The 142,500-nt window shown below is 38.1% G+C and overlaps 5 protein-coding genes across 14 annotated transcripts in view; 3 read left to right on the top strand and 2 right to left on the bottom strand.

Moving 5' to 3' along the window:
* Positions 1-3,635, top strand: part of LOC121385011 (perlucin-like) — a 7,124-nt gene extending 3,489 nt beyond the window's left edge. The window contains exons 4-5 of the mRNA XM_041515539.1: positions 907-1,111; positions 3,525-3,635. Of these exons, the coding sequence (XP_041371473.1) occupies positions 907-1,111; positions 3,525-3,543 (224 nt within the window). The 3' untranslated portion in view covers positions 3,544-3,635. The remainder of the gene's footprint in view (positions 1-906; positions 1,112-3,524) is intronic.
* A 4,620-nt stretch (positions 3,636-8,255) lies between these two features.
* Positions 8,256-43,257, top strand: LOC121385325 (proliferation-associated protein 2G4-like). The gene is made up of 13 exons (XM_041515963.1): positions 8,256-8,407; positions 16,130-16,258; positions 17,875-17,980; positions 18,428-18,497; positions 20,176-20,268; positions 20,937-21,000; positions 24,802-24,880; positions 25,643-25,721; positions 26,324-26,402; positions 28,070-28,121; positions 29,712-29,806; positions 41,302-41,429; positions 43,004-43,257. The coding sequence occupies exons 1-13, from the start codon at positions 8,317-8,319 to the stop codon at positions 43,103-43,105; spliced, it is 1,167 nt and encodes a 388-aa protein (XP_041371897.1). The 5' UTR covers positions 8,256-8,316; the 3' UTR covers positions 43,106-43,257.
* Positions 43,258-47,151: 3,894 nt separating this feature from the next.
* Positions 47,152-78,167, top strand: LOC121384993 (5-hydroxytryptamine receptor 4-like). Of its 10 annotated transcripts, none has more exons than XM_041515512.1 (3): positions 47,152-47,284; positions 56,647-56,706; positions 75,286-78,167. In XM_041515512.1, exon 3 carries the CDS (start codon positions 75,816-75,818, stop codon positions 76,959-76,961), a length of 1,146 nt encoding a protein of 381 aa, XP_041371446.1. In that variant the 5' UTR covers positions 47,152-47,284; positions 56,647-56,706; positions 75,286-75,815; the 3' UTR covers positions 76,962-78,167. The 10 variants fall into 10 exon arrangements, with proteins under 10 accessions (XP_041371446.1, XP_041371449.1, XP_041371450.1 ...); XM_041515515.1 differs by lacking the exon at positions 75,286-78,167 and adding an exon at positions 62,062-66,998; XM_041515510.1 differs by lacking the exon at positions 56,647-56,706 and adding an exon at positions 70,044-70,130 and having other exon boundaries at positions 47,157-47,284.
* A 1,587-nt stretch (positions 78,168-79,754) lies between these two features.
* On the bottom strand, positions 79,755-85,575 carry LOC121385446 (DNA ligase 1-like). Its single transcript, XM_041516132.1, has 2 exons — positions 82,903-85,575; positions 79,755-79,976 (listed from the first exon to the last, which is right to left on the bottom strand). Exon 1 carries the CDS (start codon positions 85,097-85,099, stop codon positions 83,189-83,191), a length of 1,911 nt encoding a protein of 636 aa, XP_041372066.1. The 5' UTR covers positions 85,100-85,575; the 3' UTR covers positions 79,755-79,976; positions 82,903-83,188.
* A 6,929-nt stretch (positions 85,576-92,504) lies between these two features.
* Positions 92,505-98,798, bottom strand: LOC121385475 (fat-like cadherin-related tumor suppressor homolog). The gene is made up of 5 exons (XM_041516173.1): positions 98,567-98,798; positions 96,117-96,352; positions 93,696-93,879; positions 92,701-93,041; positions 92,505-92,591 (listed from the first exon to the last, which is right to left on the bottom strand). Exons 1-5 carry the CDS (start codon positions 98,796-98,798, stop codon positions 92,505-92,507), a joined length of 1,080 nt encoding a protein of 359 aa, XP_041372107.1.
* Positions 98,799-142,500: the final 43,702 nt, after the last annotated feature.

Raw genomic sequence — 142,500 nt, forward strand, 5'->3', positions numbered from 1 at the left:
TCATCATTATCATCATCATCACCATAACAACCACAATCATTATCATCTTCTTCTTCATCACCATAAGCATCATCATAACCATTATTATCATCATTATCATCATCATCACCATAACAACCACAATCATTATCATCTTCTTCTTCATCACCATAAGCATCATCATAACCATTATTATCATCATTATCATCATCATCACCATAACAACCACAATCATTATCATCTTCTTCTTCATCACCATAAGCATCATCATAACCATTATTATCATCATTATCATCATCATCACCATAACAACCACAATCATTATCATCTTCTTCTTCATCACCATAAACATCATCATAACCATTATTATCATCATTATCATCATCATCACCATAACAACCACAATCATTATCATCTTCTTCTTCATCACCATAAGCATCATCATAACCATTATTATCATCATTATCATCATCATCACCATAACAACCACAATCATTATCATCTTCTTCTTCATCACCATAAGCATCATCATAACCATTATTATCATCATTATCATCATCATCACCATAACAACCACAATCATTATCATCTTCTTCTTCATCACCATAAGCATCATCATAACCATTATTATCATCATTATCATCATCATCACCATAACAACCACAATCATTATCATCTTCTTCTTCATCACCATAAGCATCATCATAACCATTATTATCATCATTATCATCATCATCACCATAACAACCACAATCATTATCATCTTCTTCTTCATCACCATAAGCATCATCATAACCATTATTATCATCATTATCATTATCATCAACATCATTTCTTCTGCATCGACATCAATCATTATCATCATAATTATTATCATTATCATTGTAATAATAAGATTAGCATAAGCATTATGATGTTTCATTACAGGAGATTTCTGGATCGCCGGTTTCGACTACCTAGAGGAGGGCACGTGGTACTGGGACGGACTCACCCCCATTGGTCAGACGTGGTGGTACTCGGGGCAGCCCGGAGGGGGTGTCTCCAACAACTGCCTGGCCCTGATGGGGCGCTACTCACACGCCTGGTTCGCCACGCCGTGTTACAACTATTACCACTTCGTCTGTGAAAGAACGTAAGTCGTGTTACAACTATTACCACTTCGGCTGTGAAAGAACGCAAGTCGTGTTACAACTATTATCACTTCGGCTGTGAAAGAACGTAAGTCCAGTTACATAACTATTACCACTTCGTCTGTGAAAGGACGTAAGTCATGTTACAGCCACTACCACTTCGGCCGTGAAAGAACGTAAGTCGTGTTACAGCTATTACTACTTCTGTTGTGAAAGAACGTAAGTCGTGTTACAACTATTACCACTTCGGCTGTGAAAGAACGTAAGACGTGTTACAACTATTACCACTTCGGCCGTGAAAGAACGTAAGTCGTGTTACAACTATTATCACTTCGGCTGTGAAAGAACGTAAGTCGTGTTACAACTATTACCACTTCGTCTGTGAAAGAACGTAAGTCGTGTTACAGCTATTACTACTTCGGCTGTGAAAGAACGTAAGTCGTGTTACAGCCAATACCACTTCGGCTGTGAAAGAACGTAAGTCGTGTTACAACTATTATCACTTCGGCTGTGAAAGAACGTAAGTCGTGTTACACAACTATTACCACTTCGTCTGTGAAAGGACGTAAGTCGTGTTATAGCTATTACTACTTCTGTTGTGAAAGAACGTAAGTCGTGTTACAACTATTACCACTTCGTCTGTCAAAGAACGTTAGTCGTGTTACAACTATTGCCACTTCTGTGAAATGACGTAAGTCGTGTTACAACTATTACGACTTCGGCTATGAAAGAACGTAAGTCGTGTTACAACTATTACGACTTCGTCTGTGAAAGAACGTAAGTCGTATTACAACTATTACCACTTCGTCTGTGAAAGAACGTAAGTCGTGTAGATCTTTACCATCCTATAATATGTTTACTCATACAAAACACATTCACATCCATAATATTTGTGAAAAGATATCAGTCTTGTACATCTTTGATCATTAAAGGAGCAAACTCGTTTCCCATCCTATAATATGTTTAATATTAATGCAAAATACGTTCACAACTACAAGTTTAATGTTTGTGAAAGGACGTAAATCTAATAGATATTTGATCATTAAAGGTGAAAAGTCGCATTCCCATGTCATACTATTGTTTATTTAATTGCCAAACACATGTTTGTTTAACGACACCTCAGGAAATTTGTATGGCTATTTGGTGTTTAACATATGGTTATTTCAACACTTGGGCAAGAAGAAAGGAAAGGAATGTTTGTTTAACGACACCTCAGCACATTTTGAACTACAGCTACTTGGTGTCTAACATACGGAAGAGGGTGTAGTGGCCTCACACCTACCCACTGAGTCGCTAACACTCGCGCTGGGTGGGAGCCGGTACCGGGCTGCGAACCCTGTACCTACCGGCTTTATGTCCGATGGCTTAACCACGACGCCACCAAGGTTCAGATTGTACTGAAACAATGCGTAAAAGTCATCTGTCATGAAAACTTGTTTTAAAATGTGACACTAGCAAAGAAATATTTAATAATACATTTGTGATCTCACTGTTTGTTGAGTATGTGATAATACATTCGTGATCTCACTGTTTGTAGAGTGTATAATAATACATTTGTGATCTCACTGTTTGTTGAGTATGTGATAATACATTCGTGATCTCACTGTTTGTTGAGTATGTGATAATACATTCGTGATCTCACTGTTTGTTGAGTATATTTTGATGTCACTGTCAACAGATTTCGGATATTTCCTCCTACAGACCAATGTCCCCCAGTGTTACGTCCCGCAGTCAATCCTACTCTGTATATTTCTCCCCTTAACCCAACCCTCTAGTTTTTTCTGATTTACTTAAAACGTGAGGGTTTATGGTACGTATTTCTATGATATACATATTGATGAACAAGCAGTATATAGCAGATTTAGACACCTATATGTATATTACCGTACTATTTTCGTGCATGGTATTTAATTGGGTGGTATACACAAGTTTTACCAACGATTAAAAGGACCATCTTAATTTAATTTAAATTAATTTTTTATTAGATCAAAATACTCGATAACGTCATCGGAAGCGTTTCATTCCACATTTACCGCCACCAATTTAGCCAGGGTTCGTTGTCTTAAAATGTTGTTTCATCTGTCCAATAAAGTGCTCTAGTTTAATTTGAACTAGCGTCAATGAATCAACTACTATTTTGTTTGAAATATGTGTGGCGTCCTATTGAAAATGGAATGATAATGTTTGTGTGGAACTAGGATAGTCAAAACCCTTCCCGTTATGTCTTAACAGCAGCTTAACCCCATTTTTTCTGATTTACTTTAAGTGTGAGGGGTAGTAGTATTTAGACCATAGTTTCTATGTTGACTGAAACGCTGCGTGTTGCAGTTTTAGCTAAATGTGTTACTATTGTCGTCTATGGGATTTGATTTGGTGGTGCACACCCTATAGTGAATTATTGTTTTATCGTTACAGTGCTGGTCTCGAAGGATGATTGCTCGCTCTAGGTACATTAGCGTGGTCTCTCAATTCCGTGTTTTTTGTCAAAAGCTTATACAAAATAATAAAAGAAAGATTTGAAATGTTTGTTATCATTCAGTTTTTAAATATGATGTGTATATGAGAAATCGGAAGAGGAGATGGTGTGTGTGTGTGTGTGTGTGTGTGTGTGTGTGTGTGTGTGTGTGTGAGTGTGTGCGCGCGCGCGCGCGTGTGTGCAACCATTGTATGAGTACACTGGTTAAGGGGACAGATTCCCGTTTTTTTTAAAAGAAAGACAAAGCAAGACAGGGGGAGAGAGGGTTAGAGGCAGATGGAGAGAGAGATAGAGAGAGGGAAAGAGAGGCTGGAAGGGAGAGAGAGGGTGTAAGGGAGAGAGGGTGGAAGGAAAAGACGGAGAGAGAGGGAGAGAGGAAAAGTGATACTGAGAGAGAGAGAGAGAGAGAGAGAGAGAGAGAGAGAGAGAGAGAGAGAGAGAGAGAGAGAGAGAGAGAGAGAGAGAGAGAGAGAGAGAGAGAGGAGGGAGAGAGAGAGAGGGAGAGAGAGAGGGAGGATAAAGAGAACGAGATGAGATATAAAGAGAACGTATGTTATTGCGGGGGGGGGGGGGGGGGCAGGGAAGACGTCGTACCCTGGCACCCAGCTCAAGTAAAGCTTGTACTATAGACACGTGTACGGTTGGTGTCATGTGGTGTTGTTCCCAATGTATTACTGTGCAATCAATAATCTTCTATGTAAGGACTGGTCCCAACCTCCTTCTTTAAAGGAAAAGTAAACTGAAAACATGAAAAGATGCACACCCGGGCCACCAATACATACTGACACGTGATTATTCCCGCTAACTGAGAGCAGCCATTTTCTTTTGTTTTCGATGCGTCCGATACACTAGATTTGGGCGAAGTGACGTCAGCTTCTACCAACTTCTGTATGCACAGTGTAAACAAACGCAGTAATTTACAAGGCGCTTCTCTTTGATCAACCTGACTTGTAAAACAACATAAATGACGTGATAATATAATAAAATATTCAACTAAATCTATTACAAGTTGAATTAACATAATAAAAACGGGTTATAGTATTTTTCTATGTTAAATAATCCAAAGGCAAAATGTACACTATTAGGCCTATTGGTATGCTACGTTGGAGCAAAAACGACCACCCACGATACCCAAGTGATTATTTTCTTTTATTTGGGACTACGTAATTGGTCAGGTCTGTGATTTTAGATGGGAAAGTCTACTTAATCAATAGTTTTACAGAACTATTTACAGTAATAAACCATGTACATTACCATTTTAGGGGCGACAGGTTATTATACAATACTGGTATGTATGTTCGTGTCTAAACAACGGCAATTCATTGGCTCGTCTGGTTACTGATCAAATATACATCTGCGAATCACAGGTAGAGGCAACTAACAGAACAGACCAATTAACTAAGAAAACACTCCGCGTATCATTTCAATAAGTAGGAAGACCTTCGTTCAAAATTCTATGTCGAAATTACTTTCTTTTTTTAATATTATTAAATACTCCGATCCTCTCTTCTTTCTCTTATTTATTTTTGGACTGTCCATCTAAAATTCTCCAAATTATATAGATATTCGGCTGAGCAGTCAATTATTAATTTGTTATGGCGTATTAACTTTTTATTTTATTTTTTAAATTATATTAACTTTATTTTTTAATAAATTGATTCTGCTCATTTCCAACTCTACCCTCCCCACCCCCCACCCCCCTTTCATTAGTAACAAGGGAACTTTTACATGTACCATCACACAGCCAGGATAGCACATACCACGGCCTTTGATATACCAGTCGTGGTGCACTGGCTAGAATGCAAAATAACCAAATGGGCCCATCGACGGGGATCGATCCTAGACCGACCGCGCATCAAGCGAGAGCTTTACCACTAGGTTACGTCCCGCCCGCCTGGAATAAGAAAGCCTGTTGTTTGATTCTAAGATCATCAAAAGGGTTTCAATGTATAAGGCAAACATATCCTTTTGGATACAGGTTAATTACCTACCCAGTATAATGCAGGTGTATGTGAAGACAAACTCGCTAACACCAGATGTGATAAAAAAACCCATGTTTTATAATACGTGTGTGTGTGGGGGGGGGGGGGGGGGGGGGTAGGTTGCTGGTGGTTTACAGGCCTGTCCCTGAAGTTCAAAGTACCATGTAAATCCTATCTATAGTGCATGTTAGTATATTTTTCAATACTGTAAGTGCCATAGACAGGAGATTACGAATCATAGTCATTTTATACCATTGTGAAAAGTCATTTCGGTAACCAGTCAACTCGAACCATAGTCATTTCGTACCCAATTTTACCATTTCGTACCCAAGTCATTTCGTACCTTGGGCATTTCGTACCTTGGGCATTTCGTACCATTCATTCATTTATTTATTCACATGCTTCCATACCACGAAGGTTTCAAGCATGTCTGTCCCGGGGTCGAGTTCTGGATAGCCAGAGGTCTACTCCGGGATAGAAAATTTAACGGGATAATTTTGAATTTTACTCAAAAATTAAAAATATATATGGGGGACAAATTTAACTATATTTTTAAAAAAAAAGTTGAAGGTGTAGTCCAAAAATTTATTTAAAAACTATTATTATATCCAAAATTTTCCTAGACTAATAAATTTGTCATCATTTTAAATGGGCGTTCTAAATTAAAATAATACAACAAACTCTAAGCCCTATCTGGAACAAAGTTGGAAGTTGTTGATTGAAGGTTGTCACAGGAGGTTGATATTAAAATATAATACTAACAGTAATTTACCTTTATGTGGAGGTACCGGGTCCATTTGTAGCTTCAGCGTGGCCGAGTGGGGGGATCAGGGAGAGCGAGGGACGGGGGAAGGCCCCAGACAATCCTATTTCTCCCTAAATCCAAAACGCCTACGCCTAAGCGTCTAACCCCTAATTTCTGGTGGCATCCCCCTCCCCCCACCCACCCCGAACCACCACCCCCATCCGCCCAACAGTCGCGCTAGCCGGAACCCAGCACCACTCCCCTAACAAATAATATACTAAACCAGCGATGGGGTCTCCAAGTGATGGACGACACTGTAATTAACCCAGCCCTGGCTACAGAAAAATAACTTTAGTAGATTAAATACTTAAGACAAAATTAAAATTTAGCAAATCATGGTAGAGGAAATGCACCCGGTATTTCGTACCATAGTTATTTGGTCATTTCGTACCCAAGTCATTTCGTACCATGGTTATTTCTTACCATGTTTCTTTGGTCATGTCGTACCTTGGTCATTTCGTACCTTGGTCATTTCGTACCTCAATCATTTATTGTGCAGCTTAGTTGAATGATAGATAGTAAAATATAGAATTACTGTTTTAAAAAATAAATATTAGAAGCCCCATCTCTTAATAAAGAACAAAAAAAAAAAAAAAACAAGCAAAAGATTATATATTACTTTCATCTCCTCACGTGTCCGTTCATCATTATATTAATTACCAACGAGCACCTTGTGTTAGTATAACATATCAAGATCTTCTAAGACAAGCCGATCTCAGAAGAAAAAAAAATTACCCATGAAGACCATGTGTTACAAGGTATGTTTACACGGCAACGTTTATTCGTCAACAACAAAAATAAGAAGTGGCATACCATAACAAAAATAAGATACCGAGTACGAAATGGCCAAACATTATGGTACGAGATGGTAAAAAGTAGATACGAAATGGCTATGGTACGAAATGACTGTGGTACGTAATTCCAAAACACTATGGTACGAAACGACTATGGTACGAAATGACTATGATACGAAATGACCATAAACTATGGTACGAAATGACTTTGGTACGAAATGACTAGTAACCGTCATTTCGTACCCAAGTCACTTCGCACCAGTATATAAGCGAATCGACCATATCATAACACAGTTGCAATGCATTTTTGTCACAAAGATGCAATGTTGTTGTTTTGTTGGGGGTTTTTTGCTTTATTTTGACAGTTGGAAATTCAGAACTTATTATTGTGTAACATATCGTTATTGATAACCATAATACCATCAACTGTTATTTCCATTTCACCTGACCTAACCCTCATTTGGAATTCACCACTAAATGCCAACTTCTACGTCGATCATGTAACAACGTAATGGTGATTAATATGTACGAAATGACTTTTCACAATAGTACGAAATGACTGGGGTACGAAATGACTTTTTTGCAATGGTACGAAATGACTTATGTACGAAAGGACTATGATACGAAATGACTTTTTGCAATGGTACGAAATGATCATGCTACAAAATGACCAGTGTACGCAACGACCAAATTAGGTACAAAATGACTATGGTATGAAATAACCATGGTATGACTTGACTAGCAACCGGAGATTACATACCACGGTCTTTGAATGGCTTTGATGTATCAACCGTTTACATGTAGCATGCTTTGTTATTCTATGTTGGCTACGAGAGCAATTGATCAAATGCTGAACGATGTAAGGGAGTTAAATCCTGTTATACTATGATTTCTTAAGCCATACCACATTGTTTCCCTTGCTCGTTAAAAACTTTAAAAAAAAAAAAAAAAAAAAAAAAAAAAAAATTCAAATTCAGATTGGATTTATATATTGATATATGAAGGTTTTATTATACAAATTTCATCATTTTAAATTTAATTAGTAATTTAATTTATTAAGTTCTCATTGCTATTGCATAATGGAAGGTCAATCACAAATAATTTCGCGCTTCGTACAAGTGCATTGTGGGTGCCATGTGCAATAAGCAAGATGGCGGATACAGAGTCAGAAAATGTCGACGAAACTCCGGCAACAGATATTGTTGTCACCAAGTATAAAATGGCGGGTGACATGGTTAATGGTGGGGAATAGATACATCTTAATATTGTTTTTCTTTTTGTATTAATCTTTATTTCATAAATGGCGTGGATAACTGGTGGCTTTGTTTCGTGGCACGTGTTCGCCGAGCCGAGAGACATATGTTGTTAATTTTTGGCAACGAAGAAAAACAATAATAAATGTTTATAGTTTGAGCAAAGTTAAAAGCTTTAAGTGTCTTATTACAAATATTAAAACAAAGTAAACAGAAATATTTTAGTATCATTGAAGAAATTAGTTAACAAATATGACCATTTCTGGGTTGGGCAGTTCGCTGAACAACCGTTAGCCTTAGGGCCTACAAGTTCAACATCTGTGAAAAACCGTTATTTTTGTTTTAATTTAAAACCTTTATAGGTATACTTTTTTATATTGAACATAGCATCATATAGGCCTATGTTGCTAACAGTAACAGCTGGGGTTCTAGTTATGTCATTAAGTTCATACGTTTACCTTTTTTAGAGGGGATGATTTTCCGCGATCACGGTAAAACGGGCGGAATTTAGTAACTGAAACGGAATTTGCGATTTAAAAAAAATAACCTTCAAAAGTTGTATTTCTGGTTCAAGCACCATAATAAATATTTTTAGTAGTTTTAAGATTCAATATTGATAATATACGCATAGTGTTTTGGTATGCAAATTTTTATGGAGTGTACTGTATGCCTAAATATTTTCAGAACCGTTAATTCTCGAAAGTTGCGCTTAATTGCTGTATGCTTGCAACAAAGCATGTGACTGTGTACCGTGTCACTTTACACACTGAAATTTAACTTGAAATATAAAAATAAACATGTACTAATACAATTTTAGAATGTTGATTATATAATAAGATTTCTAGTACGTTCAGTTTTAATATTTTTCAATAATACTTATTACGATTCATAAGCATAGCCAATTTACACAACACTTTCATTGGAAAATGTAATTTCGTAAAACTTTGGGCATATTCATTAATTTGTACGGAAACATTGCACATTTATAGTCCGTCCCACAGGGAATGCCTTTTTTCATGCTACGGAATTTACTACACATTATTTATTTCTGAACCGATTATTTTGTAAGTTGCACACAAAAATATCATTTTACTTTTCATCTCACAGGTTTATTATTGTAACACGTGTAGCACGTGCTACAGACCCTGCGATTCAGGGGGCTCCGTGGTAAGGCATTGTGTACATTTTTCTCTCTTCCCTGAGGGGGTTGCAAAATATATGTCTTGGGAATTGGGGCCCAGCTATTATTTGTGCTACAGACCCCGCTGTTCCTTAAACCAGCTCTGAATATATAATTCTAGGCAAATATATATATTTTTTAAAGTTATAAAATAATGTCGAAACTTTAAATGATCGACAGAACAGTGCTTAGTTTCGGTTCACTACCACTGGCCTATATCCAGATTGACCTGACCTCGTTTGAATATGTAATTTGTGCACACGGCAAGCTAGTTAGGTTGCAGAGAAATGTACATGTGTAAACGAGTGAGTACTAGTAATTCTTACATGTGCCCTTTTTTTCTTCTTTTTTTGGTTCACACTTTGTAATCATACTGGAACTAATAAAATGTCATGTATTTATTTATACATATTTTTTGGCAACTAATGTAAGATTACGAACAATGCATTACCAAAGTTCTTGTTCATATTTTCGTGAAAATAGAGTGGTTTGTCAACAGTGTGTTTTGTTTACAAATGAAACTTACCCATAATCCATCAGATGAAATGAAACTGAAAGCCACATCACCAACAATTATTTATTGTTTGAATTTAAAGGAGAATGGATCTCTTTATTATTAAATACAAATAATAATTAACTGTAATTAAGTTTGTGGCTTTGTTTTAACCGCGGTTTATTTACGGATGAAGGTGGGAACCAAGTGGTGCGGTTTATACACTTCTTCTTGTTTGAAAGTTTGTTTCAATTTTTTTTAGCAAACCAGCTCAGAGCTGGAACAATAAAACAAATGTATATAGTTTATAACAATAAAACACTAATTGAAGACAAAAATGGAATTTGCTAAAATCTGAAACGGAATGTGACAAAATCTGAAACGGAAAATCATCCCCTCTACTTTTCATTCTTTTCTTTTTATAATTATGCTCAAATGTTAAAACTGTTAACACGTTTTGACACAACTGCATTACTACCATTGGTATCAGAGTATGACAAATATTTTGAAAAGTCACTAGCCACAGGGCTAGTGGGTTTGTGAAAACCACTAGCCCACCAAGATAAAGCACTAGCCCAAATTCCGGATCAATTATAACTGGATTTTTATATAATTTTGTAACATTACACATTTACGAGTATAACAGTAAAATAAAACAAACACTTAAATCATGTTGTAACTTTCAGTTTTTTGTCGTGTCGTACGTTTGGTCTTTTGTCAAGTGTGATCCATCGTCATTGTCCGGTTTCCTCTTTTACCCTCCCCCTGGGGAAAAATAATTGAGAAAACTCTTGGTTGGTATCTAAAGATACTATCAAAATAATTAAATTTAAATGAGGGTACGACAGAGTGACAACGGTAATAGATGGTTCAGTGTATTTGGTAGTTGGTTATATATTTAGGGCCTTCTATTTATGTCTCCAGGAACAGTGATGCCAATTGCTCAAATAGAGGGCATTCTCCAGTGTCAGACCGATATCAAAAGAATATAACGGCGACATCTAATCCGTTGTTAATTGATGAACAAAAAAGGTATTATCTTGTATCGGCAGCTGTGACGTATTATCCAAGCCGAGTCATTGCATATGCGGTTACAGTAAATTGTGTTCCTGATTGCCAATAACCACATGTCAGCGAAGTGTTAAATTAGAAAACAATAGGTAAATAAAACAAACACTGAGATTCAAAGCATGGCTGGGGTTTACTTGATTGAGATTAACCTGTCGCCGCGATTGGTGATTTCCAAGTTCTTAGTCTAAAACATATGTGCGAGATTAACTACCACGTGACGTGTCTAACCAATCAAAAGACGCATGTCATTAGACTTATTTCCTGTGCCAGAAACTTGAAAGGGAAAGGTAAACAATGCATGCTGTAACTGTGACGATGTAGAGATAGTATGTTACTGCAGTTTGAAGACCTAGCTCAAGTGGATTATTATATACTGATTGCGTTGTTGATATTATTTGATGACAAACGTCACAATCAAATTTATTAAATGAAATTTCAGCCGAGAGAAAAAGAAAAATGAAAGAAAGAACCCCCCCCCCCCCCCCCAGAAACCCCCACGATCGAGCGATAACGAGAGGAGGGGGAAAACCACTAGCCCTGCAGGCTAGTGGTTTTGCATTTCTCACTAGCCCGAACTTAAAAACCACTAGCCACGGGCGTCGGGCTAGCAGATTTGTCGAACTCTGGGTATGTGCTGTGGGTTATACAGAAAATGGCCCCAAGAGAAAACGGGACAAAATGGAACCTAGCGTTGACTAAAACGACACCAAAATCTATGGACAGAGTGGACCCTAGTGTTGGCTGAAACGGCATCAAATATTTAAAAATGTATGTTATGTATGTATGGCTAATTTGTTATGTTGTGTACGCCTTGAAGGAACACCACATATAATGAGGGTATGGTAGGGGAGGGGATGATAGAGATGTAACAGCAATACAGTGTTGTACCGCGATGCAATAGAATACATGCATGTTGTAATAAGTTTTAAAATGTACCAGTAAAATTGTACGAACATAAGATTAAAGTTTGTTTTATTCAACTAGAGGACATTGATTAATTAGTTAAACATTTGGTAATTCTGACCCGTCATAATTTTTTCTGATGCACCAAGGGATATTTTACATACCAACGATATATATTATTTCACTTATATCGTCATTGATGTTTGACATCCAGTAGCCAATGATGAATAAATCAATGTGCTCTATTGGTGTCGTTAAACAAAACAAACCTTATATCGTCACTGAGGCGAATTGGTAAGGTGCAAGTTGCTTTTGTGGGCAAGTTTCAGATAACAGGAAACAGCTTTTTTCATACTTGAAATTTACTGTTAAAATGGTGGTATTTTGTTATTTCCAGAACTTTAATTTTTACATCGGACAAAACAAGTTATTTACAAAAAAATCATTTGAAGGAGTATTTTAAGTATCTCGGGAACCGAATGGATGTTCGCACCAGGCATAACACCATGCATTAATCTTTGAACTGTTAGGTCCTATATTAAAAATAAAAATAATAAATCATTAAATGGTTCTGTTTTCGCCCAAACATTTATGTGCCATTATAGCCAAATTGGATCCTTTTTCACAAACAAATGATTGTTTTTTTAGTAATGGTGCCGGGTCAGTCTGATCCCTGTGCTGTTTTTTAGTAGTGGTGCCGTTTCAGCCTGATCCCTGTGCTGTTTTTTTGTAGTGGTGCCGTTTCAGCCTGATCACTGTGCTGTTTTTTAGTAGTGGTGCTGTTTCAGCCTGATCCCTGTGCTGTTTTTTTAGTAGTGGTGCTGTGTCAGCCTGATCCCTGTGCTGTTTTTTAGTAGTGGTGCCGTTTCAGCCTGATCCCTGTGCTGTTTTTAACCTGTCAAGTAGTGTTCTGGTGATATATTACAGGAGTAATAAAAAATAACTTGATACATGCTGGCTGTAGCCGAGGCAGTGTTCTCGCTGCTCCATTTAAGCGGGGCGGGCCGCCCCATTATTGCATTTTGCCGCCCTCCTTTCACTTACTCCGCCCCTCTTTATTTTCCAGCACCCTACTGTATTTTATAGCACCTATTTCCAAATCGGCAAATGCATACTTTTTTTCACACACAAAAAACCACAACGATCAGTCTGCACACTGGATGTCAAAGGAAACTTAACAGCGTTGTGTACGAAAAAGCAATTGACGAAACATTCACAACAGTTACCGTAACGTAATTTAACAGTACTTTTAACAATTTTGTTCCATACCTGTATTCATTTGTATGTTTAATACACACAATAAAAGTTATACTTTATTTGAGCAATGAAAACATTTTAATTTTTTACCAATTCGGCACTCATTTGGCGCCAAATTTGTCACGTGATCAGAACGGTCATTCTGTCTTTTGTTTTCACTATCGTCTGATATTTTGTCATCGATTGCCGATATAATTGGTTGCAATTGATGACTTACTTTCTGTCATTCTGTTTATTCAACAGGTTTTTATAAAATAATGTAAACCTTTAATTTTGGGGGGGGATATCACCGCTTATAAAAACAACGGAAGTGGTAGTGTTTATCATTAAAATCATTTATCTCGGGTGCCAAATAATATATATACACCGCCGTTACAAAAACGAAACTACTTTTTATCAGCTGGCAATAATATTTTACCACAGCGATCGATTCATTCGATGAAGATGGAAATAACCCAAACAAATGTAACCGACATTAGGAGATCACTTTATAAACATCTTTATTGTTTTTCGTATATCTTGAAATCTTTGTTAAAATAATAATATTAAAACTTTGATCAGTTAAGCAAAACCGGAATTGCCCGTGAATGTCAGACCGATAACATATTCGGTTCAATTAAAAGACGAGTCTGCTTGTATTTCGTATCATGCCGCATGGCCGCCCTCCTTTAATTAGGCTTTTAAAAAAAAACCTATTCTGCCTGTATATTTACAAATCTAGCAGCCTGGTTTTTGATTGTAAGTGAACAGTCGTCACCATGATCAAAATGAAACTGAGCTGACAATCACTCTCCTTAAATGATCCAGGCAAGCGATCACATGAAGTTTCTAATTCATGAAATTCTTCAAAAGTTTTATTGTAACTGGAAGGAAATGGTTTATTTAATGACGCACTCGACACATTTTATTTATGGTTATATGGCATCAGACATATGGTTAAGGACCACCCAGATATTGAGGAAGGAAACATGCTGTCACCACTTCATGGGCTACTCTTTTTGATTAGCAGTAAGGGATCTTTTAGTTTTATATGCACCATCCCATAGGCAGAATAGCACATACCACAGTCTTCGACATACCAGTAGTGGTGCACTGGCTGGAGTGAGAAATGTATTGTAAAAAGACACCCGAAGATAAAATTTTAATAAAATGTTTAATTCTTAAATCGGGAAATCCGATCGTTGTCTAGAAGTGCTAGTCCTGAACTGGTTCCAGTTAGAATTAGTCAATTGACTGGTATTTGTTTCATTATTACTGCATTATGTTGCAAGCGTAATGCATACAGATAATCAGTCGTATGACTGGTATTGTAATGCTTTTACGGCATTACTTTAAGGTGGTTAATAATGGATGTTGACAAAGTAATGTTTTTTATTACACCGCGGTGACGGAGATACCTGTGAGAGATTTTTCATATCCCACAATGTGAGATATGCTTTTTGAGAGGTCATGACCTCCGATCACATGAACCATGGAACTACTTTTAACTCATTCATAAACAACATGCCATTAAAACTTTACTTTCGTGGCTAGATGCAATTAATAAAATAAAAAAATAAAAAAAATACATTTTACATATAAAACTTTGTTTTTCGTTATGAAACAAGAATAGTTTACATTATTAAATAAATAAACAAAAATATTTGAAAAGAAATGTTTCACGTCTGCTGTCGCTTACGTGTTTGGGCAACTGCTGACGATCGCTGTCCAGTTGACCTCTACAAGCGTTACTCTAACCTGCGTCCATCCGGATTCACCAAACCTGAAACACCGTTCTATTTAGCAACAAACACAAAAGAAGCTTCTGAATTTTTTCCTTGGTTTAAACGCCAGCCTATTGGGGTAAACAAGTTATCTTCAATCATGAGGCGAATGTAAAAAAATGCCGAACTCGCTCCCAACAAGAATTACACAAACCATTCTGCACGAAAATACTTAGTTCAAAAACTTTCTGAGAAAAATATCCCTCCAACACACATAATGCAAATTTCTGGCCAGAAAAATATACAAAGCATCAACTACAGCCACATTTCCCCAACACAGCACTGTGAAATTAGTCATATTCTCAGTAACACGGTATCGTACCACCAGTCATATGCTTTGGAAATGCATTCGACAGACACAACTTCAACGAAAATGATTGATTCTTGTACTACATCTACAAATCTTCTTGGCAAATTGTCTTCAATTTTTTCTGCTCCAATATATGGTGGAACCATAAATATTAACTTTTGTAAACACAATAACGATGAAACTGAATCTCCTGAAAGCAAGCCCAAATGTCGAAAACTCACGTGACACTGAGACCGACGCGCTTTGAAGTTTAAACGTTTTGCAGAAAACTCAATGATGGACTTTGAATAGTGATTGTTATATTATAGTTAAACTAATATTAAACTAATATTCTGTTTACTACTAGTGTGTGTTATTTGTTTTAATTATTTTTATTTTTGGGATGGAGGGACTCTATGACATTGCGAAAGCATAAATACTTTAATAGTATAAAAAGAGTGCATAGGCAAAGAAGGGTTATGCATTCTGAATCACTCCACTGTTTTGTTTATGTTCAGTGTCCTGTTTAGTGAGAGACAACAAATATATTTGGTGACTCAAATTAATAATGTAGGGCGTTGTAATAAATAGAATACTATACTCGTCCCCGTGAGAGACCGTTTATATTACAACTCGTGTGTTGTAATATAAACAGTCTTTCACGGGGACTCGTTTAGTATTCTCTATATCTTTCAGACATCCTGAAGAAGGTGATTAATAATGGATGTTGACAAAGTGATGTTTTATCTTGCAGACATTCTCAGGAAGGTGATTGCGAAGTGTACGCCCGGCACGTCCGTGGTGAGTGTGTGCGAGTTTGGAGATGCTCTCCTGCTGCAGGAGACTGGAAAAGTCTTCAAGAAGGTCAAGGACATGAAGAAAGGTTTGTTCTGACTCGAAGCGGAATTAAGACCTGTTTGCACTCGAGCGTTTTATTTAGTGCTTTGGTCTCAGGCCTCTTAGAATTGAAAATCTGTGTGACCCATTAATCGGTTGTGCAGAAATAAATCTTAAGTAACCCATTTCCTTCTTGCGTAAACTGTTATGTCCAAGTAAATGGTGCTCTAAATTTCGTACTAAAAAAAGGTTGTGTAAAATTAGATTCACACAAATGAAACCATCGTTCTCATAATTTTCAGAGGCCTGGGTCGACTGTTTCTATCTTGAGGGGTAAACGCGTGTTGGCAGCACTCAATGTCAATTCCATCTTGGAGGTAAACTCGTGTGGGCAGCGCTCAATGTCAATTCTATCTTGGACGTAAATGCGTGTGGGCAGCACTCAATGTCAATTCCATCTTGGGGGTAAACGCATGTGGGTAACGCTCAATGTCAATTCCATCTTGGGGGTAAACGCGCGTGGGTAACGCTCGATGTCAATTCCATCTTGGGGGTAAACGCGTGTGGGTAAGCTCAGTGACCTGACGTCAAATACAGGAATTCCATTGGATGAACAGAAAACACATGCTGTGTAAAAAAAACCACTTGGATATGCTCTGTTGCAATTTTGACCGGCCTCGGTGGCGTCATGGCAGGTCATCGGTCTACAGGCTGGTAGGTACTGGGTTCGGATCCCAGTCGAGGCATGGGATTTTTAATCCAGATACCGACTCCAAACCCTGAGTGAGTGCTCCGCAAGGCTCAATGGGTAGGTGTAAACCACTTGCACCGACCAGTGATCCATAACTGGTTCAACAAAGGCCATGGTTTGTGCTATCCTGCCTGTGGGAAGCACAAATAAAAGATCCCTTGCTGCCTGTCAAAAAAGAGTAGCCTATGTGGCGACAGCGGGTTTCCTCTTAAAATCTGTGTGGTCCTTAACCATATGTCTGACGCCATATAACCGTAAATAAAATGTGTTGAGTGCGTCGTTAAATAAAACATTTCTTTCTTTCTGTTGCAATTTTGGGTATTTCACTCCACAGCACTTGGCAGAGCACGTTTCATTAACGCAAAACTATAGTGGAAACCTTTTCACTGTAACTTGTATGGACAATTTGTTAACTGTATATATATGTCAGTGACTTGTGTGAAGATCTAGTAGCCCGACTAACCCTAATCTTTTTGGGGTATCCAGTGACCTATGATAGACTTCAGAAGTCAGAATGTCTCTGGCTGCTACAAGTGTCGAGTCCTGATTGTTGTGCCAGTTTGTTTGTCCTGCCTACATATATACATGTTGACTACTGATTAAATGGTATGGGGAAATCTGTTGGCCAGAATTTCATCGTCGATCAGTTTGTATCAACTTGATTTATATAAATATTATATAAATAATATTTTCATATACTTACCATTTGTAACACCCAACAGCCGATGTGTATTTTTGTGCTGGGGTGTCGTTAAACATTCATTCATTCATTCATTCGTATCAACTGATCAACTTTCTATTTTACAATCAGTTGGAAATTATACTTACGTAAGGAGGACAATCATTGGAACATCACTAGGTTAAATGGTGTGTTAAAAAAGTGTTTTTTAATTATTTATTTTTCTCTCCAGGAATTGCATTCCCAACGTGTGTGGCTGTGAACAACTGTATATGTCACTTCTCTCCGTTAAAATCAGAACCAGATGTCAATCTCGCGGACGGTGATCTTGTCAAAATGTACGTATATAGGTTGCATGTGTACAGTAACATGGTTTATAGAAGCATTTGTTTCATCCCATCCTACAAAAAACATTTTTGTAAATAATTTCAGTTTGGTTTGACGTAAGAAGAAAAGTAAAAGTGTGTAATTTTAATTATCAAAGACGGCTTTTATTAGAGAAACAAAATGTGTCGTCTGTCACTTAGCTGACTTAAATATGAAAATTCACAACTTTTATGAAATTGTCAGAATGTTTTCTTCTCTTATTACTAAATATTTAACTCTCATACTGATGTACGACATGCAGAGTTCACAAAAAATAAGATTTAAGCCAAAAAGTAATGTGCAAGCCAAATGCTAACTATGAGAAAAACAAGCCTACTGTAACGGTTGAAACTATTTCTTACTGGCCAAAAACAATCGAGTGTGCAGCTTTAATGAGGTGTTTGTTGTTTCCTTTCCAGAGATCTCGGTGCACATGTCGATGGGTATATCGCAGTCGTGGCACACACGTTTGTACTGGGAGCATCAAAGGTACTCATCATAATCATCAGCGTGTTCCATTTGGCACAGCATGGTTGACTAAACACTTTTGGGGCATTTTAAACCATTTTCATGATATTTCTCTGTCTCCGTCTCCCTCCCTGTGAAAGGCAATAAAAATTAAGTGTAATTAAAGTGCTTTCTTTAATAAATGAATTGCAAAGTATATTACAGGTATATTTTATTAATTACAGGTATATTTTATTAATTAATACGTTTCGTAAAGACAGGTTTGAAATTAATTATTGAAAAAAGGCTTGTTAAATCTCAGGGCAGCATGAAGCGGATTAAAATTAGTTTTGTTTTATTTAATGACACCATTAGAGCACATATATTTATTAATCATCGACTACTGGATGTCGGACATTTGGTAATTTTTTAGAGAGGAACCCTGCTACATTTTTCCATTAGTAGCAAGAGATCTTTTATATGCACCATTTCACAGACAGGACAGCACATACCACAGCCTTTGATATACCAGTCGTGGTGCACTGGCTGGAACGAGAAATAGCCCAGTGGGCCCACCGATTGGGATTGATCCCAAACTGACGGCGCATTCAGGTGTTGAACACACTCGAATGCATTATAATGTAACAGGGAGAGTTCGGTTCTAGCACCGTTAATGGGATAGTACATTCTCAGACGAAACGGTGCTTTCGGAAATGTACTATTCCTTTGGGATAGTGGTAAAAAAAATTTTTTCATGATTTCGACCCCTTTACCACAGGGCTATGTCCTGCCTATCGACTTATTTCATAGCTGTGGTAATATAATATATAACTCTTGGCCGTGAAACGTTCCTTCCAGCTGTGGTAATATAATATATAACTCTTGGCCGTGAAAGGTTCCTTCCAGCTGTGGTAATATAATATATAACTCTTGGCCGTGAAAGGTTCCTTCCAGGTAACGTTTAATTAAGTGTCACTTCATACATTTCACAGATGGCTACACACATCTAAATCTTTTAATAATAGTTGTTACTCGGTTCACAACTTATCACCGACTGACTAATCAAACATTTTAAAAACATTGTTGCCTACCTTGAACTCCTATTAACCTCTGTTAAGCAGCCATTAAATGAAGTGGGTGGGACATGACAGTGTTGTAGCCCTCGTCTCATCCGCTGTCGCTCTGGGATCAATCCTGCCAGAAGAGCCCATTTGGCTATTTATCGTTCCAGCCAGTGCACTACGACTGGTATGTCAAAGGTCGTGGTATGTTCTATCCTATCTGGGATGGTGCATATTAAAAAAAAAAAAATCACTTGCTACTAATGGAAACTTTTCAGATTTCCCATATAAATGTCAAAATTACTAAATGTTTGCCATCCAATAGCCCACGATTAATAAATCAGTGTGCTCTAGTAGTGTGTTTTTAACTTTTGACCATCAAATGAAGCAACAGTTGATGGTCTGTTAAGGCAGGTGAATGCTTAATACAGTTCAGTTAGTAATCAGATGGTTTGAAAGAAACATTAGTACCCCTCAGTTAATCACAGACAAAACAATTGCACAAAAGGTTTTCGGAACAATCTGTTGTACGTTTCTTTAAATTTAGGTCCATGAAATATTACTGTCTTGTATATCTTTGCTAACTTCGCTAACATTTCCTGATTTACAGTGTTATCTAAATATGCCGTTATGTTGTTTTTATTTTAATTATTTTTCAGGAGAACAAGGTGTCTGGTAAGAAGGCAGACGTCATAGTGGCTGCTCATTACGCCAGCGAAGTAGCTCTTCGGGCTGTCAAACCAGGAGGTGAAGTGAGTTGTCTCCCCTTGCTTGAAGTTTTCGTAAATTTAGTACAACTGCAAATTTACAAGTCTCTTTTTTTCTTTCTTTTTTAAAGATTTTTTCTTTTTCCTGTGTATTGATTTAAATGGTCTTCCAGAATTGATCTTTGGTTTGGCTGATGGAAGATAATTAATTTTTTTTAATGCAAAGTTAGTTAATTTATTTTAGAATGTTGTTTCGTTTTCTCTTTCAGTTGATTTACATAATTCTGTAAACATTTTTATTATGTAAACAAGTGTTTGCCAATTATAGCACATTCCATTAAGTTTTTAAATGTTTATGTAATGAACCTAATGAACACAATTTTAAATATTTTTGGTTTTTATAAAGTACTCAAGCTTATCATAATCTGCTGACTGGTTTATGTTTGTGGTAATTTGATTTACTTTATGCTTGTTATAACTTGATTTACTTTGAGATAACTTGATTTATTTTGTGATAATTTGATTTATGTTGTGATAATTTGACTTACATTGTGATAACTTGATTTACTTTATGCTTGTGATAACTTGATTTACTTTGTGATAACTTGATTTACTTTGTTTGTGATAACTTGATTTACTTTGTTTGTGATAACTTGATTTACTTTGTGATAACTTGATTTACTTTGTTTGTGATAACTTGATTTACTTTTCAGAACTATGCAGTCACAGACGCTCTTCAGAAAGTTACAGAAAATTTCAAATGTAAACCCATTGAAGGTAATTACACAATCAAAATGATTAAAGCTGGTTGTTATTTAAATTCTGATATTTACATCGGCTGAATAAACAGGTAGTTTGTCAGCTGTCAGTCTATATTTATCAACAGTACCTTAGCTTGTTGCTGGGCGGTATACCGTTCAATATTGGTATTATGTTTATACCGATTTACCGCACTGAGCAAATTTCAAACTACTGAAATTTCGGTCTTGAAAAATATTCCCGGAAAGCACTAATAACATATCAGACAAACGCAAAATGAGTTGGTATAAATCAGACGAGAGCCGTGTGTATGGAATTTAATTGTATTTAGATGAAGTTAGCTGATGAGCCTTAACACAGGCATGCATTTAAAGCCGTGTATACCAAAAATAGCGCTCGATCTCGGTATTGTGTTAATACCGAATACTGTACCGATACTGAAGTAAATCACCCCAAAAATACCGATATCGATACTGAGCCTCAAATTTGAATACCACCCAGCTCTACCCCCAATCCAAGTGCCATAATTGTAGTTTTTTGGCAGTTTTATTACTTTTTCTGTATTTAATAGTGAACAAACTATAACATTAACATTTACCTCAATCCAAACACTCATTCCAGCCAGTGCACCATGACTGGTATATCAAAGGCTGTGGTATGTACTACCCTGTCTGTGGGATGGTGCATATAGAAGATCCCTTCTATATCGAAAAGAGTAGCCCATGAAGTGGCGACAGCGGGTTTCCTCTCTCAATATCTGTGTGGTTTTTAACCATATGTCTGATGCCATATAACCATAAATGTGTTGAGTGCATCATTAAATAAATAAGAAAATAACAAACCAAACACCAGTAAGCTGAATACCTATCCAAATAACTTGGCTCAGTTTGGCCCATGAGTGTAATGTTTATAGTTCGTCCCATCCTACAAAAATGTTTTTTTTGTAAATAATTCGAGTTTGGTTTCATGTAAGAAGAATGTAAAAGTGTTTAGGAAATAACAAAAAAATACTATTTTTGCGTGCAATTTAGAAAACCAATTGGCTCAAAAGTAAATATCTTGTAGTAAATCCCATAGTATGAAAAAAGGCATTCTCTGTGGGAAGGGCTATAGATGGGTTACACTGCATCATGAACAGTTCTACGGGTATAATAACACATGATTAATAATTAAAGGACAATTAATTAGGGGTGAGACGAAGCCCAGTGGTAAAGTGCTCGCATGATGTGTGGTCGGTTTGGGATCGATCCCCATCAGTAGGCCTATTGGGCTATTTCTCGCTCCAGCTAGTACACCACGGCTGTGGTATGTGATATCCTGTCTATGTGATGGTGCATATAAAAATTCACTTGCTGCTGATCGAAAAGAGTAGCTCATTAAGTGGCAACGGCAGGTTTCCTCCCTCAATATCTGTGTGCTCTTTAACCATATGTCCGACGCCATATAATCGTAAGAAAGATGTGTTGAGTGCGTCGCTAAATAAAACATTTCCTTCCTAAAGGACAATTATTTCAACATTTGTTTGACAGGTACAGTTTTATTTTTGATTGTCTCAAATTGACTGACAATATGTCATTTTGACGGGCACCACTCAAAAAATTATTACCAGGCCTGCTTTATGTCATTATTGAAATTTTATTTTTAAAATTTAGGCGATACTTAATTAATTTTTAGTTGTATATTTTGTCTGTAACCCCACCCGTCCATGACACGTTGAACCTGTAGTGGTTTAACGTGAATACTAAGGTGGGATATAAAATGTGGATCGTCTTCGGCCGTGGAGTTAAAAATACTTCACATTCCATCCTCTAGGTTCACAACAACAACAAAAAATAACCTTAAAATGTTATCAGCAAATCGTTGCATTTTAATTTTTTTATTTTTCCAATACTTTTTGAAGTTGTTCATTCATTATGCGTAGCATGTAGCTCAATGTTAACTTTCGTGTTCAGCTCGTTTTCTAACAAACTGTCAAAAGAAATGTGTCCTGGCCTGTTGAAAATAACACAGCATGTGGCGAACATAGCGTTTGGAATAGTATGTGAACAATTAGGACCTTAGATGTTTTGGGGTGGGGTTTTTTACATTATGAAATAACAGAATCACACACTATTTTTGGGATAGTTTTAGTATGTGAATTTATGTTTTGCCTGTCGCGTCTAAAAACACATTAAAAACCTTATTTCAAACCATGCATTCTATTCAAAAGTGATTCGTAGGATCTGGCCCAATCGTTGGACATGGTATAACACCTTTTTAAAAAAGTCAATAGTCACAGGGCTAGTGTGTTTGTAAATTCCACTAGCCCACCAAACTAAAGCACTAGCCCAAATTTCTGATCAGTTACAACACACTTTATATAAGGCTGAAAAACTAGGAACCCAACCCCTATAGTACCTTAAAAAAAACAAAAACAAGAACGGCTGACCTGTTTACTTCTCCCCTTTTTTCATGTACATTAGTATAAAATGTTTTTTTAATGTTTTTTTAGTATTATTTAGTGAAATTTTATCTCGACCGGTCGAGGTGAATGAAGTTTCAAAAATAAATTGATAATTAAGGGGTTTTGTTTTTTAAACTGCGTGACTGCTAGACAAAAAAAAGTATTATCTTGTACAAATGTGAAACGTTATCCAAACTGCTACACACATTAAACGGGTCAAGCCGGCTCTTTTAACAGTGTTATTGTATTCCCTGATTGCCGACATCGCTATCGCAAGTAAGCGAGGCATTAAATTAGAAGACAGTAGATAAATATGACAAACGCAGTCATTCTAAACATGACTGGGGTTGTACTTTAGTTATGCTAGCCTGTTAATTAATTGGGACTGGCGATTCACACCTTATTGACGTGCAGGATTTTACTACCACGTGACTTGTACAACCAATCAAAACGTGCTTTTTATTAGGTCATTTCCTCTCCATGATAGTTTGAAGTGAAAACAAAACAAAGTCTCTGTTGTGTGTATTGTTGTAATTGACGATATAGAAACTTCTTGATTCTTGAAACTGGATTTTATAGAAATTTAGTTCAAGTTGAATATTAATATATACTTATTGATTTGTTAACATTATGCGATGACCAATGTCAGAATAACATTTATAAAACATACATCAGTGGAGGGAAAAAGCATTAAGCTAGCAGTGTGGGGTTTTGGGGTTGTCGTTTTTTTAAAGCTACTAGCCCGTCGGGCTACGGTTTTTGCATTTGTCACTAGCCCTGTGTTAAAAAACACTAGCGTCGGGCTAGCAGATTTGTCGAACTCTGCGTTAGTCTGAGGATCAAACCTCCTTGGTGGACACGTTCTTGGATTGGTTTTTGTTTCCTTGTCCTATCCAGAAAGGAAACATTTTATTTACGGTTATATGGCATCTGACATATGGTTATGGACCACACACGTTTAGAGAGGAAAGCCACTGTCGCCACTTTATGGGCTAATCTTTTCAATTAGCAGCAAGGGATCTTTTATATGCACTATCCCACAGACAGAATAACACTACCACGGTCTTTGATATTCAGTCATGGTGCACTGGCTGGAACGAGAAATAGCCCAATGGGCCCACCGTGCCCCTTGACTGGTATATAAAAGTTCATGGTATGTGCTGTCCTATCTGTGGGAAAGTGCATGTATAAAAGATTTGTTGCTGCTAATGAAAACATTTAACAGATCTTCTTTAAGATTATATGTCATAATTACGAATGTTTGGCTGGATGTAACCGATAATTAAAAAAATCAGAGTGTTTTGGTGGTGTCAACAAACAAAACGTTGCTTGATGTGTGATGGTTTTAACATTTTTGTTTTAATTTTATTTTGCAGGAATGTTATCACATCAACTAAAGAAAAACGTTATAGATGGCGAAAAAGCATTTATTCAAAACCCAACTGAAGCACAAAGGTTAGTTTCCACAGACGAATAGACAAGATAAATTATAGTTTGGGGCCATCGCCTATATTGGTAGTATATTTTTCCATAAATCCCACATCTTGGGTTGGGGTCGTCGCCTATATTGGTAGTGTTTTTCCATAAATCCCACATCTTGGGTTGGGGCCATCGCCTATATTGGTAGTGTTTTTCCATAAATCCCACATCTTGGGTTGGGGCCATCGCCTATATTGGTAGTGTTTTTCCATAAATCCCACATCTTGGGTTGGGTCCATCGCCTATATTGGTAGTGTTTTTCCATAAATCTCACATCTTGGGTTGGGGCCATCGCCTATATTGCTGCTAATCGAAAAGAGTAGCCCATGAAATGGCAACAGTGGGTTTCCTTTCCCAATATGGGGCGGGACGTAGCCCAGTGGTAAAGCGTTTGCTTGATGCATGGTTGGTGTGGCATTGATCCCCATAGGTGGGCCCATTGGGCTAATTCTCGCTCCAGTCAGTGCACCACGACTGGTAGATCAAAGGCCATGGTATGTGTTATCCTATCTGTGGGATGGTGCATATAAAAGATCCCTTGCTGCTAATCGGAAAGAGTAGCCCATGAAGTAGCCACAGCGGGTTTCCTCTCTCAATGTCCTTAACCATATGCCCGATGCCATATAACCATAAATACAATGTGTTGAGTGAATCGTTAAACATTTCCTTCCTTCCTTCAATGTAAGAAATTAACCACCGAGTTGAGGTGATCAATACATTCTTTTCTTTTTGTTTTAGAAAAGAACACGAGAAGTGTGAGTTTGAGATGCACGAAGTGTACGCGATTGATGTCTTAGTGAGCACGGGGGAAGGAAAGGTTCGTTCATCGTTATTTTATATCAGTTGACCTTTTTTTGTCTATCAATTAACAAGTTAAATCTTACCAATATATTTGTTGATATCTGTCTGAAATGGGATATATTGCCATGTAGGCTATTTTAAGTAACTAACATCACCATTCCTGGTGACAGTTCACTACCGAATACACTGAACAAGACAATGTATTATCGTGTTACATTGTATTTTGCATTAAATTCTTTTATATTGGGTGGTCAGAGAGAGGAGTTTGTTAAATTGCTTACCCACTCCGGATGAGGGGACAGGTATGGGGGGTGGGGTGCGAAAATGGGACAATGGTTTAGGATCAAACTCGACAAAATAGGGTAAGTCATACAATTAAAAAAAAACCTAAAACTGGTCAACCGGGTTGTTTTTAGGTACTAAGGGGTTGGGTTCCTTGAAACACTGTTTTTCAGCCCTATATAAAGTGTGTTTGATGAAAAGTTTGGGCTAGTGCTTTATTTTGGTGGACTAGTGGAATTTACAAACCCACAGCTCTGTGGCTTACGACTTTTAAAAAAAGTGTGTCATACCCTGAGTGAATTAACTTAATTGTTACATTATCTTTCTTTTCTTTAGGGCAGAGAACGTGAAGCCAGGACGACAGTTTACAAAAAAAAAGACACAAACTACCCACTGAAGATGAAAGCGTCTCGACGTATGTATCTCATACTGGATTAGTTAATAATACACAAACTACCCACTGAAGATGAAAGCGTCATGACGTATGTATCTCATACTGGATTAGTTAATAATACACAAACTACCCACTGAAGATGAAAGTGTCATGACGTATGTATATCATACTGGATTAGTTAATATACACAAACTACCCACTGAAGATGAAAGCGTCATGATGTATGTATCTCATACTGGATTAGTTAATAATACACAAACTACCCACTGAAGATGAAAGCGTCTCGACGTATGTATCTCATACTGGATTAGTTAATAATACACAAACTACCCACTGAAGATGAAAGTGTCATGACGTATGTATATCATACTGGATTAGTTAATACACAGACTACCCACTGAAGATGAAAGCGTCATGACGTATGTATATCATACTGGATTAGTTAATAATACACAAACTACCCACTGAAGATGAAAGCGTCATGATGTATGTATATCATACTGGATTAGTTAATACACAAACTACCCACTGAAGATGAAAGCGTCATGACGTATGTATATCATACTGGATTAGTTAATAATACACAAACTACCCACTGAAGATGAAAGCGCCATGACGTATGTATCTCATACTGGATTAGTTAATAATACACAAACTACCCACTGAAGATGAAAGCGTCATGACGTATGTATATCATACTGGATTAGTTAATAATACACAAACTACTCACTGAAGATGAAAGCGTCTCGACGTATGTATATCATACTGGATTAGTTAATAATACACAAACTACCCACTGAAGATGAAAGCGTTATGACGTATGTATCTCATACTGGATTAGTTAATAATACACAAACTACCCACTGAAGATGAAAGTGTCATGACGTATATATCTCATACTGGATTAGTTAATAATACACAAACTACCCACTGAAGATGAAAGTGTCATGACGTATATATCTCATACTGGATTAGTTAATACACAAACTACCCACTGAAGATGAAAGCGCCATGACGTATGTATATCATACTGGATTAGTTAATAATACACAAACTACCGTATGTATCTCATACTGGATTAGTTAATAATACACAAACTACCCACTGAAGATGAAAGCGTCACGACGTATATATCTCCATATTGGAAGGTTAAATAACAACCCTACAGTTGTTGATATGATTAGTAAATCATACACAAACTACCCACTGAAGATAAAAGCTTCAAGATGTATCAGAGGTTTATCACCTATTTCTAGACTCCGATAATAGTTGGCACCATTCCCCACCATTCTCTAAAGACACTCGTTTTTTATTCTCAAGTTTGGAATATTAATGTAAATAAAAAAAAAAAATCATAATGATTATATAAAGGCGTATTTTGAAAACAATGCATAAGACTTGATATTAATTTGAATAAATACAAGCTCATCAGATACCAAAACTGTTTGCTCGTTTCATAAAGATGGTATGACGGGCAAGCTCGTTTAGTATTCCATATGTATCACGGGTTAACATCTACACATTGCTTAGCAATTATTATCTGTGATCAAAACGTGCTACATAATTATACTAGCGAAGGTTTACAGAAAGTCCATAGGCTCTTAATTGATATTGTTAAGTATAGTTGTACATGGGTATCACCATAGTGACTTGATGATTACTAATATTGTTACTGTACTCTGTTGCAGAATTTTTAACAGAAACCGAAAAGAAGTCTGGTCTAATGCCATTCACACTCAGGTAATTTTGCTGTAGAATTTTTTTTTTTATATACCTTATTTACAAGTGAAACTTCAGAATTTGGTGTTATTCGAAAAGTTGTTCCAGGAAAATTATGGAAAATCCATATTTATATTTTAGTTGTATGTAAATAGTTCTCTATTGTAAGTTCGTAGGTGGCAAAAGTAATTGGTTTAAATATTTATTTGTGTTTGTGATGGAATTAAAGACCCTTTTTCCGTTTGTAGCTGGCCTTCATTTTCAGCTATCTGTCACCTGTTGTAGCTAGGCACGGTCGTCTTCTGTGTGTTAATTCTTTATTGAGAGGGGCAGGACACAGCCCAGTGGTAGAGCGCTCGCTCGACGTACAGTCGGTCTGGGATCGATCTGCATCGGTGGGCCCATTAGGCTATTTCTCGTTCCAGCCAGTGCACCACAACTGGCATATCAAAGGCTGAGGTATGTACTACCCTGTCTGTGGGATGATGCATATAAATATAAAAGATTCCTTGCTGATAATCGAACAGAGTAGCCCATGAAGTGGCGACAGCAGGTTTCCTCCCTCAGTATCTGTGTCATCCTTAACCATATGTCTGACGCCATATAACTGTAAATAAAATGTGTTGAGTGCATTGTTAAATAAAACATTTCTTTCTTTCTTTCTTTCTTTCTTTCTTGAGAAGGTGTCCTGATTTACACGAGGCTGGTAACTTGGTGAAATAAAACGTGTTTATAATGCAATGTAATACTGGGTCCAAGTGAGTGGTGAGAATCCTAGAAAGATTTCTCAGTCTCGTTAAATAACATTTTGCCCAAACATAATATGAACCGTCACATGGGGAAAATTACAAGTTGGCAAAATTAATATATATGTCTATATATTTTTGTGGACGGGACATAGCCCAGTGGTAAAGTATATGCCTGAGGCTGTGGTATGTGTTATCCTGTCTGTGGGATGGTGCATATAAAATATCCTTTGCTACTAATGGAAATATGTAGCGGGTTTCTTTTATGACTGTTAAAAATGACCATATGTTTGACATCAAATAGCTGATGATTAATAAATATGTGTGCTCTAGTGATGTTGTTAAACAAAAGTTTATATATTTTGAGGTGGGGGGGGGGGGGGGGGGGGGGGGGGGGGGGTGGGGGGGGTGGGGGTGGGGGGGGGGTTTTTGCAGATAATTAGAAAAAAAATACAGAATCAAGCAAGCACTTTCTCGACATCATAGTGAACAACTTTGAGCCTCATTACTCTGTTTTTGATTTGCAATTTAGTAGGTTTTCTAGTGTGACAGCTCATATTTAGAATAGCTCAAGTCACCTCCAGCCCTCCCCTTATTGATATTGATATATAGGGAAAGGCTAGAGGAAACTCTGTGTAATGCTTTAGCAATCGTCGACAGTCAAATGGTCGCAGACTACTGTGTCAAATCTAAATCTGATGCCACAGAGCTTTAGTTTGATTATTCTCGAGTCCAGTCACAATATTAAACTTAAATGTTGTTATCCAGTACCAGGAAGGGGAGGGCCGGAGGTGACTTGCGAGCTAATTTAGAATAGCCGTGTTTTTAACTGGACTCTGTTGTATGTTGGTGGTTGTGGTTTCAGGGGTTACGACGACGAGAAAAAGGCGAAGATGGGGGTTGTGGAATGTGTGAAGCACGAACTGATGCAGCCCTTCAACGTCCTGTATGAAAGAGATGGTAAGAACAGTTTATATTTATTATGTACATCCACAGCTAGACACACACAAACAGTTTGTATTTATTATGTACATCCACAGCTAGACACACACATATCCACAGCTAGACACACACATATCCACAGCTAGACACACACACATCCACAGCTAGACACACACAAACAGTTGTCGCACGTTGTTATGTACTCTAGGGTGGGATTTATCTCAGTCAGTGAGTGCTCGCTTGCGGTGGGCTGGCTTGCGTCACAGGATTGAACCACCTCAGTGGATCCATTCAACTGATTTGGTTTTCTTCTCGTTCCATCCAGTGCACCACAACTGGACAAAGGCTGTGATATGTGGTATATTACGAGAACATGTAAATTAGGCCATATTTTAACTACCAATTCAAACCCTGATGCATTTCTTGTTCCGCCTGAGTGATGATTTACACAGACCTGTACTGAAGTACATTTGAAGAAAAACTCGATCTTCTGACAGGAGGAACAAGATAATGTTAACTTTTACTTCATCGCACACCATTTATTATTCACCGTGAATGAAAACAGATGTGCTGGGGTGTTAATATCAAACACTGCTCCTCTTCATTGTTTTCATTAATAGAGATCAGCGGTTCTGTGACATTGACTTAATTAATAGAGATCAGCGGTTCTGTGACATTGACTTAATTAATAGAGATCAGGGGTTCTGTGACATTGACTTAATTAATAGAGATCAGGGGTTCAGTGACATTGACTTGATTAATAGAGATCAGGGGTTCAGTGACATTGACTTAATTAATAGAGATCAGAGGTTCTGTGACATTGACTTAATTAATAGAGATCAGAGGTTCTGTGACATTGACTTAATTAATAGAGATCAGGGGTTCAGTGACATTGACTTAATTAATAGAAATCAGGGGTTCGGTGACATTGACTTGATTAATAGAGATCAGGGGTTCTGTGACATTGACTGACTTAATTAATAGAGATCAGAGGTTCTGTGACATTGACTTAATTAATAGAGATCAGGGGTTCTGTGACATTGACTTAATTAATAGAGATCAGGGGTTCTGTGACATTGACTTAATTAATAGAGATCGGGTTCAGTGACATTGACTTAATTAATAGAGATCAGGGGTTCAGTGACATTGACTTGATTAATAGAGATCAGGGGTTCAGTGACATTGACTTAATTAATAGAGATCAGGGGTTCTGTGACATTGACTTGATTAATAGAGATCAGGGGTTCAGTGACATTGACTTAATTAATAGAGATCAGGGGTTCAGTGACATTGACTTAATTAATAGAGATCAGAGGTTCTGAGATATTGACTTAATTAATAGAGATCAGGGGTTCTGTGACATTGACTTAATTAATAGAGATCAGGGGTTCTGTGACATTGACTTCATTAATAGAGATCAGAGGTTCTTTAATAGAGATCAGGGGTTCAGTGACATTTACTTAATTAGATCTGGGATTTATCCAGGTGGTCTGTGGGTCCGAACATCCTACATGGGACCCTGGCAAATCCCAGTCCCGTCCTACATGGGACCCTGGCAAATCCCAGTCCCGTCCTACATGGGACCCTGGGAAAACCTGGGTAAATCCTGTAGATGTGACCAGTTACTTTAGATTTGTACTTGTCATGGTGTAGGCTTTAGGTAAATAACAATCAGTTATATGCTAAAACAATTAACATATCTGGGGAGTTTTCACAGATAAAATTTTATCACAACCCAAAACACTTCCTATCACCGTTGTTGTGTTTTCTCGAAAGCCTGTATTAACTTCCACTTGCAACGCTCGAACAAAAAACAAAGTCCCATGTTACGCTTAAATGTTGTTGACCTAATGGTTAAGCCAAACTACCCGATGGGTCAAACACTTTCTTGAGCACCAACGGGGTTCGAGCCAACGGGATTGAACTGTACATGTATTACAGTACCTAAACATCTGCGTTTGAGAGAAACGGGTTTTGTCAGGTTGGCCCTACATGTTGGATGTCGTTGTGTTGTATCAAGTAACCAATAATGAATTGGCCTGCTCTAGTAGTCTCATTAAAACAAAACCCTATTTAAACTTGTTTAACCTAGATGATGCTAACACAGACCTGTACTGAAGTACATTTGAAGAAGATGATTTTGACTGATGGGAAGAACAAGCTGATCTTAAAAGATGTTAAAATGTTTATCTTTATTAATATGTCATTGTATGACAGTAACTCTGTATAAAATCATGGAGTGTAAATAAAACATGAAGAGGTAAAAGGAGAATCTACTCCCCCAACCTCAAAAATAAATTCTAATAATGACTGACGCCTCGTAGGGTATAAAATGTACATCAATCAGTTTCTTTCTTTTTGTTGACCTGATCCACACTTTTCGTAGTGATGTCATTTCTGCATTTTGTCAAATGGTAACATTCTGTTCTTTGTGACATCATTTAATGAGAATAGAGTAAGTCATTCAACATCAGATAGTTTGTAATTGTTTGTTGTTAATGTTGGGCTTTTCTTTAAAATTTCTAGTTTACTGTACAGGCAATTGAATATATACCAAATGTGTGGTTCAGTGGCCTGTGTACATGCATATAGTTTTTATATAGTGTAATGGGGCGGGACGTAGCCCACTGGTAAAGCGCTCATCAAATTGATTATCAGTTACACATTTGATTAACACGTTCAGATTTTTAAAACAACCTAACCCACCCGTCCATGACACGTTGAACCTGTAGTGGTTTAACGTGAATACTAAGGTGGGATATAAAATGTGGATCGTCTTCGGCGGTGGAGTTAAAAATACTTCACATTCCATCCTCTAGGTTCACAACAACAACAACAACAACAAAGACATTAAAAAATCTTATCTGATTGTTAGTCCCCTGAATGTCCATCTGTCCCACATATAGTTTTCTGGACGTTTTTTCCCTGTAATGCCTTAAGATATTAGCCAAAATTTTGTATGTAGCTTTAACATGTACTGTTACAGATCAAATGTGACTTCCACTGGGATTTACTGATTCGTGACAACTGAGTAGTTATACTTGGGATATTTGTTTTCCACAATGCCTCAAGATGTTGACCTGAAATTATTCAGTCTTATGGCCCATGAACTTAGGCAACAGGAAAATCTGTTGGACCCAATAGGAGACATGTATTGCTATAGCAGTACTCAGAATGCTGGTTTTGTATTGGTTGTGTTTTTTTGGTGGTTTTTTGTTTTACTTTTACAAAGTAGATTGGCAAGATGCAGGTATAACACGTTTAGATCAGTTTCTCACAAAACTATAAGTCTTGGGTCAATCAAATTTGGTTTGTAGTTGTCAAACATAATTCATTCATATAAGGCTGGGTCATTTTATTCAGTATCGCGTTGAGATTCGCTAGGCAAGTTTCAGAGATCGCTACACAATTTTAAAACATTAAACAGTTATTGCTAATCAATTTTCAGTTAACTAGAAATATCACTATCAAAATTTTAAAAACAAAATGTTCCCTGTTAAAAGTACTGACAGATATGTTTGTTTCTCTCTCAATTTAAACTTGTTTAACCTGGATGATGCTAACACAGACCTGTACTGAAGTTCATTTGAAGAAGATGATTTTGACTGACAGGAAGAACAAGCTAATCTTAAAAGAAGTTAAAAATTTGATCTCTGTCAATGTGTATCGGTGTATAACAGTATCAGATTGTATAAAATTGTGGAACATATAAACAAGACCGAGAGAAAAATGACCGCCTCCCCCAAATTCTAATAGTTACAAGCAAGACTCGTAGCATACATAATGTACATCGATTATTTATTTTGTTCTTGACATGATCCACTTTTATACACCCATATATGATGGGTCGTATTATGGTATGGAGTTGTCGTCCGTCCGTCTGTTAATTTTTTCTTGTCTGGACCATACATTGCATACAGGACCATCAAACCTCACATGTAGGAACAACTTGGGATGGTGGTGTGTCGCATACTATTACTAAGTCACTGTGACCTACTTTTCACAGTCTATTGCACATAACAGTAAATCCTTGTCCGGATCATGCTAATTTCTTGGCGGTTCTGTATTGTTATCATTACATACATAAACTGTTTTTCTGCCAATATAAATGTGTCACCAGAATACCCATGCTAAACATGATTTACCCTATCTAATAAAGAACAATAACTTCATTAATCAGACAGCACCTTCTCCAATGGGTACAGTAAAGTAAAGGTAAAGTTTGTTTTATTTAACGACGCCACTAGAGCACATTGATTTTTTATCTTATAGGCTATTGGTTGTCAAACATATGGTCATTCTGACAGGTTTCTTTAGAGGAAACCCGCTGTTACCACATAGGCTACTCTCTTACAACATGCAGCAAGGGATCTTTTATTTGTGCTTCCCACAGGCAGGATAGCACAAACCATGGCCTTTGTTGAACCAGTTATGGAACACTGGTCAGTGCAAGTGGTTTACACTTACCCATTGAGCCTTGCGGAGCACTCACTCAGGGTTTGGAGTCGGTATCTGGATTAAAAATCTGATGCCTCGACTGGGATCTGAACCCAGTACTTACCAGCCTGTAGACCGATGGCCTAACCAGGACGCCACTGAGGCCGGTTCCAATGGATACAGTATCATCAGTAGTTGGTCCAAAACAAACTGTTCATTCATCCCATTGCAAAAATTTCACATAATTAGAATTGAATCATATTCAATAATATCTGTGGTTTTTCTTCAAACTCCTGATGGGTGTATCATGTACCTCACCAGTACTCTTGTTGTATAGTGTATCATGTACCTCGCCAGTACTCTTGTTGTACAGTGTATCATGTACGTCGCCGGTACTCTTGTTATATAGTGTAATGGGGCGGGACGTAGCCCAGTAGTAAAGCGCTCATCAAATTGATCATCAGTTACACATTTCATTAATACGTTTCCGATTTTTAAAACAACCTAACCCACCCGTCCATGACACGTTGAACCTGTAGTGGTTTACTGTGAATACTAAGGTGGGATATAAAATGTGGATCGTCTTCGGCGGTGAAGTTAAAAATACTTCACATTCCATCCTCTAGGTTCACAACAAAAAAACATCCATCATGTTGTTAGTCTCCTACCTAGAGGCATTTCTCTTCCATATATAGTTTTCAGGACATTTGTTTTCCCAAATGCTTCAAGCTACTGAGCTGAAATTTTTAATCTTATGGCCCATGAACTTGGGAGATAAGAAAACAATTTCTGGCCCCGGTAGAAGATATGTGTTGCTTTAGCAGTATTCTCATAATCATGAATATTTGTTCTATATTAACGTGTTTTTGTTTCACAATGTAGAACTTGGCAAGATACAGATATTACTTTTACGTTGGAGGCAATGGCGTCAACTATTACTTGAACTATTGCAACTATTACTTAACTATTGCAACCATTACTTGAACTATTGCAACCATTACTTGAACTATTGCATTCAACTTTCATGTTCAAATCATGTTCTCACAAAGTAAGTCTTGGGTCAGTCAAACTTGGTTTAAGAGTACTGACAAGACACGTTTGTTTCTCTCTCAATTTAAACTTGTTTAACCTGGATGATGTTAACACAGACCTGTACTGAAGTACATTTGAAGAAGATGATTTTGACTGACGGGGAAAAACAAACTGATCTTAAAAGATGTTAAAAATTGATCTTTGTCAATGGTATCAGTGTATAAAATTGTTGTGGAGGCAGGGGAATCAACTTATGCGCTAAAGTTTCGCAATTAGATCACTTCACTACAGGTAGTAGGTAGCCCAGTAATAAAGCACTAGACATCTTTTCCATTAAACTTATGTTTGTACTAATGTATTTTAACCCACCTGTCCATGACACGTTTAATCTAAATTGTTTAATGTGAATATTAAGGTGGGATATAAAATGTGGATCGTCTTCGGCGGTGGAGTTAAAAATACTTCACATTCCATCCTCTAGGTTCACAACAACAAAAAAACATCCATCTGATTGTTAGTCCCCTGAATGTGTCTGTCCCACATATACGTTTTCCGGATGTTTTCTCCTCCTCCTCTCTCCTCTCCTCTCTCTCTTTCTCTCTCTCTCCCCTCCTCCTCTCTCTCTCTCTCTCTCTCTCTCTCTCTCTCTCTCTCTCTCTCTCCCCCCCCCCCCCCCCCCCCCCCCCCAATGCTTCAAGCTACTGAGCTGAAATTTTCAGTCTTATGGCCCATGAACTTGGGAGATACAAAAACAGTTTTGGGGCCCAGTAGAAGATGTGTATTGCTTTAGCAGTATTCTCAGAATCACGAATATTTGTTCTATATTGACATGTTTTGTTTTTGTTTCACTTTTACGATGTAAAATTTGGCAAGATAAAGGTATTACTTTTACATTGGTGGCAGTGGCGTAAACTATTATTTAACTATTCTGTTCAACATTTATGTTTAGATTATGTTCTCACAAACTATAAGTCTTGGGTCAATGAAACATGGTTTGTAGTTATTAAACATACCTATAAGAGTACTGACAAGACACGTTTGTTTCTCTCTCAGTTTAAACTTGTTTAACCTGGATGATGTTAACACAGACCTGTACTGAAGTACATTTGAAGAAGAAGATTTTGACTGACGGGAAGAACAAGCTCATCTAAAAAGATGTTAAAAATTAATCTTTGTCAATGTATCGGTGTATAAAATTGTTGTGGTATTTTAAAAAGTAAAAGAGATAAAAGGAGGCAGGGGAGTCGGCTTATGCGCTAAAAGTTTCGCAATTAGATCACTTCACTACAGGTAGTGGGTCGACCCCTGCAATTAGATCACTTCACTACAGGTAGTGGGTCGACCCCTGCAATTAGATCACTTCACTACAGGTAGTAGGTCAATCCCTGCAATTAAGAAAATGTCCACGGCAAAACAACATGCTGCTGAAAAATCCTTGAATATAGTTCAAGACAAAAAAAGTGTTGTGGAGAACTAAGAACTGCACAGTATTGCCGATTGCCGTGGGCAGTTGCAGGGATTGTAAGTCAATGAAACGTGGCTTGTAGTTGCACCTATGGATGCTCATTGTGGTGGTTTCTTCCTGCTTCGAAGTCCACAAGTCCAAGAATTTTGTCTAAATCATGATCTAGCTCCTCAATCTAAATGTGGAGAAATGTTTTTAGAGTATTATCTGAATTCAGTCATCAATCATTATTTAAACGTTGCCACTTTTTCACCATAATTTTTTCTTAATTCACAAGTTTATTGTCTGTTGATTGAAGGGATGGGATGTAGGTCAGTGGTAAAGCACTAGACATATTTTTCCATTAAACTTATGTTTGTACTAATGTATTTTAACCCACCCGTCCATGACACGTTGAACCTGTAGTGGTTTAACGTGAATACTAAGGTGGGATATAAAATGTGGATCGTCTTCGGCGGTGGAGTTAAAAATACTTCACATTCCATCCTCTAGGTTCACAACAAAAAAAAACCCATCCATCTGATTGTTCAGCATTGACAGGTTTTTGTTTTTATGCCTAAATTATAAAATGAAAAAGCCAGATACAGGTATTTCTTTTACTTTACCATTGGGATATTTCTCGCTCCAGCCAGTACACCACGACTGGTACATCAAAGGTTGTGGTATGTGCTATCCTGTCTATGGGATGGTGCATATAAAAGATCCCTTGCTGCTAATCGAAAAGAGTGGCCCATGAAGTGGCGACAGTGGGTTTCCTCTCAAAATCTGTGTGGTCCGTAACCATATGTCTGACACCATATAACCGTAAATAAAATGTGTTGAGTGCATCGTTAAATAAAACATTTGTTTCTTTCTCTCAATATCTGTGTAGTCCTTAACCATATGTCTGACACCATATAACCGTAAATAAAATGTGTTGGGTGCGTCGTTAAATAAAACATTTTTTTTTTTTTTTTTTACGTCTATGGTGATGGTGTCAACTTTTATGTTTAAGTCGTAGATGAGTGAAACTTGGTTTACAGTTGCACCAACATGTATGGATGTTCATGACTGTACCAGAGAGGTTTCTGGTGAGCGAGAGATGGTTAATTGCATCCAATTCTCATCTTGTTTGATCAGGCCTGCTGGTTATCCTGTCATGTTTTCTCACGGCTTGATGTTTGGTAGTGCATTTCAGCCACACTGTACAGCAGGGTAAAATTGTTTTTATTACGTATTCTCGGGTTATTTTCAGGCAAAAAGCATAGGTAGATCACAACACAAGTATGTAGAAAATCCACAAATACAATCTCATGAATCATATAAATATGTTGCTTTTCAGAATATCACACCTGCCTATGTGTACGATTTGTGCGTATTTTGTATAGTGTTTTCCCTAGATTGTTTTAGCATGGTGCAGCACCATGCCTCAATAGTCTAGCACCATGCTGCCCTGAGATTAAACAAGCCTTTTTCACGAATTAATTCTAAAATTGCCTTTATAAAACACCCAAAAAGGTATTATTAATTAATAAAATATGCCTTTTATATCTTTTGCCATTCATTTATTAAAGCAAGCACATAAATTACATTAATGTTTATTTCAATTAATTTTTGTGTATTTTTAATGAAAAACGAGTGCTCCGAAAATGGTGAAAATGCCCCAAAAGTGTTTGGTCTACTATGCCTTGTCAAATTTCTAGAGAAATCACTATTGTAGGCATGGATGAACAGAAATAGCCATAACTACACATGGTGACAACTTAGGGTAGGCAGGTCTGGAATATTGCAACATATTGTCTGAATTCAGATACCAGTCATTATTTAAACATTGTCATTTCTGTTTTTATTATACACCATAGTTTTGTTGAATTCACAAGTTTATTATCCATTGACTGAAGGGATGGGACGTAGCCCAGTGGTAAAGCACTCGCTGGATGTGCGGTCGAGTCTAGGATCAATCCCAGTAGGTGGGTCCATTGGACTGTTTCTCGTTCCAGCCAGTGCACCACGATTGGTATGTCAAATACCATGGTATGTGTTATCTGGTCTCTGGGATGGTACATAAAAAAAAAAATCTCATGCTACTAACGGAAAATGTAGCCGTTTTTCTCTCTAAGAATTAACAAATTATTGACATTCAATAGCCGATGATTAATAAATAACTATGCTCTAGTGATGTCATTAAACAAAACAAAACTAAACTTTACTGTGGATTGAATAAAAGCTTGTGTGGTAAAAAAAACATGTTTTCCAACATTGTGTCACAGTTCATTGAACTACCATGAATTAAGACTAACATGTATGCAGCATTAATATTCACCCTTTAATTTAATTTAATTTAACTATACGAAACTAAACATAATTTTGATTAAACCAAGAATGTATTTTAAACCACCCGTCCATGACACGTTTTAATTTAAATTGTTTAACGTGAATATCAAGGTGGGATATCAAATGTGGATCGTCTTCGGCGGTGGAGTTAAAAATACTTCACATTCCATCCTCTAGGTTCACAACAACAACAATCAATGTGATTGTTTCGCAATGACGGGTTTTTGTCTTGCCTTTACGAAGTTAAAAGTCGAGACATATGTATTACTTTTCAGATGGTTGCAACAGGGGTCAACATTTGCATTGAACGTTTGCATTTATGTCCATTTCTCGAAAACCTCAAGTCGTAGATCATTAAAACCAGTTTATAACTGCACCTAGAGATGTTCAACCCAGTGCACTGACAAAATGTGCGGTAGGCAGGAGATTTTAATTCCGAGGAATTGTTTTATTGTTTGCTTATCCCATTGTTAGATGACAATTGATATGTAGAAAGTGCACAAATCCAGTAATTTTGTCTTAATCCCGGTCTAGGCCACGAATCAGCTAAATATGTTAAGAACATGTTTTCACATCTGAATTGAGGTATCTGGCATTATATAAATATTGTCATTTCTGTAGTTATTGTGCACCATAATTTTGTTAAATTCACAAATTTATTATCTGCAGATTGAAAAAAAAAGCTTAAATGTAGGGAAAAGCAGGTTTTTTGTCAGTGTAGAAATTAAACTGTACCAAACTAGACATAATTTTCAATACGAATGTATTTTAACCCACCCGTCCATGACACGTTGAACCTGTTGTGGTTTAACGTGAATACTAAGGTGGTATATAAAATGTGGATCGTCTTCGGCCGTGGAGTTAAAAAATACTTCACATTCCATCCTCTAGGTTCACAACAAGTTTACAGTTACAAGCATTATGCCAGGGCAATAAACCCATCATACAAAGATCTGGAGGAATGACATTAATATAATATAGTTCAGAAAAACACAGCTGATGTATTTTATATTTGTTGGTGGTGGTCCACAAAATCCAGACGAGATATTGGTGACATTGTGAAATGGTGCTAGACCATCGATCGTAAGAAGTTTTAGATCAACTCTTTTAAGACGATCAATTTGCCGCCACTCTCTTTGAAACTTTCCAGACGAGATATTGGTGACATTGTGAAATGGTGCTAGACCAGCGATCATACGAAGTTTTAGATTAACTGTTTTAACCTTATTAATTTTTAACAAAAACCATGTTGAGTGGGTACAAGTTTATAATTTTTACTCACATATATTCACTTAAATGTTTCATAAATACATGAAATAAAGTTCATATATGAATCGATAAGTATTATTTTCGTGTCTTTTTTTGTGTAATTTTTATTATTTTAGATCGGCTAATGGTGATTAAAATTAGGCAAAAAATCTAAAAAGTTGCGTTTACTTACGGGCATTTGGGGCCAGCTGTCCAGTATTTATGTCCATTATTCCCGATAACAGTGGTTTTCTGACCAGAATTTTTTTTTAAACCCGAACTACGATTCATATTGCAATATTTGGTAATTTTCGTTGTTGGTAAAACGATCAAATTTATTATCAAATTAGCTGTTACAATCAGCTATCGATCCCTGAAAATTACCGCAACATGCCGCCATTGTTGTCAAGCGAAAATACTTGCCGAAAACCACTTTTTGAACTAAAAATTTCAAGGTATTTTCAAGTGAAAAAATCAAAACAAAAACCACCATTTTGAAAACATTTCTTTTTTCTTTAATTATATTTCCGTTTCCGGTGAGTGTCGTGTGCAAAACGGCGGGAAATATGAATTGGGGAATGCACTGTATACAGTGTACAGTATATCGACGTGACGTCGCCTGCAGAACTCAAAAGGTTAAGACGATCAATTTGCTGCCACTCTCTTTAAAACTTTCCAGACGAGATATTGGTGACATCGTGAAATGGTGCTAGACCAGCGATCATAAGAACATTTAGATTAACTGTTTTAAGACGATCAAATAAATCCAGGTAAACAATTTCCTTTTTGCGTAACTCATGTCCATGTAAATAGTGCTTGAAATGTTTTGCGTAACTCATTATGTCCATGTAAATAGTGCTTGAAATGTTTTGCACGAAAAAAAAATGGGTTACGCAAAATTAGATTGGCGCGAGCAACGCACGAATGAAACGATTGCATGATTACGTGTAAGTGGTGAAAATGGTTGAATGGAGCAAAGCATCGTTAATTCACTTGTCTTTTTCTTCTTTCTTTCCAGGAGAATTTGTTGCTCAGTTCAAGTTCACTGTGATTCTCATGCCCAATGGGCCGCTCCGGATCACCGGTTTGCCGTTCGAGGCCGATCTCTACCAAACGGAACACTCAATACAAAATGAAGATATTAAGGTATAACACTCAATACAAAATGAAGATATCAAGGTATAACACTCGATACAAAATGAAGATATTATAGTATAACACTCAATACAAAATGAAGATATCAAGGTATTCACTCAATACAAAATGGAGATATTGTAGTAATAATACTCAATGCAAAATGAAGATAGTATAGTATAACTCAATACAAAATGAAGATATTAAGGTGTAACACTCAAAACAAAATGAAGATACCAAGGTATAACACTCAATACAAAATGAAGATATCAAGGTGTAACAATACAAAATGAAGATATTATGGTATAACACTTAATACAAAATGAAGGTGTCAAGGTATAACACTGAATATAGAATGAAGATAACAAGGTGTAACAATACAAAATGAAGATAAGGTATAACACTCAATACAAAATGAAGGTGTCACGGTATAACACTCAATACAAAATGAAGGTGTCACGGTATAACACTCAATACAAAATGGAAATATTATAATATAACACTCAAAACAAAATGAAGATGTCAAGGTATCACACTTGAGACAAAATGAAGGTGTCAAGGTATAACACTCAATACAAAATGAAGGTTCCAAGGTATAACAATCGTTCCAAAATCAAGATATCAAGGTATAACACTTAATACAAAATGAAGGTGTCACGGTATAACACTCAATACCAAATGAAGGTGTCAAGGTATAACAATCGTTCCAAAATGAAGATATCAAGGTATAACACTCAATACAAGATGAAGATATTAAGGTATAACACTCAGTACAAAATGAAGGTGTCACGGTATAACACTCAATACCAAATGAAGGTGTCAAGGTATAACAATCGTTCCAAAATGAAGATATCAAGGTATAACACTCAATACAAGATGAAGATATTAAGGTATAACACTCAGTACAAAATGAAGATATTAAGGTAAAAACACCTGTTAACACTCAATACAAAATGAAGATATTACGGTATAACACTCAATACAAAATATAAAAGATTGCTTGCTAATAATGAAAAAATGTAGCAGGATTCCTCGGATGACTACGTGTCAGAATTTTCAAATGTTTGACATCCAATAGCCGATGGTTATTTAATGTGCTCTAGTGATTTCATTAAACATTTCATTTCATTGATCAGTTGACCTGTATGTATTTGTGATGGTTGATTATGAAATCTATAATAGTTGTAAAAAGAACCAAAACAGAAAAAAGATGTTAACACTGTAATTATTCATAGTTTAGATAATGAAATTGATATAAAGTCTGTTGTCTGGAGTTCGTTTTCATCGGTAAGTAAAAAACAATCAAATGATTGACATCCAGTAGCTGATGACAAATGAATCAATGTGCTCCACTCGTTCTTTTCATGCCTGACCTGTGTTTTGACATGAATATTAAGGTGGAATATTAAATGTGGATCGTCTTCGGCGGTGAAGTTAACAATACTTCACAATCCATCCTCTAGGTTCACAACAAAACTGTTAGCTTTTGGCAGAATAAAAATGTTATCTTGTTGAAGCTGTTGACTAAAAAAAAAAACTTTATAACTTTGATTCCAGTTGATGATAGTTATCTGATATTGTTTCAGAACCTGCTTTCACAGTCTGCTTCCCGGAAAGCTGCCAAGAAGAAGAAGAAGAAAGTGGAAAAAGCCCTCGCAGAGAATGCAGAAACTGTGCAGGCGGACTGAGCATTAATTTCAAGCCCTGATTTGCCAGGCTCTCTTGGAAATGTAAATTCTTCCGTTTGGCTGCTGGGTGATGAGTGATGGTGACGACAAGAACTGTTCTATTAGTAGCTGGTCTGTTTGTAGTGAAGATAATAAACCAGAGATCCTGTCCACCATTGTGTTTGTTGTTATGTGTGTCATATTTATGTGTTTGTTGTGTGTGTCATGTTTACGTAACTCTGAAATATTTTTATATGCCCACCTTTGATTTGTGTATTATTGTATGACCTTGTCCGTAAACGGGGCGGGACGTAGCCCAGTGGTAAAGCAATGGCTTGATGCGCGGTCACCGGCCTCGATGGCGTCGTGGCAGGCCATCGGTCTACAGGCTGGTAGGTACTGGGTTCGGATCCCAGTCGAGGCATGGGATTTTTAATCCAGATACCGACTCCAAACCCTGAGTGAGTGCTTCGCAAGGCTCAATGGGTAGGTGTAAACCACTTGCACCGACCAGTGATCCATAACTGGTTCAACAAAGGCCATGGTTTGTGCTATCCTGTCTGTGGGAAGCGCAAATAAAAGATCCCTTGCTGCCAGTCAGAAGAGTAGCCCATGTAGTGGCGATAGCGGGTTTCCTCTCAAAATCTGTGTGGTCCTTAACCATATGTCTGACGCCATATAACCGTAAATAAAATGTGTTGAGTGCGTCGTAAGTAAAACACTTCTTTCTTTCTTTGATGCGCGGTCGGTATGGAATCGATCCCTGTCAGTGGGCCCATTGCACTTTGTGTTAATGGGTGGGTTGTTTTTAGCGGATTTAAAAAGTGCTTGAATTTGTTTGGGCTTAATGAAAGGCTCTTAATGGGTCAAAACCCATGAAAAGTGCTTGAATTGTATATTTTCACTGATAAATATAAAAATTTACCAACTTGAAGTTTATTTCCTTGTAATTCCAAATTCTAGTCTGTGTCATTTTATCACAAATATAAAAAATTGTTGGATATGCAGTTAGAATACTGACAAAAAATATATGGGACGAAGTTGAACATGGTGAATGCAAAAGCTGTTGAAAATTGAAAATGTTTGTTTTCCAAATTGTGCATGAACCTTGCCGAGCTCGCCCTGTACATCGCCAAATTAGCCAAATGCTAATATTTATACCAAGTGGCTACAGCATTTTGTATTTGGCAAATAAAATATTTCTTAAATGAATCGTACTTTAATAATTTTGAAGAAAATACACTACATATCTGAAAAATGGCTAGAGTAAAATTTATGCATGTGCAAACTATGGAATGTGTTTCGGTGTGTTGATAAACAGACCTGAACGTTCTTTACTAGGATGTCTGTGGTCAAAACTTATGTTCAGTCTAATAGATGATATTATTTAATATTAACTCTCTCTCTCTCTCTCTCTCTCTCTCTCTCTCTCTCTCTCTCTCTCTCTCTCTCTCTCTCTCTCTCTCTCTCTCTCTCTCTCTCTCTCTCTCTCTCTCTCTCTCTGTGTATAACTTGCAACACTTAGACACACACACACACACACACACACACCCACCCCCCAAGATCCGCTACTGAGCTCCTAAAGACCACTGCCTGCCGTCCACTGATGAACGCTGGCTACGGGTCGGTCATAGGGCTTTTGTTTCGGTCTCATTCTGGCCCAGCCTGGTTTGCCTACTGTAACTACCGAATTTATGTGTTTTAATGGGATGGGGGGGGGGGGGGGGGGGGGGGAGAGAGCTCTTGAAATGTTAGTTTTAATATTTCTCTACACGTGATAATTTATATAATTTAATTGCGCAATCTTAAAATTGTACCTTGAAACAAATATTAAAGGCGGGGATGGGGGGGGGGGGGTGTCTAGACTGGTGAGCGAAGTTTTTAGGAGGGTCATAGTGTTCGAGAGGAAACCCGCTACATGTTACAATTAGTGGCAAGTGATCTTTTATACGCACCATTCCACAGACAGGATGGCACATACCACGACCTTTGATATACCACGCCAATCGGGCATACTCGTAGATCAAATATATTTTCACCTTGAGAAAACGTGAATGTAATATTGTTTCTGTGTGTGTGTGTGTGTGTGTGCCACTCTGTCGTTTTGGTGATTGTCCAGTCCAGTGGTAAAGCGCCCACTTGATGCGTAGTCGGTCTGTGATCGATTCCCGTCGGTGGGTCCATTGCGTTATTTCTCGCTCCACTCAGTGCACCACGACTGGTATATTAAAGGCTGTGGTATGTGCTATCCTGTCCGTGGGATGGTGCATATAAAAGATCCCTTGCTAATAATGGTAAAATGTAGCGGGTTTTCTCTCTAACACTGATAAAATTACCAAATATTTGACTTTTTTTTTTTTTTTTGTGATTGTCGGGCACTTGCATGATCGTATGTCTCTTGGAAGACGGAATGGCTGAGTGGGCTACGAAAATTATCGATGTGAATGTGTTTGACGTCAAACATAGGATTGTTGTTGTATTAGAGCGGGAATCTTTGACGACTCTTTGGTGGGCAGCGATTGAAATTGTTTTACATAGCTTGGTCTCTGACTGTAATGAGAGCGTATAACCTTCCAAATGTCCGTCCAGCTCTCTTACAGTCAGAGTACTCGGGCTAAGTGGCCGTGTATTGGTCTGTTCTGGTGCAGGGAACTTGTTCCTAAACGTTTTGAACAGGCAAGAACGTGTTCGAGAACGTGTTCCCGTTCACAAATCTGACCCCACCTCGCCTGGAGGACGAAAGAAAGAAATGTTTTATTTAACGACGCACTCAACACATTTTATTTACGGTTATATGGCGTCAGACATATGGTTAAGGACCACACAGAGTTTGAGAGGAAACCCACTGTCGCCACTACATGGGCTACTCTTTCCGATTAGCAGCAAGGGATCTTTTATTTGAGCTTCCCACAGGCAGTATAGCACAAACCATGGCCTTTGTTGAACCAGTTATGGATCACTGGTCGGTGCAAGTGGTTTACACCTACCCATTGAGCCTTGTGGAGCACTCACTCAGGGTTTGGGGTCGGCATCTGGATTAAAAATCCCATGCCTCGACTGGGATCCGAACCCAGTACCTACCAGCCTGTAGACCGATGGCCTAACCACTACGCCACCGAGGCCGGTTGCCTGGAGGACGAAAGAAAGAAATGTTTTATTTAACGACGCACTCAACACATTTTATTTACGGTTATATGGCGTCAGACATATGGTTAAGGACCACACACATTTTGAGAGGAAACCCACTGTCGCCACTACATGGGCTACTCTTCCGATTAGCAGGAGGGGATCTTTTATTTGCGCTTCCCACAGGCAGGATAGCACAAACCATGGCCTTTGTTGAACCAGTTATGGATCACTGGTCGGTACAAGTGGTTTACATCTACCCATTGAGCCTTGCGGAGCACTCACTCAGGGTTTGGAGTCGGTATCTGGATTAAAAATCCCATGCCTCGACTGGGATCCGAACCAAGTACCTACCAGCCTGTAGACCGATGGCCTGCCACGACGCCACCGAGGCCTGTACCTGGAGGACGAATGAATAACAACATGGCAACAAATTAGGAGAATTTGATTTCGTAAGGGTTTATGTTTATTGGTTTAAAAATAATAAAAATAATTATTTCACTCCATAATTGTGTGCATAAGCGCTGATGGGGCACCAAAATAGGTAAGAAAAGCGTTAAATACAATCGTTATCAAATTCTATGGGTTTTGGGTAGCATGATTTAAAGTACGTCCGCAGCAAGCGTAGTTGTTCAGAATTGTATTTCTTTAACAAATGTTTAACAGTTAAAAAAACAACCCCCAAAAACGTTCCATCCTGTCATCATTTCCTATAACTCCTCGTCATCATCATCATTATCAAAAAAAGAGAAAAAAAGAGAGAAAAGTAACAGATTTGAATAGAAGTGTTATTACTCAATTTACTGACCGCCATACTGGAAACTATTCCCGTGTATTTTTATCTTGGGAACGCGTTATTGTATTCCCATCTGTTCGCGAACGCAGTTTCGAATACACGCCAGAACACGCTCCTGGATTTAATTCTTTCACTCTTTGGCTCACGCCATTTTTGTATGACGTCATCATTTCTCCATCGGAAACAAGCAGCTAAAACAAGTAAAAAGGGAATTCGCTTTGATGATTTTTGATGTCTACTGTGCCCCAGGAGTATGTTTATTTCACTTTGATAACAGGGTAAACTGTTGTGTATTTTACATTCTCTCACTCTTTTGTTTTTCCATTTTCTATGAACATTTCTTTCCATTTTGTAATTTTGACTTGTTTGTGGTCGATCTAAACAGTAAACCGTTGTTGAACAATATTATAACTTGTTTGGCTCAGCGGAATGGTGAAAGGAAACTAGTTTTGAAAGTAACAAAAATGCACCCTTTTTCCTATTCATTTAAATAAAGTGCTGCCCAAATTTTGATTTATTAATGGTTTTTGCGTGGACAGGTTTGTGTGCAGTGGTGGAGTGGAACCCCCATCCCGCGCTCAAAGTTAATTTTATTTTACTTTAAATATATTTTTGAGAGAGCATGACTCATTCCACCCCCTTCCCCCACTCCATGAAAATTCTCTCGACACCCCAACAGAATTCCATGTACATCCGCTTGGTAGAATTACAGAGGGGAATAAAAAGGTAAGTTTTCATAGATTTATCTCCTTTTCCCACCAGGAGAGCGGCAAAAGCAGTCCAACCTTAAAGGTGCTATGGTCTCACTACATAGATGTCATCTGCCATTGAAACCCATGTTAAATTGCCCAACTTCAAATGAAGATTGCCAATAGAACGTGTTCTCGTTGGCACTAACAACATACATCATTACGAACATACATTATATAAGCATTTATTTTCACTCCAAAATTGTGAACATCTCCGTCTCAGTTTTTTGCTATATGACTGCATCTGGCTGTAATACCAGTCCGAACAGGTGGTTCATTAACCGATTCACTCCGGCTGTCTCTTACGCTATACACTCATGTTCCAAAAGGTCAGTGCACAATATTACAAAATACTTTGATAGCATGGGCAAAATACAGTCAGAAGGCTTACCATTAAACATACATATTGTTTTAATTCTTCACCATTTCCTAGAAGTGAATATGTGAACCATAACTTGTGTCACAATTAAGAACTATAGTGGACCATGATGAATGAACTCTCACCCGGAAGTGATCTCTGTAGTGAGACCTTAAAGTTTATTAACAGATTTTGTCGAACTTGGTTTGAAGTCAATTTAATAATTTGGGTCATTTACACCATGAAAAGCCATACTAGACCAGTGTAACTTATGAACTCTAAACAATACACCAAAAGATAGATGCACCATACCATCCAATAAAATTTCATATCACATTGTTACACCTTGGTCATCCACACAGCAGATAGCCATCAAACAAACAGCCACTACATTGTAATGTATGACCTTTTTGGTAGTTCTGATATAAGGAACATACAAAGAAGCTAACTATCTAGTTAGTTCATTAAAATATCAGTTTTCATCAATAGTTGCTATGGGCAACAATTATTTCATAGTGAAGTGTTGAAATCCTGTGTTTTTCTGTATATGACTGTACATTAAAAAAAAAATCATTATAAACAAAATCGCAGAAATTAGGGTGAATTTGAATACTGACCGTGTGACCTTGAATTTTGACCTTTTACAATGAGAAACTCAATGTTAGACACTCAGATCAATTTATATATTACATGTAAGAACACTTGCATATACATTTTGACACCCACGGGCCACCCAAATATAAAAAAAACAAAGAAAATAAAAATAAATAAATAAAATTGACATGTTTGCAATATTTACCCAAAGAGGGCCCCCATAATCTTGGCTAAAATCCACATCAATGAAATTACCTTTTATCATTATGAGGATGCTACACTAGTACATTCTCATCTTGGCTTGCTAAACAACTTATATTTTTGGGGATAAACAGTAATTTAATGTTTTACATTATGGCCTCACTACACAGATGTCATCTGCCATTGAAACCCATGTTAAATTGCCCAACTTCAAATGAAGATTGTCAATAGAACGTGTTCTCGTTGGCACTAACAACATACATCATTGCGAACATACATTATATAAGCATTTATTTTCACTCCAAAAATGTGAACATTTCCGTCTCAGTTTTTTGCTATAAGACCGGATATGGCTGTAATACCGATCCGAACAGGTGGTTCATTAACCAGTTCACTCCGGCTGTCTCTTACGCTATATACTCATGTCCCAAAAGGTCAATGCACAATATTACAAAATAGCATGACAAAATACAGACAGAAGGCTTACCATTAAACATACATATTGTTTTAATTCTTCACCATTTGCTAGAAGTGAATATGTGAACCATAACTTGTGTCGCAATTAGGAACGCAAGTGCAGAACCCGGATGTAGCGATCTTGTGCTGCAGTTGTTATGCTGGGTCGGTCTTCGGCTGATTAAAACTGCTGGTGCCTGTCCCAGATACGTGAAATGGTGCTCCGATAGACGTTCATGTGGCGTGCGACTGCTGACTACGATTCACCAAACTGGAGGCGGCCTATTGCAATGTTTCGATTCATCAGGTTTAGTCTTGGCATCTTGTAACTCATCTACGTCGAAATGGAAATGAGGCATCATTGCGAGCATTGCAGCTTTAAATACCCACCACTACCCCAATCTTTCCCCCGAGTTTCACGTGCATTCGCCAAAATCTGACAATTTCACGCCGATTTCCTGCAATTTATCGCACACCGTGCCACAACGTGCGTTAAATTTGTTTTAGGGTGCATTTGGGAATGCTGTCCCATTCCAGGAACATTAACAAACATGGTCAGTCAGCAACTTTGTACAAAAAAAAACCCCACCCCGATATTTTGTCAAATCAAACAGTTTTCTTCTTTCCCTATCACCCATGCGTTTCTTTTTTGACAGAATATATATTAGGATGGAATGTGTCGCACGCATTAACTAAGATCGACGGCAGTCACTTCTCCCACCCTTGTTTTGGCTTCACACACAATAAATAAAACCTATCCAATGGTAATTGTTTTTTATATGATATATTTGACTAAAGGTACTTTTTATTTCTTTCATCTTTTAAAACTTAAAATTAATATTTTGTCCAGAATTATGAAAAATAAAAACATGTCGACCTATTAAGTCTTGCCCGATTGTTAAATTTTTTTGACGGGTGTCCAGTTTAGCAGACCAGTTTTTATTTTAATGTGGCGAATCATTATAATAATATAGCTAACTTTTAATTTGAATGACGTCAGTATTCCAATGATGTCACTTTTCATCTCCTTACAAGAATAAGAATAATGTATTTGCATAACACCCGCATATGAGCAGAGCAAAACCAACAACATAATATATATTTATCTACAGTAACTATAACATAAATATACATTCATTACATAAACAAACATCTGCATCATCAAATACATATGTAATTTAAGCCTTATTAACCTGATACTAGTGATAGGAATAATATATTTAGGCGGAACACAGCGAAGATTGTCGGAAACTAAATCGGAAGTCAGAGATTACACGTTTAGCACGTGCATCACACTTATTGCCACCCATCCACTGATGAGAATCCACACACCCTCGTACATTCTCCATTAGTTTATACAGACGTGAAATGCAAGCAATTTGAAATTACTTCCAACCCGTTAAACTAGGTGCATGACGTTTCCGTTTTAAATGACAGTCAACTCAAACAAGAGCCGTATGTGTTGGAAACATGCATACCCGGACTACCAACGCATACTGACACTTTAACAAATGAAAAACGCGTAATTTTAGAGTTAATAAAACACAATGATTATTCCTGCTAACTGGAGGCAGCCATTTTGTTTCGTTTTTGTGTCGTCTGGTGCTATAGCTTGGGGCGACGTGACGTCAGTTCCGATCAGCTCCTGTATGCACATTGTAAACAAACACTCTAATTTAAGACAAGGCGCTTCGCTTTCATCAACCTGACTTGTAATACAAGTGATACTTTTCTTTTCTTTGGGACTATGTAATTGGTCAATTTCTGTGATTTTAGATGGGAAAGTCTACTTAATCAAGCGTTTTACAAAATTATTTACAGTAATAAAGCAGGACGGCTGATAATGTCCATTACGATTTTAGGGCTGTCCACGTGGTTATCACACAATACCCTGTAATCTTAATAAGAGAGGCACGTATTTTTAGTGTGTCTAAACACATTGACTGGGGACCGTCGAAATATACACCTGTCAGTCAGGAACCACAGGTACAGACCACGTAAAGAAAAGACTGATCAGTTAGAATCCCTTTTTTGAAAAACACAAGTTCACTCCTGACTGCATATACAATGTTGACGAAACTGGCATAACCAATGTACCCAACAGACCATCGAAGATCTCGGCTCACCGTGGTAAGAAACGCGTTGGCTGTTTAACCTCTAATGAGCGAGGACAGTTGATAACCACTGAAATATGCGTGAACACAGCTGGAAATTTCATTCCGCCATTATTAATCTCCAAAGTCCGTATGAAACCTGAGCTAATGGACAATGCACCACCTGGTGCAATTGCTGTCCCACACCCCGCTGGATGGATGCAGTTAGATATTTTTTACGCAGTGGTTCAAACACTTCTTGCAGCATTCTAATCCTTCTCATGATAAACCTGTCCTCCATATTATTGATGGACACAAGACCCACACAAACAACTTGCAGGTGATTTTGATGGCACGAGAACACAGTGCCCACATCGTTTGCCTCCCGCCTCACTGTACCCATCGTCTACAGCCACCGGATGTCTCATTCATGAAATCGCTAATGACATACTACACTCAGGAAGTAGAAAGGTGGCTTCGTAACCATCCTGGAAGAGTTGTAACCAAGTTTCAGATTGCCGGTTTGTTCAGTGATGGGCATTTACGTGCAGCCACACCTGTCAATGCAGTAAATGGTTTTCAAGACAGGAATTTGGCCACTCAATCGCGATGTATTCGATGATGGTGATTTTGCAGCATCTGAACCCACAGATCTTCCAGCACCTTAACTGGATGAGAGAACAGATGGATCAGATGCAGATGACCAAGAACTAATCATCAGTGCTCCTATGGATAGTATAACCACTATTCAGCCATCAACATCCGACACTGCACAAGGACTAGATGATGTACCTCCAGTGCAGACGAAGACACAACCATCAGCATCCAACAGCAATCAAACACAAGATGATGTTCATCTAGTGCAAGCACCCACATTTAAACCAACAACATCTGGCACTGGACAAAAAACAGGATTATGTATCTTTCACTGAACTATCACCCATTCCAAAAGCTAAGCAGTCAGAACGTCGCAAACCATCAAAATCCAGGGGACAAACAGTTATCTTAAGAAGCAGCCCATACAAGAACAGTTTGGAGCAAACCATGGAGAGTAGTCCATCTAGTTCTGTTCCTGTCACATAACGAGCTATAAAAAGATCAACTTCGTCAAATGGAAAAGGAGGGAACAAGGAGTCTAAGGTGACCATGGATACGTCCCAGACCGACACACCTTGCTTATTTTGTAAAGAGACGTTTTCCAAATCTAGGCAGGATGAGAAATGGACCCAGTGCATGGCGTGTAAACAGTGGGCCCATCAAGAATGCTCTGGCGCGGAAAATGATACATATTACTGCGATCTTTGTACAAGTGACTGAAGATGGATGGTTTAAGCAATCTTTTGATGTCGCATATACTTTATGAAATGCATCATACCTTTTGGGGATAGTAATGGGCAATGTATCACATAGCAGTTGTTAGTTTTGTTGTATTAGATGTCTGTTCATTTCATTTAATAGCATGAACAACCAGTTTTTAAGACCCGATATTGTGTATTATTCCTTTTTCAAAAATTATGTCCAGGGACCCGTTTTATATAATAGTTTGGGTAAAATGGGATTGTTTTATGGTTTACTAATTTGATTTTCGTTCATAAAAGAGTTAAATGCAACTGGAGTCTGTGCTTTATACATCAATTACACATGTTAAACAATAAAGCAATCATTATTGTATTTGATTTATATTTAAACAATTACTATTAATTTAGGAATTTGCTTAAGGAGCCCGTCTTAGATTAGACCACTTTCCCCTATGTATGTTATTTACTTTCACCAATTAGTCACAATGTATTGTTTTATGTAAAAATTTCCTCATGTGCCGTAGACTACGGCCTGAGTGTAAATAAAGTTCAGTTCAGTTCAGTTCACAAAAAAAACCATAGCCTGGTTTACAGGTGTATCTCAAGAATGTCACCATTGAACTACGACATGTATACTGAACAAAATAAGAAACTTCCGCTAACTTTGCTTGAACATAACGATGAAAACAAACCGGGGGAGTAATTGTTATATATGCGTTTAAAGAGTGTTCCATGATGCATCGTTTGGTGCAAAAATCATGGCCAGAGGTTAACAGAAACTGGGAGAAATTTTGACCAAGTGTGGTAGGGGTTAAAAAAAAAACCCACCCACTTAATAACGGGTATGACCACCTCTTGAATTGACCACTGCAGTGCATCGCAGGCGCATAGAATTGACTAAAGTGTTGATTTCTACCTGTGGAATATTGTTCCATTCCTGAATGAGCGCTTGACGAAGTTCGTTGACGTTAGCAGGTGGGTTGGGGCGACGCCTCGATCGTCTGTCCAGACTATCCCAGACATGCTCGATGGGATTGAGATCAGGACTTTTAGCGGGCCAGTCATCAATGAAATCAATGTTATTTGTCCTAAGAAAATTTACAGTGTCTCTAGCTGTATGAGAGGTGGCATTATCATGCTGAAAAATCGAGATGTTGGCGTTGTTATGGAACAGGTAAATGACGTGATGAGCGAGAATGTCATCGCGGTAACGTTGAGCATTTAAATTGCCATCAATGACGACTAGTGGTGAACAATAACCATGGGCAATGGCTGCCCAGACCATGACACAACCCCCACCCCGAAACGATCTCGTTCAAGAACACAACAGTCAGCATAGCGTTCATTTCTCCTACGGTAGACGCGCACCCTGCCATCGCCACGTTGTAAAGAAAATCTGGATTCATCCGAAAAAAGAACGGTATTCCAGCGTCGCCATATCCAACGAGTGTGTACATGTGCCTAATTAAGACGATTTAGACGGTGACGTTGCGTTAAAACGCATCCGACGTAAGGGCATCGTGCATGTAAACCGTTCTCCCGCAGACGATTACGAACAGTTTGCCCACTGATTCGGTTATTATGAAGCCCAGGTGTGTTAGCAGCAGTAACAGTGGCAGTTTGGAATCGATTGCGCAAATGCGTGTTCATGATATAGCCGTCTTGACCACGCGTTGTAACACGCGGACGTCCACGACGTGGCAAGTCGTTGGTGCTTCCTGTCGTTTGAAATCTTACGCGAAGATTTCGTATCGCTCGACTAGAACTCCCAACATGCCTTGCAACGTCTTCTGTCAACATGCCAGCATCAAGCATGCCAATCGCCCGTTCGCGTAAATTATTGGGTATTTTTGGCATACTAAAAATGCTACAATGTAAAAAAAAAACGTCAATTTTTTAACAAATTTTGAAGCGTTTTCGTTCACTTGACAACAATGTCAGTAAGACAAGTAAAACAAATTGATCGAATACTACACGGGACATGTCGAAGCATGCATGCACGTGCAAAATGAATTTCACGTTGTCGACGAGTAACAGTGCAAAAATAATCGATAAAATTCATGAATCCTGATAATACAGCTCAAGGCTAATACTACCTATATAATTTCATTACACAATGAATTCTTTAACACAACAAATACTATATGTACAAATCGGAAGTTTCTTTTTTTGTTCAGTATATATATCTTCACAACAGAACATTACACTCAGGCCGTTAAGCAACGGCATATGAAGAACATGATATATAAACTGTAGTGACAAGACAGGGTTTACAGGAGACAATAGTACAATAGTATTAATACAAATGAATAAAGTAATGTCACAGTATTGTAATTTTTACCAAATGTGCTAATCAAGACGCGCACACATATATATAGGCCAGTGTTCTTTTATAGTTTACTGCATTTATCAATAATTTCTTGTATTAATTTACATAATTTCTTAAGGACACTTATTTTGTTATTCGCCATTAGTTTAAATTTCAGCGTACTTCGTTTATTATAATAATATGGCTTAAGCGAATGTTTACGGGAGTTAGTGAAATAAGTGCATGTGAATAAATAGTGAAATTCGTTTACAATGTCTTTATTGTTATATAATATGCACGTTCGATCTCCTACTGGGGTGTTGTTTCAGCGTCCTATTTCGATTGGTAAGTAGTGGCTAGATGTTCTAAATTTGAGTAATGTAGCCCAGGATGTTTGTGGTAATATAATACGATATTTTTCTAATCTAAGGTTTTCTTTAGATATAGTGTATGTTTTATCTCTTGATGATAAAACTATGTTACTATTCCAACGTTGTAAACACTGGTCGTTTTGTCTTAATTTTACTTGATTAAGAAGTATTTTTATAGATGAAAAGTTACGTGACATCCAAACATTTGTCATGCCTAGCTGGTTAAATATATCGTCGACCATTTTTATCAATTTATAACTATATCCATTAAAAGAAGAGTCGTGTAACATTAATTTATGCAGTAAAAACGATGATTTTGTTTGTTTACCAGATACGATACGGGCCCAAAAACGTATAAATTTTTGTTGAATACTAGTATTTAATTTAAGGGGTCTTCTTCCTAGTTCTCCATATAACATGAATGGCGGGGTGCCCTTTTTAACTGGTTGGATGTGCCTTATGAATTTTAAATGAATAGTTTAAATGATATCGATGTTTTCGTAACTCATATTACGCGTCCGTAATGAGTGATTTCCTTTATTTTAAAAAATGGGTTTAATTATTCATTAGGAAAAACACTATTGTCGAAGATTATGTTAAACTGTTTACTATAGATTGGTAGCACCATGCCGGCAGTTGTTTTAATATATTCATTAATTATATTATCGATTCCACGTGACTTACCGTTTTTCAGTTGTTTTATAGCATTTAATATTTCATTTTCTTCAATCCTACTGTTTGAAATATTTTTACTATCTGAGTCTATGTTATTCAAGTTTATTTTTGTTTCGTTATCGTCAGATTCGCCTTTGTTTAAAGTTTGGGGAAAAAAATAGAAATCATCTAACGGTGGTAAGTTATTATCTTCGTTAGGTGGTTTAAGTAGTTTGTAAAACGCTTTTGGGTCGTTTGTTCTCAGTTGTCGCATTTTTTTTTCTATATTAAATCTTTGAACAGAATGTTCTTTCAGCAAGGACTTTTTATACGTTTTACTTGCATCCATTAATCTTTGTTTATTATCTAAAGTTTTTCTTGACTTTTATGTTTTTTTGGCCACATGATATTTTCCGCGAACTCGACAACACTGTGTCTTACCGAACAGTGATTGGTTACCTTTCAGTTTTACACGTCGCTTGATCATGCAAGATCGTGCATGACCTAGAGTCGATTCAGTCGCATCTAAAAGTTGATTTTTCATAGTCTGTATTGCAGTATCGACACGTGTTTGAATGTCAACAGACTGATTATGAAGCATTGTGGATATGATTTTGAGTGAGTCCAGGTTAATTTTATTTTTAAATTATGTTGATTTTTCGGGTTTCCATTTACTAAGCTTTTTGTTAGCTGGATATGTCATACAACTAGAAATATCGTTATCATTAAAATGTTTATCAACATTTAAGGCAATGTACATCGGCAGAAAAAAATGGGTCAGACTCACATACATCACACTTTTTAGCGATTTTAAATAAATGATGGTTGCCAATGGCATAATTACCAACATAGCTGTCTTTACAAGTCAATTTTCCTATGTATTTATCATGTCCAACCGGCCTCGGTGGCGTCGTAGCAGGCAATCGGTCTACAGGCTGGTAGGTACTGGGTTCGGATCCCAGTCGAGGCATGGAATTTTTAATCCAGATACCGACTCCAAACCCTGACTGAGTTCCCCGCAAGGCTCAATGGGTAGGTGCAAACCACTTGCACCGACCAGTGATCCGTAACTGGTTCAACAAAGGCCATGGTTTGTGCTATCCTGCCTGTGGGAAGCGGAAATAAAAGATCCCTTGCTGCCTGTCGTAAAAGAGTAGCCTATGTGGCGACAGCGGGTTTCCTCTAAAAAAAAATCTGTGTGGTCCTTAACCACATGTCTGACGCCGTATAACCGTAAATAAAATGTGTTGAGTGCGTCGTTAAATAAAACACTTCTTTCTTTCTTTTAACATGTCCTAATCTGTCATTTATTATATATACATTATGTGATTTATATATGTTTAATAGTTTAATGCCATGACTATTTACTTTGCCTGTATCTTGACATGCTCTTTCTATGGATGCATTATATAATTCTAATTTGTATATGTCATTAAAAAATCTAACATATCATTTTCAATGTTGTTTAGTATGTCTATGTCTGTGTCAATTACAGTGTAATCTGGGAAACAATTTGTTCTAGCATTAAAATCACCCAGTAGTAAAAGTGGGCTATGCTGTTCTATGTGTTCAATAAGTTTTCAATAATGTCAAAAATATCTTCTTTATTGTATGGGGATCCAATAGGGGGAATGTATAAACAACGATGGGGTTTTTTTTCTGCAAAGACCTGTCATTTCTGTGGGAATGCTAAACCAAGACACATATTCAGAATTGATATGGATATTAACATTTGTTGGTTGATTTTGATAATAAATTGAAGAAGGTAAAACATTATTTCATCAAGTCAATCGTACATTACATTGCGCGTGCGCAGAAACCATTTCCCGTTAATAAGCCGGTTCACGATTACTCGAGTATACAGTCTGGCGCAAAAGTTAAAAATACACCGACATACGGCGACCAGTTGCCAAGTGAGCAGGATATTAAACAAATCCGGGTCTTGACGTCTGTTGTGTGATTCGTTTTTGAAATCAGTTTAGGTCCAGAATATTACGGCGACTTCGACTTCTCACTACTGTTAATAACTCGGCCACTTCGACTTCTCACTACTGCTAACAACTCGGCCACTTCGACTTCTCACTACTGCTAACAACTCGGCCACTTCGACTTCTCACTACTGCTAATAACTCGGCCACTTCGACTTCTCACTACTGCTAATAACTCGGCGACTTGAGCTGACTTTCGGCGAAAACCCCCCCAAAAACCGAGAAAAGATTACTAAGTTTTTCGATAATTCTTTACAGACGACTGACAAAGAAACTATGCTATATTTAGCCACAAATTATTTGGGAAACCTCTCTCGTTGGTTATTGACTTAATTATGGAAAGGTTATGCATAGGATTGGACGATTAATTTGAAATGAAATGAAATGGTTTATTTAACGACGCACTCAACACATTTTATTTACGGTTATATGGCGTCGGACGGACGATTAATTTGTAGTTAATAAATGTGGAAATAAACTAAATATTGTTGTTTAAACTTTGACAAAGGACCCTTAATTATTTTAATTGAATTGAATGAAATGAAAGCAATCTAGTATGTGCTGTTAATTACTAACAATGCCGGCTAAAAAAGAAAAAAAAGAAAGGAGAAATTATAATAATAATTTTGTTTAAACCCCTCCCCCCCCCCCCCAACCCCAACAAAACAACAATAACAAAAAATCCTACTAAAAAAAAAAACCCCCACAAAAACTGAAGGAAATATTTTATTTAACGACGCATTAAAAAACCCCAACTGATAGGCCTACGAAGTAAACAAAAATTAAAATGAATCCAAATGTTTACCCGTCATGTTTCCCATGTATCGTAATCAATTCAGTTTCTGCACCGAGTGTGCATTACTGATTCTTTTTAAATCCACTTCTACTTTATACAACGTATTAGTGATATATAATGACATCAAACATCATATATAATAAGCGGTGTGCTTGCAAATTCGGTGGGTACTGTTCACCAGTGATTGAACATGTTTGTATGGGCCTTTAAAATAACAACGAGCGATAAAGAAGCCAAATAATTTGTAATTTAATTATAGGCCCTACAATGTTCAATATATAGTTCATTTATAATGTGCATTTTAATCATGCAACTTTAAGTACACCAATTTAACAACACTATATCAATTTTATTCAATCTTTTGAAAAATTGATTTGTACCAATATGTAATAGTGGAAGAAGAGTTGAGACAAGGAAAATAACCGAGATTGCATTCCTGGGCCTCATTCCACGAAGCGATCTTAGCACTACTATCGCCGTAAATACCTACCATCGCGACCTTAATTTTTGTGCTACGATCGCCAGCCTGTTCCACGACGCGGCGTAGCTTACTATCGTAAATTATGGTGAAAATTAACAATAGGTACGAGGCAGTTGTAAGCCACTAACGTAGATGTCAAAGGGCAGTTAGACGATGATTTGGTAATTTCTAAGAAGGATACTAACTTTATGTGTAAGAATGGATCCAATATATACCAAATATTATTTCTGAAACTGCATTCGATGAAAAACATTTTAGGCTATACGACCTTCACACGGAAATATGGGAGATAACTCTTATGTCTTATGAATTCGGCAATTATCGCTTAGCAAATAAACTGACAAAGTTATTTCATGAATGTCCGATACCAATGAATGCATCTAGGATGTTCCTAAAAGCATCGGTCTACATGCTGGTAGGTACTGGGTTCGGATCCCAGTCGAGGCATGGGATTTTTAATCCAGATACCGACTCCAAACCTTGAGTGAGTGCTCCGCAAGGCTCAATGGGTAGGTGTAAACCACTTGCACCGACCAGTGATCCTTAACTGGTTCAACAAAGGCCATGGTTTGTGCTATCCTGCCTGTGGGAAGCGCAAATAAAAGATGCCTTGCTGCTAATCGGAAGAGTAGCCCATGTAGTGGCGACAGCGGGTTTCCTCTCAAAATCTGTGTGGTCCTTAACCATATATCTGACGCCATATAACCGTAAATACAATGTGTTGAGTGCGTCGTTACATAAAACACTTCTTTTTCTTTCTTTCTTCGCACAAAAAGATTTTAATCATTAAAGGGGACTTACGACTACCCGTAGGGGTTGCTTTGTGGAACATCTATACAGTTTATGGCGCCAGTTGTAAAACCCACCTTATGTCACTACAATTAACCTTGGCTACAATTCTTTCATGGAACGCGGCCCTGGGCGAAGGAGTGTGAATTAGTTAAATTCAATAATATTATTTTATTTTATTTGGTCTAAAATTCCACTGACTACACGAAATATATTATAGGGATCACAAACATCGATTTTGTCCTGTCTATGACGCTTTATTTCTTTGTTTAAGATATACCGGCCTCGGTGGCGTACTGGCAGGCCATCGGTCTACAGGCTGGTAGGTACTGGGTTCGGATCCCAGTCGAGGCATGGGATTTTTAATCCAGATACCGACTCCAAACCCTGAGTGAGTGCTCCGCAAGGCTCAATGGGTAGGTGTAAACCACTTGCACCGACCAGTGATCCATAACTGGTTCAACAAAGGCCATGGTTTGTGCTATACTGCCTGTGGGAAGCGCAAATAAAAGATCCCTTGCTGCCTATCGGAAGAGTAGCCCATGTAGTGGTGACAGCGGGTTTCCTCTCAAAATCTGTGTGGTCCTGAACCATATGTCTGACGCCATATAACCGTAAATAAAATGTGTTGAGTGCGTCGTTAAATAAAACACTTCTTTCTTGTTTAAGATGATAGTAAACTGTAGCATGTGTAATGAAGCTTAAATCGTCCGGAAAATACTTGACTGGATATAAAAGGGTCTGACCACAGCGCCGCCGACGTTGTTCGTCTTGCTAGTTGCTTTTATTTTATCTTCTTATTTTTTAAAATATTTATATATAAATGATTACGTATAAATTTACTGAATCCAAATACAGTAAAACCCGCTATTGCGACCACCTGATAGACTTATTAAAATTGGTATTAGTAGTGGGGTGGTCCTAATACAGATTTACCAACATTTAAAATGATGATTGGTAAATATCAACTGAATTTTACGTCCTACCACCTTTTCGATTGCCGTCAGTAATGCGTAAACTGATAAAACCGAGAACAGTGTATTAACATTTACATTGAAATGCAAGTATAATCAAGTGTCAAACCTGTTTCAGTTATTTGTGAGCTTGGGCCCGTTCTGTATCTTAATTATTACACAATAGAGATTAACAACCATCTAAACAAGGGACACCCGCATTACGTTTTAGGACGTCCACTGACCCAAAGGTAATACAAACACAAACAATTCTGTCTTACTGACTGTTTGCAGCTAATCGTTGCATTTGTTGTCAGTTTCTATGAATAATAAAGTACTAGGCTAGTACTAGTACGGCATGCTTTTATTAAAACAAATCCCATGTTACTCTGTGTAAATGTTACTTTTCAACATTATTGTGTGCAAGTTATACAATAAAATGACTGTGCGTCGTACCTTCCAGAAATTAACTATGGCTTCCTAGTTCGAAAGTAATACCTTTGTCTTTCAAACTAAATAAATATAAGATTATTTAACTTCTAGTTGAACCCCACTGCGTGGACAACTAGGCAAGATTTTACCACGTTATTTATTGTTTGTCACTTCAGTGACGTGGCAAGTAAATGCTGTGGTCGCATTTGTGGGGTCCAAAATGCACTGAAAACTACCATTGGGTCTGACTTTACTGGTCGTAATCCGTAATAGCGGGGTGGTTTTGCTATAAAATAATAAGCAGATATCAGTCTTTATAGCGCGGTGTTCTTTGAACCGGGGTGGTCGTTAGGTGGGGTTTTACTTTAGTTTACCCGTCATATTACCCATGTAATAATTTTTTTACGAAATACAAGTATTTTCCGCACCAGGCCCCATAATTCTTTCAAAACCACTTTACATTCATACCAATAAATAAATAAATAAGCAAACAAACAAACAAACATACCATTAGTATCTTGTTCGTTCTTTCAGCCGACGAATATGGTGGGACAGTTTGTGTAACAGAAGGCGTGAAGACGAAAAAAGAAAAGAAAATGCATCATAAAGTCCAAGAATGAAATGTCTTTACCACTTCGTTAATGTTCCACGTGTAACCATAGCTACTTCGGAGATGTGTATTTGTGAACTAGAAGTGTATGGTCAGGTCATCGTCACAGTTTAATTCCACAGAAGTCAACTTCAGTTTAGATTATTTAAAAGTCATCACGTGAACTTGTTCTGATCTCACTCTAAAAGGAAATAATACTAGAAGCATATGGTCAGGACATCATCACAATTTAATGTTTCTAAAGAAGAAGTTGTCCATGATTTGAGTTGAGTTTCTTTAAATGACATCACGTGAACTTGTTGTTCCTTACTCTAAAAGGAAGTAATACTAGTAGTGTATGGTCAGGACATCATCGCAGTTTAATGTTTCTAGCAAACACGTTTTCCATGACTTGAGTTTAGTTTCTTTAAATTACATCGTGGACGTCCTCACTCTTAAAAGACAGGAATACACTGGCACACAGATGCAGTTTAATCCTTCCAAATCCACAAGTTGTTGGGACTTGATTTTAGTTTATTTAAATGACATCAAGTGAACCTGTTGCATACTCACTTTAACAAGAAAGACTACAAGTTGTCTGTGATGCGTTTAGTTTAGTTAATTGCCATCAAGTGGATCTGTTTAGTCCTCATTCTAAAAGGAATACTAGTCGCAGCTTAATCCTTATAAAGCCAACAAGCTGTGATTAGAGTTTACTTTATTTAAATGACATTCAGTGGACTCTTAAAAATCAGTCATAAAGAGATATGAACAACACGTCGACGCCGTGCGATGATGAACTGCCTGGCACTAGATACAGTATTGCCGCCATCATCGTCCTTTGTCTGTTGGCTGTGCTGGGCATGGCCGTAAATATGATCCTCATCCTCGCCATCATCGCCTGCAAGCGACTCCGGAACCTGCCCAACCTGTTTGTGCTGTCTCGTGCCGTCGCTGACCTCGGCGTGTGTGTACTGGTGATGCCGTTCGGTATTTACAAATACCACCACTACAGCAGATGGGTGCTGGGGCATCAGCTGTGTCTGGTGTTCGGCAGCATCACCGTGATGCTGTTCTTGGCGTCCATCCTTCACATCCTCATGATAGCCGTGCACCGTTACATCGTCATCTGTCACCCCACCTACCAGAAGCATATGGGCCTTGCCCGGGTGCTAATCATGCTGTCCATCTGCTGGCTTATCCCCTTGTGTTTCTCTTTCCCGCCCATCATGAACGAGTGGCACGCAATAGGCTTGAGCAAAACAATCCCCTGTTTCTCGTTCAGAAAGCGGTGCCTGATTATGTTCAACATGACATACGCGATTATTTGCGGCCTCATCATGTACTACATCCCTGCCGGTATCATGGTGTTCTGTCACATGAAGCTGCGTTTTGGTCGCCCTCGCCGGTTAAGCATCATTTCCACGGACCAGAACGATGTCGTCATGGTACGCACGCTCAGCATCCTCATGGCGTGTTTCGGCCTGTGCTGGACGCCAGAATTTGTTGGCCGGACAATCGATCCTCTGCTCGGCTACGTGGCACCGTCGGATCTCTGGGTCGGCTTCTACTTCCTGGGTTGCTTTAACTCGGTGGTCAACCCGTTCGTCTACTACCTGTCGAGCAGCAACTTCAGGTACAACATCCACAAGCTCATCATGTGCCAGATATGCTGCAGCCGCGACGACGGTGTCCTCCAGATGAATGAGCAGGAGGCGGAGGCGTCTGATATGATAGAGCCGGATTCGATGGAGCCGGATTCGACGATATTGCCGGCACAACCAATAGTGATGATGACACTGCCAACAGACATGCCGAAAGAAACGACACTACCGACTGAGACAGTAAAAATGCCAAATGCGACGACGACGACTGCGAAGTGATGAAAGTTGTGCCGGTCAGAGTTCAAGATGAAGTCTTCAAATGGAGGACAAAATCTGTGTGTTTTTCAGTGTTCCTACACAGACTCTGTGCAGGTCAGGCTACCTAACAAAGTACCACACCAGTTTAATAACAGAGATACATGTCGCCTTCAAACAGTGAATGTTAATTCTGGTTTAAAAAAAAAAAAACACCTAAGTTTCTTGCTTAAAATATTCAATCCAGTGACACCATAATGTGAACAGAAGCTAAAGACTATAGACCCATATTTTCGAAGCTATCTTAGCGCTACGATATCGTAAAACCGTTGTAGGTTATGGCGAGAGTCGTAGTGTCGTCATAGCTTGCAATGGTTTTACATCATAGCACTAAGAAATCGTAGAAGATCTGTAGCCTTGTCTTGATGTGATGCGCTCTGAAATGTTGATTATTGTTTTGTTAAGTAGTTACCACAAATACATCCTACAGTTTGTGACAAGTGTGCGACACTTGACCTGAGTGTGAACATAGGTATCTCAGTGTGAACATAGGTATTTTCCAGTGTTCGACAACTATTTGATAAAAATCACTAGCCCTCACAGAAGCTTGCACTAGTGTCCTATGTATTATAGTAATAGAGTTGGTAATTTTCACTAGTCCAGATCAAAACGTCACTAGCGGAACGGAGGCCAAGTGGATTAGCTGAACCTTGAATCCATGATTTATCTCAGATAAGATTTGAATATTTTAGGTTGTTGAATGCTGAACAAAAATAAATACCAAATACTGTACTGAACCGCTTTAAAAACGCAACACTCACTGTTGTACAAAACATTTCATATTTCATTTAATGAACATCTTAAAATCAATTGCAATTCATAACTGACCACCAAATGATGACTTACTATCACTAAAGTTGTAGTGTGCAAGCCCGTTGGTTTACGCATGCGCGGTAATATTTCTCTTTTAACGTCTCGGGTTTCATTATGGCCGCTACGCGATTACATGAATGTGTTGCATCTTCTACGTATCAACGGAATGCGCGTCGGATTGCGGGCTGTCGAAGAATTACCAGACTGGTACGTTGGTCTGGTGTTTGTAACAACTGCTAGTGATGTCCCTCGACTTGTCCGGCAGTGGAAGCTGAGCTCAAGAAATGATTTCTCAGATGCTGATACTAGTAACAAATTAGACCTACCTGTGATGTCCCTTGACTATTTGGTAGTGGAAGCTGAACTCAGGAAAATATTTCTCAAATCCTGCGTCCTTTTAAACTTGTTCTTGTGTTAGGCTGGCCAGGTCTTAGGCGATCTTTGGCTACCCCAATCTCTTTACAAGTCTCAAAACAGTTGAGGGGCGGGATATAGCCAACTGGTATAACACTCGCTTGATGTGAGGTCAGTTTCATATTGATCCCCGTCAGTGGGCCCATTGGGCGATTTCTCGTCCCAACTGGTATATCAAATTTCGCGTCATGTGCCATCATATTTGTGGGATGGTGCATATGAAACATCCCTTTCTACTAATGGCAAAATGTAGCAGGTTTCCTCTTAAAGAGTATATGTCAAAGTTACCTAATGTCTCACATCCAATAGCCGATGATTAATAAAACAATGTGCTCTAGTTGTGTTGTTAAACAAAAGAAACAAAACAGTTAATGGGTGACACCAGAAATCTAGCTACCTGATGTGTTGATAAGTTGACATGCAACATACCAACGACCCAAACGCCTTATTCCATTAATTGTCAGCAAGCCTAGCTATTCTGATAAACATTTAATTGTGTGTCCCATGGGTATCATCATAAAAACAATTATGATAAAAATTCGTGCGTGATATATTTGTATGGACCTATTTGTGACCCAACACCATTTCGTGCAGTCTGCATCACGCTTCACTGAGCATAGACGTGAAAATCCATTAACACTTTTATTGATCATGTACCCCAAAAGGGGTCGACAAAATATAGCAACCAAAAAATGTTGCGTTTTTAAAGCGGTCCTGTGTATTTGAAGCATGAAATCGAGCTTTATACATGAACACCATCCACTGTTGTTAGACCCAACTAAGTAGCCTTGAGCTGTCTTTTTCTCAAATGTGAATTATAGTAGAATTTGGTTTAACACCAATTTCAGGACTCACCTGAGGAGAGTAATTTTTACCTGCCCTTAGCACTGTGAATTGATATGATATCAGTAAGGTAATATCTTAAATGGCTCCCAGTAATCTAAGTTAGAGGAGCAATTAATCATTCCTTAAATTTATTTTATTTAGTTTAGTTTTGGGTGGGCTTTTTTTTTTTTCTTTTTTTTTCTTCTTCTGTTTTTTTATGACAAGGTCTCCAGTTTGACCAATTGAAATTTTAATTTGACTGCAGATTTTATGAAATTCGCCAAAGTGCAAAATACTGTTTTGTGGGGGGATTTTTATGTCTTATTATTATTAGTTTATTAATTTATTTTTATTATTACTTTTTTATGGGGAGAGTGATGGTGAATTCGGGCTGATTGCAAAACTATTTTTCACTTTTCACGATTATATGCTTTACATGGAGGGTGTCTCTATATGTGTTGGATTGTTGGGTTATTTAGTTTTTTAAGGGTGTGTGTATTACTTGTCTTGTTTTTGTTGTTGTTGTTTTTTACTTTTTTTCTTTTGGAGTTTTGTTTTAACAATGATTCTATATAACAGATTCGCAGGTTGATCAATTGGGGTCGTGTCTGTTGCTTGATAAATGGCTCCATCAGCCAAGACTGCTACACTGTTCCAATATTTTATATATATTTAATGTTTTCGTTGTTTTTGGTTTTACCCAACAATTGATGTTGAATGGCTCCTAACATAGTAACTGTAAAACGTATTGGACTTATTTTATTAGTTATTAGTTCATTCTCAACCAGTTAGTTATGGAATAGACACAAGGTTAAATTAAAACAAAAAAACTTTACTTGTTTAATATTGTTATTTTTGAGAGGTTTTGGTTTTTTGGTTTGCTGTTTAATAAAACTAATATCTGACATTGATTGTATGTAGTTGCGTTTATAACTATAAAACCCATTCTCGAATTGGTAACCCATCCTCGTCCCAACCAGTGTCTCACGACTGGTATATCAAAACCTGTGGTATGTGCCATCTTGTTTGTGTTGCTGCTAATGGAACAATATTGCGGGCTTCCTCTCAAGACTGAGTCAGAATTACCAAATGTTACACATCCAATGGTGGATGATTACAAGCGCACGTTCACACAAAACAGATCAACACCAACCGTCAGTTAATTGGCTTAACCTGAGGTTGACAGACCTTTTCAAAACCAAATAATTTTATTATGGGCACAATTCAAATAATAAGTGATAATGTAATGTCGAAACTAGATTTAGAACAACAAAATGTATTCATACATAATCTGATCTAAAGGTTATTTTGCATTAATGCAAAAATTAAAACCTTTATTTTTTATTTTTTTTATCTAGGATTATTTTTTATTTAACGTATGGTTATTTTGACACTTTGTCGAGAGATCTAGAAATGAATGCCCCCACCATCACCTAGTCTACTCCCAATAAATGAGGAATGCCGCTACCAGCACCTAGTCTACTCCCAATAAGTAAGGAATCCTGATAACAGCACCTAGTCTACTCCCCGTAAATAAGGAATGCGCTACCAGGACCAAGGCTACTCCTAATAAGTAAGGAATCCTGATAACATAACCTAATCTACTCCCAATAAATGAGGAATGTCGCTACCAGCACCTAGTCTACTCCCAATAAATAAGAAATGCTGATACCAGCACCTAGTCTACTCCCAATAAGTAAGGAATAGCGCTACCAGCACCTAGTCTACTCCCAACAAGTAAGGAATCCCGCTAACACAGTCTACTCCCAAGGAATAGTGCTACCAGCACCAAGGCTACCCCCAACAAGTAAGGAATAGCGCTACCAGCACAGTCTACTACCAACAAGTAAGGAATTCCACTACTAGCAGTCTACTCCCAACAAGTAAGGAATTCCACTACTAGCACCAAGTCTACTACCAACAAGTAAGAAATCCCGCTACCAGCACCAAGTCTACTACCAACAAGTAAGGAATCCCGCTACCAGCACCTAGTCTACTACCAACAAGTAAGAAATCCCGCTACCAGCTCCAAGTCTACTACCAACAAGTAAGAAATCCCGCTACCAGCACCAAGTCTACTACCAACAAGTAAGAAATTCCACTACTAGCACCAAGTCTACTACCAACAAGTAAGGAATCCCGCTACCAGCACAGTCTACTACCAACAAGTACGGAATAGCGCTAGCAGCACAGTCTACTACCAACAAGTACGGAATAGCGCTAGCAGCACAGTCTACTACCAACAAGTAAGGAATAGCGCTAGCAGCACAGTCTACTACCAACAAGTACGGAATAGCGCTAGCAGCACAGTCTACTACCAACAAGTACGGAATAGCGCTACCAGCAGTCTACTACCAACAAGTACGGAATTCCGCTACCAGCACCTAGTCTACTCCCATCAAGTAAGGAATCCCGCTACTAGCACCTAGTCTACTCCCAACAAGTAAGGAATTCCACTACCAGCACAGTCTACACCCGACAAGTAAGGAATTCCACTACCAGCACAGTCTACACCCAACAAGTAAGGAATTCCACTACCAGCACAGTCTACTACCAACAAGTAAGGAATATCGCTACCAGCACAGTCTACTACCAACAAGTACGGAATAGCGCTACCAGCAGTCTACTACCAACAAGTACGGAATTCCGCTACCAGCACCTAGTCTACTCCCATCAAGTAAGGAATCCCGCTACTAGCACCTAGTCTACTCCCAACAAGTAAGGAATTCCACTACCAGCAGTCTTCTCCCAACAAGTAAGGAATTCCACTACCAGCACAGTCTACACCCAACAAGTAAGGAATTCCACTACCAGCACAGTCTACACCCAACAGTAAACCTGGCCAGAGTACACAAAAAGCACTGCTTTTTAATTGGCCCGAATTACAATAAAATCGTCATTAATTTGAACAAGTTACACGTTTACAAACTACATACTTGTTAGGTTCAGTCTAACAGTTGTCAATTCAAAGCTGTCTGCCATGAAATAATCACAGTCGAACAGCAGACTACTTGCGCGCATATATTTCCGGATTTAGATCAACCAAATGGGAAGATAACTGTCATATGAGGCCTCATAACCCTCGAATAAGTAAGGAGTGGGACACAGGCCATTGGTAAAGTCCTGCCTTATGCGAAGCCAATCTGTGATCGATCCCCGTCAGTGGGACATTGGGCTATTTATCGTTCCATCCAGTGTACCACAACTCGTATATTATTGGTGTGTGCTATACTGTCAGTGTCATGGTGCATACAAACGCCCCTTGTAACGAATGGAAAAAAAATGGAATGGGTCTCCTCTCTACGACTATGTCCGAATTACTATGCTTGGCATCCAATAGCCGATGATAATATATCAACGTGCCCTGTTCTCATTAAACAAAACAAACTTCTCGCTAGGTTTTCGGTTTTTTAATACACATCTATATATTTATTATCCACATGGTTCAAGATATCCAGGTAAATATAACCATTATGACACGTGTCATAACAATTTCACGTGCGCATCGAATAACGTCGTTTTGGGAAGCGACGTCATAACGTAATGCGGCGTCTCCAGCCTTGGCTCTATGTAATCGCTTACCAAAATGACGTCATTTCGTCCTTTCTAGTGTGAAACGTTTTGACATGACTTTGTTGTTCGTAAAAAACAAAAACTATTGTGGATAATAAAGCAATTATTGCACTCGCGTGTGAATCGTACTGATTTTACGAAACTCGTGTCAGGATTCATGCATTACCTTCGTTTCGTAAAATCAGTACGACACACAAGCTCATGTAATAATCTATCTATCTATCTAAGTATATATATATAAATGAATCCAAATAGTTTACCTGTCATGTTTTCCATGTAATCAATTTTTACAAATACAAGTGATTTCTTTTTAAAACCACTTTACTTTCATAGCAATAAATAAACAAACAAACATGCCATTAGTATCTTGTTCGTTCTTTCAGCCGATGAATATGGCGGGACAGTTCGTGTAACAGAAGGAGTGAAGAAGAAAAAAGAAAACAAAATGCATCATAAAGTCCAAGAATGAAGTGTGTTTATTTCTACATCACTTCCTGTATTCAGCTGAATCTACCACTTCGTTAATGTTCCACGTGTAACGATAGCTACTGCTGATGTGTATTTGTCAACTAGTAGTGTATGGTCAGGTCATCGTCACAAGTTAATTCCACAGAAGTCAACTTCAGTTTAGATTATTTAAAAGTCATCACGCGAACTTGTTCTGATCTCACTCTAAAAGGAAGTAATACTAGAAGTTTAATCCTTCCAAAGCTAACAAGTTGTACATGACTTGAGTTTAGTTTGTTTAAATGACATCCAGTGGACTCTTAAAAGTCAATCGTAAAGAGACATGAACAACACGTCGATTCCGTGCGACGAGGAACTGCCTGGCACGAGAGACGGCATCGCCACCATCATCGTCCTGTGTCTGCTGGCGGTGGTCGTCGTGCTGGCTGTGGCTGGGAATACAATTCTCATCCTTGCCATCATCACCAGCAGGCGTCTCCGGAACCGGCCCAACCTGTTCGTGCTGTCTCGTGCCGTCGTTGACCTCGGCGTGGGTGCTCTGGTGATACCGTTCTGTATCTACAAATACCTCCACAACAACGGCTGGGAGCTGGGGCATCAGCTGTGTCTGGTGGTCAGCGGCTTCAACGACACGATGTGCTTTACGTCACTCCTTCACCTCCTCATCATAGCAGTGCACCGCTACATCGTCATCTGTCACCCCGCCTACCACGGGCACATGGGACTCGGTCGGGTGCTCATCATGCTGTCTGCCTGCTGGCTTATCCCCCTGTTGATTATCTACATGCCCATGATTACCGAGTGGCACACGATCGGCATTAGCGAAATGATCCCGTGCTACCCGTTCGGAAAGCGGTGCATCATGGTGTACAACGTCACATACGCGCTTGTCTACTCCCTCGCCGTATATTTCATCCCTGCCATGATCATGGTGTTCTGTCACGTGAAGCTGCGCGTGAAGACCAAGATGCGCGTGGACCACTGTCGCCGGTTCAGCGTCATCTCCACGGAGCTGAGCGACGTCAACATGGCTCACACGCTCAGCATCCTCATGGCGTGTTACGGCCTGTGTTGGACGCCATTAGTTATCTGCAGGATCATCGATGCTCTGCTCAAGTACGTGATGCCGCCCGATCTCTTCACCGGCTTCTTCTTCTTAGCCTGTTCTAACTCCATGCTCAACCCGTGTGTCTACTACCTGTCGAGTAGCCACTTCAGGTACAACATCCATAAGCTCATCATGTGCGAGCTGTGCTGCAGCCGCAACGACGTCATTCCAATCAAGACGCTGAATTCAATGATGAACTCGCAGAGGGCGGAGGTGTCAGATACGATGGAGTCGGATTCGTTACCGCCACTACCGATAGTGATGACAACACTGCCGACAATAACGGCAACAACGTCAAAAGTAACGACGACAACGCCGAAAGTAACGACGACATTACCGACGGAGACAGTAATAATGCCAAATGCGACGACGACGACGACGACAACGACGACGTGATGAAAGTTGTGCAGGTCAGAATTCAAAATGGAGGACAAAATCTGCGTGTTTTTTCAGTGTGTGTATATAGCAAGCTAAAAACGTTGCGTTTTTAAAGCGGTCCTGTGTATTTCAAGCATGAAGTTGACTTTATAGGGGAACATCGTCCATTGTTGTAGAACTAAGTAGAGTGTTGTAGAACATCGTCCAGTGTTTTAGAACTAAGTAGAGTGTTGTAGAACATCGTCCAGTGTTGTAGAACTAAGTAGAGTGTTGTAGAACATCGTCCAGTGTTGTAGAACTAAGTAGCCTTGAGCTGTCTTTTTCTCAAATGTGAATTACAGTAGAATTTGATTTAATATTTTTAATTTTGTAAATCTAACCGATTTCAGGACTCACCTGAGAAGAATAATTTTTACCTGCCCTTAGCACTGTGAATTGATATGATATCAGTAAGGTAATATCTTAAATGGCTCCCAGTAATCTAAGTTAGAGGAGCAATTAATCATTCCTTAATTATTATTATTATTATTATTATTATTATTATTATTATTTGATTTATTGTTTATGACAAGGTCTAAAATGTGGCTAATTGAAAGTTTAGTTTCACTGGAGATTCTATGATAAATTCGCCAAAGTGCAACCCCCCCCCCCCCCCCAAAAAAAAAAAAAAAAACCCACACCAAAAAAAACAACAAAAAAACCCACCAAAAAAACACCAACAAGCAAACAAACAAAACTCAAACATTTTGAATGGAGATTTTGATATCTTATTATTATGAGTTGATTAGTTTATTATTACTATTACGTTTTTTGGGGGAGGAAGGTGATGGTGGATTCGGGCCGATTGTAAAATTCCTTTTCACATTTCACGATTATATGCTTTAGATGGAGGGTGTGTGAAGATGATATGGATTGTTGGGTTATTGTCTTGTTCTTTGTGGTGTTTTGTTTTGTTGTTGTTGGGAGGGGGGGGGGGGGTATTTAGGTTGTGGGTGTATTATTTGACTTGGGGTTTTTTTCTTCGGAGCTTTGTTTTAACAATGATTGTATATAACAAATTCGCAGGCTGATCGACTGGGGTCATGTCTGTTGCTTGATAAATGGGTCCATCAGCTAAGGCTGAAACACTGTTCAAATGTTTTATATATTTGATCTTTTCGTTGTTTTGTTTTATCTCAACAAGTAATAGTGATTCTAATTCAACACATTCGTAAGAACGAATCTCATTGGATATCCACACAAAAAATGTCAGGTGGTAAAATCACCGATATACCGGTCGCAAATTTTCTGGCAGAAATACGTCATAGGTTAAGCAGAGAACAGGGTTGTTTTGTAATGACCTCATAAAGACAATTTCTGTAGGGATCATATTACGCACAGAAGTCGTTAAATACTGAGACAATTTTATGTCAGACATGAAAACATTATTCTTTATTAGTCGTTATCTAATCACGAGAGCTGATTAAATATGTCAAATTACACATCTATGTTCGAGCCGCTAACTGTCCGACCACCCATCGCCTGTTAATGGGCTGTCTAATGACGTCACCAACTGGTGACGTTTATATGCTTGTTTTTACTAACAATGTGATAATTTCCTATTTAAAATCAACCAGCAAACAGTTTAATTAGAATAGGTATAACCCTACTGTGTTTTCCGATTTGTGGACGTATATCGGTGGTTTTGCAGTCGCAAATTTACCGTTTTATAAAACAAATTTGCGACAGTAAAACCACCAATATACGTCTGCAAATAGGAAAACACAGTAGGGTTATCCCCTAAATGGCTTCTAAGATAGGTAACTAAAACGTATTAGACTTTTATTTTATGAGTGGTATATGGTTCTTGAAGTTTATAACCCATCACAAAAACTGCAACCCTGGCAATTCACAAAATGAACACAGAATTATATATATATTTTTTAATGCCTGCATTTTCCACGGCAGTTTTGCATTTAATGTAAAACAGAGGAGTTTACAATAATAATAATATTAATAATAATAATATAAAAATATTACAAGTTCCATGGCAAAATAAATACACACGGACAGACATTCTCAACCAGTTGGTTATGGAATAGACACAAAGTTAAATTAAAACACAGAAGTTTACTCGTTTAATATTGTTATTTTGGAGAGGTTATGGTTTTCTGTTTTGCTGATCAATAAAAATAATATCTGACATTGATTTTACGTAGTTGTGTTTATAACTATAAAACCCATTCTCGAATTGGTACCCCATCCTCGTCCCAACCAGTACCTACTCTACTCCCAATAAGTAAGGAATTCTGCTACCAGCACCTAGCCTACTCCCAATAAGTAAGGAATGCCGCTACCAGCACCTAGTCTACTCCCAACAAGTAAATAATTCCGCTACCAGCACCTAGTCTACTCCCAACAAGTAAGGAATTCCGCTACCAGCACCTAGTCTACTCCCAACAAGTAAGGAATTCCGCTACCAGCACCTAGTCTACTCCCAACAAATACTGCGTGCTGATATTTCCAGATTTAGATCATCCAAATGGGAAGACAACTGTCATCAAGGACCTTATAGCCCTCAAATAACTAAGAGGCGGGACATTGGCCAGTAGTAAAGCACCCGCTTTATGCGCAGCCGTTCTGTGATTGATCCTCGTCAGTGGGACCATTGGGCTATTTATCATTCAAGCCAGTGTACCACGACTAGTATATCATTGTTATGCCCTACATTGTCAGTGGCATGGTGCATATACGTCTCTTGTTACTAATGGAAACAAATGTAATGGGTTTTCTCTCTACGACTATGTCCGAATTACTATGACATCCAACAGGCGATAATTAATATAACAACGTGCTCTAGTGTTGTCGTTAAACAAAATAAACTTATCTCTAGGTTTTTGTTATATATACATACAAATACATACATACATACACTTCAAAAAAGATGGGGAACTCTAATAAGAATTTACAATTGCCAAAATTATAAAGTATATTAGCTGTGAGGAATGGTTATATGATAATAGTGAATTAATTGGGAAAACATTACAACCGATAGTTCAGTATTACAATAGGTCTTGAAGGACGATTGGGGTCAAATTTGAAAGCTGACGTTTTTTTTATTAGTAAATCGCAATTCAAACAATAAAAATGACTAAAAACAAAACAATAACAAATGTATGATCAGCAGAATGAAAACGATTGACAGAAATAATGTTCCACAGTGATTAATCGACTCCTGGAAATGGTCAAAATCAAGAATGACCCCCACGCACGTGTACTTGGCAACTGCGAGATGCATATGCAAACTATGGAATGTGTTCCGGTGTCTTGATAAACTGACCTGAACGTTCTTTACTAGGATGTCTGTGGCCAAACGTATATTCGGTCCAATAGTTGATATTAACATTAATATTTCAGGTTCCCCTACATGTATTTTGAAGAGTATATATATATATATATATATATATATATATATATATATATATATATATATATATATATATATATATATATATATATATATATATAGATAGATAGATATATGAATCCAAATAGTTTACCTGTCCTGTTTTCCATGTAATCAACTTTTACTAAATACAAGTGATTTCTTTTTAAAACCACTATACTATCATAGCAATAAATAAAACAACAAACATACAAACATACCATTAGTATCTTGTTCGTTCTTTCAGCCGACGAATATGGTGGGACAGTTCGTGTAACAAACGGAGTGAAGAAGAAAAAGAAAAGAAAATGCATCATAAAGTCCAAGAATGAAATGTGTTTATTTCTACATCACTGTCTTCGTTAATGTTCCACTTGTAACCATAGCTACTGCTGATGTGTATTTGTCAACTAGTAGTGTATGGTCAGGTCATCATCACAGTTTAATTCCACAGAAGTCAACTTCAGTTTAGATTATTTAAAAGTCATCACGTGAACTTGTTCTGATCTCACTCTAAAAGGAAGTAATACTAGAAGCGTATGGTCAGGACATCGTCACAATTTAATGTTTCTAAAGAAGAAGTTGTCCATGATTTGAGTTGAGTTTCTTTAAATGACATCACGTGAACTTGTTGTGTCCTTACTCTAAAAGGAAGGAATACTAGTAGTGTATGGCCAGGACAACATCGCAGTTTAATCCTTCCAAGGCCAACACGTTGTACATGACTTTGTTTAAATGACATCCAGTGGACTCTTAAAAAGTCAGTCGTAAAGAGACATGGACAACACGTCGTCTCCCTGCGACAAGGAACTACCTGGCACGAGAGACAGCGTGGCCACCATCATCGTCCTGTGTCTGCTGGCGGTGCTAGTCGTGCTGGCCGTGGCTGGGAATACGATCCTCATCCTCGCCATCATTGCCTGCAAGCGACTCCGGAACCTGGCCAACCTGTTTGTGCTGTCTCGTGCCGTCGCCGACCTCATCGTGGGTGCTGTGGCGATGCCGTTCAGTATCTACAAATTCATTCACAACGACGGCTGGGAGCTGGGGCATCAGCTGTGTTTGTTGTTCTTCAGCTTCAACATGACGATACGCTTTGCGTCCGTCCATCACCTCCTCATCATAGCAGTGCACCGCTACATCGTCATCTGTCACCCCGGCTACCACGGGCACATGGGACTCGGTCGGGTGCTCATCATGCTCTCTGCCTGTTGGCTTATCCCCCTGTCGATTACCTTCGTGCCAATGGTAAGCGAGTGGCACACGATCGGCATGAGGGAAACGATCCCGTGCTACCCGTTCGAAAAGCAGTGCATCATGGTGTACAACCTCGCGTTCGTGGTTATCTGCTCCCTCGCCATATACTTCATCCCTGCCATGATCATGGTGTTCTGTCACGTGAAGCTGCGCGTGAAGACCAAGATGCGCGTGGAGCACTGTCGCCGGTTCAGCGTCATCTCCACGGAGCTGAGCGACGTCAACATGGCTCGCACGCTCAGCATTCTCATGGCGTGTTTCGGCCTGTGCTGGACGCCATTATTCCTGGGCACGATCATCGATCGTTCGTTTGGCTCCATGTTTACGTACGATCTCCGGATCGGCTTCTTCTTCTTAACCTGCTTCAACTCCGTGCTCAATCCGTTCGTCTACTACCTGTCGAGCAGCCACTTCAGGAACAACATCCACAAGCTCATCATGTGCGAGCTGTGCTGCAGCCGCGACGGCGTCATCCCAATCAAGACGCTGAATTCACTGATGAACACGCAGAGGGCGGAGGTGTCGGATACGATGGAGTCGGATTCGTTACCGCCACTACCGACAGTGATGACAACAATGCCGACAATAACGGCAACAACGTCAAACGTAACGACGACACTACCGACGGCGACCGTGATAATGCCAAATGCAACGACGACGAAGTGATGAAAGTTGTGCAGGTCAGAGTTCAAGATGAAGTCTTCAAATGGAGGACACAATCTGCGTGTTTTTTCGTGTTTACTATTATTATTATTATTATTATTATTATTATTTGATTTATTTTTTATGGCAAGGTCTAAAATGTGGCTAATTGAAAGTTGAGTTTCACTGCAGATTCTATGATCAAATCGCCAAAGTGCAACCTCCCCCCCCCCCCCCCCCCCCCCAAAAAAAAAACCCAAAACAACAACAACAACAACACCCAATCAAACAAACAAACAAAACAAACAAAAAACATTTTCGGTGGATATTTGTATCTCTTATTATGCGTTTATTAATTTATTATTATTATTAAGTTTTGGGGGCAATGTGCTGGTTGATTCGGGCCGATTGTAAAATTCCTTTTCACTTTTCACGATTATATGCTTTAGATGGAGGATGTGTGAAGATGATTAGGATTGTTGGATTATTGCCTTCTTCTTTGTGTTGTTGTTTTTGTTGTTGTTTGGGGGGGGGGGGCTTATTTAGATTGTGGGTGTATTATTTGACTCTTTTCTTTTGGAGCTTTGTTTTAACAATGATTCAATAAAACAGATTTGCAGGTTGATCAATTGGGGTGATGTCTGTTGCTTTATAAACGGGTCCATCAGCTAAGGCTGCAACACTGTTCAAACGTTTTATATATTTGATGTTTTCGTTGTTTTGTTTTTACCAACAATTGATGTTGAATGGCTCCTAACATAGGTAACTGTAAAACGTATTAGATTTTTATTTTATGAGTGGTATATGGTTCTTGTAGTTTATAACCCATCACAAAACCTGCAACCCTGGCAATTAACGAAATGAACACAGAATTATGTATATATCTTTAAATGCCTCCATTTTCCACGGCAGTTTTGCATTTAATGTGAAACAGAGGAATTTAATTTGTCATTATTACAATAATAATAATAATAATAATAATAATAACAATAATATAAAAAATTACAAGTTCCGTGGCAAAATAAATACCCGCAGACAGTTCAAAACACCGCGGTAATATCTACGGCATTGCTGTGGTTAATTTCCAGAGTTGGGGGTTCATTCTCAACCAATTGGTTATGGAATAGACACAAGGTTAAATTAAAACAAAATTGTTTACTTGTTTAATATTGTTATTTTGGAGAGGTTTTGGTTTTTTGATTTGCTGATTAATAAAAATAATATTCGACATTGATTGTATGTAGTTGTGTTTATAACTATAAAACCCATTCTCGAATTGGTAACCCATCCTCGTCCCAACCAGTCTCACGACTGGTATATCAAAACCTGTGGTATGTGCCATCTTGTTTGTGTTGCTGCTAATGGAACAATATTGCGGACTTCCTCTGAAGACCGAGTCAAAATTACCAAATGTTACACATCCAATAGTGGATGACCACAGCCACATTCATACACCACAAAACAGATCAACACCAAACATTACTTAATTTGCTTAACCTGAGGTTGACAGACATTTTCAAAACCAAGTATGGACACCATTCAAATAATAAGTGATAATGTAATGTCAAAACTAGATTTAGAACAACACAATATATTCATACATAATCAAATCTAAAGGTTATTTTACATTTCTTGAAAATTTTATCTACAGTTATTTGATATTTAACGTATGGTTATTTTGACACTTGGTCGAGAGATATAGAAATGAATGCCGTTACCAGCACCTAGTCTACTCCCAATAAGTAACGAATGCCGTTACCAGCACCTAGTCTACTCCCAATAAGTAACGAATGCCGTTACCAGCACCTAGTCTACTCCCAATAAGTAACGCAGTAATGACAGTTTTTTAGAGGAAACCCGCTGTCGCCACATAGGCTACTCTTTTACGACAGGCAGCAAGGGATCTTTTATTTGCGCTTCCCACAGGCAGGATAGCACAAACCATGGAATTTGTTGAACCAGTTATGGATCACTGGTCGGTGCAAGTGGTTTACACCTACCCATTGAGGCTTGCGGAGCACTCACTCAGGGTTTGGAGTCGGTATCTGGATTAAAAATCCCATGCATCGACTGGGATCCGAACCCAGTACCTACCAGCCTGTAGACCGAAGGCCTAACCACGACGCCACCGAGGCCGGTCAATAAGTAAGGAATGCCGCTACCAGCACCTAGTCTAATCCCAATAAATAAGGAATTCCGCTACCAGCACCTAGTTTACTCCCAAAAAAGTAAGGAATGCCGCTACCAGCACCTAGTTTACTCCCAAAAAAGTAAGGAATGCCGCTACCAGCACCTAGTTTACTCCAAAAAAATCAGGAATGCCGCTACCAGCACCTAGTCTACTCCCAATAAGTAAGGAATTCCGCTACCAGCACCTAGTCTACTCCCAATAAGTAAGGAATGCCGCTACCAGCACCTAGTCTAATCCCAATAAGTAAGGAATGCCACTACCAGCACCTAGTCTAATCCCAATAAATAAGGAATGCCGCTACCAGCACCTAGTTTACTCCCAATAAGTAAGGAATGGCGCTACCAGCACCTAGGCTACTGCTACCAAATAAGCAACAAGGGACCTTTTATGTAAATCATTCCTGCTTATCTGACGTGTGATTGGTTTTAAGGTCAACTCAGTGGACTCAGGGATTTTACTCTTGTATTGTACTCTGTGACTGGTGAATCAAAAGGCATAGTATGTATTGTCCTGCCTACAAGATAGTGCCTACAAAGGTCTCTTGCTGTTTGTTGTGTTGTTGTTTTGTTTTGTTTTTGTTTATTTTTATAGTAGGTCTAGCTCTGTGGCGACGGACACAGTTCGAATTTCGAAGTAACCCCAAAAATGCAGTGTATGATAAATTTATTTGTGTTTAGTGGAGGACGTGTAATATCTTCGTCAGAGTGATGCTTGGTGGCGTGGGGGTATTGTCTTGCATATAGGGCCTACTGTACTTTTGAACAGTGTAGGTACTGGTTAACTGCTGCATCCCTCACTGCACGAATACTGTAGCAAGGGCGAATCCAAAGGAGGGGACCTCCAAGTACCTGAAAAAAATGAAGTGCCCAGTTTTGGATTTTATTTCATGAGTGGTATATGGTTCTTGAAATTTATAACCCATCACAGAACCTGCAACCCTGGCAATTAACAAAATGGCTACAGCAAAAAACATCATTTCCACGGCAGTTTTGCGATTAATGTGAAACAAAGTAGTTTAAATTGTCATTATTACCAGAAAACCCCCCCAATATAAAACATTTACATAGAAAATTGCAAGTCCTATGGCAAAATAAATGCTGCAGACATTTCAAAACACCACGGCAATCTCTACGGCATTGCCATCTAACAAAACAGAAACAGTTTACTTGTTTAATATTGTTTTGGAAAAGTTTTCTGTTTTTTGTTTTGCTGATCGATAAAAATAATATTCGACATAGATTGTATGTAGTCATGTTTACAACTATAAAACCCATTCTCCAGTTGGTACTAGTGGTGTCATTAAACAAAAGAAACTTTATTTCTCTAGAATAAGTAAAGTTTGGCATTTCGCTTTTCTAGACTAGTGTCACTCTGCTGGTATGTTAAAAGCTGTGGTTTGTTCGGTCTTGTTTGTGAGAAAGTGCATTTTAAAGCGGGTTTTCTCTCAAACTAGGGGCGGGACGGGACGTATCCCATTGATGCGCGGTCGGTCTGGCTCATTGGGCTATTTCTCGTTCCAGCCAGTGCACCACGACTGGTATATCAAAGGCCGTGGTATGTGTTATCCTGTCTGTGGGATGGTGCATATAAAAGATCCCTTGCTGCTAATCGAAAAGAGTAGCCCATGAAGTAGCGACAGCGGGTTTCCTCTCTCAATATCTGTGTGGTCGCTAACCAGATGTCCAACGCCATATAACCGTAAATAAAATGTGTTGAGTGCGTCGTTAAATAAAACATTTCCTTCCTTCCTCTAAAACTATATGTTATAACTACCAAAATGTTTATTACCAAATGTTTGACATTTAAATTGCTAATGATTAATAAATGCATGTGCTCTCATAGTGTTGTTACACAAAACAATATTTTCAAAACGTAAACAAAATACCGGCCAATATGAAGTTAAAGTTTGTTTTGTTTAACGACACCACTAGAACACATTGATTAATCATCGACTGTTGGATGTGAAACATTTGGTCATTCTGACTCGGAGTCATAAGAGGAAACCCGCTACATTTTTTCCTAATGCAGCAAGGGATCTTTTATATGCACTTTTCCACAGACAGGACAGCATATATCATGGAACTAACTAGTTGTGGTACACTGGTTATAACGAGAAAAACCCCAATCAGTTGAATGGATCCACCGAGGTGGTTCGATCCTGCGACGCAAGCGCCTCAAGCGAGCACTCAATTGACTGAGCTAACTACCTCCCCAGCTAGTATGAATAGATATATTTACCTTTGTGTATTAGTACTAAAAATATTTTTATATAATAAAATGCATGTAATAATCAACTTTATTTTATGTCAACAACAATAACATGGATACAGCATACTCCTTAGGACAGAGTTGACCCCATGCAAATTAGTTACCGTTTTTCCTGTTTAAACCAGTGGTTCATGGCTGAAATAGTATTCCATACACTGATCTGTGTTATGCAGCATCATCTAATGATCTTTTAAAGGTACAAGCGCACTGTAGTCAATAGACGGGCCTAGAGTGGCACTATTACGTCACTTGAAGTCACGGTTATGGAGGGGTTTTGTTGTTTGTTTATTTCAAATATATTTTAATCTAACTACAGTTAATATTCCTCCATTTTGAGGTGAAATGTTTTGAGGTTTTCATGTTTGTACTTAATTTGGGCTTGTTTAATTTGGGCATACTTAATTTGGGCACACCCTTTTTTCGCCTCAGTTTTGGTGCAATCTAAAGCCCTGAAAGAATCAGCTCTCAATGTTTTAGCTATCAAAAGTAGGAAAATGCCATTAAAATCAAACTTGATCTTTAACATTACATAATATACACAATTTCAGGTCAATATTTTGAGGCATTCTGAAAAAACAAAGTCTGAAAATCTATATGCGAGGCAGTCGGACAGACAGACAGACAGAGGGAAGGTAGGATGGAGACAAAACCTATTGATAATGAAGTTAAAATTACGAAACTTTCTAGGGTCTATTCCAATATGCATAACATAACACAGGAACAACACAAAGTTTGGATTCTCTTTATGTCAAATGTTCGCTCCATACGTAATAGATTATAAATACAACGACCTCTGAATCTGAACTAAAAAACTGTTATCCACAATCAAGACTGTATCTCTGCAAAATGAATATCTGTCTAGCAACTCCTTCTTGCACCGCCAAAAAGAGGACTGCCACACTAGTTTACTAGCACAGGACCGAGCTCGTTGGAATAAGTACAGCTACAATGCAAAGCTGAATGGGCATTCTATGAATATCTGTCTAGCCACTCCCGAAGAGTTCCTTTACTAGACAATACATCCTTCTTGCACCGCCAAAAAGAGGACTGCCACTCCCAGACTAGCTTACTGAATCAAAACTAGCACAGGACATAACTTGTTGGAATAAGTACAGCTGTGATGACATGCCCTCATGAATTATTGTCAAAACAGGTATCACGTGCTCGCAAAATGAAGCATATTCTGCCCCTCTGTTTTAAGTCATAGTCATTTAATATTATTTCAAGTTCAAAGTAGTATCAAAAGTCGTGGCATGTGGTTCACAAATAGTGAATGGCTGAAGGGTTAAATAGTTAACAAATACAAACACATGCATACTTTATGGGTTAAGTTGTTAACAAATAGAAACACATGCATGGTTCATGGGTTAAGTGGTTAATACAAACATGCATGGTTCATGGGTTAAGTGGTTAAATAGTACAAACACATGCATGGTTCATGGGTTAAGTGGTTAAATAGTACAAACATGCATGGTTTTCGCATTTCTCTGACACATCAAATGATACCTCTTGTATAGCATTGCTGGAGAGTCGTTACATTTACAACAGTTTTTCTTTCCTTTCTCTGCGACACTATACTTCCTTCTTCTTGCACTTACAACAGTTTTTCTTTCCTTTCTCTGCGACACTATACTTCCTTCTTCTTGCACTTACAACAGTTTTTCTTTCCTTTCTCTGCGACACTATACTTCCTTCTTCTTGCACTTACAACAGTTTTTCTTTCCTTTCTCTGGGACACTATACTTCCTTCTTCTTACATTTACAACAGTTTTTCTTTCCTTTCTCTGGGACACTATACTTCCTTCTTCTTGCGGCGCTTGCCACTTTTTTCAGTGGAATGTTTTGCAGCTTTAGCTTGTTTTGTCGGCAAATCCTTGATAGGCTTTGTCTGTTGTGAACTACAGTCACTGGTAGCAGTGCCTTCTGTGGCAGGTTCTGTCACATCCTTTGACTTCCCACTTTTGGACTTTTTAGTCTTTTTCATTGTGCTCTTTGCATTACCTGCATGTTCTGAAACTTTTGGTAGTTTGGAAAATTCATCTAGGACATCATTCTGAAGAGGAAGATCATTACTAACACCAGCTCCTCGAAACTGTTCATCATCTTTTTCCTTCTCGTCCAGTGCCGTAGCAGACGTCAAGTCTTGGTTTCCTGCCAAACCCTCCTGACAGTCATCTGCTTGTTTGTCATTCTTGAAATTTAAAACTTGTGTTTTGTGTTTCGATATCTTGTTTTTCGACTTCCGTCCCTTCAGGTGTGCACCTTCCTCTTGAGGACAGTCAAAGTCCTCACCAGGAACATCTTTCTGGTTGTCATCCTCATGAGACCCTGTTTGTTCAGAAGCAAGTGCATCTGTCTTTGTCTTTTTTCGCTTTGATTTCTTTTTCGTCATTAAATCTCCTAATGACTCTATCTGCTGGTCTGCGCAAGGATGATCTGGGTCCAGCTGTTCAGACATATTGTTATGTCTGTCATCGACAATGCTGTCCGTCTTCTTTGAATTCTTTTTCTCACGTTTTGATTTCCTTCCTGAACTTGCTGTCGATGGGTTGTCCTTGGACAGAACCTCGGTGTTTTCGGTTGATCTCAGTTTGTCAGTTTCTTCAATAGAACAGACAGTCTGTTTTAAACCTTTCCCATCAGGCCGGGAACTCTTTCTCATTAACTGTTGGACAGAGTGAACAATGGAGTGGAAATCACTCGTACTGTTCACATGACTGATGTTACTGTGGGCATCTCTTGCATGGTGCTCATCCACATCCACATCCACATCATTGAGATCATCTACTTCTGTGTTAAACCACTGTCCTGCATTCTCTTTGAACCCTTTATTGTCGAGATCATCCATGTCCAACAAAGTATGATCAGTTTCTGACATACAGTCTTCTTTCTTCATCATGGTATGAATGAAGTCCTCGCTTTCGTCGTCTAACGTAGACCGTGGAGCCTCCTGTTTGCAGTCGACTGTAGACTCAAACACGCTGAGAATCGACTCCTTCCTCACAGCTCCACTGGACTTGTCCTCATCCACAACCTCTGACTTAGAATCTTCCATGTGGTCCTCACCCATTTCTATATGATTACTTGATTCTTCTATGTTCTCATTTACAACATCTAACTGTCTGTCGCAGTTCTCATTTGATGTTTTATTTTTTGATTCTGTATATATCATTGGTATATCACTTTTCGCATTTTCCACCTCGTCAAAAACGTACTTGAAACGTATTGCATCAACAACCACATCACGAAAACTGCCTTTCTTGAATATTTTGTTCGTCTTCTTAAGAAACTCAACATTATCATTTGCATCATCAGGATGATCCTGTTGGTGAGTCTCAGAAGTCGTCGAATCGGTGACAACATCATCAGGAACATCTGGTTCCATCATGACATTTGTGTTCATCTCTTCGCGATCCGATTTCAGAGTCTCATCATGCATGAAGTCAGATGCTAGCTCGTGACCCGACTCGACGTCAGCTGTGCCAGTCTCATCTTCGTCTGTTCGTACCTCGTATAACTCTTGATTCTCGTCCACGTTTGTACATAAACTCTGCTTCTTTTTCATGGCCTTCCACACAAGATCACTGCTTCGTCTTGTTCCTTCTTCTGCCAATTCTGTATCAGCCACAGCTTCCGTCCCCATTCCTTCTTGTGTTCCATCCACATCTTCATCAGACATTCCTGTCTTGTTCATATCTGGCATCACATCTTCATTTCCACCCTTTACCTCTTCAACTTTTCCCTCTCCATCCTTTATCTCGCCTCCAACTTCTCCACTCTCCTCATTTGGCTCACTCTCGAGATTCCCATCTGCTGCAGCATCACATTGGCAATTGTTTGCTGGAGTATCAACATCATCCAAGTCGGTCGTGTGTCCTGTTGCTATGGATTCACTCTTCCCAGAGTGTGAGCTCCAGAACGCACTGTCCCGGTCGGACAGGTCGGTGAACTGGATGCTGCCAGACGTGTGCTTCTTCAAGTCTTTTGTCTGAATCTCGTCGACGATCGTGACGTTTGCTTCTGTTATAGACAACTTCAGCTTCGAGTTCTCTCTCTGGAGGTCAGCGAGCTGGCTTTCAAGATGTCTCGCTCTTTCTTTAAGCTTCTCCTCTCTGTTGCGGTATTCTGTACAAATAAATATATCAGTGTTAGTGTGGTATGTTCATAACTGTCCTGATAATTTGTATGTCACTATAACTACCACAACAGCTACTACTATTACCATTTCTTTTATTATTACTATTTCTGCTACTCTCTCTCTCTCTGTCTCTCTGTCTGTCTCTGTCTGTCTGTCTGTCTGTCTCTCTCTCTCTCTCTCTCTCTCTCTCTCTCTCTCTCTCTCTCTCTCTCTCTCTCTCTCTCTCTCTCTCTCTCTCTCTCTCTCTCTCTCTCTCTCTCTCTCTCTCTCTCTCACTCTCACTAATGTGTATGTAGAACAGTTGACTTGAAACTTAAAAGTATTGTGGCAGGACAAAACGATGCAACGATACCAGTAGGAGAAGCTGCCATATCGGGAGAAATGAGATGGAAGTCAAAGTAGAGAAAAAACAAGAGGCAGTGTACTAAAATAAAAACTAGACACAGAAAAATAAATTAAAATTAGTATTTTAATAGTTAGTAACATAAACAGCAGCAGCAGGTAGATAGCACATTTGAAGTGTGATGGGATATCACTGGACGTGTTTGGGTTTTTTTTAATATATTAACCAATGCTCCACAGCTGATATATCATAGTATTATGGCTGTCAGTTTCTTTAACTTACCTTTATTAGATTTATTATCGTCTGGAAACACCTTAGCCACGTTTCTGTTGAAACTACAACAGAAAGAGAAGTCAACATTACTTTAATGTAATTTTAGAACCTTATAATGAATGGATGGATGGATGGATGGATGGGTGATGAATGTATGAGTGAATGGATGGATGGACGGTGATGGATAGATGGATGGATGGATGAATAGATTGATGAATGAATAGATGGATGGATGAATGGGTGATGGATGGATGAATGGATGGATGGGTGATAGATGGATGGATGGGTGATGGATAGATGGTCAATAGATGGATGGATAGATGAATGAATGGATGGACAAACGGACGGAGGGATGGACAGATGGATGGATGATGGATCAATGGATGGATGGTTGGATGGATAATGGATGGATGGATGGATGGGTGGGTGAGTGGTTGTGTGGGTGGGCATTCTTTTGGTGGGTTATGGGCGGGTTTTTTGGGATGGGTGAGTGGATGGATGGGTGGGTGGTGGGTACTGGATGGGTGGATAGTTGGAATTGTGTATGGATGGATGGAATAAACAGCCATCTAACACTTTCATAGTTTCTTCTCCAGATGTTACAAAATCAAGTTTGAGGCCACTGAAACATCTCTCTCTCTCTCTCTCTCTCTCTCTCTCTCTCTCTCTCTCTCTCTCTCTCTCTCTCTCTCTCTGTCTCTCCTCTCTCTCTCTCTCCCTCTCTGTCTCTCTCTGTCTGTCTCTCTCTCTCTCTCTCTCTCTCTCTCTCTCTCTCTCTCTCTCTCTCTCTCTCTCTCTCTCTCTCTCTCTCTCTCTCTCTCTCTCAGGGTGTGGGTGAGGTTGGTAGTATCTGTATTGTTTTTTTTGTTTTTTTTTATTTTATTTTTTTATAAATGCCAGTAAAACAATTATTTTGCGTGAGTGGTGACAATCAAACAGTGGACTCCCCATCTTAAGGCACACCCTCCGTATGATCACTTCAGAACAGTACTGTGACATTAACTTACCAGCGTTTAGCGACGATGAAACCCGAGATGGAAATGACGAGCAGCAAACCTTCAACGATGCAGATTACTTTTAGCCCCAGTACCTTGGACGGCGGCGATGACGACGACGACGATGACGTTACATTGTGTAGTGTCTGTCCACAGGCAGCTGTAAACAGACAACCAGCACAGTAAAACAAGCAAAGAAAGAAAAGAAAGAAAGATTTTTTAATGACATATACAAATTAGAATTATATAATGCATCCATAGAAAGAGCATGTCAAGATACAGGCAAAGTAAATAGTCATGGCATTAAACTATTAAACATATATAAATCACATAATGTATATATAATAAATGACAGATTAGGACATGTTAAAAGAAAGAAAGAAGTGGGTTTTTTAACGACGCACTCAACACATTCATTTTACGGTTATATGGCGTCAAACATATGGTTAAGGACCACACAGATATTGAGAGAGGAAACCCGCTGTTGCCACTTCATGGGATACTCTTTTTGATTGGCAGCAAGGAATCTTTTATATGCACCAGCTCACAAACAGGGTAGTACATACCACGGCCTTTGATATACCAGTCGTGGTGCACTGGCTAGAACGAGAAATAATCCAATGGGCCCACCGACGGGGATCGATCTCACACCGACCGCGCATCGAGCGAGCGCTGTACCACTGGGCTACATCTCGCCCCCAGTAAAACAAGCATTCTGGGAGTACTACAACAGCAATACACGTCACCTACTGACCCTCACAAATTTTCGTATCTCCTAAGTTCAAGGGCCATAACTCTGTAAAACAATTGGCAATTAGTCATGAACGTCAAACTTGATCTGTAATAGTACATTGTACAGCTATACCCAAAATGTCAACTCGGTATCTTGAATCATTGTGAACAAATTTTCATATCTCCTAAGTTCAAGGGCAATAACTAAGTCAAAAATGAATAAATCGTTGTAATAGTACATAATAAAGCCATACACAAAATATCAGCTCAATACCTCACGGCATTGTGAAAAACCCACAAAAAGATCTAGAAAACTATATGTAGGACAGACAGAAAGAAAGAAACAGAGAGACAGACAGACAGACAGAAGGAGAGAGATGAAATATTTTCTGTAATAGTGTACCTGCTGCGCCATGTTTATACTCAGTTTCCATGATGATCAAAGGTTTCTTTTCTAGTGTCTCAAGCAGCCCATCTAGGGTCGACGAATCAACCACATCTGTGAAATGTACTGCATATTTGGCCAGAACACAGCCACGCCCACTGTAAAACATATGTCAATCACCTTTCATCATTTAACTCTGGTGTAGCACCCCCCCAAAAAAACCCCAAAAACCCCAACAACCACCAAAAAACCAAACAAATCCAAACAAACAAACAACACATACACACTAGAGCTATCACCTGAGGCTATGAATCGCAAGATCAATCCCGCTCAGAGTGGTGCCATAACAAGTATTAGTGGGAGTGGTTAGGGGTAGGAGACTGTATTTAAAAATAAAATAAAAAAATAATACATAGTTATGGCAAAGTGCCACTTGATTTTAGAAGTGCCTTTTTGTTAGTTCACCTCAGTAAGACCCTGTATAGCCTCGATTAGAAATTAGCCAGAACAATTAGGCAGAGTAACGTCCCCTAACCGCTTTCCAGTTCCGGCGCGTTCCGGCAACAGCAAGCATGGCCGATGACCACAGTTGTTTGTGAATCTTCAGCTGAGATTTATGCATGCCAGCCCCTGGCATCATAAATGTCCCTACCTATGCTTTAAAAATAAAGAATGATACAGGTAAAAATTAAGTAGCTGAAATTACGTTTTGTTATAATTGACCATATGTTAAATATAGGACATGAATCTAGCGAGCTGTCACCCACCCTAATTGTTTTGGATTTTTTGCATGGAAATTTTTGATTTTTTTTTAAAGCTGTGCTCTGAGTGTTGTTTACGCCAGACATTTAACTTTAGGCACGACTCTGTCTCAATGAATTATATTCGTTGAATTGTTTCTTGTTTCACCCATAGCTGATAATGTTCAAATAAATAAATAAATAAATAAATAAATGAATGAAATAATAAATAAATAAATAAATAAATAAATAAGAAAATAAATAAAATCATAATCAATAAATAAATAAAATAAATAAATAAATAAATAAACAAGCTTTTTGAGAGAACTGCTAAAGCAATACATGTCTCCTACGGGGTCTAATAAATGTTTGTGACGCCTAAGTTGAAGGGCCATAACTCTATCAAAAATGGGTAAATTGCCATGAAAGTCGCACGTGATATGTCGCTCATCGTGATAAACCTATACAAAACAGTTCAGCTCAATATCTTGAGGCTTTACGGGGAAAAAAAGTCTAAAGCAATTCCCTACCACGCCCAACAAATTTCTGCGTCTCCTAAGTTCAAGGGCCAACGAGTAAATTGCTATGAAACTCAAACTTGATCTGTAACAGTACATGATAAAGCTATACACAACATTGCAGCTCAATGCCTAAAGGAATTTCGAAAAAAAAACAAGAAGTCCAGAAAACAAATTTTTGTATGTGCTAAGTTCATGGGCTATAACTCAGTCGAAAATGGCTAAATTGCTAAGGAAGTCAAACTTGATCTGTAACAGTACATGCAATACATGTCTCCTACGGGGTCCAATAAATGTTTGTGATAGCTTAGTTGAGGGGCTATAACTCTATCAGAAATGGGTAAATCGCCATTAAAGTCAAACTATATACATTTATCTCTTATAATATATGTTTGTTAATGTCGCAGTATCCTATTTGTATTTTAACTACGTTTATGTCTTATAGTATCCTGTTTGTATTATATCTGTGCTACTACTGATATTATAATTATACTATTTTTGCTCCTGTAAACCATGTCCTACCATTGAACACATGTCCTCATATATTATAAGAGATAAATGTAGTTTGACTTTAATGACGATTTACACATACTTTGTAATTGTACATACAAAATTTCAGCAGAATATCTTTCAGGCATTATGAGGGGAAAAGTCTTGAAAACTGTATGTGGGATAGACGGACAGAAAGAAGGACAAATAAGAAACTTATAGTCCCCTCCAGCTGAACCACAAAGGTCTAATAAATAAATAAATAATAATCATTTTAAATAATAATAATTAATAAATATGCTAATAAGTATTCATATTTCGGAGACCTACTTTTGGCTGTTATTGGCTGAGGATTGTGAAATATGTGCTCAGTGAAAACAGATACTACACCCAATAAACTTATCTACTTAATTTAGTTAACAATGTGAGTCTGTACTCATCTTTTCGTGTTTGTAAGGATTCCATGGAATCGTTGCCTTGTTAACCAATCTCTACTTCTGGGTTCCAATATCTGAGATCTACTTTCACTATAGTAAATTGTGAAGGAAATAAAACAAATATATGTGTTTAAAACATACTTCACCAAGTGTTCAACTCTTGCCGTGTCAAACTCGCGTCTGTCGGAAAATACACTGATCAGCTGAAAAACAAAAGTACATTTATCTCTTATAATATATGTTTCTTAATGTCGCCTATCCTGTATTATACCTGTTTGTTAATGTCACGGTATCCTGTATTATACTTGCTTGTTAATGTCACAGTATCCTGTATTATACATGTTTGTTAATGTCACAGCATCCTGTATTATACATGTTTGCTAATGACATAGTATCCTTATTATACATGTTTGTAATGTCATAGTATCATGTGTTATATATATCCCTAATGTTATGTAGCATCCTTTATTATACCTGTTTGCTAATGTTAAATAGTATCCTATACTAATATGTCTTGTTTGCTAATGTCATAGTATCCTATATTGAACATGTTTGTTAATGTCACAGTCTCCTGTATTAAACATCTTTGTTAATGTCACAGTATCATGTAATGTACTTGTTTGCTAACGTTATGTAGTATCCTGTATTATAATGTGTTGTGTTTGCTAATGTCATAGTATCCTGTATTATACATGTTTGTTAATGTACAGTATCCTATATCAAACATGTTTCTTAATGTCATAGTATCCTGTATTATACCTGTTTGTTAATGTCATAGTATCCTGTATTATAGCTGTTTGTTATTGTCACAGTATCTGTATTATACCTATTTGTTAATGTCATAATATCCTGTAACATACATGTTTGTTAATGTCACAGTATCCTGTACTAAACCTGTTTTGTAATGTCACAGTATCTCATATTATACCTGTTTGTTAATGTCGTAGTGTCCATTATTATACCTGTTTGTTAACGTCACAGTATCTCATATTATACCCGTTTGTTAATGTCATAGTACCCTGTATTAAAATTGTTTGTTAATGTCACAGTATCTCGTATTATACCTGTTTGTTAATGTCACAGTATATCATAATTATACCTGTTTGTCAATGTCACAGTATCTCATATTATACCTGTTTGTCAATGTCCCTCATAATTTTCCTTCCTTCTTCTGAGTCCTTGTAAAAGGTTTTCCATGTCATGTCAGTGAACACAATGGACTGTAATATCAATCCACCTGTAACATGGAAGTTCAACAGTATTAGTTTTACTTACCCAATCCGTACCAAGCCTTAAAACAATAGGGGACGGAGGTAAATTGTAGGACTTGCAGAAAACAAATAACTGGAGCACAGTATTGTGCAGTTCTCTCCAGCTAAACAACAAGGGCACTTTTTAAACAACAAATGGCACTTGTTTTGTAGGTGGTGGGTTTTTTCTTCTTCTTTTTTTTTTTTTTTTTTTTGTTTTTGGAGGGGGGGGGGGGTGTTTTGGGGGTATAGGGTGTTTGGGGAGGGATAACTACTCCTACCCCTTGACACTCCCTAGTGGGACGTAATCCTTTGATATGAACCAAGATATGTTTAACCATATGGGTAATAATTATAGGATATTAAACGAGCTTTCATGATACGAAATTATCGCGAGTTTAATATCCTATTTATTACCGACAATCGATCTTAATTCATATCACTCATATCGTCTCGTTGACGTTCCTGTAAGGATGTAGTACGCCAATCGATGACGTCATCATGTGACGTCAAAAGTGTTAGTCCCACTTGGCATTCTAGTGGGACATATCACTTTACCAAGGTATTTTTAACCATATGGGTAATAAAATCTGTTATTTACCTGACAGTTTCACTTGTGTCGTCGTTAATGAAGTTGATGACATGGACGTCTGGAATTGTTGTGAACTTGGTGATGATTGTGACGTCGTATGAGTCAATTTTGATATCACTGGTGTTGACCGAGACACATGTGGAGGTGGGTGTGACGTCATCATTAAAGACTGTGACGTCATTATTTGAGAGAGAGATTTAGTAGACACAACTGGTCTCACAACTGGTTTGGACATTGTCTCACATCTACTTGTGTTAAAAATGACCAACGACGTAGCAAACCTCTCAGGAACTCCCCCATCACCTGCTTTCAACAGTAAAACCACATCTGTATAACTCTTAAAGCCTGATATGCTAAGTAGACGCCATTTTGAATTCCATTTTTCGATTTTAAAATCCCTTGAACTCTGAACCCAATTATTCTCTCGGTTTTCGTTCATTTTGTTTTCAGAGAACAGTATAGTTATATTTGATATTTTATCCTTGTCCTCGACTTCAAATTCCAGCAGAATATCACGCTGTGAATTATCGGATACGACGTACCAAGATTTGTCGAATTCGGGCCGGTGTTTGTTTACAGGTAGAATGTTGATCTCTATGGTTCCGAATGTTGTGTACTTTCCATCGCTTACCGATATGTTCAAGTTGTAACTACCGTGTAAAAAACTGGGAACAAATTCGTCCTCGGTAGACGTCACCATCTCTCCAGTGTTTGAATTCAGCAGAAAGATTGTTGGGGGATTGTCCGTTGATTCTATGAAAGAAAAAACAAGACACAGACACTAGTCTAAATGCTAAGTTTGGTTAATCTACAAATCTGTAACACACAAATTGGATAGAGTTACAATACAGTGAAACAAGACTGTGACGTTAAAATAGGGAAATACCCGTAACAATACACTAGAGTTAAATGGGGAAATACCCGTAACAAGTATACTAAGAGTTAAATGGGGAAATACCCGTAACAAGAACACTAGAGTTAAATGGGGAAATACCCGTAACATGTACACTAGAGTTAAATGAGGACATACCCTAACAAGTACACTAGAGTTCATTTTCATAACTGCTACCTCTCGTGCATTTGTTTTTTTTAATATGACAAAAACATTTTGGGGCACTACAGACACCGGCATGTTAGACATATTTTGGATGTACAGAAATGGATAATCTAAAGAATGAAATATAAGTAATGTTTGATTTCAGTGACCATAAACGGCTCTAATAGTGAAAAATATGTCTAGGGTATGTGATTGTAAAAGTCGTGTGTTAAGCGTACCGAATTTGAAATTCAGTGTTCAGTCTAACCTACTAATGTCTAAAGTTTAAAAGTCTTGTGTTGACCTTACATAGCATGGAATTCATTGTTCAGTCTAACCAACTAATATCTAAAGTCTTGTGTTGACCGTACCGGATTGAAATTCAGTGGTCAGTCTAAACGACAGCTGGCTGTGGTCGTCATCATCACTCGCTTTGAACACCGTGACTGTTGTCTTATCTGCGATGTCTTCTCGTATGGACAACGGTAGAAACTGAATTCCGTCCTTCATTGGCGGGAAAGTCCATGATGGGGCGTGGTCATTCCTCGGTAAGACCTAAGAATGGCAGACAAAATCACTGGGATGTGTTAAGTTTAAAGTTTGTCTTTTGTTTAACGACACCACTAGAGCACATTGATTAATTAATCATCGGCTATTGGATGTCAAACGTTTGGTAATTTTGACATATAGTCTTGGAGAGGAAACCTGATACAGTTTTCAATTAGTAGCAAGGGATCTTTTATATGCACCATCTCACAGACAGGATGACACACAACACGGCCTTTGATATGTCAGTCGTGGTTCACTGGTTGGAACGAGACATAGCTCAATAGGCCCACCGACGGGGATCGATCCCAAAGCGACCGCACATCAAGCGAGCACTGGGCTACGTCTTGCCCCGGGATATAGGATGGATCTACTGCTACACACACATGGCCGGTACATGTATTTACATAGAAACGTACCAGTTGTGTTTAAAATTGAAAGTTGGTGAATTTATCGAGTGACATATTTTAACTGAGCTAGCTCTGCTTTCACGGGGCTTTAACCCTTCTTGACAGTGAAAGTTAAAGTTTGTTTAACCACGCCACTAGAGCACATTGCTTTATTAATCATCGGCTACTGGATGTCAAACATTTGGTAATTCAACATTCCTTTTCAGAGAGGAAACCCGCTACATTTGTTCCATTAGAAACAAGGGATATATATATATGCACCATCCCACCCACAGATGGAATAGCCATATACGATGCCTTTTGATATACCAGTCGTGGTGCACTGGTTGGAACGAGAAATAGCTCGATGGGCCATCGAAAGGGATCAATCCCAGACTGACTGCGCATCGGGCAAGTGATTTACCACTGTTCTACATCCAGCTCCCCCCCCCCCCCCCCCCCCCACACACACACACATATACACCTTCTTAGCAGAGTTATAGAAAATATCACACTAGTACCCTCTCATAAGTGTTATATTTATATATTACTTACCCGTGAAATTTTGTTGTTATTGGATGTTCATTCTTAATTTGGGTTTACTATTATCTAACATACCTACTGTAATAACAACCATGTCATATCATGTGTGAACGTTCATTGCTAGTTTGGGTCTATTATTATCTAAAATACCTACTGTAATAACAACCACGGTATGTCCTGTGTGAACGTTCATTGCTAATTTGGATTTATTATTATCTAAAATACCTACTGTAATAACAACCACGGCATATCATTAACATTCAGAACATCAAACCATTATTTACCGGTAGAAACAGGACGCTGGAATAATATTTCATTAGAAGATAGAATTTGTACCCTGTGCAATGAAAGTGAAATTGGTGATGAGTTTCACTATCTTTTCATTTGCCACTTTTTTTGTAATTCTAGGGCTCAATTTTTACATCCCTATTACTATACTCGACCAAGTACTTATAAATTCAAAGAACTAATGCAAAACAAACGAATCAGTACACTAAAGAATTTAGCAAAGTTTATAAAAGTAATTATGAATGCATTTAAACATCCTTGATATTTTACATCCCCAACCCCCAGAAGTACATTTTACATATATATTGAACATTAATTTACCAATAACAATTTTAACTAGTTCTACCGGCCAAACAGTTTATATATTTGTATTTTTATGAATATTCACAGCTTTATGTTGTATGCAAATGTTCATAGGAATTAATTCACAATCATTGTAATTTAACTTTTGTATTTCTCTTTCATCTTGTCACGTGTTTATAGAAATAGTATGTATATATTCCTCCTACGCCGTTGTGCAACGGCCAGAGAGTAAATAAAGTCTTGCTAGTTTAGTTCTATTATTATCTAACATACCTACTGTAATAACAACCACGGTATTCGTGTGATCGTTCATTGCTAGTTTGGGTCTATTTTTATCTAAAATACCTAGTGTTACAACAACCACGGTATGTCCTGTGTGAACGTTCATTGCTAATTTGGATTTATTATTATCTAAAATATCTACTGTAATAACGACCACGGCATATCCTGTGTGAACGTTCATTGCTAGTTTAAGTCTATTATTATCTAAAATACCTACTGTAATAACAACCACGGCATGTGCTGTGTGAACGTTCATTGCTAGTTTGGGTCTATTGTTATCTAAAATACCTACTGTAATAACAACCACGGCATGTCCTGTGTGGACGTTATTGCTAGTTTGGGTCTATTGTTATCTAAAATACCTACTGTAATAACAACCACGGCATGTCCTGTGTGGACGTTCATTGCTAGTTTGGGTCTATTATTATCTAAAATACCTACTGTAATAACAACCACGGCATGTCCTGTGTGGACGTTCATTGCTAGTTTGGGTCTATCCACTGTGAACACTTCTATCGTTTCGTGGTTTTGAGCTGGGTCGTAGTGAACTTCCCCAGCCAATGCAATGAGCTTCGTGTCGTCAATCAGATAACTTCCGGTCTTCGAAATTCTTACATCACACTTCTCATTGCCATCGTCATCCGCGTCAGAACAGGGAATGTCCAATAGTATTTGATCTAACAAACAGAAACAAGAAATAAATCAATAGTATCTGATCTAACAAATAGAAGTAAGAAACAATCCACAGGTATTTGATGTAACAAAGAAAAATAAGAATTAGTCCAATAGTATTTGATCTAATAAGCAAAAATAAGAAATAGTCCAATAGTATTTGATCTAATAAGCAAAAATTAGAAATAGTCCAATAGTGTTTGATCTAAGAAACAGAAATAAGAAATAGTCCAGTAGTGTTTGATCTAAGAAGCACAAATAAGAAATAGTCCAATAGTGTTTGATCTAAGAAACACAAATAAGAAATAGTCCAATAGTGTTTGATCTAAGAAACACAAATAAGAAACAGTCAAATAGTGTTTGATTTAACAAACAGAAATAAGAAATAATTGAATAGCATTAGATCAAAGAAACACAAACAAGTAATAGTAATTTTAATAACTCTTTAATGAGGAACTATTTCCAAAACACGATTATAAGAAGCTGCTGCACGAAGGACCTAGCTAACGGCCATGTGCTACTTTTAGTGCTAGTTGACCTAACACAAGAAGTAAGGAGTTAACTAACGGTGGTGTGCTACTTTTAGTGCTAGTTGACCTAACTCAAGAAGTAAGGAGTTAACTAACGGTGGTGTGCCACTTTTAGTGCTAGTTGACCTAACACAAGAAGTAAGGACCTATCTAACGGTGGTGTGCTACTTTTAGTGCTAGTTGACTTGACACAAGAGGTAAGGACCTAACTAACGACGGTGTGCTACCATTAGTGCAAGTTGACCTAACACAAGAAGTAAGGACCTAACTAACGGTAAATGCTAGTTGACTTGACACAAGAAGTAAGGACCTAACTAACGGTGGTGTGCTACTTTTAATGCTAGTTGACTTGACACAAGAGGTAAGGACCTAACTAACGACGGTGTGCTACCATTAGTGCAAGTTGACCTAACACAAGAAGTAAGGACCTAACTAACGGTGGTGTGCTACTTTTAATGCTAGTTGACTTGACACAAGAAGTAAGGACCTAACTAACGGTGGTGTGCTACTTTTAATGCTAGTTGACTTGACACAAGAGGTAAGGACCTAACTAACGACGGTGTGCTACTTTTAGTGCAAGTTGACCTAACACAAGAAGTAAGGACTTAACTAACGGTTGTGTGCTACTTTTAGTGCAAGTTGACCTAACACAAGAAGTAAGGACTTAACTAACGGTGGTGTGCTACTTTTAGTGCAAGTTGACCTGACACAAGAAGTAAGGACTTAACTAACGGTTGTGTGCTACTTTTAGTGCAAGTTGACCTAACACAAGAGGTAAGGACCTAACTAACAGTCACTTGATAGATAGTCCAACAGTAGATAATAACAGTTGACTTAACACATGATAGATAGTCCAACAGTAGATAATAACAGTTGACTTAACACATGATAGATAGTCCAACAGTAGATAATAACAGTTGACTTAACACATGATAGATAGTCCAACAGTAGATAATCTTAAAGAGAAAAAGTTAAAGTTTGTTTTGTTTAACACCACCACTATCATCAGCTATTGCATGTCAAAAATTTAGTAATGTATACAGACAGTCTTAGAGAGGAAACCCGCTACATGTTTCCATTAGTAGCAAGGGATCTTTTATATGCACAATCCCACCGATAGGATAGTACATATCACGGCCTTTGATATACCAGTAAGGGTGAACTGGCTGGGACGAGAAATAGTCCAATGGGCCCACCGACAGGAATCGATTCCAGACCAGCCGCGCATCAAGCGACTGCTTTTACCAGTGGGCTACGTCCCGCACCACATACAAACGAAGTAAGGAAAGAAATGGTTTACTTAACGACGCACTCAACACATTTTATTTACGGTTATATGGCGTCAGACATATGATTAAGGACCACACATATATTGAGAAAGGAAACCCGCTGTCGCCACTTCATGGACTACTCTTTTCGATTAGCAGCAAGGAAATCTTTTATATGCACCATCCCACAGACAGGATAGTACATACCACGGCCTTTGTTAGACCAGTTGTGGAGCACTGGCTGGAACGACAAATAGCCCAATGGGTCCACCGACGGAGATCGATCCTGGACCGACCGCGCATCAAGCGAACGCTTTACCACTGGGCTACGTCCCGCCCCTACATACAAACAAAGGCAGAACTATAAATCACTGAACAACAACAAAATAAATAAATAAACAACCAGGACACGAAGCTGTACCTTTAGTGTTCTTCTCGGTGAGGTTCACGTGGTAGAACTGCCGAGAGAACGATGGAACATTGTCGTTGATGTCGGTGACAGGTATGCGAGTTGTTCCGGCGGCTATTTGTACAGGAGTCGTGGAAGGTGACGTTTGTGAGATGCTCCACTCAAACGTGAGTTCCCTGATTGCGTCCGGCCCGTCTCGGTCGATCCGTTCTCGAACTGACAGCTCCCCGGTTATCTCGTTCATCGTCAAATACCGGCTGTGGACGCCTGAAATGGTGATGGTGGTGGTGATGATGATGATGATGATGATGATGATGATGGTGGTGGTGCTGATGATGATAGTGATGGTGATGATGATCGTGGTGGTGATAATGATGGTGATGATGATAGTGATGTTGGTGATGATGATAGTGATGGTGGTGATGATGGTGGTGGTGATGATGATGGTGGTGATGATGATGATGATGATGATAGTGGTGATGATGGTGATGATGGTGGTGATGATGGTAGTGGTGATGATCATGGTGATGGTGGTAGTGATGATGATGATGATGATGATGATGATGGTAGTGATGATGATGGTGAATATATATATATATATAGATAGAGAGAGAGAGAGAGAGAGAGAGAGAGAGAGAGAGAGAGAGAGAGAGAGAGAGAGAGAGAGAGAGAGAGAGAGAGAGAGAGTCCATCCCACAGGGAACGTCTTTTTCATGATGTGGAACTTACTACAAGTTATTTATTTCTGAGCTGATTGTTTTCTATAGTCCTTCCCACAGGGAACGCCTTTTCATGCTATGGAACTTACTATAAGTGATTTACTTCTGAGCTCATTGTTTTCTATAGTCCTTCCCACAGGGAACGCCTTTTTCATACTATGGGATTTACGTAGAAGAAAAATAATGATGGAGACGAGGCCCGCTATGTTTCAGGAATGGAGAGTTACTCGGACATTCCCCTACTTAAAAGATTTTGGGTACTAACTAAAACAATTGTCATCATACTGCTACCCCGTAGACAGCCTCATTTGTCTTGTTGGTGTTACGGTAACAGTAGCACGGACCTATCATGTGTAATGTACCAGTCGTGTTGACGTTACGGTAACAGTTGCACGGACCTATCGTGTGTAATGTACCAGTGGTGTTGACGGTACGGTAACAGTAGCACGGACCTATCATGTGTAATGTACCAGTGGTGTTGACGTTACGGTAACATTAGCACGGACTTTTCATGTGTAGTGTACCAGTCGTGTTGATGTAACGGTAACATCAGCACGAACTTTTCATGTGTAATGTACCAGTGGTGTTGACGTTACGGTAACATTAGCACGGACTTTTCATGTGTAATGTACCAGTGGTGTTGACGTTACGGTAACATTAGCACGGGCTTTTCATGTGTAATGTACCAGTGGTGTTGACGGTACGGTAACAGTAGCACGGACCTATCATGTGTAATGTACCAGTCGTGTTGACGTAACGGTAACATTAGCACGGACTTTTCATGTGTAATGTACCAGTCGTGTTGATGTAACGGTAACATCAGCACGGACTTTTCATGTGTAATGTACCAGTCGTGTTGACATAACGGTAACATCAGCACGGACGTTTCATGTGTAATGTACCAGTCGTGTTGATGTAACGGTAACATTAGCACGGACTTTTCATGTGTAGTGTACCAGTCGTGTTGACGTAACGGTAACATCAGCACGAACTTTTCATGTGTAATGTACCAGTGGTGTTGACGTTACGGTAACATTAGCACGGACTTTTCATGTGTAATGTACCAGTGGTGTTGACGTTACGGTAACATTAGCACGGGCTTTTCATGTGTAATGTACCAGTGGTGTTGACGGTACGGTAACAGTAGCACGGACCTATCATGTGTAATGTACCAGTCGTGTTGACGTAACGGTAACATTAGCACGGACTTTTCATGTGTAATGTACCAGTCGTGTTGACGTAACGGTAACATTAGCACGGACTTTTCATGTGTAATGTACCAGTCGTGTTGATGTAACGGTATCATTAGCACGGACTTTTCATGTGTAATGTACCAGTCGTGTTGACGTAACGGTAACATCAGCACGGACTCTTTATGTGTAATGTACCAGTCGTGTTGATGTAACTGTAACATTAGCACGGACTTTTCATGTGTAATGTACCAGTCGCATGAACAGGTGAAGTATCCATTACTTAAAACGCATGCAATGAAAACGCTTTTTATGTGCAGTATAGCGATCACGTGCATGGATGAAGTCAAGACACAGGCAACGAAAACGCCATTTTATAGAGATATGTTTGTGGCGACATGGCTGACAATGAGTCGACAAGTTCTGGTTACTATTTATTTGTTAAATTTATTTTAACTGAATCTACATACAAATACTGTACGTTCAACTCGGATACGACTGGAGATACTATACACTGAACGTGTTACATGATGACAACAAATTAGTGAAAGACCCAGACATATCATTCGATGATCATGGTGTCAGTTGTACAATATCGCATTTTGTGTCTTTGAATGACGACCAAACACCGTCCGATAACGAACTGATTGTATCCTGTGAATTAGTAGGACTTTCCTTTGGCACTGTCACGTATAAAGAGCATTATAAATAGAGTTAGGGTTAGGGTTAGTGACAGGGTTAGGGTTAGTGACAGGGTTAGGGTTAGTGACAGGGTTAGGGTTAGTGACAGGGTTAGGGTTAGCGACAGTGCCAAAGGAAAGTCATTCCCATTTTTACTTTTCTTCTTACATCAAACCAAATTGAGATTATATTCACAGAAACATGTTTGTAGGAGGATGAGACGGACTATAAGTAGATGACTATAAATAGATGACTATTTGTAGATGACTATATTTAGATGAATATTATTTACCTTGGATTCTGTATATGTACTTATGGCTGTCAGCTGAAGGTCGCATTTGACCAATCACAAAACCTCTAGGCAATTCCTCCGGTAGTTCGGTTTCCTTGACTCCACCATTGATCCGGTTGATGGTGATGAAAAGTCGTGGTTTCACTTCGGATTTGTCAATCACTTCGATTGTAAAGTTAACTGCCCAAAATCTAATGGAAATTACAAATACTCATAAGAAATGGAAAGCAAATTTTAAACTATGGCTAGTGTTTAACATATGGTGTTATTTCGAAATTTAGGAATGAGAGGGAAGTGGGGAGAGAAAGAGAACAACCTCAAACCTGTTTCTCTCTCTCTCTCTCTCTCTCTCTCTCTCTCTCTCTCTCTCTCTCTCTCTCTCTCTCTCTCTCTCTCTCTCTCAGGCACTCCCTCCCTCTCTATCTCTCCCAGTCACTTCCTCTCTCTCCCAGTCACTCCCTCCCCTTTCTCCCCCAGTCACTCCCTCCTTCCCTATCTCTCCCAGTCACTCCCTCCCTCTCTCTCCCAGTCACTCTCTCCCAGTCTCTCTCTCTCTCTCTCTCTCTCTCTCTCTCTCTCTCTCTCTCTCTCTCTCTCTCTCTCTCTCTATCTCTCTCTCCATCCCTCCCTCCCTCTCCAGTCACTCCCTCCCCCTCTCTCTCCCAGCCACTCCACCCCCTCTTTCTCTCTCCCAGTTACTCACTGCCCCTCTCTGTTGCAAAATTGGTTGTTTTTCATATCAAGAGTATGTTATTTAAAAACATTCTTCGTTATAATCATGATCAGCTGTTTATACGTTACCTTTTTTTTTCATCCACAATACGTGCTAAGTACAATATATATATATCTATATCTATATCTATATCTATCTATATATATATATATATATATATATATATATATATATATATATATATATATATGTTCACTGATCCAGGTCACTGCTAAACTTATATAAATCATTTAATGAAAGTTTGAAAGTATTTTCTACAAATATAGTCTGCTTTGTGAGTATAAATTCCCACGGACATAAGCACGGACAGGCAGAAGGACAGAGATGAAACCTATAACACTCTCCGGTTGGACCGATAGGCAACTGATAATGAATGTGCATTATCTTTATTGAATACCACTTAAATTGTAATAAATACAAAGTTCTTTAAAAAGACAATTAATGTAATCAGTATTTAAACATAGTAGTGGAGAGTGCATACTATATGTATAATAATAACTAAGGGAGTGCAAATAATTCAAGGGGAGTGCGTATTATATGTATAATAATAACTAAGGGAGTGCAAATAATTCAAGGGGAGTGCGTATTATATGTATAATAATAACTAGGGGAGTGCAAATAATTCAAGGGGAGTGTGTATTATATGTATAATAATAACTAAGGGAGTGCAAATAATTCAAGGAGAGTGCATACTCTATGTATAATAATAACTTGGGGAGTGCAAATAATTCAAGGGGAGTGCGTATTATATGTATAATATTAACTAGGGGAGTGCAAATAATTCAAGGGGAGTGCGTATTATATGTATAATATTAACTAGGGGAGTGCAAATAATTCAAGGGGAGTGCGTATTATATGTATAATAATAACTGGGGGAGTGAAAATTATACGTATAATAATGACTGGGGAGTTCATATTCTTGGAGAGTGCAAATCAAATGCTACACCGGTACTCAGAACCGTTGTTCAAACTTTAAAGTATTCTGGAAGGAAAATAAATTAGGATTAATATATTGAAAGGAAGTAAGCTAAAATATGGTTTGTATACCTTGGTAGTGGATCCCAGGGTACTGTAGGGACTGGTCGATTCAATATGCTACAATAATAACAATAACAGTAGTAGTAGTAGCAGCAGCAGTAGCAGTAGCAGTAGCAGTAGTAGTAGTAGTAATAATAGCAGTAGTAGTAGTAGTAATAACACTAATCTTTAATAATAATAATAATAATACAATAACACTAATATTTCATAATAATAATATAATTGTCATCAATATAAATATAATTTTGGTTAAAAATAATAAGAATAAGAATTATTAAATCATACTCTAATAATAATAATAATAGTAATAGTAATAGTAATAATAATAATATATAATAATAAATAATAAATAATAATAATAACTGAAAATAATTGTATTTTTATAAACAAAATAATTGACATAGTGGACTGTGTGATGAAACATTTCTTTCATTGTATTGTGTCGTGTACATTCATGCATGTATTCATTGTGTACATAGATTGATGGATGTCTCTCTCTCTCTCTCTCTCTCTCTCTCTCTCTCTCTCTCTCTCTCTCTCTCTCTCTCTCTCTCTCTCTCTCTCTCTCTCTCTCTGTGTGTGTGTGTGTGTGTCTGTGCCTGTGTGTGTATGTGTGTGTGTGTCTGTATGTGTGTCTGTATGTGTGCGTGTGTGTGCGTGCGTTTGTTTGTGTGTGCGTGCGTTTGTGTGTGTGTGTGCGTTTGTGCGCGTGTGTGTGTATGTCTGTGTGTGTGTGTGTTTGGGTGGGTGGGTGGGTTGGTATGTGTGTGTGTATGTGTTTGTGCACGCGTGTTTCTGTATATGTGTGTGTTTGTGTGTGTTGGCGGCTGGTGTTTGTGTTTGTATGTTTCGGTGTTTGTGTTTGTGTGTGTATCTGTGTGTGCGTCCGTCCATCCATTTGTCTGTCTTGTTTTCTGTTTGTCTATGTTGGTGTCTGTGTGTCTGTTTGATACCTACCCGAATGATGCGGTTAACTTGTACACTGGTGTTCGTATATTTGTTTGACACCTACCCCAATGCGACTGTTAAGTTGTACAATGGTTTCCGTCTGTAGTCGAGTGGTCGGTGTAATTTGACCTTCAGCTTGTCCAGGTATATGTCACGGCCCCCGCCGTGCAATACAAGCGGAATTCTGTATTGACGTGTTAACTTTATTTCATAAATAGGCGTTCCCTCCTCACCGAATCCCGAGGTAACTCTAACTACAGAGCTGCCATCTGGTGCAGGGCACATAATGTAAAATGGGTGAATTTTCCACGAGGGACATTCTGAAATGTAAAATGGTAAAATGGGTCAAGTTTGGAAGAGGGACATTCTGAAATGTAAATTGGGTCACGTTTAGAAGAGACATTCTGAAATGTAAAATGGGTCAAGTTCAGAAGAGACATTCTGAAATGTAAAATGGGTCAAGTTTAGAAGAGACATTCTTAAATGTAAAATAGGTCAAGTTTGGAGGATAGACATAATGTAAAATGGGTGAATTTTCCACGAGGGACATTCTGAAATGTAAAATGGTAAAATGGGTCAAGTTTGGAAGAGGGACATTCTGAAATGTAAATTGGGTCACATTTAGAAGAGACATTCTGAAATGTAAAATGGGTCAAGTTTAGAAGAGACATTCTGAAATTTAAAATGGGTCAACTTTAGAAGAGAGACATTCTGAAATGTACAATGGGTCAACCTTACAAGAGACATTCTGAAATTTAAAATGGGTCAACTTTAGTACAGGGACATTCTGAAATTTAAAATGGGTCAACTTTAGGAGAGAGACATTTTGAAATGTACAATGGGTGTCACGGAACATGCTCTTAAATTTGTTTCGCCTGTGGCGATTTTAATTGTGTTAGAGGGCCGTGTGCAGTTTATTGCCTGTAGCCCAGATGGGCAACTTGTTACGTAAGACTTCCGCGCGACCGTCCTCGATCGGTACGCCTAATACACACCCTCAGCCAGGTGCGGAGGCCATGTGGCTAGTAGTTACGTAATATCTCCGGTAGTGCTGTTTATGGCCAGGAGATTGCTCGCGGTTGGCGACAGCCAGACTGACGATCAGAGAGAAATATACCGACTCTAGTAGATGTAGAATATGAGATGATACGTGAGGTACCGCCTTGTACCCCCAGGCAAAATCCTGATTTATAATAAATAGCTAGTGTTTTAGAGATATCGGGGAGAACGAATAGGAAGGCTCCGAGGGAACGTTAGTCCGTTTGGACTTTGGTAAATATATTTTCTGCTCTGTGTATAACCTTGATGTGATTGATGTGACTTTAAATATTTTAATACTGTATTATACCAATATTCTTTAGACAGTGTCTTCGGTCATCTGACAAAGTAAATCGTAGACTTTTTGTTCTAACATTATACGAGTATTTGGTAATATAAAGCTTAGCCAGTCATCCTAGCGGATCTAGGTACACTGTAGGTTATTGTCTTTATTGTGATAAGTATTAATTCTGTGTTACAAGATTACTGAAAGAGTAGTTAAGGGTTAATTAAAAATTAACCCGTTAGGAATAGAGCTGTAATTCCTTTATTAATTAAGTTCCCCTGCAAGCGTTTCTAAATTATCACACGTGTGGGTGTGGTGTAACGGTGAAGTGATTCGCATATTGTGTAACTAGACACCTAGAGATTAACTAATTAAGTGATCAGTTCTGGGTTGTTATTATTGCTGTTATTAATTAACTACTACGGCTGTACATTTGTCAGCGTAGATTAATACAGATTCCAAAGTGTATTGTGTTTTTGTTGTGTTTTCTAGAGAACTAACGTGCTATAATAATATATACTTTATATAAGATCGTATCTCTGATCATACCTAGAGACGAGCCATACTAGGGTTTAACAGCCTGTTACAGAGAGATCTAATAGATATACAAGTAGGAGAGACATTTTGATAATCGTGTTTTATTCGGTTACGGGAATTATAGAATCCCCGTGACAATGGGTCAACCTTAGAAGAGGGACATTCTGAAATGTACAATGGGTCAACCTTAGAAGAGGGACATTCTGAAATGTACAATGGGTCAACTTTAGAAGAGGGACATTCTGAAATGTACAATGGGTCAACTTTAGTAGAGGGACATTCTGAAATGTACAATGGGTCAACCTTAGAACAGAGACATTCTGAAATGTACAATGGGTCAACCTTAGAAGAGGGACATTCTGAAATGTACAATGGGACAACCTTAGAAGAGGGACATTCTGAAATGTACAATGGGTCAACCTTAGTAGACAGACATTCTGAAATGTACAGTGGGTCAACCTTAGAACAGAGACATTCTGAAATGTACAATGGGTCAACCTTAGTAGACAGACATTCTGAAATGTACAATGGGTCAACCTTAGAACAGAGACATTCTGAAATGTACAATGGGTCAACCTTAGTAGACAGACATTCTGAAATGTACAATGGGTCAACCTGAGAACAGAGACATTCTGAAATGTACAATGGGTCAACTTTAGAAGAGGGACATTCTGAAATGTACAGTGGGTCAACCTTAGTAGAGAGACATTCTGAAATGTACAGTGGGTCAACCTTAGTAGAGAGACATTCTGACTTGTACAATGGGTCAACCTTAGAAGAGAGACATTCTGAAATGTACAATGGGTCAACTTTAGTAGAGAGACATTCTGAAATGTACAATGGGTCAACCTTAGAAGAGGGACATTCTGAAATGTACAATGGGTCAACCTTAGAAGAGGGACATTCTGAAATGTACAATGGGTCAACCTTAGAAGAGGGACATTCTGAAATGTACAATGGGTCAACTTTAGAAGAGGGACATTCTGAAATGTACAATGAGTCAACTTTAGAAGAGGGACAATCTGAAATGTACAATGGTCAACCTTAGAAGAGAGACATTCTGAAATGTACAATGGGTCAAACTTAGAAGAGGGACATTCTGAAATGTACAATGGGTCAACTTTAGAAGAGAGACATTCTGAAATGTACAATGGGTCACCCTTAGTAGAGGGACATTCTGAAATGTACAATGGGTCGTCAACTTTAGAAGAGAGACATTCTGAAATGTACAATGGGTCACCCTTAGTAGACAGACATTCTGAAATGTACAATGGGTCAACTTTAGAAGAGAGACATTCTGAAATGTGCAATGGGTCAACCTTAGAAGAGAGACATTCTGAAATGTACAATGGGTCAACCTTAGAAGAGGGACATTCTGAAATGTACAATGGGTCAACCTTAGAAGAGAGGCATTCTGAAATGTACAGTGGGTCAACCTTAGAAGAGGGACATTCTGAAATGTACAATGGGTCAACCTTAGAACAGAGACATTCTGAAATGTACAATGGGTCAACCTTAGAACAGAGACATTCTGAAATGTACAATGGGTCAACTTTAGAAGAGGGACATTCTGAAATGTACAGTGGGTCAACCTTAGTAGAGAGAAATTCTGAAATGTACAGTGGGTCAACCTTAGTAGAGAGACATTCTGACTTGTACAATGGGTTAACCTTAAAAGAGAGACATTCTGAAATGTATAATGGGTCAACTTTAGTAGAGAGACATTCTGAAATGTACAATGGGTCAACCTTAGAAGAGGGACATTCTGAAATGTACAATGGGTCAACCTTAGAAGAGAGACATTCTGAAATGTACAATGGGTCAACCTTAGAAGAGGGACATTCTGAAATGTACAATGGGTCAACCTTAGAAGAGGGACATTCTGAAATGTACAATGGGTCAACCTTAGAAGAGAGACAGTAAATTATTATGTTTTAGCCAACACATTTGTAATGTTGATACGGGCATAAAGCCGAACCTCCAAAACAGAGAGCTGACAAGAGGTGTGGGGGATTAGGGGGAGGGTTGGGGTTTGTTTTATTGCTCATGTTTTGTTTGGGTTTTTTTACTTTTAAGGGGTTGGGGGGGGGGGGGGTACTATTGGATTTTGTTTTGGTCTGACCGGCCTCGGTGAGGTCGTGGTTAGGCCATCGGTCTACAGGTTGGTAGGTACTGGGTTCGGGTGCCAGTCGAGGCATGGGATTTTTAATCCAGATACCGACTCCAAACCCTGAGTGAGTGCTCCGCAAGGCTCAATGGGTATGTGTAAAACACTTGCACCGACCAGTGATCCATAACTGGTTCAACAAAGGCCATGGTTTGTGCTATCCTGCCTGTGGGAAGCGCAAATAAAAGATCCATTGCCGCGTGTCGTAGAAGAGTAGCCTATGTGTGACAGCGGGATTCCTCAAAAAACAATGTCAGAGTGACCATATGTTTGACGTTTAATAGCCGATGATGAGATAGAAAATCAATGTGCTCTAGTGGCGTCGTTAAATAAAACAAACTTTACTTTTTTCTTGTTTTCGGGTCTGTTTTATTTTGAGCACTGAGGGAAGTCTTCCTTATCCCCGCCCCCAATCCCTTAACAAATTTTATAAATATTTGTTATGGTTAGGATAGGACTCGGGTTAGGTTTTGGGACATAGCCCAATGGCAAGGCGCCTGCTTGATGCGCAGTCGGGTCTAGGATATATTCCTCTCAGTGGCCCATTGAGCCATTGCTCCTTCCAACCAGTGCACCATGACTGGTATATCAAAGGCTGTGGTATGTGCTATCATGTCTGTGTGATGGTACATATGAAAGATCCCTTGCTACTAAAGGAAAAATGCAGTGGGTTTCCTCTCTAAGACTACAAGCAAGTTTGTTTTGTTTAAAGGAGAACTCAAGTCAAATATGAGCCTTATGTGTTGGAAAGATGCATATCCTGACCACCAACAAATACTGACACTTTAAGAAATGAAAAAAGCGAAATTTTAGAATTAATAAAAAAAAAAAAAAAAACTGTGATTATTCTTGCTAATTGGGGGCAGCCATTTCTGTTTTGTCGCATCCGGTACTCTCGCTTGGGAGGAAGTGACATCAGCACCTACCAACTCTTTGGACCTACGTAATTGGGCAGTTCTGTGATTTTAGATAAGAAAGACTACTTAATCGAGGTTTAAAGAATTATTTACAGTAATAAAGCACGACGGCTGATAATGTCCATTACCATTTTAGGGGTGACAGGTTATTTCACAATACCCTGTGATTTTACATAAGAATTGTTTCTCATTTGTTAGGAATTTATCGATGTATAAAAGTCACAAATGGTATAAAATCGCGTAGCGTAGCTACGCGATTTTATACTACATTTGTGACTTTTATACATCGATAAATTCCTAAAAAATTAGAAACAATTCTTATAATTACAAACAATACAAGAAGTGTACCTTAAAACACTCAAAAATAATTTCTTTCGTTCTTACCGTCAACCATGTTCTGTAAATGAGCGTAGGAATACATGTATACATACTATTGGATGTTTTGGGGGGTTTTTTTTAACAGAATAAAAACAAATAAAAAATATATTATATATATATTATTATTTTTATAACATGAATATCTCATCCAGTTTCCCTTATTTTTTTAATCGAGAAAACAGGTCACTTTCTTGTTCTATTTTTAAAACGATCACCGAACTGGGTCAATGGGCTTCTCGCCCATCCAGCTAAAAATAGTTCCAATCGATCTTGGTCTTCCGTGATGACGTATTTTTATGAGCTTTATAGAAGGATAACGCTTGTTTTTTTAGTGACGTCAGCCAATCAGAATACAGTAAATCGTATAAATTCGGAAAGTTTGTAATTATATTGATATAAACTGGATAACGTCAAAATTCTCCATATAGCATGTACAACACCATTTTATATGCTATATGGAGAAATTGGACGTTATCCAGTTTAATATATCACTGTAAAATTAAGAATGATTTCTTTCTGGTATCGATTAATCACTGGAAAACAGTCCAAGTTATCATTACTAGTCTATAAACTATTACTAAATGATGTGAACAATAATGTTTTTAATCACAAATGAATTATGTTTGTAAAATCAATTTTAGATGATGTTGGTTGTACATATATATGGTCCTCACAGTGCAATGGTATCACTAGTTGTTGCTTGTTAAAAGATCTATTTCCACAAGGCTTACTGATCAATATTTACAATCATGGTACACCCACGTTAATAATTCATCCAAAGCTTCAAATTATAAATTATTAAAACATACTGTTGCATTTGAGACATATCTCACACTTATAGAGAAAAACACTGGTGTCCATTATTACGATTCAGATTTTCAAACCATAATCTTCCTATTGATACTGGCAGATGGAAAAATGTATCACTAAACAAACGAATATGTCCATTTTGTAAAAATTACGACATCGGAGATGAGTTTCAAAATATATTTATATGCATGTTTTTTTAAGAATTATAGAAATCGCTATTTACCCGCTTTCTGTCAATCAAAACCAAATATATATAAATTTTATAAATTATTTAACTCTAAAAAAAACTTTCTATATTTTGTAACTTAGTTATGGATACTTTCAAACCCTCTGGCTGATTTTCTGTGTGTTTTTGTATTTATGTATGTTATTGTACTTTCACCATCTTGTCACAATGTATTAATTGTTCTATGTAGACATGTCCTCATATGCCGTAGACTACGGCCTGAGTGTAAAAAACATAAAGTTCAGTTCAGATGTAAATAATATCAGTACGTCTTCTGGTGTGTAGACGGCGGTAATTACTCGCCTTGTCTGGTTATCTACCACATAAACACACGCCAATCTGGAATCACAGATGGAGGCAATTAAAACGAATAGACCAATTAACTACGAAAACACTCCGTTTTTCATGTCAGTACGTAGGTTAATGCATTGACAACACATGACAGGCCTCGGTGGTGCAGTGGTTAAGCCATCGGACTACAGGCTGGTAGGTACAGGGTTCACAGCCCGGTACCGCCTCCAACTCAAGGCGAGTTCTTAAGGGCTCAATGGGTAGGTGTATGGCCACTACACCCTCTTCTCTTTCGCTAAACAACTAACAACTAACCCACTGTCGTGGACAGCCAGCCCAGATAGTTGAGGTGTGTGCCCAGGTTAGCGTGCTTGAATCTTAATTGGATATATGCACGAAAATAAGTTGAAAGGAAATGAATGACAAAACATGATACGGTAATTTCGACTTGTTTTGTAGCCAATTTGACAATGGTAGTTTATTTTGTATTGAAAAATAATATATACTTATTGCTGGTTTACAATATTATTACAGTACATTGCGATGCATGCCTGTTTTATCATCCCTCAAAAGTCAGGTACGTTTGTTTCTTCAGTCCTGACGCGATGCGTTAAGTATTACGTAACTACCGGCTCGCCAGAGGGCGTATTCACTGGGATCGAACAAAATGGCTGCGCCCATTATATATAAAAGCCGTCACATTTAACGGTTTTATTAATTAAATATACCAATATACTTGATATTAGGCAATAATGTGCATTATATATCGTTCAATATGCCTGCCAGTCCATAAGCCTTGATTTTGCATTTGTTTAACGATAACACTAGAGGACATTGATTTATTAATCATCAGCTATTGGATGCCAAATATTTGTAACTTAGACAAGTAGCAAGGGATCTTTTATATGCACCATTCCATAGACAGGATAGCACATACCACAGCCTTTGATATACCAGTCGCGGTGGACTGGCCGAAACGAGGAATGGCCTAATCAACTCACCGACGAGGATCGATCCTAAACCGATGGCGCACCAAGCGAGCGCTTTACCACGTCCCTTCCACCTCTAAGAATATATGTCAAAATTACCAAATGATTGACATCCAATAGCCGATTATTAATAATTCAATGTACTCTAGTGGTGTCGTTAACAGAAAACGTTTAAGGTTTTGGGATAGTTATATACATTATATCTATTAAAACACTTTGTTCGGATCCAGACCTTAGCACTACGTCATCTGTAGTAATTAAAGTAACTGACCCTAGTTCGTGAACACTACAGGGCATTTTTCACTATTAGAGCCGGGTTTTTTTTATCAATGAAATCATACATGACCTATACTTTCTTGTTTAGCGTATCCGTTACCGTACATCACAAGTGTTTCCGGTCATCCTGGTGTATTTAGCACCATCAAATGTTGTTTTTTTCACATTCTTAAAAACGCACGTACCTCTGAAACGTAACGGTTATGGAGACAAGCTCTAGACTATTTTTAAGTGTATTTCCGCGTTTCAAGTTCACAGACTCTTGTTTAGCTATATATTGTAACTTTATCCCAATCTGCCACAGGTTTGTAGTTCAAGCAAACTCGGACTTAATTTTTCACGGGCTGTGTCTTTAAAGTTTGTTTTATTTAACAACACCACTAGAGCACATTGGCTTGTTAATCATCGGCTATTAGATGTCAAACATGGTAATTTTGACACAGTTGTAGAGAGGAAAGTCGCTACATTTCTCCATTATTTTATATGCACCATCCTACAGAATAACAGCACATACCACGGCCTTTGATATACCAGTCGTGGTGCACTGGCTGGAACGAGAAATAACCCAAAGGGTCCACCGACGGAGATCGATCCTAGACCGACCGCACATCAAACGAGCGATTTATCACTGGGCTATGTCCCGCCCCTCCTATGTCTTTGACGGACTATTCAACTGATAGTGCTAATTTCATACCCTGTGTCTTTGACGGACTATTCAACTGATAGTGCTAATTTCATACCCTGTGTCTTTGACGGACTATTCAACTGATAATGCTAATTTCATACCCTGTGTCTTTGACGGACTATTCAACTGATAATGCTAATTTCATACCCTGTGTCTTTGACGGACTATTCAATTGATAATTGATAATGCTAATTTCATACCCTGTGTCTTTGATGGACTATTCAATTGATAATGCTAATTTCATACCCTGTGTCTTTGATGGACTATGCAACTGATAATGCTAATTTCATACCCTGTGTCTTTGATGGACTATTCAACTGATAATGCTAATTTCATACCCTGTGTCTTTGATGGACTATTCAACTGATAATGCTAATTTCATACCCTGTGTCTTTGATGGACTATTCAACTGATAATGCTAATTTGATACACTGTGTCTTTGATGGACTATTCAACTGATAATGCTAATTTCATACCCTATGTCTTTGATGGACTATTCAATTGATAATGCTAATTTCATACCCTAAAGGGGAGGGCAAGACGGAACTTATGTTTCGGGGGTTTTACCGTTAGGTGGTGGCTGTGACTCATGCTCTAGTTTACTTTTTTACCTTCAGGTGGTGGCCATGACTCATGCTCTAGTTTACTTTTTTACCGTTAGGCGGTGGCCATGACTCATGCTCTAGTTTAGTTTTTTTACCGTTAGGTGGTGGCTGTGACTCATGCTCTAGTTTACTTTTTTACCTTCAGGTGGTGGCTGTGACTCATGCTCTAGTTTACTTTTTTACCTTCAGGTGGTGGCTGTGACTCATGCTCTATTTTACTTTTTTACCTTCAGGTGGTGGCTGTGACTCATGCTCTATTTTACTTTTTTACCTTCAGGTGGTGGCTGTGACTCATGCTCTATTTTACTTTTTTACCGTTAGGTGGTGGCTGTGACTCATGCTCTAGTTTACTTTTTTACCTTCAGGTGGTGGCTGTGACTCATGCTCTAGTTTACTTTTTTACCTTCAGGTGGTGGCTGTGACTCATGCTCTAGTTTACTTTTTTACCTTCAGGTGGTGGCTGTGACTCATGCTCTATTTTACTTTTTTACCGTTAGGTGGTGGTGTGACTCATGCTCTATTTTACTTTTTTACCTTCAGGTGGTGGCTGTGACTCATGCTCTATTTTACTTTTTTACCTTCAGGTGGTGGCTGTGACTCATGCTCTATTTTACTTTTTTACCGTTAGGTGGTGGCTGTGACTCATGCTCTAGTTTACTTTTTTACCTTCAGGTGGTGGCTGTGACTCATGCTCTAGTTTACTTTTTTACCTTCAGGTGGTGGCTGTGACTCATGCTCTAGTTTACTTTTTTACCGTTAGGTGGTGGCTGTGACTCATGCTCTAGTTTACTTTTTTACCGTTAGGTGGTGGCTGTGACTCATGCTCTAGTTTACTTTTTTTACCGTTAGGTGGTGGCTGTAACGCATGCTCTAGTTTAGTTTTTTTTACCTTCAGGTGGTGGATGTGACGCATGCTCTAGTTTAGTATTTTTACCTTTAGGTGATAGTTGTTACGCATGCTCTAGTTTAGTTTTTTACCTTTAGGTGGTGGATGTGACTCATGCTCTAGTTTAGTTTTTTTACCTTTAGGTGGTGGCTGTGACTCATGCTCTAGTTAACTTTTTTACCGTTAGGTGGTGGCTGTGACTCATGCTCTAGTTTACTTTTTTACCGTTAGGTGGTGGCTGTGACTCATGCTCTAGTTTACTTTTTTTACCGTTAGGTGGTGGCTGTAACGCATGCTCTAGTTTAGTTTTTTTCACCTTCAGGTGGTGGATGTGACGCATGCTCTAGTTTAGTATTTTTACCTTTAGGTGATAGTTGTTACACATGCTCTAGTTTAGTTTTTTACCTTTAGGTGGTGGATGTGACGCATGCTCTAGTTTAGTATTTTTACCTTTAGGTGATAGTTGTGACGCATGTTCTAGTTAACTTTTTTACCTTTAGGTGGTGGATGTGACGCATGCTCTAGTTTAGTAATTTTATCTTTAGGTGATAGTTGTGACACATGCTCTAGTTTAGTTTTTTACCTTTAGGTGGTGGATGTGATGCATGCTCTAGTTTAGTATGTTTTACCTTTAGGTGGTGGATGTGACGCATGCTCTAGTTTAGTTTTTTACCTTTAGGTGGTGGCTGTGACGCATGCTCTAGTTTAGTATTCTTTACCTTTAGGTGGTAAATCTGACGCATGCTCTAGTTTAGTATTCTTTACCTTTAGGTGGTGGCTGTGACGCATGCTCTAGTTTAGTATTTTTTACCTTTAGGTGGTGGCTGTGACGCGTGCTCTAGTTTAGTATTTTTTACCTTTAGGTGGTGGCTGTGACGCATGCTCCACGCGGAAGTTGACGTAATCGTTCGTCATGTGACCCGCTGAATCGGTCACCTCTATCCCAAGACGAATCCGTTTCGGCTTGATAGGACTCTTCACCAACTTTATGTTCCCGTTGCTCAACATGGAAAAATACTCTGCAGATTTTAATTTGACTGTAAAAAAAGAAAAACAGATCACTGGCAGCTCGGGGGGGGGGGGGGGGGGGGGGAACCGACAGGGTCCCGTGACCACCACCTTTCACCCACCTGAAATGTATGTATGTATGTATGTATATATATATATATATATATATATATATATATATATATATATATATATATATATATATATATCATCCATTAAATGTTTTTGTGTTGTTAAGAGGCACTTGTAACCAACTACTATACTCCCTTACTGCTGGTTGATCAAAGCTGGTAACTAATCAGTACTTACAATTGATCTTATACCGCAGTGTATCATTGATCAAAGCTGGTAGCTAATCATTACTTACAATTGATCTTATACCGCAGTGTATCGTTGATCAAAGCTGGTAGCTAATCATTACTTACAATTGATCTTATACCGCAGTGTATCGTTGATCAAAGCTGGTAGCTAATCAGTACTTACAATTGATCTTATACCGCAGTGTATCGTTGATCAAAGCTGGTAACTAATCATTACTTACAATTGATCTTATACCGCAGTGTATCGTTGATCAAAGCTGGTAGCTAATCATTACTTACCATTGATCTTATACCGCAGTGTATCGTTGATCAAAGCTGGTAACTAAACATTACTTACAATTGATCTTATACCGCAGTGTATCGTTCGCGTCAGGATCAAAAGCAGTAAAAAGTCCGACGAACACGTGGCCTCTGGGCGTGTTATGCATGATGGAAAAGCTCTCTTTCGGAACCTTGACCACGGGCTTGTTGTCGTTACTGTTCCTCACATTCACTGTCAGACTGGCGTATGCTGGACCGGCCCTGGAACAAATGAATCACATGTTTATTTCATGGAAATATAATACAACTTTCTTCTCGTTCCAGCCAGTGCACCACGTATGTGCAGTCCTGTACATATGGTACATATAAAAGATCCCTTGCTGCTAATCGAAAAGAGTAGTTCATGAAGTGACGACAGCGGGTTTCCTCCTTCAATATCTGTGTGGTCCTTAACCATATGTCCGACGCCATATAACCGTAAATAGAATGTGTTGAGTGCGTAGTTAAATAAAACATTTCCTTCCTTAATACAATTTTCAACCTCTGCAATTAAGAAAATGTCCACGACAAAAAAAAAAAAAGCAAAAAAAAAAAAACCCACATGCCATTGAAAAAAACACTGAATATAGTCCAAGGCTAAAAAGTGCTGTGGAGAACTAAAACCTTCACAGCAATCTCCACGGCATTGTCGATTGCCGTGGGCAATTGCAGAGGTGGACTAAATATAAAAAATGTATAACCAGTAGATTCACAAAGGTTTCTTATTATCTTAGGTTTATATAACAATATTCATTGGCTGGTGAATTTTGACCTTTTCATATTTTTTTTATAGCTGGAGAATTCCATAACACCGGGTCAACAAGCCGTTGACCGTATGACACGACTCCTGCAAGCAAGCAAGCAAGGCGTGTCACTTGCGCACATATTTTGCTCTACGTCACCTCAAGACTACAGCATTGTTTCGTTTCGCATAGAGACGTCGGGTTTCTTCGTGTAGCGTTCGTACTGGTTAACAACATGTAAGTTTAATGTCAAGATTCGACTCGGGAATAATCAAACTAAAGATCTGTGGTATCAGAATTAGAAACAAAACTAACACAGTAGCTGGCGACCATTTGGTTGTCATATTTTCCGCATTTATTACATAGAGTCATCTCTAGCCATCCCTGACAACTTATAAACAGGGGAGGGCTAGAGGACACTCGAGCTAATGACTTGCATGTACAGCAAACAGTACAGCTCTGCCAGAATGAAGAACAACAAATGCAATGAGCATGGCATTTGTTTTACTTATTACAATTTTGAAACTGTTGCTGTTTTAACAATATTTGACCTATGGGCCTAAATTTGTCATTATAGGAGACACATATCCATTTAGTCATGGGTTGGAATTATACAATTCCATATTCATGAAGGTTATCGGCGCGTGGGGGGTTTTTGTGCTTTTTTGTGTGGGTTTTTTTGTGTGGGCCTTTGTTTTTTGTTTTTGTTTTTGTTTTGTTTTGTTTTTTGTTTGTTTTTTGGGAGGGGGCACCTAATATTACGACATTTTACTATTATGATTATTCAATGTAACTTACTTGACTGTCACAAAGTGGCGCTTCTGTTTTTCGTAATCCAGATTACCAGCTAACTGGAGGTTCTTCCCGTCGCATTTAAAAAGTTCTTTTCCCGAGCTAACTTCAAAGTTCGCCGCTGGGTCACCTTCAGTAGTCAGAGAATATATCATTGATCCTTTGTTCGTATTTTCGTTAATGTCAATAACAGTGGTTCCATCTGGGCGCGGTGCCGTAAACCAAACTGCGACTTCTGCTGGCCCGCCAACTAGAAGGAAAAGTTAAAGTTTGTTTTTGTTTAACGACATCACTAGAGCACATTGATTTATTAATAACTTGCTATTGGATGTCAAATATTTGGTGCTTTTGACATATAGTCTCAGAGAGGAAACCCACTACATTGTTCCATTAATAACAAGGGATCTTTTATATGCAACATCCCAGACAAACAGGATAGCACATATCTCGGCCTTTGATATACCAGTTGTGATGCACTGGCTGGAACGAGAAATGGCCTAATGGGCCCACCGATGGGAATCGATCCCAGACCGACAGCGCATCGAGCGAGCGCTTTACCATTGGTAGTCAGGAGGCCAATATGAAAAAATAGAGTTCTAATAAACCAAAATGTTAAAAGCGGACAACCATGTAGAAATGGTTGTTTACACATTACTAATTAAAAAATACTGACAACTATGTAGAAATGGTTGTTTACACATTACTGATTAAAAAATACTGACAACCATGTAGAAATGGTTATTTACACATTACTGATTAAAAAATACTGACAACTATGTAGAAATGGTTATTTACACATTACTGATTAAAAAAATACTGACAACCATGTACAAATGGTTGTTTACACATTACTGATTAAAAAATAAATCCGGTTGGCATTTTGAGAAATACAATTTATGTGTTACAAGGTCAAAACAAGGTCAGGGTGACCCCTTTGTATGCTACTATTGAAATAAAAAGTGTATTAACCCTAAATGTTGGCAATACAATATTATTTTAATTCATTGCTTCATAAAAATTATATTTTTGCTGTATAATAATGAGGGAAAAAAAGGCATATTAATGGGTGTAAAAACCCAAAAAGTAATACTTTTCATAATTTTCTATTTAACAACTCCCCCTAAAGTCAGTATAGTCACGTCGTAGCTCATATGTGTAGTTACTGTGTATTACAACCGCTTGTGTGATGGTTAAAAGTAGTCACAAATTAAAAAAAATTACATCACTTGATCCCAGTAATTTTAGTAAAAAAACCACCATGATTACAAATATATAGCTTTAATATCTCTTAATGCTGAAAATATTTTTTCCTGTTTTTAAAATATTAAACCTTTATCACAGAGAATATTATTCAGGAGGAAGACATCTCTTTCAGATTTAAATACATACTAGTATGTATTTTTCTTCAGCAAAAATAAATAAATGAAAAAAAAAAAAAAAAAAAAAAAAATATATATATATATATATATATATATATATATATATATATATATATATATATATATTGGTGTTTATCCTGCTAATGGGTAGAACATTTCCCCTCACAAACACAGAGCTGTGCACTGAAAATGAGATTTGTTGCACTTGTAACGCTTTTGACATCCTTTCTACACTAATAAGAAACAACAAGTTCATGGCAGGTGTGTGACGTTTCTGGACAATTCGTCAAGTGTGGCTCATACATTCCATCATCCATCTTGGTCCAGCCCCACCTATTAGGTAAAAGGAGCGAAGGTGCTGAGAGCAGAGTATCTCTCTAGATATGGCCATCTTGGTAGACTGCCTTCTTTATATGCTGCTCCAGTGCATCTAGCATGGGTGATCTTCTTTAGACCGATTTTCTTATGGAAACAGCTTTTCTCTGGCCTTGTTAATATCAGTACAAGAACTTGTCGAGTCATAGAGCAGTATTCTGAACCTGGGATATCTCTGACCTGGGATATCTCTGAGTGCACTGACCAGATTAAGCAAGCAATGGATTAGTAATTTCTGAAAGCGAGTTCCATGTGTAGCCCACAATGTAATCTTGCCATGTCCACAAAAGGCTGGTACCGTGTCGCATCATATTTGTTAGAGCATGGAACATGAGCATGGATTGGGATTTATCAAGTTTGACAGTGGTAGATAGCTGATGGGCAACCAAGTAACTAACATTATTCCATGTTCCATTTGTCCATTCATCACTAGCTGGAAATGTTTGTTAACTACAATAGACTTGTAACCCTATACCATCAGTGACAACAGTGTACACATGTATTAAAATCTGGTGGTGACTATGTTGTGATGCATACGCCACACACTGGTGTCTGCCTTGTCCTGGCTCCTCATCGTGTTGCATACATTGTCGTGGCTCCTCATCGTGTTGCATACCTTGTCGTGGCTCCTCATCGTGTTGCATACATTGTCGTGGCCCCTCATCGTGGTGCATACCTTGTCGTGGCCCCTCATCGTGTTGCATACCTTGTCGTGGCCCCTCATCGTGTTGCATACCTTGTCGTGGCTCCTCATCGTGTTGCATACCTTGTCGTGGCCCCTCATCGTGTTGCATACCTTGTCGTGGCCCCTCATCGTGGTGCATACCTTGTCGTGGCTCCTCATCGTGTTGCATACATTGTCGTGGCCCCTCATCGTGTTGCATACATTGTCGTGGCCCCTCATCGTGGTGCATACCTTGTCGTGGCCCCTCATCGTGGTGCGTACCTTGTCGTGGCCCCTCATCGTGTTGCGTACCTTGTCGTGGCCCCTCATCGTGGTGCATACCTTGTCGTGGCCCCTCATCGTGTTGCGTACCTTGTCGTGGCCCCTCATCGTGGTGCATACCTTGTCGTGGCCCCTCATCGTGGTGCATACCTTGTCGTGGCCCCTCATCGTGGTGCGTACCTTGTCGTGGCCCCTCATCGTGTTGCGTACCTTGTCGTGGCCCCTCATCGTGGTGCATACCTTGTCGTGGCCCCTCATCGTGTTGCATACCTTGTCGTGGCTCCTCATCGTGGTGTGTACCTTGTCGTGGCCCCTCATCGTGTTGCATACCTTGTCGTGGCCCCTCATCGTGGTGCATACCTTGTCGTGGCTCCTCATCGTGTTGCATACATTGTCGTGGCCCCTCATCGTGTTGCATACCTTGTCGTGGCCCCTCATCGTGGTGCTTACCTTGTCGTGGCCCCTCATCGTGGTGCGTACTTTGTCGTGGCCTCTCATCGTGTTGCATACCTACCGGCCTCGGTGGGGTCGTGGTTAGGCCATCGGTCTACAGGCTGGTAGGTACTGGGTTCGGATCCCAGTCGAGGCATGGGATTTTTAATCCAGATACCGACTCCAAACCCTGAGTGAGGCTCCGCAAGGCTCAATGGGTAGGTGTAAACCACTTGCACCGACCAGTGATCCTTTAACTGGTTCAACAAAGGCCATGGTTTGTGCTATCCTGCCTGTGGGAAGCGCAAATAAAAGATCCCTTGCTGCTAATCGGAAAGAGTAGCCTATGAAGTGGCGACAGCGGGTTTCCTCTCAAAATCTGTGTGGTCCTTAACCATATTTCTGACGCCATATAACCGTAAATAAAATGTGTTGAGTGCTTCATTAAATAAAACATTTCTTTCTTCTTCTTTTGTTTTGTAGCATACTTGTCGTGGCTCCTCATCGTGGTGCATACCTTGTCGTGGCTCCTCATCGTGGTGCGTACCTTGTCGTGGCTCCTCATCGTGGTGCGTACCTTGTCGTGGCTCCTCATCGTGGTGCGTACCTTGTCGTGGCTCCTCATCGTGGTGCGTACCTTGTCGTGGCTCCTCATCGTGGTGCATACCTTGTCGTGGCTCCTCATCGTGGTGCATACCTTGTCGTGGCTCCTAATCGTGGTGCATACATTGTCGTGGCTCCTCATCGTGGTGCATACCTTGTCGTGGCTCCTCATCGTGGTGCATACCTTGTCGTGGCTCCTCATCGTGGTGCATACCTTGTCGTGGCTCCTCATCGTGGTGCATACCTTGTCGTGGCTCCTCATCGTGGTGCATACCTTGTCGTGGCTCCTCATCGTGGTGCATACCTTGTCGTGGCTCCTCATCGTGGTGCATACCTTGTCGTGGCTCCTCATCATGGTGCATACCTTGTCGTGGCTCCTCATCGTGGTGCAGAGCTTTCTCATGGGTTTCCCCGAGAGAACGAAAACAGCACATTCGGTATCTTATTCGGTTGTTGTTGTTTTGGGGGGTTTGGGGGGGGGGGGGGTATAATTCAGTGCAGTATATCGGTTTGCTTACCACAGCTCCATACGCCATTTTTCATAGTCTAATCATAGCGTTTATTTTTGTCTTTTTTAAAAGATTTTATTTATAATATTTATTATTATTATTATTTTTATTTTTTTTATTACTGTTTTGTATTTTTGGTGGGGGTATTTAATGCTAATATGATTCATTGTGACTTTCTAAATGTAACTCTTTCATAACCGTATATATTATATTTATTAATAATTTTTTAATTTTAAATTGATGTTGATCATCATATGATATCTTTGTTTGACACCCAAAAGCTGATGTGGATTGTTTTTTTGTGCTGAGGGTGTTGTTAGACATTCACTTATTCATTGATTCATGCCTTGTTATGGTTGCATGTAGAGAGCAGGGTTAGGGTTAGGGTTAGGGTTAGGGTTAGGAGCAGGATGGTATCAGTTTTGATAGTTCAGAGAGAACTTGTTCCCCATCTGTGACAACACGTTGCTTTCCTCAGCACATTTATATAAATGAGTTTTGGCATCTGGACTAGTACAATCTCTGGCATCAACATATGGACTATTTGTATTCCATATATTCCTAATGGCATATCATACTCAGAGTTTCGTTTTCATATGAAGTGGCTTGTGTTGTTTATATTCCATAAAAAAGTGACATTTTCAAATTTGTATCAGATAATGTAACAATCGTCTGAGGTGGTTGCGTCGTAGGGTCCGAATTACTTTTTACCAGTCCCAACCACTGCCCCACGACTAGCATATCAAAAACTGTGGTATGTGATGTCCTGTCTGTGGGAAAGTACACACAAAAGATCCCCTGTTGCTTATGGTAAGATTTAGCGGGTTTCCACTGAAGACTACGAGTCAAAATTACCAAATGTTTGATATCCAATAGTCGATGATTAATAAATCAATATATTATATATGCTCTAGTTGTGTCGTTAAACAAAGCAAACTTTACCTTTTAACTTAAAATAAACCACTGCATTTAGAACCGATGGTAATGTAACATTGTATCATTTAAAACATTTATCTATATATTTACACATTTTGACCTAATTTGACCCTATTTGCCCTCATTTTGACCTAATTTTTACCTCTAAGATGATTTTTTAACATGCCAAGCAGATTATTTTTGAAGAGAAACATGTAAGCTATCAAATTATACCAGTTGTTTGTTTTTAACAAATAGGTTTATCAAAACCTTTTTAAGGCCTTTTCTGGAATTGGCCTCCTGACTATGGGCTTCGACCTGCAGGAAAGCAATGTGGGTAATTTAAGGGCCAATCTTGAACTTTTAAATTTTCAAGGAAGTCACAAAGGCAAATTATGCAAGGCAAACACGATTTTTTTTACGACAAATCTTTGTGGTATTTTGTATTCAGGAAGGGGGGATTATATTTTTTCCATTATAAATTAAATACTAGACATTCACAAAATTAGTTTTTGTAAATGGGTGTAGGGGGTGACATTTTATTTTGTATTTGATATTTTCAGGATATTGGAAATACCGCACACCAAGCACAAGCAAGTATATATATATTTAAATATACAGTCGAGCACCGTTGTGTTGAACTTGCTTGAGTCGATATATCGAATGTGCCGATATGACTGGCCGGTTTCGGCCAAAACGTGTATTAACTATCATGTTTTTATCTCGTTTGAGTCGATATATTTAAACTGATATCACATTTGTGTTGATATATTTTTTGTTCCCAACGTATACTGAAAAATTTCTCTATATGTCAATAATAATAGATGTGTTAAAATTAAAAAAAAATATTTAGACATCATGCAGTATACAGAAACACATTCTATACCTGGTCTTTTAGTATTAATAGACTTTGAAAAAACATTTGACTCAGTCTAGTGGTCCTTTATAGAAAAAGCATTACATATATTTAACTTTGACTGCTCAATAAAAAGATGGATAAAAACGTTATATAAAAATTTATGTCCTGCGTAATACAAAATGGTCACATATCAGAAACATTTAAACTTGAAAGGGGATGCAGACAAGGAGATCCTCTCTCTCCGTATATTATTTTAATTTGTGCTGAAATTCTTTTAATTTTAGTTAGAAATGACAATAATATAAAAGGTGTTTCTATTGATGGGGAGCAATACAGACTAACACAATACGTAGATAATACTTTTATTCTTGACGGGATGTCCCAGTCTCTGAAAAATACAATGTTTTTACTTGATTACTATTCTGATATTTCTGGTTTAAAAATCAATTACACCAAGTCTAAGGCCATTTGGATAGGCAGTAAAAAATATTCAAAAGATGTATATCATCATGTGAGATGGAAGTTAGAATGGGGTAAAGATACATTCAGCCTACTTGTTATTAATTTTACACTTAACTTAGATGACATTATAGAATATAATTATAACTCAAAAATTATAGAAATGCAGAATCTAATGAAGCTTTGGTCAATTAGAAAACTGTCTGTTCTTGGAAGAGTTACAGTTCTAAAATCTTTAATCATACCTAAAATCATCCATCTTTTCCTAATTCTTCCAAATCCACCAAAACACATGATTCAAACTTTTAAACACATTTGTTTTAAATGTATTTGGCAAAATAAACCAGAAAAAAATCAAGAGAAATATATTAACACAAGATTATCGATATGGTGGTTTAAAGGTTCCTGATATATTAAACCTTATTACATCTGTAGGGTGTATACTACCAAATCAAATCCCATAGACGACAATAGTAACATATGTGGCTAAAACTCCTACCTGCAACGTATCAACCGACATAAACGCCACGGATATAAATACTACCACCCCTCACACTTAAAGTGGATCAGAAAAAAATGGGGGTCAAGCTGCTCGTTTCTGAGATAATGGGTAGCGTCTATGACTACCCTAGTTCCGCACAAAATTCGAGTACTTTTTTTTACAGGTACCCCATACATGTTTCAAGCACAAGGCTACTTGACACATTGGTACTAGATGAAATAAAATTGCATTTTTTTTTAACCCAGATAAAACGATTATTTTTTACAACCAACACACTCACATTTATAACCAATCACAGGACTTGTGGTGTTCACTTCTCTATCAAAAGTTCGGTGCACCTCGAACTTTGACCCAGCCGGAAGTTATTTGGTCTAGTACTACCGTTAAAAACGACGTGGTTACAAAGACGTTATCAGCAAAACGCAGCATGGACTAAAACGTTTTGCGTCCACTACAGGTTTAACAACAAAAGATTTCATTATATATGGTGATTAATTTATTGAAATTAAAAAGAAAAGCATCAAAATATATTTTGGCGAGATGTTTTATGCACTAGTTCAAAAACATCAAAAGTTCCAAATTACTGAAGATATACAGGGACAAAATATTTGGTTTAATAGTAAAATACTGTTAAATAATAAACCATGTTTATACAAGAACTTTATTAAGAAAGGTATTATTTTTATTAGTGATCTGCTTGGTGAGCAAGGAAAGGTTTTAAATTTCGAATGTTTCACACAAAAATATAACATAAACACAAATGTTTAAAGTTATGCGTCGTTGGCGAATGCTGTAAAAGCTTTTTTACAAATACAAAACAGTCTCAATATAACAGAATATAGTGCAATCAAAATACCAATTCTGCCTTTTAAATTAAAAATGTTGTTAAATAAGAATGCATCAAGTAAGGCTATATACAGCACTTTGAATAATAAAATAAAAACTCCTAAAGCACAAAAAAATACGCAGATAAAGGTCTAATATTTGATCATCATACATGGACAAAGTATTATCTTATACCATTTAAATGCGTGAAAGATACTTCATTAATATGGTTTCAATACAGATTGCTACACAGAATTCTTGGTACCAATACATTTCTACATATGATAAATTATATTGATTCAAATAAATGCGTTTTCTGTAATAATCTCCCAGAAACGCTACAACACCTGTTTTATGATTGTGACAAAGTCCGAAAACTTTGGCAAAATGTTGAAAAATGGATATTTATAAAAACTGGAATTCGCATTTCATTTACTAAAAATATAGTTATTTTTGGTATGATAGATGATAAAAAGGCAAAAAATATAAACTGGTTAATAATTAATGTTAAATATTATATTTATTCAATGAAAATGGTTAAAAGAAATCTATGTATTGATACTATAAAAGTGATTTTACAAAACAAATTTCATATCGAAAAATATATCTATTATAAAAACTGTGAATATAATACATATAACATCGAATGGTCCAAGTGGCTTAATCTTTTCGATTAAAAAATACTAGAAACAACTTTGATTTTATCTACAGTATATAAATGTCTACACAGTTTCAACTTTACAAAAAAATATTCTTTTCTTTTTTTGGTTTTTTATCTCAATTATTAAATCTCATTACTCCATCTTTATTATGATAGTGTTACAATCACGATATTTCAAACTAACTAATATCTTCTCTCTTCTTTTTTTTCTTCTTTCCTTTGTTTTTCTCATCGTTATTCACCTTTGTAATATTACAACCACTTTGTTTTTTCAACCTTGTTTTCTCTGTAGTAGCCCGTCCTCAGAACATATAAACATAACAAATAGCTTACGGGTGTATATTGAGTCCATTTTAATATCCATGATATAGTTTATAGAAAAAAAAATGAATGTACTGTACAATTAAAAAAACTGTGTAGATTTTACATACCTATTTAAATGTGTGCATATGTTGAATATATTTGATTTTCTATGCATATAAATTCTGTAAGGCATTGAGGCAAGGCACCCCAACCTTGACTTTGCCAAAATGATCCGGGGATGCGGGGGGGGGGGGGGGGGGGGGGGGGGGGGGGGGGGGGGGGGGGGGGATATTTAGAAAGATAATTATGAATTGCGTGATCTGAAATCAATGTCTACCAGTATTGTGAGCATGTCATCAACCATCAAAAGAGATGCTCACAATTAACTGTAAACACATGATTTGTACATGTAGTTACTGTAACAGTTCACGTGTCAGATGAACGAATATAATGATCTAAACCATTGAACAAGGTACCAAACTGGTCTTATCGAGCTTTAAAAAAAAACCCGCTAGCAGACGACAATTGTTACAGAATGCAACTAGTCGTGTGACTTATGGCTTTGAGTCATGGTGGAGTGGTAAAAGTAGGATTAATTTCTCTTGGTTGGTTAACTAGTTGTTAATTGACAACGAAAGAAAGAAAGAAATTTTTTATTTAACGATGCACTCAACACATTTTATTTACGGTTATATGGCGTCAGACATATGGTTAAGGACCACACATATTTTGAGAGGAAACCCGCTGTCGCCACTACATGGGCTACTCTTCCGATTAGCAGCAAGGGATCTTTTATTTGCACTTCCCACAGGCAGCATAGCACAAACCATGGCCTTTGTTGAACCAGTTATGGATCACTGGTCGGTGCAAGTGGTTTACACCTACCCAATGAGCCTTGCGGAGCACTCACTCAGGGTTTGGAGTCGGTATCTGGATTAAAAATCCCATGCCTCGACTGGGATCCGAACCCAGTACCTACCAGCCTGTAGACCGATGGCCTGCCACGACGCCACCGAGGCCGGTTAATTGACAACGAAGGCAATGATCTGTACATGTATTCAGTGACACCACTGTTTCCGCTATGCTGACTTTCTTATGGCATTTGAGCCAAGAGATTCAGTCATCTGATTCCATCAGGGTGAATTCAAAGAGCCAAGAGATTCAGTCATCTAATTCCATCAGGGTGAATTCAAAGAGCCAAGAGATTCAGTCATCTAATTCCATCAGGGTGAATTCAAAGAGCCAAGAGATTCAGTCATCTGATTCCATCAGGGTGAATTCAAAGAGCCAAGAGATTCAGTCATCTGATTCCATCAGGGTGAATTCGAAGGAATATACTTGTGACGGCGACAGCCGGGCATTTTACCACCTATGCATTGTCAAACAGGTGTTAACTGCCCGTAACAAGGATTGTCACGGAAACTGATGACACGTCGATGTGTATACGTTTTAGGTCTACAGCTTTGATGCCACGAACTAATGCGCGACAAACATTATTCCTAGACTTTATGAATTAGGTGTGGGATTTTTAATTTTTTCTTCTACAAAACATTGCGTGTAACTGTATTTTGTTGTTATAACTTTCTTATAGATTCATGTTTGTTAAAAACAAAATTTAGATTGTTCTAACGTCCACAGTGATTTTAATTACTTATTTATTGTATTGATATATTTGGCAGCATATTGGAAATACCGCACACCAAGCAAGAATACACACACACACACACACACACACACACACACACACACACACACGTATCCGGGCAAGGTTGAACATCTGGTTTTAATTTATAATGGTCTTATGCAACTGAAGTACTAACAAACATTCAGAGAATATTGCTAGAGCAACATCCCCTACTGGGGCCCAACTAATGTTCATATCTCTGTCAAACAGGCACTGATAAATTCCATGTTTGACAGAGTTATTTCCCTTGAATAAATTCCCATGAAAATTAAACTTGATCTGGCAATAACTATGTCACAAATAGGTAAATCCCCATGGAAGTCAACCTCATGTGTGTAACTGTATATATTAAAGCTATATACAACAACTAAATCACGTGAGGCATTGCTGGAAAAAAGTCCGCAAAACTATATATATTATTATAATATAATGTGTGTGTGTGTGTGTGTGTGTGTGTGTGTGTGTGTGTGTGTGTGTGTGTGTTTGTGATACACAGATGCACAAACAGACTGAAGAACGGAGACGAAACCTACAGTCCCCTTCAGTAACTCTGGTAAGGATTAACACTAACAACGGTCATTGTCTTACTTTCGTCATACATTTTTTACCCCCGATGTTTACTGTAGAAAATAAAGCGGATATATATCCCTGCGTCGGTACTTCAACAGCTATTTAGGCCTACACTTATAGAATTTAAAAAACCACATTGTTGTTCATGCCCTACCTTCGTCATACGTTTTAATCGCATACAGACATCCCTTCAACAGTTATTTAGAGTTAAAGAATTATGGAATTAAAACACAAATAAATGTTCGTAACCTACCTTCGTCATACATTTTAATCTTGGCTACTATATCTTTCCCCGACGTCAGCTGCAGGAAGTAGAGCGGATAGATGTCCCTGCGCCGGTACCTCAACAGCACCTGTTCGTTGACGACCGTGCCCTCTCCCACCATGAACATCTTGCGTTTGTCGTCCCAGCTCATCCAGAAGGGTTTGAAAGTGTTGCAGTCGAGGACTTTCTTCCTCTTCGTCTTGCGCACCTTGCACTTGAAGCAGCTGTCCTTGATGATCGACTGGCTGTTCTTCTTGTAGCCCAGGATGGTGAGCAGGTAGTTTCCGAGGTCGTGCTTGATGACCACCGTCTCCGTGAGCGCGATCACCACAAACTCGCACGCTTTGATGTCCAGGCGAAGCGACGTCTTGCCCGCCAGCGACAGGCCGTACTCCATGGCAACCACGAAGTTACCGCGTCCGTCGCACTTCACTGTAGCCAGTTCCACTGGAACCAAAATATGTACATGCATATATAATTATTGTATAACAATGAAGCCTCTCTAAACCGGACCCTCTGTAAATCGGACGTTTTAAATATTAGTGGAGAACATAACCTCTCTAAACCAGATACCATTAAAAACATATTTTTAAATTAATTCCATAGGTGTGTGTTGATAAGATCATCAGATGAACATCGAAAAAGCTAGTGGGCTTCCATTGAATTCATTTTATAAAAAGATGTGCATCAAAGGTTAACCCGGCCATTAGAACTTAGAGAAAACACGCTTTCTATTCATAGATTTGACGTGGCATTGTCTACATTTGGACGTACCAAAAGTAAACTGATGACAGCTATATCTCAATTCACGAAACAACAGCTGACATATTTTATTCATCCAATACACAAGACAATATCAACACTTTGTATAGATTTATTCAATTCCAATAGAATGACAATTCGCTTTTATAAGTACAAAACATTGCATGTGCAGTCAAACATCGTGGAATCGCAAATGATGCCTCTGACAATATTTAAGGTACATAGACTTTGCAGTGGATGAACTTGGACAGTGAAGTGATTGGTCCATGCTCACGAGGTTTGAAACATGACAGACATGGACAAAACACGGAGTTTGATATCCACCAGATGCACTGAAAAACTAAAATCCTTAACAATCTCAAACAAACCTGTTGACTTGTTAATGCAAAGAACATAATTAATATCAAAACAAATTGTCCTCTTCAAGATTCAAATCCCCGTATATATATATCTTATTATCATAAAATAAATTTGTTTGACCTTTATAATTGGTGTGTACATTACAAGCAGTTTCAAATGTTTTTGATGAGTTAGAATAACTAGAAACAATATTGTCGTTTCCCCCCATCAAAATGAACGCCATCTTGGATGTAACCATGATTGTGTTATCATATCACATTTAACCATAGACTCCAGTAACATTCTACCAGTTTTCATTATTATAATATAAAATGTGTTAGTTATTTATAATTGGTGAATGAAAAGATTGAATACAATTATCATGAACGTTTATTGTCGTCTGCAGGATTCGAACCCATGTTACCATAGATTTAATTACCTAACAAATTCAGACTATATCATTAGTATATGTAATAGAGATAAATAAAACTTCATTATAATTAGTTTTAGTTACTTTTGGTGAGTAAGAATGACTTGAGCTGACCACCAAACAATATTTTAGTTTTTCCCGCCAAAATGGCAGCCATCTTGGATTTGATCATGATAACCTCATCACATCAAGTCCTTCCATTGACAACTGCAAAGGGTAATTATTGTTGTAACTTCTTGCCAATTTCCATTGACATAAAAAGATTACAAAGGACCAAAACCGTAAATTTGTGATCCCTACCCTAAGACCTAATTTCAAAGTGCTGTAAAAACAATTCTCCAAGCCCCTCACATGGGGATTTTTTTTCTGGAACACTATGGGGTCTACTGATTCAGAAAAACTATAAAATAAAATAAAAATCCTGTTTTTTCTTCCTTTTTTTTCCGCAAATTTGTTTTTGCAACCAGGCTACTAGGGTTTGCGACTTTAACACAATAATGTGTGACAAAAAAACAAAAAAAACAAATACGCGTACCGACTCCCATTTTTGTAGGCTGGCTTTTGGCCGAAATAAACAAAAATGCCCGAATTTGGATAACAACATTTATTCACATCAACATTACTACCATATAGGGTTGCAAACGAATCACTACGCCTTTTTACATATATTACAACTAATTTTGAGGGTACAATGGTGGAAATACATAGTAAAAAGGTCTCAAGTTAGCATATTTTGCCCGAATCTCTGTATAATGTTTGCCCCCTCCCACCCCCCACCCACCCCACCCCCTCCGGTCCCGTACGCTTGTGGACAAGAACGGAAATAACAATCTCTGCTAAAGCTCTTGGCAACGTGTAACGGCATACACTTTAATAATCATATCTCAACACAGTATCTACTGTGACGGGGAGGAAACCCGCTGTCGCCACTTCATGGGCTACTCTTTTCGATTAACAGCAATGGATCTTTTATATGCACCATCCCACAGACAGGGTAGTACATACCACGGCCTTTGATATACCAGTCGTGGTGCACTGGCTGGGGATCGATCCCACACCGACTGCGCATCGAGCGAGCGCTGTGCCACTGGGCTACGTCTCGCACCCTATTTCAGGCTGGTTACAGACTTAAACAATCAATATCAATAACCAGTAAGTTTCTATTATTTTTACCGGATTCTTTCTCCTTTTTTAGGGGTGGGGGGGTGGGGTGGGGGTGCAACTGCCACCTTGCCCCCCTCCCCCTTCTAGCTATAGTTCTGTCTAACCTTGTGTTACAATACCAGACAGAAATCGACCTTGTTTGACACTGTCTATAGATAATAATAACTAGGATCGTGTATATATAACACCAACGACTGCATTTCATATACATGCAGTCATAAATAGTTACTCACCTAGCCGCTTTGAGTGAACGGTTCCCATCGCGATCATTAAAATTTTACAGAGACAAAAAAAGCTAAATGACGTCATTGTTATATCTGAAAAACAAAAGAATTTGTATGAATATATTTTCGTAATTTCTTTGCTCTTAGCACGCACACATCTGAAAAACAGAAATTTGTAAAAAAAAAAAAAAAAACCCCATATTATACAGGGTTTTTTTTCCGACGACTGGTATATCAAAAGCCGTGGCATGTGCTGTCCTGCCTATGAGATGGTGCACATAAAAGATCCCTAGCTACTAATGGAAAAATGTAGCGGGTTTCCTTTCTTAGACTATATGTCAAAATTACCAAATGTTTGACATCCAGTAGACGGTGATTAATACATTAATGTGCTCTAGTGGTGTGGTTAAACAAAACAAACTTTTTTAGTCGGTTTGGATCACCTAATGGCATTATGTTCATGATTTGTACATTGTTATGTTTAAAATTGTCATATATATATTTATATATATCTTTTCATTAATAATATCTTTATTAATAATATGAAGTATTGTTCGTTTCTTTTTTGAGGGAGTATATATGTATGTATGTATATGTGTATGTGTATGTGTATGTGTATGTGTATGTGTATGTGTATGTGTATGTGTATATGTATATGTATACATGTATATTTAGTAACATTAATTCATGAAATAATAACTCGTCAGTTTTAAAACGAAAAATGTGTGTATGTGAGAGAGAGAGAGAGAGAGAGAGAGAGAGAGAGAGAGAGAGAGAGAGAGAGAGAGAGAGAGAGAGAGAGAGAGAGAGAGAGAGAGAGAATAAGACATTCTGTATGCATGTACAGTGCTAGATTTAATCTTCGAGAATTCACACGTACAGTTCTAGTATTTCCGCGATAATACTCTTTTCATTAATAAAACAAAACGCGATAATACTCTTTTCATTAATAAAACAAAACGCGATAATACTCTTTTCATTAATAAAACAAAACGCGATAATATTCTTTCAACTATTAAAATAAAGATAATAATAATGTTTTATCTACTAATGTGATAATATTGTTTCAGCTATTAAAATAAACATAATAATAATGTTTTATCTACTAATGTGATAATATTAATTGTTTTAACTATTAAAATAAACATAATTACAGTGTTTTATATACTAATGTAATAATATTGTTTTAACTATTAACATAAACATTATAATAGTGTTTTATCTATTAAATGTGATAATATTGTTTTAACATTAACATAACCATAATAACAGTGTTTTATCTATAAATATGATAATATTGTTTTAATATCAAAATAAACATTATAATAATGTTTTATCTATTAAATATGATAATATTGTTTTTACATTAAAATAAACATAATAGAAGTGTTTTATCTATTAAATGTGATAATATTGTTTCAACTATTAAAATAAATATAATTATAGTGTTTTATTTATTAAAACATGAATGAATGAATGAATGTTTAACGACACCCCAGCACGAACAATACATCGGCTATTGGGTGTCAAACTATGGTAAATGTAAACACAATGTGACTATTAAAACAAAACATGATAACACTGTCTTCGTTGTTAAAAAAAACTAACCCACGATGACAGCGTTAACAATTACTGTTAAAACAAAGCAAAACGTGAAAATAGTGTTAACTATTAAAACAAAACGTGAACAACAAAACCGTAATAGATGATACGGGCCGTATCTCTGCACAATGCAGAGTTCAATGGGTATTTGACAAAATATTGGTTGATTGCATGTATCTCTATCTAATACCTCGTCTATAAGAGGACTGCCACCGTCGAGAAGATCCTTTACTGGAAATTTAATCTTAGTCTTCCCACGCCAAAAGAGGACTGCCACTCCCAGACTAGTTTACTAAATCAAAACTAGCAGCGGACAGAACTCACAAGACTAAATACAGCTGCAATGACGTGCACTGATGAATCACTGCCACAACAGTGATGATATCAGGTGCTCGCAACAGCTGTTATATAGTGAACATATCGTAATGATAATGTTAACTATTGAAATTCAATGACACCCAATATAGTGGGGTTGCTTAGCCCCATTTTTTGACGAAATCGTTACCGAGTTGAAGAAAACACCAAATTTGGTACACATGACCCCTAGGGCCTACTGATCAGATTCAGAAGGGGTGCCACGAAATCAGAGGTCTGGGTGACCTTCCAAATCAAGGTCAAGGTCACGATACTGAAAATATCAAATATGTTATGTATTTATCTTTCTGGTTTACTATAATCATTTATTTCAACTCAATTTGTTTACTATTCAGCATAAATTATAGTTAGAACACATGAATAACCTTCAGCATATGGGTCGAGGTCACAATAAAGGAATGTAAAGGGGGGGGGGGGGTCGTGGCTTAGTGTAATAGTAAAAATTTTGATTTGATTTTCTCGGTTCTTATAACATAAAGTTTAAAGATATGTTGCTAATAACATTCATATGAGATAAACAGTGTATTGTTCTTCAGTAAGTTCAATGTAGATACGATTTTATTTTTCAAAATGGCCGCCATTTTTCTATAAGGCTGGCAATAGTCCTGGAACCAGGACCAGCTTGAATGTTTTTTGTCATGCAACTCCCACTACACAATTGATTTGGCACCTCACACTACTAGGGTGTGTCTCCGGATCATTTCTAGCCCTGATGCACGGTTGAATTATGGTAGCAACACTAGACGGCAGCCTATTTTCTAATGGGGGAGGGGGTCGTGGCTTAAAAAAATTGATTGTCTCAGGTTCTGCAATATCACTTTTTAAAATTTCTTGGTAATAATATGTTCATATGAAATAAATTTCTTGTGTTGTTGTTTAGTTATTTTATCAAGATGGCCGCCATTTATTAATATGGCTGCCACTTTACGTTATATTTAATGGTTAAAAGTGTATTCCATTAGTTGATGCAAGCATGTACTAAAATGTATTTTTAAGTCCACAGAAGTTTTGAATGTGAAATAAATATGTGTTGTTGTGCAACTAGTAGCCTACAGGACGCAACGCACTGGTGACTTTGACCTATATGTTGAAATACTAGAGGCTCCAGCTCCTTGGTATTTTGCATTAGATCATCAAAATTACGCACGATGGATATCGATACACATACGAGATACGAAAGCACTGCCACAAGAGGTTGAAGAAGACTTCAAACGTTTCTGGGTCATTCAAAAGACACAGCGCAAATTTTCCTGCATACCAATAGATCAGGCACATGAACAGAACAATAAGATTGTGAAAACACGTGGTGGAGCTATTGGACTGATGGAGAATCCAGTAGCCTTTCGACAGTGGATGATTGCTGGGCCAGAGCAAGCAAGGCTGCTGAGTGAGTTCGAGAGTCAATTCATTGACAATGATGTACTGGCAGTAGATCACCATGAGCAAGGACCCACAACTCAAGAAACCTTCAAAGCACAGGTGATACGTCTGTGTGAGGTCATTGAACAAATGGGCAATCCATTTTGTGATGATAGTCCTGAACTATCAACTCTGGACACTCACAACTGTGCCAATGCGGTTTTGGTGGAAACAGTGAGAGGAATAAATGAAAAAGGTCAAAGTCAGTACAAGAAATATGTCAAGGATGTCATCATTGACAGAATAGTGTCAATCCATGAACCAATCAAGAAGAACTCTCTGCCTCTTTTTAAGCGTCCTCGGGCATCAGGATCTAAAAAAGCAAAGCAAACAATGGCCAGTCTTAAAAGTGACTGCACTCTCTTTGGTCAGCTTTTATATTACAAGCATGTTCCGAGATGTTGATCCCAAAGAGTTTTTCTCACATGAGAACCACTCATGGCCACCATCCTTATCAGATAATGGGAAGCTTCGATTGCCAACAAAAAAGTCAGATCTACTGACATTTCTTCACACAGAATCTCAAGCTGAAACACTAGCGTACTTCGATGCCAAGGTATTTGATGGTGCTGTCATAGTTCATCTCCTCCCAACTTGTCAGGTCTCAACATTTGATGAGTACTGTGAGAAGATTTTCATCACATGGATCACAAATCAAATGGACAATACTGACAGGATCGACATTGTGTGGGACAAATACAAGTCTGACAGCCTGAAGGAGTCAACTAGAGAAAAGAGAGGAAAAGGAACAAGAAGCAAAGTTCGAGGTCAATCCAAACTGCCCTCAAAGTTTAAAGATTTCTTGCGAGACCCAAAGAACAAAGAAGAGCTCTTCAATCTCCTGACTGAGAAGACAGCTCTTCACAAGTTTCCACCAGGAAAAGAGGTCTACATCACCAAGGGAGAATCTGTTCTCTCAATTGGCTCCAAGCACCCCATAGGACCCTGTACTCATGAAGAGACAGACTCGAGGATGTGCATCCACATCAGTGACGCTCTTGAGAAAGGTGCCAAGATGATCCTTACACGAACAGTTGACACAGATGTCATCGTCATACTCGTTGGAATATTTTTCACTCTTAAATCAAGTCGCCCCGAAATTGAACTGTGGGTAGCATTTGGTTCTGGCAAATGGTTTCAATACTATTCCATCAATAACATCTGCAAGAAACTCGGAAATTTGAAGAGTCGAGCCGTACCTGTATTCCACTCACTAACAGGATCTGGTACTACGTCACAATCAACACATGCAATGGAGAGTCTACCTCCAACCCAGGCTGCATTACTGCAGCATGTTAACAGGGCACAGTATCAAGCAAGCATATGGACCAGTTGTCTTCAGTCAGAACCAAATCAGCCTAGTCCCCAGTGTTATGGCTGGACAAAGCATGATGATTCTTGGATGCCAGTTTGGACCCTCTTGCCAGAAGCAGCAAAGGCCTGCAGAGAATTTGTCAAATGCAGTTGCAAAGCTCAACCTTGGTGTCACAAACATTGCAAATGCACATTGGCAGGGATGAAGTGTACTACAATGTGCAAATGAGGTGGGTCATGTGGAACATAAGTATATTTATAACTAAATTTATGTAAAATCTAAATGTGAAAAACTGACTGGCATCTGATGCTACTGAGAATTTTGTAGTCATCACCGATGACACCCATCATTGACCGATAATGACAACATGAGAGATTGTTTTTTGCAAGTACATACCCGGTATATGCATGTAAGTTGTGGTCATTTTGAGAAAAGTGTTTTAATTTTGTTCACGGGCATCATTTTCAATTTCATCTTTCATGACCTTGAATGATAAAATGACTATGTCATTACCTTGACCTACATTACCAAGGTCACCTCGAGTATATTAGATACTAGGCTGAGAATATAATACATAAATATCCATGATCCTGTGGGTTGACAAAAATAACTAATTTTGATTTTCATGTTTTATCATTATGACCTTGACCTTGACCTTGAAAATAATGTCATAACAACACAATTCAAAATATATCTTCTACATTGCTATATCCTTTATCTGGACACCTTTGATGAAGAATGAGGTACTTAAATCTAGCCAAACTAGAAAATCACAGTGTTATTATGAAATGTGACCTTGACATAGAGTCTGAAGGTCATCTGTACCCCCGATTTCGTGGCACCCCTTCTAAATCCAATATGCACTCCCTAAGGATCATGTATGCCAAATTTGGTGCTTTCTTCAAGTCAGTATCGATTTTTTGATTAAGCAACCCCACTAATAGTCGATGTATTTTTTGTGCTGGGGTGTCATGAAACATCCATTCATTTAAGAATTGACCGCAATTATGTTTTGGTTCATGAAAGTATGAACCGAAAAAACGATGTGCATACTGTATGACTCCGCGTAGAGGACCATTAAAAAGTGCGCACATCAAAACATAATTGCGGTCAAATCTTATAATTAAATTTATATGCATACTTTAACAATACGTTACTGAATTTATTTTGTTTAGCTTTAAATATGCCTGTGGTATTGTTTGTGTAAACTTCATTGATACTCATGCCGCGTAAGAATGCGAGTGCGAGTGTGAATATTTTTTACATGCTTATATACCACTAGAGTTTCGAGCATGTCTCTGGATAGCCAGGGTCTTGTTCCGGGACAGAAAAAAATTAGCGGACAATTTTGAAATTTACATCCAAAAATTAAATAGTGGGCCTTTAAAATTTTGATGCGCATCTCTAATATAATTAATAAAGAAAATTCTACTATTAAATTTGGTCGCTAGATTAGATCGGGTGGTCAATAAGTAATTAGATAAGATCGGTGGCCTGACTCGGGATGGAAGCGGGGGGGGAGGGGGGGGGGTAGAGTTGAAAATGGGCAGAATTTTGAAAATAGCAATTAGTAAAAAAAGTTAATACAATTTAATTTAAAAAAAAGTTACAAGCCAGAAATAAAAAGAATTGACTGCTCGGTCGAATATTTATATAATTTGGAGCATTTTAGAAGGACAGTCCAAAAATAAATAAGAGAAAGAAGAGAGGATCGGACTATTTAATAATATTAAAAAAAGAAAGTAATTTCGACATAAACTTTTGAACGAAGGTCTAAAAGTTTTAAAGTCCGATCTATATCCACGTGAGTGCACAGCTTGTAGGGACGAGATGGGTTGCATCCCGTCAAGAAAACCCCTAGAGTGACAGTCATTAGACGTTGAAGGTGTAGTGCTGTGCTGAAATACAGATCTTGAGAAGCTGGATCCGTCTGACCGAGAGAGAATCAGACTAGAGTATAGTAGGCGTGGCCGTAAAGTGTATAGACGCAAAGAAAATTTAATTATTCATTATTAAAACTAAACGTAATAATGTTAACTGTTAATATGTAATACTAATTTTAACTATTAAAGGCATACTGTCACGGATTTAAGGATCTTATTTCTCTTTAAAAAATGGATAATAACTAAAAATTACATTAATTGTTGGAAACCAAATCTAGCTATTACATCACCTTAACTGAACCATGATGAAGTGAAATTCATGTCAACCCTCTCGGCAATTTTAGTTTTTGAATTATGGACCATTGCCATAATTCAATTATTTTTACAAAATGTCTTTAATAAATGAAGTATAGTGGTTATGAAGATGGTTGAATAAAATACATTCAGGGTTAATTTTGGTAATAAGAATGATTTTAGTTTTTGTTTTAAAGTTAACATTATTATTACGTTTTGTTTTAAAGGCATATTGTCACAGACCACTGACCTATTTAATGGTCTAACAAAGTATTGCCTGAACAAAAATAATTTGATTTGTCCCTGAATGCACCATACTCCATTTATTAATGACATTTTGTAAAAATAATTGAATTAAGGCAATGGTCCATAATTCAAATACATTTTCTAGAAAGATCCACAAACAGATCCAACCAAATATATTTTTAGAAGATTCAAAAATAACTGATGTAAACAATCATAAACATTTTGGTCTTACATTCCAAAAGGACGGCCAGTGGCATTGCCACATAGAACAGCTTGTTTATAAAGTTAGCCCAATGATAAATTGTCTAGTTTAAAGTATCGTCTAAAAAGGAAAACACTGGAAACGTTATATAAATATTTTTGTGACGGAACATGCTCTTAATTTGTTTTCGCCTGTGGCGATATTAATTGTTTTAGAGGGCCGTGTGCAGTTCCAATATGCACTTAAGCCCAGATGGGCAACTTGTTACGTGATACCTTTGCGCGACGGTCGTCGAGCTTTTCTATTACACACCCAGCGCAGGTGCGGAGGCCATGTGGCCAGTAGTTACGTAATACCTCCGCGAGTGCGGTTTTTACAACCGTGATTTGGTGACTAGGCGTCATTGAGTCTGACACTCAGAGAAAAAAAATATCGCTTGGTCGCTGTGGAATTCACATGATAAGATTCAGTACCGCCTTGTACCCCCAGGCGATATTCGGTTTTTTAATAAATAGCTAGGGTTTTAGAGATATCGGGGAGAAACATAGGAAGGCTTCCATGGATCGCTGTCCCGTCCGGACTACAACAACGTAAATAATCTTTCTCCATTCTGCTCTGTGTATAACACCCGATTAGTGATGTTTGATATATATATTGAAGAGCTTAGCCAGTCGATCCTAGAGGACCTAGGTAAATTGTATGCGATATTTTAAGTCTTTATGGTGATCAGGTACCAGTATTAAGTCTGTATTACATAAAGTTATTGAGGATGAGTAGTTAGGGTTAATTAAAAATTAACCAGTTAGGAATAGAGTTGTAATTCCTTTATTAATTAATTTTCCCTGGAAGCGTTTCTCAATTATCACACGTTACTGAACGAGTAGTAAGGGTTAATTAAAAATTAACCAGTTAGGAATAGAGTTGTAATTCCTTTATTAATTAAGTTCTCCTGGAAGCGTTTCTCAATTATCAAACGTGTGCGTGTTGTGTCACGGTGAAGTTTAGCATATTGTGTAAACCTAGAGATTAACTCATTAAGTGATCAGTTCTGGGTTGTTATTATTTGTTGTTGTTAATTAACTACTGCGGCAGTACATTTGTCAGCGTAGGTTAATACAAATTCCAAAGTGTATTGTGTTTTGTTGTGTTTTCTAGTGAACTAAACGTGCTATATTATATATACATGTACTTTATATAAGATCTTATCTCTGATCATACCTAGACGAGCCAGCGGGTATAACTGCCTGTTACAGAGAGATCTGATAGATATACAGTTAGGAGAGATATTTGGACAATCGTGTTTCATTCAGTTATGGGTATTATAGGATCCCCGTGACAATTTCATTTTGCCAGTATTTGACTATTGTGATTATATTTGGGATAATTGTACAGAAGCCCAAGCAAATATATTAGAAACACTTCAGTTGGACGCCCTTCGTACAGTGTGGTGCTGTTAGGGGAACAAGACATGGGAAAATTTATAGCGAAACTGGATTCAGTCCTTTAAACCAACGTCGTGTAATTCACAAAATATGTACCTTTTATAAAATGGTTAAAGGCATAACTCCACAGTATTTATCATCGCTGGTACCCCAGACAGTTTCTGGAAATCACTCACTCCGTCATGCTGACCAATTGCAATATATTCACGCAAGAACAGAATTATACAGAAAATCGTTTTTACCCTCAGCAGTTCGTGAGTGGAATAGTATTGATGAAAATATAAGACAAATAGAATCTTTTAGAAAATTTAAAAATTGTATATCCCCGCCGATAAATAGGTTAAATAAGACATTTTTAGAATTCGGATCACGCTTAAATCAAATAATTCATTGTAGACTTCGTTTAGAATGCAGTGACCTCAACGCTCATAAATATACAAGACATATTTTAATTTATGATAATTCCATTTGTAGTTGTGGACACCCATATGAAGATACGTTACATTTCCTATTTGTCTGTCCTCTATATGATAACATTCGTACAACAATGCATTTTCATAATGGCGGTTTTAATTTCCATACAGTGTTATAAGGTAATAATGATTACCCTCTGGACCTTAATTTACGTCTGGCAAAATCTATTCATAACTTTTTCGAATTGTCAAAACGCTTCACGTTTTAATTTCTTAAAGCCATTTATCCTACATCACATTGTCACTTGCAAGTTTGGCTGCTGTACTGTGGGCGAGAATCACTGATGTAAGTTAATCTTAGGAAATCGGGTATATTTATGTACGTGGGTACGTGTACGCATGGACAAGTATATTAATTTAATGGTCATTTAGACTTGTTTTTATGTTTGAGTGCAAATTATTTAATTGTTTCTAATTCTTTGAAGAACATGTAAACTGACATATGTGTATTTTATAAATTGTATGTAACAAAGTATGTTTGGAGAGGCATTAATATAGGCCAATGGCCTGTTTGCCAATCCATTTCTTTTGTGAAATAAATATTGTTTAAACCATAATTTAAAAACTAAAATTGCTGAGAGGGATGACATGGATTTCACTCTATCATGGTTCAGTTAAGATGATGCGAGAGCTAGATTTGGTTTCCAACAATTAATGTAATTTTTATTTATGATCCAGTTTTAGAGAAATAAGGTCCTTAAATCCGTGACAGTATGCCTTTAATTCTGGTTTGTAGGATTTGAAATCGACATGCATATTATCAAAAATAGACCTACTTTATAAATTTCAGCCACCCGCATGACGTAACTACCGACACTCTGTTCTGAAACTCGAGACATGCTTTGTGTTCCCGACCGAATGCAATCTGATTAAAATTAGTTCTACTGGGTCTACACAGGCGAACCTGTTGGTCTATTTCAACATTAAAAAACAGGGGAAAAGTGCAGAAATAAACTCTGGATTGTATACTAGTATAAACAGATTTTATGGCTATATCATCATGGTTTTTTTTTTGTCTTGAAATTAATTTTATATAAAATTTTATATTGCAGTTAGTTTCCGGCATACTTCGTAATTCACCCGAATCATTTCGTATACTCTCGGCATAATTCCGAATGTTTTCAACAAATCATTGGCATGATTTTGCAAGTAAGGTTTTAATTGGTCGAATGAAAGGTCAACTGGACATGAGCTCCAACGGGCTGCTGTTAGATCCACATGTAATAGTGGAGCTAATTTTAATTAGATTGCGACCGAATGCACACGGCAAGCAGAACCGATCTTATAATTAAAAGAAACCGCATTATACATGTTTATTTTCTTTATTTTGTTTATTAGAGTGTCACATGACAGTGCAGATATAGTATCCATACTATATACAATCACGTATTGTCACCCAGCCTACATAGGCTTATGAGACACGTAAAACATAAAACACGAAGTATCATTCATATAAACTCTAATATGTACATGTATATAAAAGCAAAAATACATTACATAACTTAAAAAATATTAATAAAATCTAATTTCATAATTAGACAATACTATACCTGACGCCATATAACCATAAATAAAATGTGTTGAGTGCGTCGTTAAATAAAAGATGTCATTCCTTCCTTCCAGACTATAGGCCT

The sequence above is a fragment of the Gigantopelta aegis genome, chromosome 11 (assembly GCF_016097555.1).
Source record: "Gigantopelta aegis isolate Gae_Host chromosome 11, Gae_host_genome, whole genome shotgun sequence".
Classification (NCBI taxonomy): domain Eukaryota; kingdom Metazoa; phylum Mollusca; class Gastropoda; order Neomphalida; family Peltospiridae; genus Gigantopelta; species Gigantopelta aegis.

What these genes read in the sequence shown, in the direction of transcription:
- LOC121385325 (XM_041515963.1), top strand. Translation starts at nt 8,317, where the DNA reads ATGGCGGATACAGAGTCAGAAAATGTCGACGAAACTCCGGCAACAGAT. An exon ending in GGCGGGTGACATGGTTAATG is followed by an intron (nt 8,408 to 16,129) that starts GTGGGGAATAGA and finishes TTTATCTTGCAG; the next exon opens with ACATTCTCAGGAAGGTGATT. An exon ending in GACGGTGATCTTGTCAAAAT is followed by an intron (nt 17,981 to 18,427) that starts GTACGTATATAG and finishes TTTCCTTTCCAG; the next exon opens with AGATCTCGGTGCACATGTCG.
- LOC121384993 (XM_041515507.1), top strand. Translation starts at nt 70,451, where the DNA reads ATGAACAACACGTCGATTCCGTGCGACGAGGAACTGCCTGGCACGAGA.
- LOC121385446 (XM_041516132.1), bottom strand. Translation starts at nt 85,099, where the DNA reads ATGCCAGATATGAACAAGACAGGAATGTCTGATGAAGATGTGGATGGA.
- LOC121385475 (XM_041516173.1), bottom strand. Translation starts at nt 98,798, where the DNA reads ATGAACGAGATAACCGGGGAGCTGTCAGTTCGAGAACGGATCGACCGA. An exon ending in CACCGAGAAGAACACTAAAG is followed by an intron (nt 96,353 to 98,566) that starts GTACAGCTTCGT and finishes TCTGTTTGTTAG; the next exon opens with ATCAAATACTATTGGACATT. An exon ending in ATGCCGTGGTTGTTATTACA is followed by an intron (nt 93,880 to 96,116) that starts GTAGGTATTTTA and finishes TGCCATTCTTAG; the next exon opens with GTCTTACCGAGGAATGACCA.